General features: G+C 51.0%; 3 protein-coding genes across 4 annotated transcripts in view; 1 reads left to right on the plus strand and 2 right to left on the minus strand.

The window, feature by feature from the left end:
• Positions 1 to 25147: 25147 nt before the first annotated feature.
• LOC311164363 (uncharacterized protein) lies at positions 25148 to 80321 on the minus strand. 2 transcript variants are annotated; one of them, XM_084223801.1, is made up of 2 exons: positions 80239 to 80321; positions 25148 to 26203 (listed from the first exon to the last, which is right to left on the minus strand). In XM_084223801.1, exon 2 carries the CDS (start codon positions 26174 to 26176, stop codon positions 25436 to 25438), a length of 741 nt encoding a protein of 246 aa, XP_084079927.1. In that variant the 5' UTR covers positions 26177 to 26203; positions 80239 to 80321; the 3' UTR covers positions 25148 to 25435. The 2 variants fall into 2 exon arrangements, with proteins under 2 accessions (XP_084079927.1, XP_084079926.1); XM_084223800.1 differs by lacking the exon at positions 80239 to 80321 and adding an exon at positions 30516 to 30603 and having other exon boundaries at positions 25148 to 26187.
• On the plus strand, positions 51718 to 53898 carry LOC311164323 (uncharacterized protein; the record flags this gene model as incomplete). The annotated part of the gene is made up of 1 exon (XM_084223731.1): positions 51718 to 53898. The coding sequence occupies one exon, from the start codon at positions 51718 to 51720 to the stop codon at positions 52792 to 52794; it is 1077 nt and encodes a 358-aa protein (XP_084079857.1). The 3' UTR covers positions 52795 to 53898.
• A 23146-nt stretch (positions 80322 to 103467) lies between the features above and the next one.
• LOC311164362 (uncharacterized protein) overlaps positions 103468 to 141993 on the minus strand; it is a 103293-nt gene continuing 64767 nt past the window's right edge. The window contains exon 2 of the mRNA XM_084223799.1: positions 103468 to 104912. Coding sequence (XP_084079925.1) covers positions 104161 to 104901 — 741 coding nt within the window. The 5' untranslated portion in view covers positions 104902 to 104912 and the 3' untranslated portion in view covers positions 103468 to 104160. The remainder of the gene's footprint in view (positions 104913 to 141993) is intronic.

Here is a 141993-nt window from a genome sequence, read left to right on the forward strand (position 1 = left end):
CTGCCCTTAAAAATGTCAACAGCCTGGGCACAGGGAAGGGCTAGGGGAGAGTCTGGTGCTGCCCTCAGCACTGAAGGGGGTCAGTGCAGGGAAAGAGCCAAGAAAAAGCTCAGACCAACACACACATCTGCCTCCCTCCAACAGGGAACCCTGGATACTGGGCTCATTCATCAAAGCAGCAGAAACTTGGCTTTTAGAAGTTTTACTTCACACTGAACATGAACTAAACTCCTGCTCAGCTGGCACTGATTGAGGTTATGTATTTTTAAGCTCAAGATAGTAGGGATGATCCTGTGATGTGCCTTGGGCTTTTTCACTAGAAGATATTCCTGAGAAGATGAGGCAGGAAAACTCCTCTAAAAATCCTCTTCTCTACCAGGCTGGTTTCAAGCTGTAACTCACTTGATCGCTTCCCAGTAGTTTTAGTAAAACATCCTAAGGAGAAAGAAAATGCCCAGCTGCAAGCCTGGCTGGAGTGATTTACAGCTCCATGAAAGCTGCAGGCAAAGCAGCTTGGGAAGCAAAGCAAGAGCAGGCAGACCTGCCCTTGCTTGGGTGGCCCAGTCTGTGGCAAACCCTACCACAGGGGAGGGAGATTAAATCTCAGTGAAGTATAGATTTTCTCCACATTTTTCACTAGTTTGCCCAATATCGTGCTTGATGCTTATTTTTCAGTTATCTATCCATTTTCAACTTTAGTTTTGAATGGGATGAGAGCAACAGAGGGTTTTAATGGTCACTGAGCTAATGACCACATCACTGTGGCCCATCAACCCCAATGTAATGGGGCTGTAGAGAAGAAAAAAATCTGAATTTAAAAACAACTTGGCAAGAAGTTTGTGCAGAGACTGGCATGAAATGTCAGGATGTGCTTACGTCTCTGAGTGGTGCAGGCAAGCAGCATTGAGAATAGAGAATACGGGCTGTCATCTCACCAGATTTAAATAGGCCAGCCCATGTGCCTGACGTACACAGCACCCTCCCATCACAAAAATGTAAAACTAGCAGGTAATGTGCTTCTAAAGGACAAGCGCTTGGACTAATGACTCAAAATTATTGTAAAAGTCAGAGGCACAAATACAAATAATGTCACAGCATGGCCCGCACTCTCCATTTTTTCTCCTGATGCCATGTACCTGCAGGGGAGAAAGGCCTGCTATGGCAGATTTGGAAGGCAGTCAAGGTTGCCAGTATAGAACATCCGTGACATCAGCAGTCCCCAGACTCCATGGATGGCAACCTAAGTGAGCAAGGCACTGTGACCTCACATCCCTCACTGCTTCATTTAAGCACAGGCAGAACCGGGCTCAGACTCACTCGCGCCTGGACTCCTGGCAAGCGTGCCTGGGAGGACTGGAAGCCCGTGAGGTCATTGGGAGCTGCTGTCAGCAACTCTCAGTTCTCGTTCACAAGACTTTGCCTGTTTCTTTAGCCCTATCTGGTTCAGGAAGCCAAGTACTGTGTGCAGCAGTGCAGGTGAGTGGTGCAGGAAACATGCCTACCGGGTGGCCCTGGGGTGAGGGATGGTGTTTGGGGGAGCTGTGAGTGCGTCCTTGAGGGGCCTGGGCATTTCTTCTACCTGCCCATCTCCCTGGGACAGTGAAAAAAGTGACCATTTTTCAGAGTGTCACATCAACAAGAGGGAGCAGCTGCTTTCCCCAGCTCTGCTGCAACACGCAAACATGGCCACGGAGAATGTGTGGACCTGCCCCATCTGCCGTGAAATTCCAGGTGAAATTGCTTCTGTGACACCCTGTGTCCACTTGTTCTGCCTGGGTTGCATTGTGCGGTGGGCCAAGACGAACCCATCCTGCCCCCTGTGCAGGCAGGCTATCAACAGCATCATTTACTCTGTTCGGTCAGAGGAAGACTTTCTGGAGATACTTATTGCAAACCCCTCAAACTCATCCGCTGCTTACCGCCAGGATGGGCAGGGAGCTGCACAGCCGATGCCCAGGGCTTATGTAGCAGGCTACCCACCTGAGGTCTGGGCAGGTTTTTTCCAGGAGTGCTCAGAAATCCTCATGCCCCTGCTGCCCTGGATGAGCCAGGAGCTATCCGAGCTGCTCAGGACCGACTGGTGGGAGGTGGCTCTTGCACAGAGTGCCATCGTAGCCAGTTTGTGCCGCCATGGGCTGAGTGAGGAGGCCTTGGTCCGGGAGCTGCACCCCCTGCTGCAGGAGCAGACGGTGCCATTTGTGCGCCGGCTCATCGACGTTGCCGCTGACAGGTGCAGTGCTGAGATCTTGCGGCAGATACACCTCCTGAACAACCGTGCGGAGGAGGAGCAAGAGCAGGAGGAGGAGGAGGAAGAGGGTTCCACAGCCCTCCCTGACCCCTCTGCATCCCCCCAAGGGTCTCCCACTTCCACCCTGGCCTCCTCCTGCAGCCCTGTAGTCTCCAATGTGGAAGCGGACGTTGGAACCATGGAAGCCACCCTCCGCGCGGGGCCCGGGTCCTCTCCATCCGTGCCCGTCCCTGCAGAGCGGGAGCAGCCCCAAGAGGAGCCCAGCAGCGGGGCAGCAGCAGCGGCAGCAGCAGCAGCAGCTGCAGCAGCAGTACCAGCACCAGCAGCAGCACCACCAGCAGCAGCACCAGCACCAGCAGCAGCACCACCAGCAGCACCATCAGCAGCACCAGCAGCAGCACCAGCACCAGCAGCAGCACCACCAGCAGCAGCACCAGCAGCAGCAGCACCAGCACCAGCAGCAGCAGCAGCACCAGCAGCAGCAGCAGCAGCACCAGCAGCACCAGCACCACCAGCACCAGCACCAGCAGCAGCAGCAGCACCAGCAGCAGCAGCAGCAGCACCAGCAGCACCACCAGCACCAGCACCAGCAGCACCAGCAGCACCAGCAGCACCAGCAGCACCAGCACCAGCACCAGCAGCACCAGCAGCAGCAGCAGCACCACCAGCAGCAGCACCAGCAGCAGCACCAGCAGCACCAGCACCAGCAGCAGCACCACCAGCACCAGCAGCACCAGCAGCACCAGCACCAGCACCAGCACCAGCAGCACCAGCACCAGCAGCAGCAGCAGCAGCACCAGCAGCAGCACCAGCAGCAGCACCAGCAGCAGGCCCCTCTGCCCAGGGCCGCGGCCCTTCCCCTCCTGGCCTGGACGGAGACTGCTCGCCCGACGGACGCCGGCGCCCAGCAAAGAGGAGGCCTCTGGCCCTCAGGAATCTCCCCAGCCCCCGAAGAAGCCCTCCCGGCAGCAGTAGCCAAGAACCCTTGATAGTAGAAGTAGGAAATAAAGTGTTGTTTGTTGGACACAGTCTCTGAGGGTTGCTTACTCCCCCTTCTCCTGTTGTCTTTTCCCTCTCCCCTCACATCCCACTGTGCGTGGCAACTGCCTGCTTTTGGACTTTTGGGCACGGCCATGGGCCTCTGGAGCCGCAAGGCCACATCTGTGGCATCATCTCCTGCAACAAATCCTGCTGCAGCTGCGGGTGGAGCGGGCAGGAGGGACAGCTGCTTTATCAGAAGAACCACGGCCTCAGCCTGCACCCAGCTCTCCTCCCTGTCCACCGTCACTTTCTGCTCTGCTTTCTCGACGTCAGACAAGGCGGATGGGAAGGGAAGGTTCCGGAAGGGAAGGGAAGATTCCAGAAGGGGAAGGGAAGGTTCCAGAAGGGAAGGTTCCAGAAGGGAAGGTTCCAGAAGGTTCCGGAAGGTTCGGGAAGGGAAGGGAAGGGAAGGGAAGGGAAGGGAAGGGAAGGGAAGGGAAGGGAAGGGAAGGGAAGGGAAGGGGAAAGCAGCTGAATGGGGCTGCTGGCAGTGCAAATATCTAGAATATGAGGAGATGCCCAAGGGTCTCAAGCCCTTATCTGCCAGAGAGCACTGGCAAGACCAAGAGGATCCCTTCAGGAAGACCACTGCCAAGCTTTCTGTACACATGCCCTGCAGAGATGGGGCAGCAGCTGTAACATATAGGGTGCAGAGGTGTCACAAGGGATTCCAGTGCTTTGGAGCACCCACTGGTGTCCTGCCAGACGCAGAAAGGAGCATTGTCTCCAAGATCCAGTAGGCTGGGGCCATGTGGCTACTCTCACAAGCCCCTGAGATGTTGAGTCAGAAGATGTCTTGGACATCTCCTGAGTGGTTTAGCACCCTACGTGACAAGGAGATGGAAGGTCTCACTCAAGCGCTCAGGGAATAGCTGGTCACCAGCACTGAGATAAGGAAGGAATTTTCTTCTGGGACAGATTGATAATAGTACCTGAGGTTATTTTACCTTCCTCTGCTGCACTGAGCATGACCACTGCTTAGGGCTTCTTTAGTCTCTTTTGGCTGGGTTGCTGCCTGCTGCTCTCGTGCCCTGCAGCTTGGGAGAAAATGACTTTTTTTTTTTTTTTTTTTTTTTCCCATGGTGGATTATCAAGTGTCCTCAGGTGTTTTTTTACCACCTTCTGCAGCACTGAGCAATGGCCTGTTGTCAGGGCTTCTTTGTGCCATTTTGGTCAGGTACTGCTGCTCATGCTCCACAAAGTGGCCTTTGTGGCCCACATCTTGGGGGAAGAAGCAGACTTCCTAGATGGGCCCCAAAAGTGGCCATACCAGTCTACCCTGCCCATCTTTCCCAACTCTCAACACTGTTCTAAATCAGTCTAGCTCAATAGCAAGGAGTGGCCAGGAATGGTGCTGTGCAGGGTTTAGAAAGAACTCTGTGGCAGCTCCCCAGGGCCCCCCCAGCAAGTTCTGCCACTTGGCACCAGGCAGTCCTCTATGGGTCTCTGAGGGCATTATTCCCCTTGGGGATGAGGCATCAGAGGGAGCCCATCACTAATGCCAGCACTAGCTCTCTCTTCTGGGCCATAAACAATTCCTTGTAGACTGCATTTCCCAGAAAGGGGAACCAACTCATGCCTATTCCCGCCTTTGTGGGTTTACTGCGCTTTTTGGCTTTACCATTGTAGGTCCCTGGCTGAACCTCTGTGACTCCTGGGCTCCCACATTTGATGTCTACTGAAACAAAAGGGTCTTTTCTCTGTGTTTATTTTCTCAATACGAGTCCTCTTTGTGAAACTTTTGGAAGGCCACCATGTCAAGAAATTGGAGACCAGTACACATGGAGAAATTTCCCCTGATGACATTTCTTCCCAGCTCTGGACTGGCAGAAGGTACTAAATACCCATAACCATCTCCCAATCTAGGCATTGGCTCTGTCACTTTGTGGGAAGAAGGCATGTACCTTCTGAGGGGGGGCGAGAACTGTGGATCATCTCAAGATAATGCAACCATCTGCACAAATTTGCAAAAAGTGTTTTTTAAAATTTTGATGGCTTTATCCAGTTTTGCTGGGTTTCTAGAGGACAACAAACCCCCACACCTCTGACATTACCAACACTAAAAGATCAAGCCCTCAGTCTGATGCACTACACACTATTCTAGCACCTGTCTCCTCAAGCCAGCTCTGACACTCACAAGATTTACAACCACCCATAGCAAAGTGCTATCTGTAGACACAGTACATTATTTTTAACCCCTCTTTTGACGCTTTCCCCATCTATTTCAGTAGGCATTTTGGCAGTTATCAAATAAAACAGAAGGATTACTGTTTTAGACACATGTTTTAGAGATGACTAATATTTAACACATCAGTCTGGCAGCATTTTAGCTAACAGGTCTGCTTTGTTGTACTGAAAAAACCACAACCCTATCTAATAAGTTTTCCTTCACAGAAGCAAGAAGGAAAAAGAACTCTAACAGAAGCATACCAAGCATGCTGAGCTCAGTTGAAGGTGAACCTCAGCTCATTACTTTCAGGACCTTGTCCAGTGTCTAAAATATAGCATTGAAACTGCTGATTATCACCATGCCTCCACTCTTAGCTAGGACATCCATGAAGCACAAGCTCAATCTTATCAGATCTTCTCCTTTGTGCCTAGGATGCTGACAAACAGTAAGCTGTCCCAGCATCAATAAAGAACTGAAGGGTGAAAACGCACAACCCATAAGAAGGACAGAAACACCACACTACTTCAGGGTCCCAGATCCTCCCTCAGACTTTCCAGGGAAGAAGAGTGCAAGGGTGCTGTCACAGCTGTGGTCATGGCTGCAGTGGGTCTGTGGACAGAGCTTCCTCCTACCTGCCTTCAACCTCTTTTTACTCCATGCTCACAGCACAAGCACAGGAAGCAACATTAACCAGATCAGTGGCTCACACACTGTAACCATTTACTGCCTACTCCCTTTCTGAGAGGAATGAGAGTGAGGTCTGTTAAGAGAACAGCAGAGGGGTAGAGCAAACGTAGGTCCAACACTGCTGCAGGTGCTATCTCAACTGTTGCTCAGATGACAAGAAAATACTTGAAAATCAGTATTGATGCTGCCAGGAAGAGGAAACAAAAAGAAGGCACGCATCCAGTTTGCAGTTTGGCACTGTCAGCCTCATGGGTCTCACTGGCTGTTTTCCCACCTTGCTTTTGGCACCAGGAGAATGCCAGTACTTTGTGCCTACCCCTGGTGTGCACAGTTTTAGCTCCTGATCCTTGTTTTACCTCCTAAAGCGTTGCAAAGGCCCACTGAGCTTTCATCTGAGTTCTATACCCTTCCTGATTTCTCCTTTTGCCCACCCTGTGCTTCACGGCTGCTCATGGATGATGGCCACATGCTCTCAGGTCGTGCAGAAATCAGATTCCTTCTCTCCTTGCTCTTCTGCAAAAAATATGGCCAAATCAAGTAGAAGTGAATTAGAAAAAAATGTAATTGCTACCAAGTTAATTAAGTGAATGGATGCATTTTTTAAAATCAACATTCTGCACAGCATGTTTTAGTTTAAGGTAAACTATGGGGTGGAGCCTGAGAAATGAGCTACTCCCCTTTACTTTTAACTGCTCACCTTTCACCAATAAGGAGAGATGAATGGGAGAAGGTGTAAGTTAAAAAAAACCAACAGTTTACTAAAAAGCAAAATAGCCACAACTTAGATAACAGTAATAATCACAAGGTACAAAAGTACTGAATCCTGTGGGCTCCCCAGGAACAATGAAAAAAAAGTAGTGGAGAAGCCCCATCCCAGTGTGGCGGCCTCCAAAGAAGACCACATGGCCCAGGGGACGAAGACAAGGTGGCAGAGAAGCCCCTCTTGGCTCAGCCCTCCCCCTGTGGTGTCAGTTCCCTGTGACTGGCACTGCCTCAGGCAGCTGACACCTGCAGTGGCAGCTCCTCTGCTTCTTTTTGGCTGGCCAGACCCAGTTGGTTTGGTCACTGCAGTTTCGAGTGCTGCTGCTTTGTGGAGAAAGAAAACCAACTCACAGGGCACCGAAATGCACAGCCCTGGTCCGATGGCTCCAGCTCAGCACTGCAGCTATGTATCGTGAAATTCCCTCTGAAACAGTTTTGGATTGAAAAAATGCAGTTTCTTGGAGACCTATGCCAGGCAACTTCCCTGGCATCTGAGCAAGAAATAAGAGAGAGGACTCTGTGTGCCTGTTCCCAGTCTCTTAAAGGGATCCCTTGAACCTCCCACCCCCAACAGAACCTACCCCTCCATGTTAAAACATTCCGGGTCCACTTCTGGCCCTCAGGTCTTAAAGGGACATTAACACAAACTGCATGGATTAATGGTGAGGAAAAATGGAATACAATATACATTTTTTGGGTTGCCCAGGACAAGCTGAAAAAAAGAAAATACCTTAGAGCACACACAAACCAAGTTCTATCCAAAAGGGACTGTACCAGTTAAACAGATGGTTAGATCTACTCAGGGTCTCTTGAAAATGGGAAGAGCCTTGGCATATGTCCAGTCCTAGGCAGATTTCAAGTGGTATGCATTTCAGCATTTTTTTGACAATGAAGCTTTAACCAAGATATCCCAGTCTACTCCATGTATTTTAGATCAAAGATTAACGTGTGCTTCAGTAATAGCAACGCTGGCACATTTCCTACGACTCAATTTTAGTAACAAGCTGAAGTTACCACAAAAATATGCAAGAAGTTTCTCTCATAATTCAGTTCTTTAAAACATACCCATTTATTTAAAATAATTACAGCCAAAAATTGGTAGGAGTGAATTTGGAAAGAAATATTTTACGCACATGACTAACTGTCCATCAACATGGATGTAAGAGCCAACGTGTCTAACACTGAGAAAGTTTAGAAATTAAGGTGTGCTATTAGTTTTTCCTCTTCAATTGTCAGTTGTCATAGGCTCATCCAGTTCTGGCACAACTAAATATATTCTATGCACTCATGTGATACCAGCCACTGCTCTGCTGCTCCACATTTTGCATTGAACTCTAATCAAGTAGAGGACACCTCCCCTCTGGAGGAAGACCTCATTGCACTCTTCACCATCCCCACAAGGGAAAGCAGAGGGGAGGTACTGTTTCTTCTTTCAGGATCAGGGAGTGGACCCGAGGAAATGGCATGAAGTTGTGTTGGGGAGGTGTAGCTTGGATATTAGAAAAAGCCTCTTCGTGGAGAGAGTGGTTGGGCATGGAACAGCCTCCCCAGGGAAGTGGTAACAGCACCAAGCCCAGCAGAGTTCAAGATGCTTGGACAATGCTCTCATGCACATGATGTGACTTGGGATGTCCTGTGCAGGGCCAGGAGTTGGGAGTCGATGATCCTTGTGAGTCCTTTTCCAACTCAGAACATTCTGATTCTGTAGTTTCATAGAGGCACTGAAAACTTTGATGTCCCCAAATGGAGACCAGGATTTTCAGCAAGCCCATTTCACATATAAATAGATAAAAGATTTGGTTCTTGCATGATGGTTGCCATTGGAATTGCCAGAAGGGTCATTCTGCTTGCTACTGTAATGTTAACAAGGTCTCTAAGAATGGGAAGGGACTTCCTGCACACACCCTCGCGCTATTGTGAAATAGTCAAAGAAAACTGCTAGACACCGCTATTGTTAACCTACTGTATATTCAGTGGGAGGCTACAGAAATTACCAAATACACCACAGATTTCTTAGCCAACCTCTTTAAAAGTCAATTGAGTTTCTAAAGCTATGAAAAACTACAGAATAAAATAAAGTTAGCATTAAAATTCAGCATTGGTTTCATACATAACAGAAGACTCAACTTTATAGCTTTTTACAAATTAAGGCATCTTTCCCTGTTCTGCAGATTTACCGTACACTGCATTTCACAAAAGTGAGCAGCACTACTGCCAGCATTAGGCTAACTTGGAGGGAACTACCATGGAAAACTTTGATCTTGCCAGAGAAGAGTGTCTTCGGCTTCTTGAAGAAATAGGGGATAAAAAGTGCCCTCAGGCACAGAAGCACTCTGAGCAGCTAGACTTCGGAATTTCAGACACTCAAGTAGGCTAAACAAAACACTCCTCTATGATGCAAATGTAACACTCACTTTGGATGACTCTCTCAAGATATACCCAAATCCTGTAATACATGATGCAAGCTATATTCCCTGCAGGTTGAGGAAGCACACCTTCGGTTCTCCTTGAGTGCGCCAAAGAAAATTAATTAGAATGAATTTTTATTTTATTAAAAGTTATGTAGGTTGTCCTTTTTTGATTTAGGGTTTTGTTTGTTCGGGGTTTTTAGTTGTTGCTGTTGTTGTTTGTTATTTTTTTTAAATTTCACTTTCCATTCTTATAGAAAAGTAATTTTGGAACAAGCTTTCCTCAGTTTGTTGCCCGTTTTCAAGTAGTCTTGTACCATCTAAGCAAATTACCTATGGACAGAAGGCAGCATATACATAGCTTTTAAAAAGTGGCTTTTTACCAGACTAATTTGGTTTAATGTACAATTTTCTTCATGCACATGAACCAGTCTTTTAGAGTACTTAGGTTTAACTGCTTGACAATTGGCATTGGCTGTAGTTTATGAGTAATTGATCATGAGTTATCAATAACACTGCACAAGTATTTTAGAAAAATGGAAGTTTATTCATCTTTCAATGGCTCAAATAGCAAATAAAAGGACAGGATAAGGCATCAGCCAAGACAAGTTTTGTGTGTCCAGTGGCTTCATAACACCTCAGTTCCCAGTATACAGGTTCCAAAGCAAAGTCACAATGTTAGTGGTTAGACTCCCTGGCTAAATAGACCCAAATGAGTACACAGTAAGATGAAGACTGGCGTATATTTGCCAGTTACATGAGTAACTTTTATTCTGCACTTGGCAGTCTACTAAATGTACATACAAAATTCCTACTGATAAATATTGAACATGACAAATGTAACTCCTAAGACTTGAGTCCCTAAAACATCTGTTAGCATGAAAGTTAAATATTTGTTACCGAGTTTTCTTGAGCACATTTTAACTGTCAGTTATAGGCTTATACATGTATAAAAAGTCTAACAGTTTGTGGAATTGATCTAGCCTGTCTCACCCCAGAGGAGTCCAAAACCCTCAAACATTCTGGTATATTTTTAGTTAAGATGTAGCACACTGACCATGTGCTAGTATTCTTCTTGTTCTGAAGCAACTGAGGCAGTATGTTTTGTTTGGGGATTTTGGATGTGCATGTTAAAGGTTTCTGTATTGCAAAGCACATTTGATTGTTTGATATCAACATTAACTAGAAAAAGTAGCTACACTGTTCCCCATTTGAAAATCAACATAGACTAAACAGTACAAAACCTGCAAAGAGCTTCAGCATAACACACCATGTTCCAATAGCTAAGTATTAGGAACATAAAAGAAATTAACCAGAATTTCCCAGACAACATCTTAACTCAAAACATATAAGCGCTACTAGATCAGCCCCACTCCACCAAATTCCAGGGAGTTAAAACCCAAGGAACATCTAGACAAAAATCTATGTGCAAAAGGGAAGTTTCAAGGTACCAGCATGTTAAATTTTAAACAATTCCAGGCTTTTATGTGCCATAGGCTTATGACTTCAGTCTTATGTGTATTCTGACCTTTTAGTTTTAAGATACCATATTGTCTACCAAGTTACAGATGACAGAATATGCTCTGTATTATTCACATTACCAGAGTATGGCACACATTTAAAGAACAAACACTGCTAGCAGACAGCTAGTGAGTGAAATCATCCAAGTAACTGCACTCCACAGAGAGGGCAGTCTTGCACTGATGCACAGGGACAGTCTCCATGCAACAGAGCTGAAAATACACCCTTGATTAAGCAACCTGCTATGTTTGGGTTTTAAAATTAAGGCATATTCAAATGTTTCAATGTAAAAGATTACATCACTCTTCTATGTTAATCAGGTAATGCAGAACCACATATAGTTTTCCTCAACATAGCTGTTCACATATCCATTATTCTTTTTTAATTTGCATAACTCCATGGCAAAACAGCTGCACACTGCTTTGTTAGGTATCATGTTCACAATTTTCAAGGCAACAAAAGACAAGATGAATTGACAAGTGATAAAAAAGTATGCTTTACAAGAACCCACAAAGTAATACTTTGCCCCTCTTGTTCACTATTAAAGAAAAGACTACCTATGAAACACTACATTCAGAAGAAATGTGAGAAGGTAGGAAATTATGAAATGGACTGAACTTTGCTTCTCTTGAAGCCACATAATTTGTTTTCAGTGAATTTGACTTTCAGTGCCGCTCCAAATCATGCTTTTAGTGGTACATTACATTTTCCAACATGTTAGGGTAATTTCAGTCACTTCAGCCTTCAATGGCATGCTTATAAATTATGGTTTTTATTAGTATGGTCAGGGTAGGAAAGGAATCCAAGCTTTTGATTATAAAATGCAACATCTTTCTCTGATCCTCTTAGCTAGGCTTTTTCTTTTCTTCTTCCCATTCTTTTCTTTGCTGTCTTCCATTTTTCTGGCTCTAATTTCTCTCATTAAATCAAAAAACACCTGAAAAATATATAAGAAGATAAATGCAAAAACAAATCACTGACATGAGTTAATTTAAGATATCACTGACATCCACTTCAGTTGTTTTGAATAGAATGAATTACATGCAATCAGATTGAGCAAGCAAATATTAATTCAACAAATCTGTTACAGGTTTTGAAGGTCAAGTTGATGTGATGCAATCCTGCTTGTTTCACAGCACCATAATGTTCCCTTGTCTTCTGATATTCACTTATGAATCCTTCAGGCAATTTAAAACAAGAATTGAAAGAAGGGTTTCATCACCAGCCAAGATTTGCAGACATTGTATGTACATACTACTGAGGAAACTTAAGGAAATCAGTTTACCTTTTGAGTATTTTAAGTCATGAGCTGCAAAGGCTGAAAAAGCGCAACATCCAATTTTAGAAACTTATTAATGGAGCAGTAGCATAGACTGAAATGCACATACGGTATATTGTATGGTATGTTCCATGATGCAAGTCTAAGCATAAAGTGACTAGAGAAAAAAAACCAACCCAGCATTTCCTTTAAAGCAAAGTCTTCAATCATACAACTACATTAGCAATTTCTCACATCAGGTAATCTCAGCTGCAGCTACCACATTACAATCTTAAAAGTACACATAAAGTTCACTTTCATCAAATGGTTTAGGACAAAGTTGGAGATACACCACTGACTCACGTAAGAGAGATCCTCCTGACAGACAGTTAAGGCTTTATGATTGGACTGCTTGAACTGTAAAAGGGTGGGACAGGGGTTGAACCAACCTAAAAAAAAACTGGATCACAGAAATGAGTTCAAAAAATGTTTCAATAAGTATAAACTTTCTGAATTTATATTTGACCAATGCACTAGAAAAAGTAGCTAAGAAGAGTTGCTGTGGTTAACCGGTGTGCCTCTGGCCATCACCAAGCACCCAGCGCTGTTACGGATTTGTCCCTTATTATTCCTTATTAAATTTTAAAACTTCTAAACAATGAGTCTCATTTTTCACACAACCCAAGGTGCTCACACCTTGTTCTTCCCCCAAGCCAGGATTTCTCAATCCTAAACTTTGTCTGGATGGAGGAGCTGGAGTAGGCTGTAATGAAAAGCAAGATGCACTGGTGTGGAGGCCCCTGGGAGTCTCAATCTCCCTGCTGTGGAGAACTGGTCCCAAAAAACAAGAATAGATTTCAAGGTTATGGTGAGAAGCTTGCTTCTCCCATAGATCTTTGCAGGCACATGCTGATTTATGCAAAGTTATGTTACCCCATTGGCCCGTGGGCCTAATTACCCTAGTTCAAGCCCTGTTACCCATCTCTGGCTAGTCCCTAGAATGTTCTCCTCTCTCTGTCCCTCCGCTGGCCCTAGTTTACTGCATTCCTCTGCCCCTGTTTCCCCATTAGCTGACCCAACCCTTAACCCCTCCTTTGCCCCCCTCTCCCCCATATCCTTTGGACCCTGACCCTCAGCTCCACCCTCACTGCCCCATATAAAAACCCCCTGTGCCCTCAGCTTGCCCCCTGGCTTTGTCCCTGGACCCTGTTCAGCTGTGTCCCCTGTTCCTGTGCCAATAAACCCAGTTTGCTGGAGATCATGCACAGACCCATCCTGCCTGCTGTGTCAGCTTTATAAAGCAGCCGTGAGCTTCGGGCTCCTGAGTGCCGGACGCTCCGAGGGCCTCGGCAGCGCCAGGACGCTCCAGACTGGGACAGCCAGGCAGCTGAGGAGGAAGTCACTGCCCCTTTCCCCTCTCTGCTGCTCCATCTCCCAGCCCAGCATCGCTGCAGGACAGCCTCACTACCAACGCCATCCTGCCAGAGATGGACTGGGGGGATCTCCTTCCCCTTCCCTCTGGCACGGAGGCAAATCCCATCTTCTCCTTCTCTGCCCTCCTTCCTCTCCTCATTCTGTCCTTCATCCATCCACGTTCCTTTCCCAGCTCCTTCCTCCCTTGTTCCTGCGGAGGAACAGTAACGGGACATCACGCCATGGTCAATATGATCAAGTGAAGCCAATTTATTACAAAAAGCAAGCCATTTTTATACTGTTCTCTACTGTTCACGCCTCAAGCTAATATATGATTGGTTAAATCTTTCTTACGCATGCATTTTAATATTTTAGGTAATTTTAGTTAGTCTTCCTTCTTCATGTGTCTCACTCTGGTTTTCTTGTCTGCCTTTGCCTCCTGAACTGTCTGCTTTTGATCGTGTCCTTCTCCTTTCGTGTCCTTCAAGGGCATGGTGACCTTACTCTGTCCCTATGAAGACTGGATTGTGCATCTGCTGTATATGTCCATTGTCCTGCAAAAAACTCTCAACATTAAGCCCCTCTGCCCAGTAAGCTGTGTGCTGATTTAGGGACCATGGGATGTGCCTGTCTCCTGTTGTTAAGAACACCCCATGTCCCCAGCACCCACCGGCTTCTTGTTCTGACAAAAGAATCTGATCTCCCCCAGGGAGAGACACTTGACATACGTATTCTGTTTGGGATTTGTGGGGGAGAAGCCTGAACTGCTTTGCAAGTTTTAATTCAGTAGCAGTGTACGGGATTTCTTTAGTGGTTATGTGTGGGTCAAAGTCTTCATTATTGACATAGTTGCATTCTGTTTTATTACAGGTTTTATGATATTGTAACAACAGTGTTTCCCACAATTTTTCATCAGAGCTAATTCTGTTTGAGGGCAATTTTGATTAATGTGAGGAGTTTCCTTCTCCTCTGCCTCTTTTGAGGAATCAGCATTATGTGAATTTTTAACATGTTCCTCTCTCAAGGCAGCCTGTAATAACTTATTTTCATTTCTTTCTTCATCTAATTGTTTTTGCAAGATTTCAACTAGGTTTTGGAGGGAGTCTATGATAGCATTTTCCTCACTTCTTCGCTTAAAGCGAGTTTCTATGGCTGCTGTGAGGCAGGCTCCCAAAACTGAGCAGAGGATAGTCTTATTTTTGCTCAGTTTAAGTTTTGATTCATCTTGCAGAGAACATATTCTATCAATAACATTTTCTAAATTAAACCAATTGCAGTTTGCCCATTCTTCTCCTCCTGGAGAAGGTGTGGCATTGTATTTAGCAAGCAGAGCATAAAATTCAGCTTTACCTTTTGCACTGAGATTTTCAGTCATTTTGTGAAGGGACTAAGACTATGACAGGGAATTAATTGCAAACTCAAGTTATACAAACACACAGCCTTTCCTGTGTTCCACTTCACTTCCCTAGGTAGTTGAAGTGACAAAATCTGTCTAGGAGGCCCTATTTGGTTGCTTCAGAAGGGTCTCTTCCTTCCTAGACAGTTTACACTCTCACACACAGAACGATTTCTTTGTGAGGGAAACCAGAACTACGGCAGGGAAACAGCCACACAGCCCTTGCTGTGCTTCCCTCACTGCCCTGGGTAGCCCAAGGAGCTGATCTGTTTGGGAGGCACTGCTTGGTTTCTTCAGGAGCCCCTTCTCTCCCAGACAGTCCCAAATACATACAAATACAACAAAAACAGTTTCCCCCCTTTTGCACTGAGAGATCTTTTGTGAAATCCCAGAGGCAGAGTCCCAGGTGGAGTCTGCCAACCAGGATCCTGTCCGTGACGCCAATTTAATGTCACGAACCGTCCTTATTGACGGATTTAGTGATGATTCATTTCCAAAGGATTTCTCAGCACAAAATACCAACACGGCAAAGGGGGTTTGCAGTGACAATCAAAACAGTGTACTTTATTGAATGATTACAGGAAAATGCATGTGAGGGAAAAGAGGGAAAGCAGGGAAAGCATATGGAAAAGTAGGGGGGTAAAGAGCAAAGAGGAGGCTCCAGCTACCGCCCGTGGGAGCGACGGGGTCCTTCGGGGTCCAGCCGAGGTTCCGTCAGTCCAGGAGTTGTTCCAAGCACGGGGAAGATCTTCGAATTGGACTGGCTAACCTGGGGGTTTTTATCCTATGGAGGATTGTGAAAGGGTGGGGGAAATAATGCAATAGTTTCCTTCTTGGTCTGATAGTCTCAATAATCACTGCCCACAAGCAAACATCACGGTCTGTTCTGTTCCCCCCACCAGTTCCCCCCAGGTTTCAGTCTCAGTCCTTGGGGAGAAAAGGAGTTTTCTTTATGCGAGGGTTTCATGTCTCAGTCCTTGGAGAAGAGGCTTCTCCCATCTCAGTCAGTCAGTCACAGTGGTTGCAGAACAGATGAAGGGTCTTCTGTGGGGACCACCTAAAGGTTATTCCAGAAAAGAGTCCATCCAAGCCGAGAGGAAGGGAAATTCCAAGGCTTGTTGTTGCAAAATGGGTCAAGGTGCTCCTCTGCACAATCACTTGGCAGGCTGGGAGTTACATCTCGGCCTTGTAAGCTTGGCAGACTTTCATCAAACCCGGATATCAAACAGGATCTTTCGGTGGTCTCAGTTTCTGTCCTTTTTCATGACGAAAATCATGAGACAAATGAGAGACATTTCAGACAGACCATCACACCTACCTCCGCTGCAAGCGGTGGCGCGGAGGGAGCAGGGGGAGAGAAATCCCCCGCAGCAGCAGAGACTGCCTGAGCAACCTTTTGCTCAGCCTGATGTTGTTTTACCGCATTAGCAACTATCTGCTATGTTTTAGACAACTATTTTACAGTTTTACAATCATCTAGCACCGCCTCCCATAATTTATCTCCAAACCTACGCTACTCTAACTCTTCAAAGACTTGGTTAGGATCTATCAAACACCCTTTTGCAACTCTCTATGTGAGCAATCTCGGAAGTTCTTTGCTAGGTCTGTACCCTGTAATCCCCGCTTTTATAAAAAGCATTTTAAAGGGTTATAAGCCGCTTGTCTCTCTATTCCCTTCTAATCTAATCATCAGCGCTGTTGCAGCCTTTGCCAGACTTGGGCGGCTTTCAGTGGCCGAGCTCTCCTGTGAGGTCACTCGGGGCCACGGAGCTCCCGCTCTTTGTGCCTCCCACGCTGCTCCAGGACCGACACGGACACTGCACCGGACCGCGGCTCGCAGCTTCACCTTCTGTAAGGTCCCTGTGCAGGGCACCATTTGTCACGGTGAGGGAAGTCTTGGACTCTTAATGTGAGAATCAGCAAGCTCCAAATTTATTGATAAGCACCAGACTTTTATACACAACAAGCAATAAGCTCATGCATATTCTGTAAGCTAAGCAATCTATTGGTTATACTACAATATCAGCTCTTCCTCATTCTTGAGAACTTACATTTCAGTTTCTCACGTCTCTTTCTCATTACTGTTATCGTACCACAGCTATACTCAAGGACACAATGTTGTTGCAGGTGCAGAAACTCAGATTAGCTGGGTTTGGTACTTTCCCAGTCCTTGGTCAGCTAACAAGACAATGTCTATGTGACCTCTACCCTGTAACCATTCCTCCACAGGCTACTTTAGCCCATTCTGGCCAGAAGAGCCGTCGCTGGAACCCTTCACAGAATTCCCAATAAAGCCATCTCTGCGGAACACCAGGACTTTTCCTCTCCTCTCTCAGTGTCTGCTTGCCTGGGAAGCCATGGACGGCCAAAGCACCTTTAGCAAGCCAAGAGCTGAAACCATAAAAGAGCTGAGATCACTTAAGAGCTGATATCACTGGAGCTCGCTAAGGGCTGCCTGCGGCTGAGCGCGGCTGGGGCATTCGGAGAGTTCAGTCTGCAAGGACTGAGCTGCCTGGGCAGAGCTCGCCTGCCTGTCTGGGGCACACCAACCCTGCAGGAAGCCAGCTCTCGGGCATTAGTGCTGGATCCAGGCATTCTGCTTCTGAATCCTGATTGGGGTGAAGGTGGTGAGAAGCACCTGCAATGGTCCCTCCCACTCTGGTTCCAAACTCTTTTCTGTCAGACACTTCACACACACATAATCCCCAGGCTGTATGTTATGTACTGGTCCATCTAGCTCCCTGCTCTGAGTTCCAGCCACTTGTTTCCCAATTTCTCTTTTTTTTGCTTAAAAAAACCACGGACGTGGCCAGTGTAACCTCCCCAGCGTGGGTGGGCATCTCCTTTTGTGTGCCATAAAGCATTTCCAAGGGACTTAGACTTTCTTCAGCTGAGGTTTAGTTCAAATTCACAACAGTGCCAGTGGAAGAGCTTGGGGCCAGGGCAGATTAACTTCCTGTCCCAGTCTTACAATCTGCTGCTTCAGCAAATGATTCAATTTTGCCTCTTGGCCGCTCAGTTGGGGTGGTATGGGGTGTGAAGTTCCCAGTCTATGCCCAGGGGGCTCCTAATCTGTTGCTCTATTCTGGAAATAAAATGTGATCCTCTATCCGAGGATACTGTGGGTGGAACTCTGAAATGTGGTATTATTTCCTGTAATAATACCCTGGTCACCTCTTGAGCCTTGACAGTTCTGGTGGGGAACGCTTCTGGCCATCCTGAAAACGTATCTGTCAATACTAATAAATACCAGTACCCCCCTTTCCTTGGGAGTTCTGAAAAGTCAATTTGCCACTGCTGTCCAGGCCCATGGCCCCTCCCAATCCAACCAAGTTTTGGTCTGGGGGTATTTTTGGGGTTAGTCTGGAGGCAAAGATCACACTGTCAGCTCACTTGAGTAATAGTGCCATATAAATTCCTGGCAACGATTCTCTCAATCAAGAAGGTGTTCAGGGCTTCTACTCCCCAGTGTGCTTTCGGGTGCTCCTCCCTTACTAGTGACCACAACAAATGGGAAGGGATTACCAGCTTCCCTCCAATGGTAGCCCACCCTTCTTGGTTGTATGTCCCTTTTTGATCTTTGATTAGTTTTCCATCTTTCTTATTGTATTCTGGCTTACCTTCAAGGGAAATTTGTCCACCTGGGATTAGAGCTCCATCAATAGTTACCTCACCTTTCACTGCTTCCTTTGCCTCTCTATCCGCCAGCTCATTTCCTTCCTCCAATTCTGAGCTCACTCTCTGCTGTGCCTTAATATGCATAATTGCTACCTTTTCAGGCAGCTGAACTGCTTCCAGCAGCCACATTATCTCTTGTGCATGTTTGATGTTCTTTCCTGGTGAGGCCAGCAGTCCCCTCTCTCCAGATGGTTCCATGTGCATGCACAACTGGTCTCTGCACCATCCCAAGGAGTGTCCTCCAAGTCTGGGCATCTGGAGTAAGCAGCTTCAATGGTCTCCAGACAATCCTGGTGTACTGTTTCCTTGATCCCACAGAGAAAAGAAGCTGGGTTCACAAGGTTAGTGACTACAGAGTCCTTTGCCCAGCACTGACCTCACACCCCAGGTAGATTACCTTCTGTTTCACTGCCTCTGCCTTTTGGTTGGTTTTTTTTTGATACTCTCTATCCTTGGAGCCCTGGGAAATTCAAAAGGCTTACTGTCCAGGACACACATGCTTCCCTCCTCTGAGTGTCTATCAGGAGATCATCCACGTTCTGCAATAGCCTTCCTCCTTCTGGGGCAGCTTCCCAGGACTCCAGATCTTTTCTAAGTGGTTCTCCAAAGAGAGTAAGGGAATTTTGAAGCCTTGAAGGACTTGAGGCAACAGAATCTATGTGAGCTGGGTTTTGTGCCTGCTTTTAGGGTTTTCTCATTTGAATGCAAAAATTTTCTGGTTGGCTTCATGGATAGGGAGGCAAAAGAAAGCATCTTTCAGATCTAAACCAGTAAACTAGGTTAGCTCAGGTGCCAATCATGTTAGTAGGGTGTATGGGTTTGCCACAAGGTGTTCTGCCTGACCCTAGCTGGCTGTTGTCCTTAATTTGCACAGAAGGTGCATTCTCTGCCCTCCCTGGTATGTTAGAGGCCCATACCCCAGGAAACACTGGATCCATTATTTTCTTGTTCATTTCATCCTTATTTTCCATTTCAGTTGCACTAATTGTTAAAATTAGCTTAGTATGTCTACATATTGCTGATCCTTCACCTCCAAAATAATCTCCCAATCTCTAAATGTGATCTTTGCTTCCAGATGCTCCAACAAGTCCCTACCCAACAGGGCCTTTGGAGAGTTGGGCATATATAAAAACCTATGACTATTTTGATGGTTTGTAAAGTATGCTTTTCAGATTGGCCAGTTGCCCCCTTACCATAACATAATTATCTGTTTTAGGCATTGAGGCTTTATTTAACACTGAGTATGTTTCCCCTGTGTCTACTAAAAACTTCATTTTCTTAGCTCCCATTTTTCTACCCCATCCCAACTCTTTGCCCTAATTCAAAGTCTTGGGGTATAAAATAGGCTGAGCACACTCAGCTTTAATTATTTCTGCTGGGTTTCTTAAATTACTTGAAACTCTCTTTTCTAATAATTCAAACACCCTGTTACTTCTTTGCTTCTTGCAACTCACTGCTACTAAATTCCTTAGAACTCTCTGAGGACCCTTCATTTCCTTAGAGTAGCACAAATGATAGAGTGCCTGTCTTGGTCTCCTGCACCCAAACTCTGTTTTACAAAATCTCATTCTTTTCCTAGTTCTCTTCCTGCACAATCTAATTCAAGCATTGTTTCTACTGACACTCACTTTGCTGCCTTGCAAAAGGCTGTGCCTGTTACAGCAAAACTCTGGTATGCCCACAAACACAGACTCCCCTCCCACCCCATCTCCAATTCATGAGTCAGGGCTTAAGTTGCTGTGGGAGAGGAATTCCTGAAATTCCTTTAATTTGTTTTACCACAGTTAAACATAAATCACCCTACTGCAGTTTTTCTGTGTAAAATGCTACACTTGTCGCAAACAAAATCCTAGAATCTCCACAAATACAAGCCTACAATACTGAGAATCAAATTACCACAATGCAGGGGAAGAACCACAAACTCACTGGGAAAGGGGTATCTCTTCAAGTGCCCACTTTTCTCAACACAACCCAACATACAACACTTCAGCATCTACCCACATCAGCTTATCAGCTTCTTCTGGTCCTCACACACTCTGGACACAATCAAAATAACAGCACACAGTAAAATTCCAGGGATCAATCCAAGCTATTGAGGCAGAGGAATCCCCTGAGTTTGTCTGGACACGGTTAAAATGTGCACAATCTACACAAATCCCACATCACCACCTTTAAACACAATAATGAATAAATGTCCTCACCCACGTTTCTCCACTGGTTCCACCACTCTGCGGGTGTTCCCTGTCCCCACAGCCTGTCCCAGCCGGTGCTCCGGGCCTCACCTGGCTGCTGCAGACACGGGTAGAACTCCCCCCGCACGCTGGGGGTGCACTCACTCACTCGCTCTCTCTCACACACCCCACACTCACACAATTACAAACACACTGACATCAATCACACCGTGCATTACCCATACAATGTCCGCACACCACGAGCACACAAAGTTGGGGTTCCCTCGGCTCACCCCAGAGTCGCCAGCGGCCGCTCCATCCAACAATGAACCCGTTCCCAGCCGCGCCTCAGCCGGGAACCTCTGCCGCCGCCCGTGCTCGGGGTCGATGGCTGCCTGCAAGCACAGGGACCAGGCTGTGCACTCAGACAGCTCTGAGTCACTTATCAGCAGCCCTATCTCCCCGGCCCTTTGATACACAGACCGTGTATCCAGACTCCAGCAGGTCCTTGTCTGTCTCTGCAGGAGGCAAGCCCAGATGGAGCTGAGCTCCTCCAGGGAAATCCCGGGGTGCGCCTGGGAGTCTGTCCTCCCTTCTGCCCCTTCGAGGACAGACAATCACCTGGCTGGCTTGCCAAAATGATTAGTGGAAAGAAAAGAGAAACTCCACCACTTTGTAAAAAGTTGAAAAGCTGGTATGTTTATTACAGCACAGGATGCATGTGGAAATCCTTGTTGTCCCTAAAGGACATGTGCACCCCTGAGAACTCCCCCGTGCTTATACATATGCATATAGTCTCATTCACATTCATTTCACTGATTTCACATTACAAGTTGCAATTAGTTTTTATCAGTCCTTGCCCTTTGCACAGAGAGCTCTCTGGTCAGCCTCAGCCTTTGCCCCCAACAAAGGGGCCTCCACTAACCTTCGGAGTTTGAATTCCTTCTCTCGGTCGAGGCGATTCTGCGAGCACAAGATTTTTTCTTTGTTTTTTTCCTCTACTGTGAGAACAGGGAGTCTTAAGCACAGATAAACTAGTTGCAGGCTCAGAACAGCACTTTTCACCTAAATCCAAAATGCATTTCTATCCTGTTAAATTTCTACTTTGTCCAACCCATCCAGGGAATAATGTGATCTGACAACATGATTTCAAAGGCTGAACAGATGCTTTATTCTATACTATATTATACTACATTACACTATTGCTATACTACATCTATACTAAATTACATACTAAAGAAAAACCTCTGACCCTCCACAGACTGTCATGACACAGGTTTGTCCTGATTGATCAATCAGTCCAAACAAACATCACCAGTGTCCAATTAACAAATTACTCTCTGTAAATGATCTCCATAACACATTCCACATGTGCCAAACAACAGGAGCAGCAACTGAGATAAGAACTGTTTTCTTCCTCTCTGAGCTTTCTCAGTCTTACCACAGCGTCCCAGGGAAAATCCTGAGAGAGAGAATTATGTCTCTATTCAAAGAAATGTGAGTACCACAGGGATTTGTTCTCTCTGGTCTCGGTCTGCAGCTCAGTGCCTGGGGCAAGGAAAGAAAAGGAGACGAAGGAAGGAGGAAGGAAGAAGGACAGAAAGGGAAGGAGATCCCACCAATTCATTCCTGGGAGCACGGTGTCAGCAGTGGGGTTGTCCTGCAGCCAGGGGCGATGCTGGGCTGAGACATGGAGCAGAGGAGAGGGAGAAAAGGGCAGTGGCTTCCTCCTCACCTGCCTCAGTGTCCCACACCATCTTCCTTTTCCTTGCAGCCTCCTCCAGCTCCAAACAGACAAAGTTTAGGATGGAAAAATCCTGGCTTGGGGGAAAAACAACGGGTGAGCACCTTGATCCTGATTCCCAAGTCCAGCTGGAGAAGTAACCACCTTGTTCAAGGTTGGATGGGCCCAGACCCTGCTCATCTCCAGCCTCCCCCACCCCTCCAGGCTCCCAGGATCCCTCAGCTCCAGGATTGGCCCTTGCTGCTCTCCCCACTCCGATGCCAATCAGAGCCCCAACACCAATGTCCCCCCCAACTGGTACCACCTCCCCAGCTGCTACAGACAGTTTGCCACAGGAACCCTCCACAATTCTCTAAAGGGCCATCTGTGTCTCACCTTTGGAGCCCTGCAAGATCCAAACATCCCCTCCCCTGCAAAAAAACCCTCCCAGAGATCCCCCGAAGGATTTGGGGTGAGCTCCCCCTCCCCACTCACCTGTGAGATCTGGGGGGGTCGATGCTGCCAGGGCCAGGGGAGCTGCAGACTCAGCGGGCAAACAGGAAAACCGAGTGGTTCTGCTGGGGCTCCTCCTCTTCCTCCTCCTGTTCTTCCTCTTCTTTTTCCCATCTTCCACCTCCTCTCTCCCTCCTCTTCCTATTGCTCCTCCTCCCTGCCCAACCCAGATCCTCCTTTCACACCCACCTCTCTCCCACAGCTGCAGCGTTTGGGTGGAGGGAACCAGGGAACCTCCCATGAGCCCCCCAGGGATGGGCAGGGGGCTTGGGGACCCACCCAGAGCTGATCCATTCCCCCCCAGAGCCCCAGGGAATCACACCTGGGATCAACTGATGGGGATACAAAGGGATCCCCACGGAACCACCCGTTTTCAATCCCATCCCCACCATTCCCTCCATTCTCCCATCGTTCCCCCAACCCAAGGACCCTTCCCAACTTTATGTGGGGATCCCATCCCTCTCCTGCTCTGAATCCTCTTTTCCCCTGCACTCCCACCCCTTTCCCATTCTGCCTTCAGCTCCACCTCTCGTCCCTGTGTTTGGTTTTGGGGGATCCAGGTCCCTCCTGCTCAGTCTGGGGGTCACATCTCCCCTTTCCCTCAATTCATGCAGCTCCTGGCAGCTTTTTCCTGGGAGCAATCCCTGAGTTTTGGGACTTTTGGGGTGTAGTTTAAGAGTGTGACAGCTCTCTCTGGCTTTCCCCTCCCTGTTGTGGCCTCTCAGCTGCCCCTGACACCCTGGGGGTGCTGGGGTTTCCCTCCTGGGGACAAGGACGTTCATCCCTTTCCAGGAGCCCAGTGTCTGGCTGGGGCTCCAGGTCAGGGGGTCCTTGAGCAGCTGCCCCAGAACCTCCCCCAGGGTCTCCCAGCGCAGCCGCAGCCGCTCGGCCTGGGGTCCCCAAAGGCCTCAGCAAGCCCCAAGTGCCTCCCAGGAACCCTCAACCCCCTCCAACCCAGCATCCCCCACATCTTCCCCCCATGACACTGGCCATGGCCACGTCCCCACTTGTCACTGCCCATGTCCCACCATGTCCTCACCCATGGCTGTCACCCCACCACGTTTCCATCCCTGTCATGGTCCCACACATCTCCATCCATGCCTGTGTCCCCCAGGTCCCCATCCCTGTTCATATCCAAGTGTCCCCTTGTCATCCTCCATGTGTCCTACCATGACCACAGCCATGTCTTAGTTCAATGTCTATTTTTAACTCAATATTGGATGTTTTAAAGGGATAAAGAGAAATGAAAACAATATCAAGGCCAAAGGAAAAGAATTTCCTTGTCCATAACACCTGAGGATCCACTGCTTACGTAGAAGGCAAGAACCTTTTTTTCATGGAGTTTCTATCCCACTGTCTCCAAAATCTTGGTCTTTTCCCCAGGTTTTTACCATTCATACGTGGAAGACACCCTTGGGCAATAGGAAATCAAAATCATGGAAGCCCTGAAGTTGCAAAAGAACTTGTCCTAGTTCAGAGCAAATTTGGGAGAGAACCTCCAAAGGGGTTCCTCTGGAAAGCAGATTCAATCAGCCCCTCCCCCAACTGGTTCAGGAAAAATAAAATACCTCCATGGAGAAAAGTAGAAAAAAATGTTTATTACACAATAAAACCTAATCAATATTAAACTATAAAACCTCTTGCTGCTCTAAAACACAGACAAACTCACAAAGTCCCTCCGTGGGCTGTAGCTCAGCTCACTCAGTCTCTTATCAGTCCCTCCGGCGCTGGAAATGCCGCGGCCCAGGCCCGGCCCGGTGGGCCACAGGTGTGAGCTGCCGGTGCTCTGCTGGTGCTCAGGCCAGAGCAGGTTCAAACAGGTCCAAAGAAAAGGGGAAAAACCACAGCCCAGGGAACTTCTTTGCCTCAGCTAGCTAAAACTAACTAAAAGCCAAGGAGAGCTCTGTCCTGCTGTCTGTCCATCCGCAGAGAACAAAGTGCAGGAGCAGGAATGGGGAGGAGTGAGTGCAGTGTCTGAAAACAAACTGTGCACTGCTTCTCTCCCCCTTCACTCTCAGGACAAGTCTTGAGGTGCAAACCGTATTATTCAGCATAAATGTAACAGACTGGGAATACAAACATCATACAGTATACGTCCAAGATGATACAGTGCTCCTTGATGCCACCAGAAGATAGGATGGAATGCAAAAGATTTTATGGGGCTGAAAGTTGACAAATCTGCTCTCCCCAAGGAATTCCCATTGTTGGTCTGCGTCCCACTGGACGTTCCTGCCACTGGGTTTATCTAGCTGCCCACAGGGAACCAGGAAGATGTGGAGCCTCCAAGCCAGGTGTCTTCCCAGCACAGATCACCAGGACCACGGATCACCAGGGCTCTGCCCAACGGGGTCACTGGGGATCATCCAATGTGGATCCTCTCATGGGGGATGGAGCTGGAGCAGCACACGAAGCTCTTCCAGCACTCAGGGCACTCACAGGGCTTCCCTTAGTGGTGCCTCCGTTGGTGTCGGGTCAAGTGAGAGCTCTGTGAGAAGCTCTTCCCACACTCCCCACACTCGTAGGGCCTCTCCCCGGTGTGGATGCGCCGGTGGTTGGTGAGGGTGGAGTTGTGCTTGAAGCCTTTCCCGCAGTCGGGGCAGCGGAAGGGCCTCTCCTCTGTGTGAATCCGCTCATGTCTGAGGAGAGTGGAGCTCCTTGGAAACCTCTTCCCACACTCAGGACACTCGTAGGGCTTCTCCCCGGTGTGGGTGCGCTGGTGTATTCTCAGCACCGAGAGGCACCAATAGCTCTTCCCACATTCCAAGCAGGTGTGGGGCCGTTCCCCTGTGTGGATCACCTGGTGCCGAATCAGGGCTGTGCTTTCTATGAAGCTCTTCCCACACTCCCCACACTTGTAGGGCTTTTCCCCAGTGTGAATCACCTGGTGCTTCCTCAGGCTGGAGCTCCAGCTGAAACGCTTCCCACACTCCTCACACTCATAGGGCCGTTCCCCAGTGTGGATCACCTGGTGCTGGATCAGGTCTGAGCTCCGACTAAAACCCTTCCCACACTCCAAGCACTTGTGGGGCTTCTCCCTGCCATGAGGCTTCTCCACCAGCTCTGAGTTCTGGCTGGATCTCCAGAAACCTTCCTGGCTCAGGGGGGCTCTTTCCTCCTCCAAGCAACCTGGGCTGGGTTTGCAGCCCCTCCTCGTGCGGGGTCTCCAGGGCTTTTTCTCTTCCTCCATCCACTAAAGCCCTAGAAATGAAAAATCCTAGTTTGGGGAAAAACAAGAGAAGAGCACCCTGGACTGGGAGCTCTGCTATGCCCAAGCTGATCTCATTAAGTCTTTGGAAATCTTTTGTCTCTAAGAACCTCCAAAACTCCAAGATTCAGCACAAAAATCCCCAAAACTTCAAGACACAGATAAAAAATTTCCCAAGCATCAAGATTCAGTAAAAGCCCCCTCCAAATAGAAAGATTCAGCCCCCCACAAAAAACCGTAACACCAACAATTAGCCCAAGAAAGCTCAGAAACACCAAGATTCACACCTGTGAAAATCGTGGATCCCCCTCCCCAGTTACCTGCCACATGTGAGGGAGGCAATGATCCTGGGGCTGGGGGGAGGCTGCAGATACAGGGAGGGATAGAACCTTGTGGTGCTTCCTCTTCCTGTTCCTCCTCCTCCTGTATCACTACTCTTCCTCACACTCCTCTACCTCCTGCTATTCCTCCTTCTCCTGCACAATCCCACCTACTCCTCCCACAGGCAGCGTTTGACCATTCTGTTCCTCAACCCTGCTTCTCCCTCCCTTCTCCTCCTGCCCCCAGGCCCAGCACCCACTGCCGGCTCCCTCTTCCCCCCAAACCCACAGCATCCCACCGCAGGGGCAGGGATGGAGCTGGGCCAGCTCGGGCTGGGGCAGCGCTGGGCTCTCGGCCGCTCCCGCCCGCACTCGCTCCCCACTGCAGCCGCTCCCGCCAGCACAGAGCGGGGGGGCCCGGCCTTGGCGCTGCCCCACTCCCACCTCCCCAAATTCCCCTCGCGGGGGGCGCTGGGGCCAAACGGGGAGCGCAGGTGGGGAACGCTGCCAGCTGCGGCTCTGCCTGGCAACTGGTGAGTCATCAGCAGTGCGTGCTCTGATTGGCTGAGCACTGCCTGAGGGCTGGGGCTGCAGCAAGGGGGGACACCCTGCTCCAGGGGGGATGTCCCACAAACGGGGCACCCCATGAAAGGAAAGAGAAGGAAAGTGTCTTTACAAACAGATGCTGTGAATCCGCTCAGAGATAGGGCCAGGGAATTGTACATAAGGAAGTGACAGGAGAAGCCATCAGTTTTAGAAAATGTTATTAGTTGATGCTGCTCATCATTATTAGCTGTTATTAGTTGATGTTATTATTTGATGCTGCTGGTATTAGACTGCTGCTCAGCCAAGATCCTGCTAAAATCATAAACTTCGAGGAGAACAACGGCCTTAACAGAGACATGAATATTGTTTGCTAAACAAAAATGGGGAGCATATTAGGAAGGGCTGATGTATTAGGTGGATTGGGATGTCTGTACCTCTCAAGTACTTGAGCCAATGTGTAAAGGGCAGATATTCAATTATCTCCCTTGCAATTCATGTCTGCAATTCTTCACTCTAGTGCAATTCTCCACCTAGTGCAGGCTGCAGATAAGGGATGCACATTTAAGCAGCAGGCTCTGGCCAGAATCCTGTCTCCTGTGAAATCTCTCCCACAGGAAGCTGGGCTGGCACTGACCCTGCCTTGGCACTTTGCTGTTCCCAACACCCAGCCAGGACATCGGCTCCTGCCTAAGGAGTGCAAAGCAGCCCCACTGGTGGCCAAGTGGCCCATGCCAAGTGTGCCTGAGGCCACAAACAGCCGCCGGCACAGCTCAGCACGGGGGGACCCCTCAGCCTCGGCTTAAGGGCTCTCAAGCCCCGGAGATTTGCACTCCCCGCCGGCAGCAGCAGCAGGGGAGGCCGCCACTCAGCTGCCCTGAAGGCAACGCAGCAGCAGCCAGGGCTCCACAGCGGGCCAAGCCCCTGCGCCTGCCCACACATCCTCTGCTCAAATCCTCTGCCTGGCCACCCTCCTCGGCATCTCCAGCCCCTGGGGCCAAGCCTTGCTGCCACTGCTGCAGCTTCAGCGCTTGCTGGGCCTGCCCTGCCACAGCTGCTGGGGAACACAAGGGCACAATTCCACTCTGGGGCTCACTTACCCTCACACACTGGGCTGCCTGAGATTGCATGGCTGCAAAATTCACCGTGTACTTTCCCATAAAATTTTTTACATTGTATTTCTCTACTCAGGCTTGGTTTGTCTTTGCCTTGGGGAAAGGAATTAGGATGGTTTTTTTCCAAGGGATGTTACACCACTCAATGGAGATGAGTTTAACATCTCAACAGACTGGGAACAGCCCAAAAGATGCCCACAGAGATAACGACCAGCAACAAAACATCAACCAACAGCAGCAAACAGCAACCAACAGCTACCCCAGACACTGCCCCCAGCAGAGCTGGAGACACCTGGCCTGGAAAAGGCTGAGAAGGAAATCCAGGAGTGTGCACCTAATCAACATCACAGGCAAAGCAATCCGGGTCCCACAGGAAACCAAATACTAACAACTACACAACTTGGAAACAATGAACATTAAACCAGTGGATTTAGATTGGTTCAGACTATATCAAATTTAGGAAAAATCCAGTAAAACTCACATGTCTCATGGAATGATTTTCTCTCCACACCCAGGCTATTTGTGAAAGAAATTATTTCTTTGCACATCCTGGCCAAAAGAACACCCTGGCCAGAATAAGGTAAAGCCTTGATTTAATGTTGTTGGAGACTTCTTGTTCTTCCCTCAGTTTTGGTGACAAGATTGCCCCATTAGCACGTCTTCCCTAAGATTCCTACTTTTATATTGTCAGTTTGGATTGGGACAGGGGTGTGAGAATCAAGTTTTACTCTTAGGAGAAGAATGAAAAATGTTTAATCCCTTGGGGATTTTTTGTATGTCTGTGTGTGTGTGCCTGCTAGCCATGGAAAAATTTTCATATGGATTTTTCGATGTTGACCTGCAGGCTGCATTCTGAAAAATTAGAAAAGCTTCAAAGGTGACTTTTAACACATAATGAGTTAAAAAAATGTTGTTAAAAAAAAAGGAGAAACCAAAAGCAGTGCAGGGGAAAGGGTGGGAACACCCGGTCACTGGATGGCTGCTCTGGAAGAGAAGCTTCATTCCAGGCAGCCTGGGGAGAGGAGCTTTAGAAATGCAAATTAACACTGCAGGGCAAAGTGTGGGCAATGTACCTGGGTCTCTTGCCTGGGGCAGGAATTGGGCTCATTCCCTCTGCCCCTCACCCCAAGCTCTGCCTGCTTGCACTGATGGAATTTGCACAGCTCCAGGCACAGCCCCTGCTGAGGATATCTGACTCTGCAACAGAAATGGGTTCAGCTGCAAAGGGAAACAGCAAATGGAGAATCTTCTGAAAGGTCACTTTAAAAAGTTGGGGGGAATCATCCCTCTGCCCACTGCAACACCTGCTGTCACTCTCTGTGTTATACAGGGGGTATTAGACCACTTTATTTTGGGATTTGGTGGGGGTCTTTTGTGTTTTTTGGTTATTTAGGAAAATCAGTTAAGAATCCAAGAATGTTATGTTTAAATTACAGAAAAGCAATCAATTGATGCAGCCCTGGCTCCTGAGGGAGCACCAAAAATGGGGAAAAGCTGAAAGGCCACCAGGACAAATCCTACAACACCATGGACCAGCCCCTGGGGGCACTGAGAATAATCCAAAACAAAAAAACACTCAGGAAATGAGATTGACTCAACAGTAATTCATGTTTGTAAAGACAATTGGTGAAAAAACAAGAGGAGGGATTGCAAGGAATAAAACGAATGAGTCTTCACAAAGAGATGCTCTGAATCTGCTTGGAGATAGCGTCAGGGACTGGTACAGTTTTAAAAGAGTTACTAATTGACACGGAGTGCTGCTCAGCCAAGGTCCGGCTAAATTCCCCAACATCAAGAGCAAAAAATGAGATTTAATGCAGCTATGAATTTAGGGTGTGATACTAAAGGGGGTGCACAGTAAAGGGCACATACAGCAGGCAGATCGGGGAGTCTCTGACCTTTCGAGTACCTCGGCCAGTGCGGTGAGGGGAGGGGGAGAAGCGGCCGGGAAATGAGGATAAAAAGCGAGGCTAAGATTGAAAGAGCGTCTGGGAAATGCCCCACGGCCTCTCCCTCTGCTCAGCAATAAAGTCACTTGCACAGGACTCCTCTGGCTGCCCCGGGCACAGAAACCTCCGGCGACGGGAATTTCCCCGCACAGCCCCGGCACGGGGCAGCCCCCTCTGTCCCAGCCACACGAACCGGGCCGAGCCAGCGCTGCTCCGCCAGCGGCTCCTGCCGAGGCAGCGCCGCCAAGGAGACCGCGGGCAGCCGCTCCCGCAGCGCCCTCAGCCCAGGGCCCACACGGCCCGGACACGGCACAACCCACCCGCCGGAGCCCCCTGCCGCCCCCGAGGCCCGCAGCGAGCCCCGAGCCCCCGCACAACCCAGCGCGGCTCCCACCTGCGCTGCGGCCGCCTCCGAGCTCCGCCGCCGCCTCCCCGCGCTCCGCCCGCTGCCGCCGCTCCCGGGCCCGCACACGCGCTCCGCCAATGGCGCCGCTGCGCAGCCACGGCCGCCCTCAGCCCGGCCCCGGGGCCCTGCTCCGCCCCGCTCCCGCCAATCAGCGCGCCACAACCACGACTGACGGCACCAACGCCCAATCGCAGCCGGGCCCGGGCTCTGCACGCGCCACGGCCCCGCCCCGCGCTCTCAGGGCCCCCCGGGCTGCGTGAGGGCAAAGGCGGAGCTGAGCAACAGCCCTGGGCCGGGCCCGGGCCCGAGGGGGATTGGGCTGCAAACACAAACAAACTTCTCCGCAGCTCCCGCCACGGCTTTCCCGGCACTGCCGCTTCGGTGCCTCCGGCTCAGCGGGAAGCCCTGGAGCCTCACTTCTCCTACCCCTAATTAGGAGCATCAGTGCATCGCTTTGATTTCCCCCAAGAAGGGAAAACCAACCAGAACTCCTTCGACTGCGTGGAGGAGTGGGGAGACTTCTGGCAGAAAACGACAAAAATGGTTCTTCCCCAAGTTGGGAAGCAGCAAGTAAACAGAAGTGATGCGGGCCCGCCCAGCAGCGCCTCTCTGCCGTCCCAGCTGAAGCCCTCGCCGGCTGCTCCAGGCTCAAGGGCAGACCGGGAGCTCTGGGAAGGGGCCCCGGCTCGGGGCGCAGCCCCCGGGGCAGCCCCACGGCCCCCACGGCAGCTCCAAGGCTCCTCCAGCCGGGATGGAACGTGGCAGCGGGAGCAGGGGAAGGGACGGGGCTGCTGGAGCCAGGGGAACACGAGAGACATCGGGGGCGCTTCACGAGCCTTTAATGCAAAAGATAAAATAATAAGAAAGGCAAAAGCAACATCAACAGTGTCACCATAGCATGGGGCCACACGTGGACATGGCCCATTGGAGTGGGGCGATGCTGTCCCAGTGCCAGGCACCCACCAAAGCCGCTCTCTCACTGCCCTCCACAGCCGGACAGAGGAGACAAAATTGAACCAGGGGTTCAGGAGTTCAGCTAAGGACCGGGAGAGCTCTCTCATCAAACATCAACACTGTTTCTCCTTCTTTTCCTGCTCCTCCATGTCCTCTCTCCTTCCTCTTCCTCCTTCCTAATCCCACCTCCTCCCCAGTTCCTGCCTTCTGTGTATTTGGACTGGAGAACTTTGCTTGTTTTTAGAAGTAGAACAAAGATCCCCGATGGACTTTGAATTTTTCTAGCATTTCTCTTGCTGCCTCTAGTTTTTCACACTTTTTCAAGTTTAGTTAACATTTCCTGGGCCATTTCAATTTCTTTAGGTCCTGCCCCCAGTTTATCGGCTCCTTGTTCTTTAACGTGGGTTGATTTAGCTGTTAGTACCATTATAGATCTTGCTTTTCCTTTTACTGCTGATCCTGGCTCTAGAGGCATTGTTGTCATTTGCATCCCTTGAATCACTGAGTGAATTAGCCTAATAAAACACAGCATCATACAAGCAAAAACAAAAGTCCCAAAACCGAACATAACAACATGAACCCTAACTTTTTCCACCAAACACCTCCAAAGAGGTTATCCCACCCATCTGATTCCAAGATCCAATTCCATTTTTGTACTGGCACATGGGCCACCCTTTTAATTTCTTCCACAAGCTCTGTAATAGCTTCCCCATAATCATCAATTTCTACACAGCATTCAGATTCATTGAATATCCCCCAAACTCCTCCCTCTTCTGCTAACAGATAGTCGAGGGCAGTTCTGTTCTGGTGCACAAACGCCCGCATTTGTGTCCATTGCTTGGCCAGCAGTTTCAGTGCTCTAGAGGTGTGATTTGGCACCACCTCCAGCACTGCTTGGAGCCTTATCCATCGATTCAGCAGGAAAATCGGGGTCCTGTATCTCCATGATCTGTCCTGAGCCCATGTTGCTGGGTCGGAATATGCTCTAATTCTCTCTGCAGGCCATTCTTCCTCTCCCCATCTCTGATTTCCTCCTGCTGTTGCAAAGTTGAAATTCAAATCTCTTTTGTTCCGCTGCAAAGTTTCATGCAGTGGAGTTCCCAGCACATTGCTCCTAGACCTCGCTCTGACAAACAAGGAGGGTTGTATTACTGCTAAGGGACAGGTTCCTCCCCATTTTTGAGGTAACTCCTCTCTTTTCTTGGCATTTTTTCTTTAACTGCTGTATTATTTCCAAATATTGATTATTGTTTCAGTTCTATCAGCACAAATCACACCTATTTACTACAACAGCAACTCTTCTTAGCAATTTTTCCAGTGTGTTGGTAAATATATATTCATAAAGATTATACATAATGAAAATTTTTTAAACTCATTTAAGTGATCAAGTTATTTTTTAGGTTGGTTCAACCCCTGTCCCACCCTTTTACAGTATGTGCAGGAACCGTGGATTGCTGTTTTGAGGGTTGTGTGTCACTAACTCACAAGGGCCCCCTGTTCTGTGCTTTCAGCAGGTGACACTTACTGACAGTGGAAGGGTCAGTGGCAGGGGTCCTCATCACATCCCTGCCTTCAATGTTATCTGACCAGGCAGACAGTTTTAGCTACTTCCACATGCACTTAAAATCAATTTAAGAAATATCACTGAGTCATTCTCATTATTGTCAGTTCATAAGAAAAATGAAAGCATTCGTTATTTCACAACTGCAGCTGCTTCTGCAGAAGTTAATGTTATAATGCACAGCACATGGCAGCCACTTTAATATTTTGCAAAAGCCAAAACTATAATGTTTGTTTTTCACACTGTCCACAAACTCAAATACCATCCATAAATGATGTCCTGAGGATATGAGCTACACAGGGGCCAGGGAACTGGCCACAAGAAGCTGACAAATTATACTACAGCAAAAGCAGTGAAAAGTGATTACAAACTGTACTTTATCAAACTCGTTGTGATTAAGAATAATTTGCAGAAGTCAATACATAATAGCAGAAGCCAGCACTACCTAGTTCTTTATCCCAAAGCCAGGGCAGGTTTTTCCCTTGCATGGAGCACTTGGGCCTTCCCCGGGCCCCTCCTGCCCTCCTGCAGAGCCGCTGGCATTTTCCAGCACACACAGTTTGTCCCCAAGAGCCGGGTGCAGCCCAGAAGGCTCCAAGCGCCTCCTTCCAGGCTGACTCTGCAGGGGCCCAGGCTGCTCTGGGCTCTGCCAGGGCTCTGCTGGGGCTCAGCTCTGGGCCAGGCTGGGCCCACTCTCCCCTCACATTGCTCCGGGCAGCTGAGCCACAGCGGGAGAAGGAAGGGACACGGCAAGGGAGTTGAGGTGTAAGAGAGTTTTTATTCAAAAACTGCCATAACCAACAGGCTGTCCTAACTACCATAACATACAGGTTGCACTAACTACCCTAAGAAACTAGCAGTACTAACTACCATGACTAAGAAGAAGTTCTAACTACCATAACTAACTAGAATTCCTAACTACCATAACGAACTAGTTCTCCTAACTACTCTGACTAAAAGCTGTCCCCGAGGGCTTCATCGCTTCCGCTGCTCCTTCAGTTTCTTTGATTCAATGATAAGGGGGGTCAGGCTGGAGAGTGGCTTGGCTGATGACAAAAATGGGTGCTGCACAAAAGATAAAAAAGAAAGAAATGAACTGTTACTTTCCAGAGTCAAGTTCCTCACAGGCTCCGGTGCAACAGGACAAAGGGAAATGCTTTGAAACTCAAGAGAGGGAAGCAGGCTCAGAGTAGATCTAAGGAAGAATTTTCTAACCAGGAGAGTGGGGGAACACTGACAGAGGGTGCCCAGAGATGTGGGAGGTGCCTCCTCCCTGGAAACATCCAAGCTCAGGTCAGGCAGGGCTCGGAGCCCCCTGAGCTGCTTGAAGATGTCCCTGCTGGCTGTGGGCACCAGGTGCAGCTGAGCTGGAAAGGAGCCTGCCAAGGCAGAGCAGGCCAGGATTCTGCTGGCTCTGCGTGTGCAAAGCAGCGAGACTGGAGACTGTCGGAGGGGGCCCCACAAGAAAACCCCTCCCTGGCGCTGCTGCTTCCCCGGCAGCCCTTGGCATTCACCTGCAGCAGCTCCTGGGCAGCCCAGCGCCGCTCCTCGTCCGGCTCCAGGCTGCACTCGAGGAAGTCCCGCAGCAGAGCCGACAGGCGCCTGGGCTCCTGCAGCTGCGGGGTCCCGTTCTGCCGGATCCGAGCGCGAGCCTGCAGGGAAAGCAAACTCAGCGCTCTGCCAGCTTCCTTCACACCCACACGCGCTCACAGCCACCCCGGCTCCCCAGCCCCTGGCACAGGGGCACTTTCCTCCCTGACACAGATGCTGCTCACACCTCATTGTTCTATGCCAGACAAAAAACCCAAACCCTGTGGCTGCCACAGCCGCTGCAACATCCAAATGATCTCGCCTGGAGAGCCACTTTCATTGCCTGACTCTGCTAGTAGGAACCTCAATCACAAATAGCACATTTTGCTTCTCCAAATGTGGACACCAGCTTTACAGGCCATTTTCCAGAGTCACTGTGGTCTGACTGTGTTATTTCAGAGGATTCTTACATCAAGTGCATCTCTGCAGTGCCACTGACACTCAAGTAAATGCATTCCTGATGGCCCACCCCAGAAACTGCCAGGCAAGAAACAGGAGCTTGGTGTTGCAGAAAGCTCTGGCTTGGTGACACAGAGAAAGTAGCTTGGAATAGGAAAGAAATATGTTAGACTATGGGGATGTTAAACAATCATCTTCAGGATTTAGACAAGTTTCCCAGTGAGAAGAATCAGGGGGGAAATAATCTCACAACAAGTTTAGAAACCCCTTCTGAAAACATGTTGGGTTTGGGGTTTAGAATCCCCTGCCGAAAACTTGTTGGGTTTGGTTTGGGATTTAGGGTTGGTTTGGGGTTTTCTCTCAAGATGACATTAGAGTTGATGCACTTGCATCACATTTTCAGGTCAACCTCACAGCCAGAAGAGCTGCAACAATGGAAAACCCAAAGCAAATTATTGCTGGAGACTGCAGAATGTTGGTCTGTGTTGAGGCTGGAGTCCTCTGGGAATTCCCTTCCCCTGTGCAGAAACCTCCAGCTGCTGCTCCCAGGGCAGGGTCCCCCTGTGCTCACAGGCCTCTGCAACCACTGCAGAATTTGCCTCTCACCATGGCCGCCGTTTCCCTGCAGTAAGGAGGTTCTCCCTCCACCATCTCGATGGCCACGATGCCAAAGGACCAGATGTCCACCTTGGTGCCATAAGGGGATCTGGTCACAACTTCTGGGGCCATCCAGTGAGCAGTGCCCACCATGGAGCTGCGCTGGTCCTGCCCAGGGCTGAGCTGAGCGCAGAGGCCAAAATCAGCTGAGGACAGAAACAAACCCTGTCAGAGGCAGAGCAGAGGCACTGCTGGCACCCTGCTCCTCTCCTGAGCTCTCTGCAGGGGCAGCCGCTCTCAGCTGGCAGCAGGGGCCGGGCAGTGCCCCCAGCAGCCCTTGTGGGGCTCTGGCCCTCCCTGGGAAGCAGCCCCACACCCGCAGCCCGGCAGCGCCGTGCCTGCCCAGGAACACCCACCCAGCCTGACAGAGCCAGCCATGCCCAGCAGGATGTTGGAGCTCTTCACATCTCTGTGGATCACTTGGTTGGAATGGAGGAAATCCAGGCCCTGCAGACACTGAGAGAGAACAAGAAACACCAGGGCTAAAACCAATGGCTGCAATAGATCACACAAGAAAGGACAGTTCAGAATTCTGCCAGCAGCAGCTTTGCTCTCACAGGCCACGAGTGCAGTGCACACAAGCTCCAGGCAAACGCTTCAAGGCAAAGCTGAGAACAGCAAATCAAGTCCAAAAAAGACAGAGAGCACCAAAACAGCAGCAGAGAGAGAACAAGAGCAGAGCAGAAGTGCAGTGATGCTGGCAGGCCCTTCACTGCAGAGGCTCTTTCTTCTCCAGCTCATGAAAACAACACAGAAACAAAGCCCTGAGCATGGAGCCACTCCTGTTCTCACGCCCTCTTTGCAAGGACCATCGTGTCCCAGCCATGGCAGTGACAAGCAGGATCCCTCACCTCCCGACTGACAGCTGCCATCTCTCCCTCAGCCATGCGGGTCTGCCTGACAACGTCCTGCAAAGTTCCTCCATCCATGTATTCCATCACCAGCCAGAGATCTCCATCCACAAGGAAGCTGCAAGAGGAAAACAATGGCATGGAGATGAATGGGCACTGCTCAATTCCCCCATGGAAAAGCCTGGAGGGCAGTTTTGTTTCCAGGTCACTTGTCAGTGAGGACAGAATCAGATGGAGAGACATTCCTGCCAGGCTGCACAGCCCTTGGAATCTGCACAGTCTAAAGGAGAAGGAGACACCAGGGAGAAAGGAGAGGCCTTAGATGGCAAGCAGGTGACAAATGCAGTTTAGCAACAGCCCAGATCACTGTGGAACCACAACACTTGCCCCCAGCTGCTTCAGCTTCTGAACTCCTCAGTTCCACCATTCCCTCCAGAACAAGGCAACACAACTGCCAGGGTTATCCAGGGCAGGAGGCCGTGCAGCACTTGGGACAAAAGCAGCCAGAAAACCTTTCAGAAAGTCCCTTCAGAAACAGGCAAGGCCAGTGAAAAATGGGCAAAAATTCTGCAAACAAAACCCTGCTCTTCCTGGCATCTGCAGCAATGGAAAAGGGCTGGGAAGAAGAAGCCAAGGGAAATCATTTCTGCTGAGCTTCATCAGCACTTGTTGGAAGGCACAGCAAACAGGGTCAACTTGAAGGAAAGACCAAAGCAAAGCAACAAAAGCACATGGAGGGAGTGAACTGCCAGGCTGCTGTTTTGGGAAGATGTGGCTGGCTCAGGCATTTTCAAAACAGGCTACAGACTACGGATGCCAGGAAAGGTTAACGCAGGGCCCGGGCACGGGATAAGAGCTGAAGCACTCACCTGTCCAAAGAGTTGACAATGTTGGGGTGCTTCTTGTCCTTCAGCAGCAGGAGCTCATTGACAGCTCGTTCCCTGCTCTGCCCTCGCAGACTCACTTTCTTGATGGCCACCTGAAGGGACATTGCAGCCCTTTCACTGCAGCAGTCTGTGGCAGGAGGCCACAGCAAACACGCAGCGAGTCTTTTTGGAGCGACGCAGCCGGCCTGGGCCAAACTGCCCTGGCATGGGACACCAGAGCTCAGCAAGGGCCATTCCCACAGCCCATTGCTCTGCTCCCTGGGGGCTGCTCACAGGACACATGGCCAGAGACATTTGGCCCTGCAAGCTCTGCAGAAAGGGTCCCTCAGCTGTCAGCCTCAAAGCTCTGACAACATTCTCTGCACCTACACTCTTCTCAAATGCCTCAACACTCTCATTATTATTATTCAAACCCATTATGCAAGCAGGAGGTAATTCTGATTTCGTGAAAACTGTGGAAAACAGCCAGGAACCCTTTAACAATTCTATGGGATTTGGTCATGATTTCAGATCCAACTGCTCTGTGTGGGATTGAACATCAAAGCAAACACACACATCCATTGCTCAGGTGATCCCTGTCACAGGCTGTCACTGACACCAGACCCAAGGACACCTGCGGGGTTTAGGAGGGAGCTTTGATCTGGACATCCATCTTCTCATTTCTCTCCCTCGCCCACTGTAAACAGCTGAAGTTGCAGTAAAACCCCAAACTGAGCCCAAGCAGGATCTCTCCCTAAATAGGCCTTGAGATTCCCTTTGAAGATGAAAGGCAGTATGGAAAAACTGCTAAATAGTGTTCCTGTCTGAGGCTGGCATGAAGATCAATTGGGCCTCAGTCTCCAGCAGCTGATGCATTCTCACTTTTAGATATGGAGACCAAGGCAGCGTGTCCTGCTCTGACAGACACCGCTGCCCTCCTTGCATTCCTTTGGGCACTTCAGAAAGACCAAGCCTGTCCCAGCTGTGCTCTGCAGGCTGACACTGCTCTGCCTTCAGAACAGCAGCCTGGCCAGGAAAGCTCTGCTGGCCCCCAAAGCTGCAGCCACAGCTCCCAGCAGAGGGGAAAGCCCTGCAGAGCTGCCAGACGTGCTGGGCGTGTTGACACTGACCTCTCCTCCAGTGGCCCTGTCCAGTCCCCTAGAAACGCTTCCGAAAGCCCTGGAGACAAAACAGCAGAGAAGAAGTTATCAATTCTGATCAGCACTGAGAGACAGCAGGCTGGTGGCCCAGTGTCTGAAGGTGTTTGGAGCTCTCCTGACTTCTCACTTGATCCTGCACCAGCACAACCCCTGGCCCTGCTTGTGCAGAAGGAGCTGCCGTGCACTTACCCTCGGCCAAGCTGCTCCACCTCCAGGTATTTCTGGGCAGGCTCCTCCTGGCTCACGGTGTTCCCTGAAAGAAACCACGTGGAAGACGCTCCCTCCCAGAGTGAGAGCCCGCCTTGCAGCAGAGCCACAAGGCAGCCCCACTCCCTGGGGCCGTCAGCCCCTTGCTCTCAGCTGGGGAAGGACAAGAAATGGCTCGGTGACATTCAGCTGCAGAGCAACACTGGCTGCAGCTGATGCCAAGACACACACACAGCCCCCTGCTCGGGCCCCCAGGAACAGAGCAGACGTACTCAGCTGCATCAGGCACCACTCCCCTCTCCCCTCTGCCTGCAGGGCTGTGCTGCTCTCAGAATCTTCAGCCCAGGATGCCACAGCCGAGGGAGGTTCAGAGTCCTTTTCCCAAGCAGAGGGAGGTTCTCCATCCTCTTCCCAATATTCTGCAGCTTCTCCATCGTCTTTCCAAGCCAGGGGACTTTCGCTGTCACCTTCCCATGCTGGGTAATGTTCACTCTCCTCTTCGCAAGCCTCAGAAGGTCCTTCATCCTCATCCCACATTGGGACATGTTCTCTCTCCTCCTTCCACACTGGGAGATGTCCGCCCTCCTTGTCCCACACCATGGGGGCTTGGCCATTCTGGTCCCAGTCCAGGGGACATCCACCTTCCTCGTCCCACGCCGGGAGATGTCCGCTGTCCCTGTCCCACCCCGCGGGAGCCTCGCCGCTGCATTCCCACACCGCGGGATGTTCGCCCTCGTCCCCCAGAACAGCGGGAAGCTCTCTGCCCTCTGCCTCCTCTTTGGCCTCCTCTTTGGAAGCAGAGGGAGCCACAGGAGGTGCTGGTGGTGCTTTGGTGCCCTGTGGACAGACAGCAGCGTGAGGGACGGGAAGTTCTATCTCAGTTCTCACCTTATTTATCCTCAGCTGCACATCCAGCTGCACTAAGCAGAAATTGGCTTTGGAGCTGTTCCAACTAACAATGGGCTAAAGTTAACATTGCCACTTATTGCTGGGAATTCGATATTCCAGCATGGCTAAAGCCAGCAAGCAATCCTCTGCCTGCAAAAGCAGACCTGCAGCTCTTCAAAAGCTCTTCAGCAGAAAAGGAGAAAACTGACAGGGATCCCTTTGCTGCTGCTGCAAAGACACTGACAGGAACGTTCCTTCAGCCTCCCAGGCTGGCACTCAGCTGCCACATGCCGAGCTCACCACTTGCTGCACACTTCCAAACACCAAAGGTTCCTTTCCCACTCACCGAAGGAGGAGCTGCTCGGGATCCACAGAAGAAGTGCCCTGCAATGGAGAGGGAACATGAACCAGATGCTGTTAGGAGAAAAACTGCCAGTGGTGGGAAATGCCACGCAGCAAGGCAACCCCAAGAGAGCATTTTGCTTTCACAGCATCCCTCCAGCAGCCACAGTCCCTGCCCACAGCAAGCAAGAGAACAGCACAAAATACTGGGCTGGCTCAGTTCTTGGCCGGAGCAGCAAACGGAGGCAGTTGCAGGCTCTGCCGGCACAGACTCCCTGCCTGAGGGAACAGAACCCCCCAGGGCTCACTGCAAATGCTGTGCACGCCCCGCTGGCTGCAGACACCCCCTTTTTCAGCTGCAGCTGCTGGCAGGAGCTCTCCCAAAGCAATGCTGCCTTCATGGTGATTTGGTTCCAAAGTCAGCTCAGCTCCAGAGGAAGAACAGAAAGCACACAGCAAGCCCAGAGCCACAGATGCCTCACTGAGGGAAAGGCTCGACTTACGTGCCAAGTGGGTTAAAAAATAGCCCGAATAAGCCACGGAGTACAGAGTGCAGACTGCAGCAGCCACCTGCTGGATCATTTTGGCTGCGCTGCACACGTCTGCTGCCTGTAGCCCTGCAAGCACAGCAGGACACCCGTCAGGGCTGGGCTGGCTGCTGAGAATGCCTCGGGCAGGAGGATCCTCCGGCAACGAGCCCAGAGCCACTCGGGCCACTGAGGGCTCCGTGTCCCACAGCAACGGGAACACCGCGGGGACGTGGCACTGCTCCTGTGACAGCACAGCAGCAGCTCACGCAGAAACCGCCTGCAAGGTTCTCCTGTGTCACAAAGGAGCACAAAGAACCCTCCCAGGGCACCGCCTGTTGCCCAAAGGATGCAAGAGGAACTCGCAAAATGCAGCACACAAGGACACCCCATAGCCCAGCCTGAACACTGAGGAGGAACAAGGACGGCACCAAAGCAAAGGAAACGTGACCTTTAGTCACTGATACTTCTGACTAAAAGCAGCAAGCCTTGTTCCATCGGGGATCTTTGTTCTACTTCTAAAAACAAGCAAGGTTTTCCAGTCTAAATACACAGAAGGCAGGATTTGGGGAGGCGGTGGGATTAGGAAGGAGGAGGAGGAGGGAGAGAGGAAAAGGAGGAGCAGGAGGAGGAAAAGAAGGAGAAACAGTGTTGATGTTTGATGAGAGAGCTCTCCTGGTCCTTAGCTTAACCCCTGAACACCTGGTTCAATTTTGTCTCCTCTGTCTGGCTGTGCAGGGCAGTGAAAGAGCGGCTTTGGTGGGTGCCTGGCATCGGGACAGCATCACCCGACTGCAATGGGATATGTTCTCGTGTGGCCCTGTGCTATGGTGACACTGTTGCTGTTGCTTTTGCCTTTCTTATCATTTTATCTTTTGCATTAAAGGCTCGTGAAGCGCCCCCGATGTCTCTCGTGTTCCCCGGGCTCCGGCAGCCCCGTCCCTTCCCCTGCTCCCGCTGCCACGTTCCATCCCGGCTGGAGGAGCCTTGGAGCTGCCGTGGGGGCCGTGGGGCTGCCCCGGGGGCTGTGCCCCGAGCCGGGGCCCCTTCCCAGAGCTCCCGGTCTGCCCTTGAGCCTGGAGCAGCCGGCGAGGGCTTCAGCTGGGACGGCAGAGAGGCGCTGCTGGGCAGGCCCGCATCACTTCTGTTTACTTGCTGCTTCCCAACTTGGGGAAGAACCATTTTTGTCGTTTTCTGCCAGAAGTCTCTCCACTCCTCCACGCAGTCGAGGGAGTTCTGGTTGGTTTTCCCTTCTTGGGGGAAATCAAAGCGATGCACTGGTGCTCCTAATTAGGGGTAGGAGAAGTGAGGCTCCAGGGCTTCCCGCTGAGCCGGAGGCACCGAAGCGGCAGTGCCGGGAAAGCCGTGGCGGGAGCTGCGGAGAAGTTTGTTTGTGTTTGCAGCCCAATCCCCCTCGGGCCCGGGCCCGGCCCAGGGCTGTTCCTCAGCTCCGCCTTTGCCCTCACGCAGCCCGGGGGGCCCTGAGAGCGCGGGGCGGGGCCGTGGCGCGTGCAGAGCCCGGGCCCGGCTGCGATTGGGCGTTGGTGCCGTCAGTCGTGGTTGTGGCGCGCTGATTGGCGGGAGCGGGGCGGAGCAGGGCCCCGGGGCCGGGCTGAGGGCGGCCGTGGCTGCGCAACGGCGCCATTGGCGGAGCGCGTGTGCGGGCCCGGGAGCGGCGGCAGCGGGCGGAGCGCGGGGAGGCGGCGGCGGAGCTCGGAGGCGGCCGCAGCGCAGGTGGGAGCCGCGCTGGGTTGTGCGGGGGCTCGGGGCTCGCTGCGGGCCTCGGGGGCGGCAGGGGGCTCCGGCGGGTGGGTTGTGCCGTGTCCGGGCCGTGTGGGCCCTGGGCTGAGGGCGCTGCGGGAGCGGCTGCCCGCGGTCTCCTTGCCGGCGCTGCCTCGGCAGGAGCCGCTGGCGGAGCAGCGCTGGCTCGGCCCGGTTCGTGTGGCTGGGCCAGAGGGGGCTGCCCCGTGCCGGGGCTGTGCGGGGAAATTCCCGTCGCCGGAGGTTTCTGTGCCCGGGGCAGCCAGAGGAGTCCTGTGCAAGTGACTTTATTGCTGAGCAGAGGGAGAGGCCGTGGGGCATTTCCCAGACGCTCTTTCAATCTTAGCCTCGCTTTTTATCCTCATTTCCCGGCCGCTTCTCCCCCTGCCCTCACCGCACTGGCCGAGGTACTCGAAAGGTCCAAGACTCCCCGATCTGCCTGCTGTATGTGCCCTTTACTGTGCACCCCCTTTAGTATCACACCCTAAATTCATAGCTGCATTAAATCTTGGTTCTTCCTCTTAAAGTTCAGGAATTTAGTCGGACCTTGGCTGAGCAGCAATCCGTGTCAATTAGTAACTCTTTTAAATCTGTACCAGTCCCTGACCCTATCTCCAAGCAGATTCACAGTATCTCTTTGTGAGGATCCATTCGTTTTATTCCTTGCAATCCCTCCTCTTGTTTTTTCACCCATTGTCTTTACAAACATGAATTACTGTTGAGTCAATCTCATTTCCTGAGTGTTTTTTTGTTTTGGATTATTCTCATTGCCCCCATTCCGTGTCCTTCTGGAGCCGTTTCTGGATCAGGAGGCCTGGCTGCCCCCTGCATCCCCTGGCTCACCTGCTGAATGAGCTGCACTCTCGAGGTGTGGAGCATGGTAAAAAGATGAGAGTTGCTGTAGCACATGTGAAAAACGCCAATCACTTGTTTTTAAAATTTCAAAGGTTTACTAGCAGTAAAATAATTATTAAAATAGTAGTACAATTAGAGGAATAATAATTTAGACAGTTTGAATTAATTCAATATGAGACAATAAAAACAAATAGTTATGGATGTCCCCGATGCCTTTTTATTGGCAGCACAAGCCCGAAAAATGACACCCCTTAACAAAAGGTTAACCCTTAAATCAACAGCCTGTTGCATATTCATACAGTTCATACATGATGAATAAATTCCATTCAAACAAAGGATTTGTTCTGGTCATCCTCAACTTCTTCCTCCTAATCCTAAGAGTGCCTTTGAGGGCCATCAAGTTCATTTCCTCTGATAAGAGGGCAATGAATTCTTTTTCTCTAACAGATTCAGGTGTCCTGTGGCTGCTAGCTACGTTCAAGTCCTATCTTTAAAAAAAGTATCCTACATAGCAAAGTTTCTATTTTAACATTTTGTTATAACCTAAAACTATATTTAACACACTACTTAAGAGAATTAATACAGCATTACTTTCTAACACAACACATATAATATTCATTTTGATATTTGCAAAAAGCCAGTCATAAAATACGAATTTTTCACAGCACATGAGAGGAGGAACAGCATTCATTTAACCCATGGTCTGCCAGGGATCCACAAAACCGTGTCCCATTCCCATCCTTTCCAGGTTTGGATCGGTACCTGAGCTGCTTTCTTATTTCATTTTTTTATCTGCTTCACCACTTTTCCTTTGTCATCTATTTGCCAACAGCAGCTTGAGTCATTTAATTTTCCACAACTCCTCCTTTTCCTGCTAACAGATGATCTGATCCCATCCCCTGGTGAAATGTTGTGTTCCTCATTCCAGTGGATTGGTCAGCAGGAAGGTCAGGAGCTGGAGCTGTCTGGCTGGTTATTATTTGGAGGAGAGCTTGTAATCTAACGATGCCATTGAATGAGAAATGGTTTCCTTGGCTCCAGAAATGAGTTCCTGAGGGTTCCTAGGGGCTGGTCCATGGTGTTGTAGGATTTGTCCTGGTGGCCTTTCAGCTTTTCCCCATTTTTAGTGCTCCCTCAGGAGCCAGGGCTGCATCAATTGATTGCTTTTCTGTAATTTAAACATAACATTCTTGGATTCCTAACTGATTTTCCTAAATAACCAAAAACCACAAAAGACCCCCACCAAATCCAAAATAAACTGGTCTAATACCCCCTATATATCACAGAGAGTGACAGCAGGTGTTGCAGTGGGCAGAGGGATGATTCCCCCCAACTTTTTAAAGTGACCTTTCAGAAGATTCTCCATTTGCTGTTTCCCTTTGCAGCTGAACCCATTTCTGTTGCAGAGTCAGATATCCTCAGCAGGGGCTCTGCCTGGAGCTGTGCAAATTCCATCAGTGCAAGCAGGCAGAGCTTGGGGTGAGGGGCAGAGGGAATAAGCCCAATTCCTGCCCCAGGCAAGAGACCCAGGTACATTGCCCACACTTTGCCCCTGCAGTGTTAATTTGCATTTCTAAAGCTCCTCTGCTGTCTGCCTGGAATGAAGCTTCTCTTCCAGAGCAGCCATCCAGTGACCGGGTGTTCCCACCCTTTCACCTGCACTGCTTTTTGTTTCTCCTTTTTTTTTTTTTAAAAACAATATTTTTTTTTAACTTTTTATGTGTTAAAGAGTCACCTTTGAAGCTCTTCTAATTTTTCAGAATGCAGCCTGAAGGTGAACATCGATAACCCCAGATGAAGATTTTGCCATCGCTAGCAGGCACACACACACATGCACAAAAATCCCCCAAAGGAATAAAGGTTTTTCATACTTCTCCTAAGAGTAAAACTTGATTCTCCCACCCCTGTCCCAAACCAAACTGACAATATAAAAGTAGGAATATTAGGGAAGACATGCTAATGGTGTTATCTTGTGACCAAACCTGGGGGAAGTACAAGAAGTCTCCAACAACATTAAATCAAGGCTTTATCTTATTCTGGCCAGGGTGTTCTTTTGGCCAGGATGTGCAGAGAAATAATTTCTTTCACAAATAGCCTGGGTGTGGAGAGAAAATCATTCCATGAGACATGTGAGGTTTACTGGATTTTTCCTAAATTTGATACAGTCTGAACCAATCTAAATCCACTGGTTTAATGTTCATTGTTACCAAGTTGTGTAGTTGTTAGTATTTGGTTTGCTGTGGGACCCGGATTTCTTTGGCTGTGATGTTGATTAGGTGCACACTCCTGGATTTCCTTCTCAGCCTTTTCCAGACCAGGTGTCTCCAGCTCTGCCAGGGGCAGTGTCTGGGGTAGCTGTTGGTTGCTGTTTGCTGCTGTTGGTTGATGTTTTGTTGCTGGTCGTTATCTCTGTGGGCATCTTTTGGGCTGTTCCAGTCTGTTGAGATGTTAAACTCATCTCCATTGAGTGGTGTAAGATCCCTTGGAAAAAAAAATCAGAATTCCCTTCCCCAAGGCAAAGGCAAACCAAGCCTGAGTAGAGAAATACAATGTAAAAAATTTTATGGGATATTACATGGTGAATTTTGCAGCCATGCAATCGCAGGCAGCCCAGTGTGTGAGTGTAAGTGAGCCCCAGAGTGGAATTGTGCCCTTGTGTTCCCCAGCAGCTGTGGCAGGGCAGGCCCAGCAAGCGCTGAAGCTGCAGCAGTGGCAGCAAGGCTTGGCCCCAGGGGCTGGAGATGCCGAGGAGGGTGGCCAGGCAGAGGATTTGAGCAGAGGATGTGTGGGCAGGCGCAGGGGCTTGGCCCGCTGTGGAGCCCTGGCTGCTGCTGCGTTGCCTTCAGGGCAGCTGAGTGGCGGCCTCCCCTGCTGCTGCTGCCGGCGGGGAGTGCAAATCTCCGGGGCTTGAGAGCCCTTGAGCCGAGGCTGAGGGGTCCCCCCGTGCTGAGCTGTGCTGGCGGCTGTTTGTGGCCTCAGGGACACTTGGCATGGGCCACTTGGCCACCAGTGGGGCTGCTTTGCACTCCTTAGGCAGGAGCCGATGTCCTGGGTGGGTGTTGGGAACAGCAAAGTGCCAAGGCAGGGCCAGTGCCAGCCCAGCTTCCTGTGGGAGAGATTTCACAGGAGACAGGATTCTGGCCAGAGCCTGCTGCTTTAAATGTGCATCCCTTATCTCCAGCCTGCACTAGGTGGAGAATTACCAGGGTAAGGAATTCCCATGATCAGTTCCAAGGGAGATAATTGAATATCTGCCCTGAGTCTTGCTCTTCTTCTTTCCAAAGCAAATGGCAAAAACCATTCCCATGGCATCTTGGTTTCTATCACCAGCTTCCAAAGGTGTTTCTTTATTTCCCCATTCATTCTTTCCACCCGACCTGAGCTGTGGGGTCCCAGGGGTTATGGAGGTCCCGTTGTATTCCTAAAGCTGCCATAACCCCCCTGAAGGATCTTTCCTGTAAAATGAGTTCTTCTTTCTGAGCCTATTGCTTCCACAATCCCTTCTCTTGGCATTATTTCTTTTAGAATACCTTAGTAAGTGATGCAGTGATTGCTGAAGCAGTCAGAATTGCTTTTGCCCCTCTGTTAGGTGACATGGTGTCAGCAGAAGATATTGAAGCCTTCCTGCTCAGGGCATTTCAGTGCCAGGCTCTTACAAGCCCCCACAGCTCTGCAGGTTGAGCTGAGCATGGGGTGGTCACCTGGTCTTTGTCTGCTTCCCCTTCCTTAACAATAGCGTGTCTTGTAGCTCTTTTCCCTTCTGCTGCCCTTGCAGAGCCATCCATAAACACATTTTCTCCCTCAGGCCAGGGAATGTCTCCTCAGTCTCTCCCAGCCTGGCTCTGGAGCTCTGTGCCTTGAATGCAGTCCTGGGTTCCTTGCCAGCCCCTGTCCAGGCTGTTCAAACAGGAGGCTGGGTTAAAACCTTGCCCTGTCCTCAGTTCTAAATCCTCCTGTGCCATTGAACAAGTTTCATACTGTAATAACTGAGCACTGCGCATCCATTTAGAGGCTCTTCTGGTTGTCAAAGCTTTTCCTTGATGCCAGACTTGAACTAAAGGAGATCCTCCTGTTGTCATCAGTTTTCAAACCTCAGTTGCCCTGTGAGCTGTGTCTGCACAATTCTGCAGACAGTGAGGCCACTCTGGCCACTGGGTTCAACATTTTCACACAAGAATTCTTTTGGCATGGCCCTGTTTAACATTCACTTAGAATTCAGTTTCTTTTCTGAGTCTGGAAGAGCCATGGCTAAGACATCAATCATTTTGTTCTTCCATTTTCTCAAGTTTTGTTCTGTTTCTCATTTCCATACCATAACACTGAGACTATCTGGGGTTAAAAAGTCCTACAGTGTTGTGGCTAGAAGAGAAAATCCTCAATCCAGGTCCTGCAATTCAGTGTTAATCCTCTGATTAATCTCAGCTCCTTGTTAGTCCTGGGTAATGTTATTCCTGAGATTCCCAGACCCTCTCTGGGTCAATGCACCACAAACCTTCAGTCAAAATATGTCCCAAATATTTAACCTTTTTCTCCACCATTTGCGCTTTTTTATCAAATACTCTGAAGATGCTTTTGAGCCAGAAAATTGAGCCATTTCACAGAGGCTTTGTCTACCACTTCTTCTTGTCCTCCTTCTTGGAGCCATGTGATTTCTTGACTGGCAGGATAGGAGTGTTGTAGGGAGACATCCCTGGCTCCAAAAGCCCTGCCTTTAGCAGGGATTCAATACCAGGCTGTGAGCCCTTCCTTTCCTCCCTTGGAACGGGGCGTTGCTTTTACATTCCACTTATCCTGGTTCCTTCAAAGGAATTTGGGGAGGCTCCATATGAAACTTTCCCTGTTTTCCTGGGGCTGCCCACACTTCAGGGTTCACTTCAGCATTGGCTTGGCCAGACATTTGACACAAAGGTACAGCAGAAGTAGCCTCTGTATCACCTTTTACAATAGTCAAGTCCAGCCATCAGATTGCTTCCTAGCTATTACAATCACAGTAGGAAGAAAAAGAAATTAATTTATTTCAGACCTATCCCCCACAGCTCCTAATAGTGGTTGAACAAATCATACCTTGTTGCTGTTGAGTCTGGGACAGGAACAAAGACTCCAGTCTTCAGAGGGTGAGCAGAAGGCGTTTAATGGAAAATAGCGCGTCCTTTATAAGCCGACTCGCTAGGCTGAGACCTGATTGGTCCTAAAGCAAAAACCTCTCCCTCTGTTGGGGAATCAAGAATAGCACACTCTGGAGAATCATATCTATAAACAGCATGTGCAGAAAGAGAGATAGTAATTGTTTTAATTCTTACTCTGAGCTTTCTCACAGCTTCCCACAGCTTCCTAGGAAAATCCTGGGAGAGCTCTGTCTCTGTTCAGAAGATATGTGATGTGCACAATACCTGATCATCTTTCCTATTTATTCCCTTAATAATGAAAATATTCTTTTGCAATTTCCCTCCCTTAGGTCTAAGATTCAGGGTGAATGGAGAGGCCCCTGTGTCCATCAGGAGAGGCCTCCTCTCAATGCAGACCCACCCTGAATGTTCTCAAGGGCTGCAGTGTGGTGGGTCCCTGGTGTGATGGGAGCTGTGACACCCCTGCCAATCCATGTCCATCCAGGGCTGGGCTTGATCCTCCTGAGGGTGCTGCTGTCTCTGCTTGCAGTGTCCTTGTGCCCTGCAGCTGGAGCCCTGATTCCTTGCCAGGGGCAGTTTGGGTGGGCTCTCCCCTGCCGAGGAGGGCAGGGCCTCTGCCAGGGGCTTGTGGCCGAGCGCGTCCCCTGGGTGCTGGGGCCCCCTTGGGCCCTGGGGCTAATCCCTCAGGGGCTGTAGGAACTCTGCCATGGCCTTTGCCTTCAGCTTGGCCTTTTTCTGCTCCCTTCTTGCATTCACCTGCTGTGCCTTTGTGCCCAAGTGCTGCAGGGCCTTCTTGTGCCACTCCTGCAGCCCCCCTCAGTGCCTGTGGGTGCTCATCCTCTGACAGCTCCCGAGCTTTCTGCAAAATCTTTCCTTTCTCCAGTGACCCAATAAAATCCTTAAAAGAAAATCTCAGTCCTTGCATGTACAATCCACATTTCCCAGATGTTCCTTGCTCCTTGTGCTCAGGGTGCCCTCCCCAGCCCGTGTCCCAGAGCCGGTCCCTGTCCTGCCGCAGTGTCCAAAGGCGGCCCCCCCGGCGGGCAGGGCCAGCAGCTCCACGGGGCCGGGCAGCGGCCGGGGCGTCCCGCAGCCTCCTGGGGGCCGGGGGCCACTGCCGGCCCTGCCCGGGGCTGGTGGGGTCAGGCAGCGCCCGGCGCTGAGCCTCGGCTGCCCCACAGCCCCGGCCCGGCCCCGCAGCTCCCCACGGGCCCCCAGCCCGTGCTGCCGGTCCCGCACCTCTGCGCCCGGCGCTGCCGCTGCCCACCACAGAGAAAGCCCTGGAATCCTGACCTCTGTGATTTCCTGTCCTGGAGACTGGGGATAGAATGGAACTGGATCGACTGGGAAATTTTGAGGATAAGACCCCTGAGAAACATTCCAATCCTCAGTATTTTTCTCTTTCTCTTCTTATCCATCATCCTTTGTCTTTCAGCATAGATTCCTCCTGCTGCTTCTTGCCTTATCCATATTGCTGCACACTGCCCTTCACCCAGTCCCTTCCCAGCACACCAACACCATCCCTCCCCTGTTGTCCAAATCCATTTTCCACTTCGCTTATTGTCCCCCTGGGTGTCCATGTCTTCAGTTACCTCTGGGGGAATGTGCAAACTACGTCACCATTCTCCCAAGGGACCCATCAGAGATATTTTGGGATCATCATCCCTTTGGCCAGGACCCCTTCCTGGCTTTCCCTTTTCTACCCTCCATGGGTGCCCTGCCATGTTCACTCCCCAAAGATCCCAGTGCACTCACTGATGAGATTTTCAGAGCTCTCTCCCTGCTGACTCTTCAGAGCCCCCCTGATGTGTCACTCGTCTGTCTCCTGGTCACTCTCGGGTACCCGATCAATCCCCGGTGCCGCCGCCACCCAAGGGAGCCGATCCCCCAAACCGGGTGAGGCACCTTCAGCTGCACTCACTGCCCGCCGCCCCGGATGGTGGAAGGAATTCCAGACGAGTCCCAGGGTGTGTGGAAAAATTGACATCACCAGAGGATTGTGTCCACAAAGAAGACAGAGGAGTCCTGTGAAAGTAATTTTACTCCTAAAAAAGGAAGAGGCCATGAGACATTTCCCATGTGGTCTCCAGCTGTTGGAGGACACAGCCTCCTGTTCATCTTAATTTTCCTGGCCACATCTCCTTTTCCCTTTCCCCACTGGCTGAAGTACTTGAGAGGTACAAACATCCTAATCCATCTACTACATATCCCCTTAATATGCTCTCTACCTTTGTATAGCAAACTATATTCATGGCTCTGTGAAATCTTTGTTATTCTTCTTGAAGTTCATTAATTGAGCAGGACCGTGGCTGAGCAGCAATCTGTGTCATCAATTAATAAGATTTTCTGAAACTGATGGCTTCTCCTGTCACTTCCTTATGTACATGTCCCTGGCCCTATCTCTGAGTGGATTCACAGCATCTCTTGGTAAAGACACTTTCCTTCTCTTTCCTTTCATGGGGTCCCCCGTTTGGGGGACATCCCCCCTGGAGCAGGGTGTCCCCCCTTGCTGCAGCCCCAGCCCTCAGGCAGTGCTCAGCCAATCAGAGCAGGCACTGATGATGACTCACCAGTTGCCAGGCCGAGCTGCAGCTCGCAGCGTTCCCCAGCTGCGCTCCCCGTTTGGCCCCAGCGCCCCCCGCGAGGGGAATTTGGGGAGGTGGGAGTGGGGCAGCGCCAAGGCCGGGCCCCCCCGCTCTGTGCTGGCGGGAGCGGCTGCAGTGGGGAGCGAGTGCGGGCGGGAGCGGCCGAGAGCCCAGCGCTGCCCCAGCCCGAGCTGGCCCAGCTCCATCCCTGCCCCTGCGGTGGGATGCTGTGGGTTTGGGGGGAAGGGGGAGCCGGCAGTGGGTGCTGGGCTTGGGGGAAGGAGGAGAGGGGAAAGACAAGCAGGGCTGAAGAACAAAGTGGTCAAACGCTGCCTGTGGGAGGAGAAGGTGGGATTGTGGAGGAGAAGGAGGAATAGCAGGAGGAAGAGGAGTATGAGGAAGAGTAGAGACACAGAAGGTGGAGGAGGAACAGGAAGAGGAAGCATCACAAGGTTCTACCCCTCCTTGTATCTGCAGCCTCCCCCCCAGCCCCAGGATCATTGCCCCCCTCACATGCGGCAGGTGCCGGGGGAGGGGGATCCAGGATTTTCACAGGGGTGAATCTTGGTGTTTCTGAGCTTTCTTGGGCTAATTGTTGGTGTTACAGTTTTGTTGTGGGGGCTGAATCTTTCTATTTGGAGGGGGCTTTTACTGAATCTTGATGCTTGGAGAATTTTTTATCTGTGTCTTGAAGTTTGGGGCATTTTTGCACTGAATCTTGGAGTTTTGGATGTTCTTAGAGATATAAAATTCCCAAAGACTTAATGAGATCAGCTTGGGCAAAGCGGAACTCCCAGTCCAAGGTGCTCTCCTCTTGTTTTTTCCCCAAACCATGATTTTTCATTTCTAGGGCTTTAGTGGATGGAGGAAGAGGAAAAGACCTGGAGACCCCGCACGAGGAGGGGCTGCAAACCCAGCCCAGGTTGCTTGGAGGAGGAAAGAGCCCTCCTAAACCAGGAAGGTGTCTGGAGATCCAGGCAGAGCTCAGAGCTGGTGGAGAAGCCTCATGGCAGGGAGAAGCCCCACAAGTGCTTGGAATGTGGGAAGGGTTTTAGTCGGAGCTTACACCTGATCCAGCACCAGGTGATCCACACTGGGGAACGGCCCTATGAGTGTGAGGAGTGTGGGAAGCGTTTCAGCTGGAGCTCCAGCCTGAGGAAGCACCAGAGGATCCACTCTGGGGAACAGCCCTACAAGTGTGGGGAGTGTGGGAAGAGCTTCAGGCAGAAGGAGAGCCTGATGCAACACCAGAGGATCCACACGGGGCAAAAGGCCCATGAGTGTGGGGAATGTGGGCTGAGCTTCAGACACAGCTCTGGGCTTAGGAAACACGAGAGGATCCACACTGGGGATAAGCCCTACAAGTGTGGGGAATGTGGGAAGAGCTTCAGCCAGAGCTCTGGCCTGAGGAAACACGAGAGGATCCACACTGGGGAAAAGCCCTTTGAGTGTGGGGAGTGTGGGAAGAGCTTCAGCATGAAGTGCCTGCTGACAAAGCACCAGAAGATCCACTCTGGGGTAAAGCCCTACAAGTGTGGGGAATGTGGGAAGAGCTTCAGAGGAAGCTCAGCCCTGGTTCAACACCAGGTGATCCACACAGGTGAACGGCCCCACACCTGCTTGGAATGTGGGAAGAGCTATTGGTTCCTCTGGAACCTGAGAACACACCAGCGCACCCACACTGGGGAGAAACCCTACAAGTGTCCTGAGTGTGGGAAGAGGTTTCAGATCAGCTCCACTCTCCTCCTACATGAGCGGATTCACAGAGAGGAGAGGCCCTTCCGCTGCCCCGACTGTGGGAAAGGCTTCAAGCACAACTCCACCCTCACCAACCACCGGCGCATCCACACCGGGGAGAGGCCCTACGAGTGTGGGGAGTGTGGGAAGAGTTTCTCACAGAGCTCAGCCTTGACCCGACACCAACGGAAGCACCACTAAGGGAAGCCCTGTGAGTGCCCTGAGTGCTGGAAGAGCTTCGTGTGCTGCTCCAGCTCCATCCCCCATGAGAGGATCCGCATTGGATGATCCCCAGTGACCCTGTTGGGCAGAGCCCTGGTGATCCGTGGTCCTGGTGATCTGTGCTGGGAAGGCACCTGGCTTGGAGGCTCCACATCATCCTGGTTCCCTGTGGGCAGCTAGATAAACCCAGCAGCAGGAACATCCACTGGGACACAGACCAACAATAGGAATTCCTTGGGGAGAGCAGATTTGTCAACTTTCAACCCCATAAAATCTTTTGCATTCAATCCTATCTTCTGGTGGCATCAAGGAGTACTGGAAAATCTTGGAGGTATATTCTGGGTTGACTGTATGATGTTTGTATTCCCAGTCTGTTTTGTGCATGCTGAATAATAAGTTTTGCACCTTCAAGACTTGTCCTGAGAGTGAAGGGGGAGAGAAGCAGTGCACAGTTTGTTTTCAGACACTGCACTCACTGCTCCACATTCCTGCTCCTGCACTTTGTTGTCTGCGCATGGACAGACAGCAGAGCTCTCCTTGGCTTTTAGTTAGTTTTAGCTAGCTGAGGCAAAGAAGTTCCCTGGGCTGTGGTTTTTCCCCTTTTCTTTGGACCTGTTTGAACCTGCTCTGGCCTGAGCACCAGCAGAGCACCGGCAGCTCACACCTGTGGCCCACCGGGCCGGGCCTGGGCCGCGGCATTTCCAGCGCCGGAGGGACTGATAAGAGACTGAGTGAGCTGAGCTACAGCCCACGGAGGGACTTTGTGAGTTTGTCTGTGTTTTAGAGCAGCAAGAGGTTTTATAGTTTAATATTGATTAGGTCTTATTGTGTAATAAACAGTTTTTTCCACTTTTCTCCAAGGAGGTATTTTATTTTTCCTGAACCAGTTGGGGGAGGGGCTGATTGAATCTGCTTTCCAGAGGAACCCCTTTGGGGGTTCTCTCCCAGATTTGCCCTGAACCAGGAGAAGTTCTTTTGCAACTTCAGGGATTCCATGATTTTGATTTCCTATTGCCCAAGGGTGTCTTCCACAGCCAAATGTTGAAAAGCTGGGGAAAAGATTTTGGAGACAGTGGGATAGAAACTCCATGAAAAAAAGGTTCTTGCCTTCTACCTAAGCAGTGGATCCTCAGGTGGTATGGACAAGGAAATCCTTTTCTTTTGGCCTTGACTTTGTTTTCATTTCTCTTTATTGCTTTTAAATATTCAATACTGAGATAAGTTAGACATTGAACTAAGACAGGGGTGTGGTCATGGTAAGACACAGACATGGAGAGTGACATGGGGACACTTGGACATGAACTGGGATTGGGCCATTTGTGGGGACACGGGGGGACACGGGCATGGATGGAGATGTGTGGGACAATGACAGGGATGGAAACGTGGTGGGGTGACAGCCATGGGTGAGGACATGGTGGGACATAGGCAGTGACAAGTGGGGACATGGCCATGGCCAGTGTCATGGGGGGAAGATGTGGGGGATGCTGGGTTGGAGGGGGTTGAGGGTTCCTGGGAGGCACTTGGGGCTTGCTGAGGCCTTTGGGGAGCCCAGGCCCAGCGGCTGCGGCTGCGCTGGGAGACCCTGGGGGAGGTTCTGGGGCAGCTGCTCAAGGACCCCCTGACCTGGAGCCCCAGCCAGACACTGGGCTCCTGGCAAGGGATGAACGTCCTTGTCCCCAGGAGGGAAACCCCAGCACCCCCAGGGTGTCAGGGGCAGCTGAGAGGCCACAACAGGGAGGGGAAAGCCAGAGACAGCTGTCACACTCTTAAACTACACCCCAAAAGTCCCAAAACTGAGGGATTGCTCCCAGGAAAAAGCTGCCAGGAGCTGCATGAATTGAGGGAAAGGGGGGATGTGACCCCCCAGATTGAGCAGGAGGGACCTGGATCCCCCAAAACCAAACACAGGGACGAGAGGTGGAGCTGAAGGCAGGATGGGAGTGCAGGGGAAAAGAGGATTCAGAGCGGGAGAGGGATGGGATCCCCACATAAAGTTGGGAGGGGTCCTTGGGTTGGGGGAACAATGGGAGAGGGGAGGGAAAGGTGGGGATGGGATTGAAAAAGGGGGGTTCTGTGGGGATCCCTTTGTGTCCCCATCAGTTGATCCCTGGCGTGATTCCCTGGGGCTCTGGGGGGGAATGGATCCGCTCTGGGTGGGTCCCCAAGCCCCCTGCCCATCCCTGGGGGGCTCATGGGAGGTTCCCTGGTTCCCTCCACCCAAACGCTGCAGCTGTGGGAGAGAGGTGGGTGTGAAAGGAGGATCTGGGGTGGGCAGGGAGGAGGAGCAATAGGAAGAGGAGGGAGAGTGGAGGTGGAAGATGGGAAAAGGAAGAGGAAGAACAGGAGGAGGAAGAGGAGGAGCCCCAGCAGAACCACGCGGTTTTCCTGCCCACCCGCTGAGTCCGCAGCTCCCCTGGCCCTGGCAGCATCGACCCCCCCAGATCTCACAGGTGAATGGGAAAGGGGAGCTCACCCCAAATCCTTCGGGGTATCTCTGGGAAGGTTTTTTTTGCAGGGGAGGGGATGTTTGGATCTTGCAGGGCTCCAAAGGTGAGACACAGATGGCCCTTTGGAGAATTGTGGAGGGTTCCTGTGGCAAACTGTCTGTACCAGCTGGGGAGGTGGTACCAGGTGGGGGGGACATTGGTGTTGGGGCTCTGATTGGCATTGGAGTGGGGAGAGTAGCAAGGGCCAATCCCGGAGCTGAGGGATCCTGGAAGCCTGGAGGGGTGGGGGAGGCTGGAGGTGAGCAGGGTCTGGGCCCATCCAACCTTGAACAAGGTGGTTACTTCTCCAGCTGGACTTGGGAAGCAGGATCAAGGTGCTCACCCGTTGTTTTTCCCCCAAGCCAGGATTTGTCAATCCTAAACTTTGTCTGTTTGGAGCTGGAGGAGGCTGCAAGGAAAAGGAAGATGGTGTGGGACACTGAGGCAGGTGAGGAGGAAGCCACTGCCCTTTTCCCCCTCTCCTCTGCTCCATGTCTCAGCCCAGCATCGCCCCTGGCTGCAGGACAACCCCACTGCTGACACCGTGCTCCCAGGAATGAATTGGTGCTATCTCCTTCCCTTTCTGTCCTTCTTCCTTCCTCATTCCTGCCTCTCCTTTTCTTTCCTTACCCCAGGCACTGAGCTGCAGACTGAGACCAGAGAGAACAAATCCCTGTGGTACTCACATTTCTTTGAATAGAGACATAATTCTCTCTCCCAGGATTTTCCCTGGGAAGCTGTGGAAAGGCTGAGAAAGCTCAGAGGGGAAGTAAACAGTTCTTATCTCAGTTGCTGCTCCTGTTGTTTGGCACATGTGGAATGTGTTATGGAGATCGTTTATGGAGAGTAATTTGTTAATTGGATACTGGTGATGGTTGTTTGAACTGATTGATCAATTAGGTCAAAGCTGTGTCATGATGGTCAGTAAAAGGTCAGAGGTTTTTCTTTAGTATGTAATTTCCTATAGATTTAGTATAGCAATAGTGTAATGTAGTATAATATAGTATAGACTAAAGCATCTGTTCAGCCTTGGAAATCATGTTGTCAGATCACATCATTCCCTGGATGGGTTGGACAAAGTAGCAATTTAACAGGAGCAGAGAGCTCTCTGCGCAAAGGGCAAGGACTGATAAAAACTAATTGCAGCTTGTAATGTGAAATCACTGAAATGAATGTGAATGAGACTATATGCATATGTATAAGCAAGGGGGAGTTCTCAGGGGTGCACATGTCCTTTAGGGACAACAAGGATTTCCACATGCATCCAGTGCTGTAATAAACCTACCAGCTTTTCAACTTTTTACAAAGTCGTGGAGTTTCTCTTTTCTTTCCACTAATCATTTTGGCAAGCCAGCCAGGTGATTGTCTGTCCTGGCAGGGGCAGAAGGGAGGACAGACTCCCAGGCGCACCCCGGGATTTCCCTGGAGGAGCTCAGCTCCATCTGGGCTTGCCTCCTGCAGAGACAGACAAGGACCTGCTGGAGTCTGGATACACGGTCTGTGTATCAAAGGGCCCGGGGAGATAGGGCTGCTGATAAGTGACTCAGAGCTGTCTGAGTGCACAGCCTGGTCCCTGTGCTTGCAGGCAGCCATCGACCCCGAGCACGGGCGGCGGCAGAGGTTCCCGGCTGAGGCGCGGCTGGGAACGGGTTCATTGTTGGATGGAGCGGCCGCTGGCGACTCTGGGGTGAGCCGAGTGAACCCCAACTTTGTGTGCTCGTGGTGTGCGGACATTGTATGGGTAATGCACGGTGTGATTGATGTCAGTGTGTTTGTAATTGTGTGAGTGTGGGGTGTGTGAGAGAGAGCGAGTGAGTGAGTGCACCCCCAGCGTGCGGGGGGAGTTCTACCCGTGTCTGCAGCAGCCAGGTGAGGCCCGGAGCACCGGCTGGGACAGGCTGTGGGGACAGGGAACACCCGCAGAGGGGTGGAACCAGTGGAGAAACGTGGGTGAGGACATTTATTGATTATTGTGTTTAAAGGTGGTGATGTGGGATTTGTGTAGATTGTGCACATTTTAACCGTGTCCAGACAAGCTCAGGGGATTCCTCTGCCTCAATAGCTTGGATTGATCCCTGGAATTTTACTGTGTGCTGTTATTTTGATTGTGTCCAGAGTGTGTGAGGACCAGAAGAAGCTGATAAGCTGATGTGGGTAGATGCTGAAGTGTTGTATGTTGGGTTGTGTTGAGAAAAGTGGGCACTTGAAGAGATACCCCTTTCCCAGTGAGTTTGTGTGGTTCTTCCCCTGCATTGTGGTCATTTGATTCTCAGTATTGTAGGCTTGTATTTGTGGAGATTTTAGGATTTTGTTTGCAACAAGTGGAGCATTTTACACAGAAAAACTGCAGTAGGGTGATTTATGTTGAACTGTGGTTAAACAAATTAAAGGAATTTCAGGAACTCCCCTCCCACAGCAACTTAAGCCCTGACTCATGAATTGGAGATGGGGTGGGGGGGAGTCTGTGTTTGTGGGCATACCAGAGTTTTGCTGTAACAGGCACAGCCTTTTGCAAGGCAGCAAAGTGAGTGTCAGTAAAAACAATGCTTGAATTAGATTGTGCAGGAAGAGAACTGGAAAAGAATGAGATTTTGTAAAGCAGAGTTTGGGTGCAGGAGACCAAGACAGGCACTCTATCATTTGTGCTATTCTAAGGAAACGAAGGGTCCTCAGAGAGCTCTAAGGAATTTAGTAGCAGCCAGTTGCAAGAAGCAAAGAAGTAACAGGGTGTTTGAATTATTAGAAAAGAGAGTTTCAAGTAATTTAAGAAACCCGGCAGAAATAATTAGAGCTGAGTGTGCTCAGCCTATTTTATACCCCGAGACTTTGAATTAAGGCAGAGAGTTGGGATGGGGTAGAAAAATGGGAGCTAAGAAAATGAAGTTTTTAGTAGACACAGGGGAAACATACTCAGTGTTAAATAAAGCCTCGATGCCTACAACAGATGATTATGTTATGGTAAGGGGGCAACTGGCCAATCTGAAAAGCATACTTTACAAACCATCAAAATAGTCATAGGTTTTTATATATGCCGAACTCTCCAAAGGCCCTGTTGGGTAGGGACTTGTTGTAGCATCTGGAAGCAAAGATCACATTTAGAGATTGGGAGATTATTTTGGAGGTAAAGGATCAGCAATATGTAGACATACTAAGCTGAATTTTTACAATTAGTGCAGCTGAAATGGAAAATAAGGATGAAATTAACAAGAAAATAATGGATCCAGTGTTTCCTGGGGTATGGGCCTCTAACAAACCAGGGAGGGCAGAGAATGGACCTTCTGTGCAAGTTAAGGACAACAGCCAGCTAGGGTCAGGCAGTACACCTTGTGGCAAACCCATACACCCTACTAACATGATTGGCACCTGAGCTAACCTAGTTTACTGGTTTAGATCTGAAAGATGCTTTCTTTTGCCTCCCTATCCATGAAGCCAACCAGAAAATTTTTGCATTCAAATGAGAAAACCCTAAAAGCAGGCACAAAACCCAGCTCACGTAGATTGTGTTGCCTCAAGTCCTTCAAGGCTTCAAAATTACCCTGTTCTGTTTGGAGAACAACTTAGAAAAGATCTGGAGTCCTGGGAAGCTGCCCCAGAAGGAGGAAGGCTATTGCAGAATGTGGATGATCTCCTGACAGACACTCAGAGGAGGGAAGCATGTGTGGCCTGGACAGTAAGCCTTTTGAATTTCCCAGGGCTCCAGGGATAGAGAGTATCAAAAAAAACCAACCAAAAGGCAGAGGCAGTGAAACAGAAGGTAATCTACCTGGGGTGTGAGGTCAGTGCTGGGCAAAGGACTCTGTAGTCACTAACCTTGTGAACCCAGCTCCTTTTCTCCGTGGGATCAAGGAAACAGTACACCAGGATTGTCTGGAGACCATTGAAGCTGCTTACTCCAGATGCCCAGACTTGGAGGACACTCCTTGGGATGGTGCAGAGACCAGTTGTGCATGCACATGGAACCTTCTGGAGAGAGGGGACTGCTGGCCTCACAAGGTGAGAACATCAAACATGCACAAGAGATAATGTGGCTGCTGGAAGCAGTTCAGCTGCCTGAAAAGGTAGCAATTATGCATATTAAGGCACAGCAGAGAGTGAGCTCAGAATTGGAGGAAGGAAATGAGCTGGCAGATAGAGAGGCAAAGGAAGCAGTGAAAGGTGAGGTAACTGTTGATGGAGCTCTAATTCCAGGTGGACAAATTTCCCTTGAAGGTAAGCCAGAATACAATAAGAAAGATGGAAAACTAATCAAAGATCAAAAAAGGACATACAACCAAGAAGGGTGGGCTACCATTGGAGGGAAGCTGGTAATCCCTTCCCATTTGTTGTGGTCACTAGTAAGGGAGGAGCACCCGAAAGCACACTGGGGAGTAGAAGCCCTGAACACCTTCTTGATTGAGAGAATCGTTGCCAGGAATTTATATGGCACTATTACTCAAGTGAGCTGACAGTGTGATCTTTGCCTCCAGACTAACCCCAAAAATACCCCCAGACCAAAACTTGGTCAGACTGGGAGGGGCCATGGGCCTGGACAGCAGTGGCAAATTGACTTTTCAGAACTCCCAAGGAAAGGGGGGTACTGGTATTTATTAGTATTGACAGATACGTTTTCAGGATGGCCAGAAGCGTTCCCCACCAGAACTGTCAAGGCTCAAGAGGTGACCAGGGTATTATTACAAGAAATAATACCACATTTCAGAATTCCAGCCACAGTATCCTTGGATAGAGGATCACATTTCATTTCCGGAATAGTGCAACAGATTAGGAGCCACCTGGGCATAGACTGGGAACTTCACACTCCATACCACCCCAACTGAGCGGCCAAGAGGCGAAATTGAATCATTTGATGAAGCAGCAGATTGTAAGACTGGGACAGGAATTTGATCTGCCCTGGCCCCAAGCTCTTCCACTGGCATTGTTGTGAATTTGAACTAAACCTCGGGCTAAAGAAAGTCTAAGTCCCTTGGAAATGCTTTATAGAACACAACAGGAAATGCCCACCCACACTGGGGAGGTTACACTGGCCACCTCCATGGTGGCTTTAAGCAGACAGCTCAGAGAAATTGGGAAACAAGTGGCTGGAACTCAGAGCAGGGAGCTAGATGGACCAGTACATAACATACAGCCTGGGGATTATGTGTGTGTGAAGTGTCTGACAGAAAAGAGTTTGGAACCACAGTGGGAGGGACCATTCCAGGTGCTTCTCACCACCTTCACCCCAGTCAGGATTCAGAAGCAGAATGCCTGGATCCACCACGCTGGAGTGAAGCCGGCTTCAGAAGCCCCTTGGAAATTGACACCAAGAGACAATGAACTGAGACTGAAACTTATTCAGGCAAAATGAGTATATTGCAGGGCAGGGCATAGTTTGTAATTTTATTTATAGAATTGTTTTGTATATAATTGTAATTGAAGTCCTGGAGTACCTGTGTCCAAAACAATGCTGCATGGCCCGTGTCCCAGGTTTTAATCAGTACACTGGATCTATGAGAGAGCTGGCCACTGCAGCAGGTGGCCCAGCAAAACTGAAGCAGCCTTTACAGTCATCTCTATTGGCATTAGGAACTAGCCAGTGGCAGATTTCAGAAGTACTGCCAGAGTGGGAAAAGGCCAGGGACCAAGAACACAAGGTAACAGTAGAAGCACTTAGTACAGTCCAAGATAATGTGTCTTTAGCTTCCAGTTGTACACAAGCACAGCTATGGATGCAGGCAACAGCAGCTGTGATCACATGGGAATGGGGTGAAGGTGATTTTCCAGCTGAAATTCACAAGGTTGATGAAATCCTTTTTTCTATTCTTTTGTATAATTTTAATATACTATATATCATAAAACAATGAACTGAGCCTTCTGAAACATGGAGTCAACATTCTCGTCTCATCCTGGGACCCCTGTGAACACTGTCACAGGCTTGTTCTTCAAAGTCTTCTCAAACCTTTGCTTGGTATTTGATAATTTCGACACAACTGTGTATTAGGTGATCTGCTGGTTCTTCATATAAGAATTGAGCTGGATTTAAACTTCTGTTTACTTCTTATGTCAGGTCATCACTGTCTATTAAGATTATCACTGGCAGTTTATACACAGACACGAACGGGACGGGGCCACTGTGAAAAGCCTCTTGAGCTATTTATTTTTCAGCATCAGTCTCATTCCATGATTATGGCAATGGAGAGATGCTAACAGCTCGCTGTTCAGGCAGCAGGCCAAAGAAACTCAATGTTACAACACACCATAAAGCCGTGTTAGCCAATTACACAGAGCAGAAGCACACTGACAGTAGTTCTATCCAATCACCTTAAGCAAATGTAGCTCTGGGTAAAACAGTGGTGGCCTATTCTTGCAGACAATGGCCCGTTCATAAGAGACAAAGCACAGAGCACTATTCATACTTAACCTTCTAAATATTTACTTAAAATAAACTTTTTGCAACTTAGAAAGCCAAACTACACAGCTCTATTGTTCTATTTCTCATGTCTTTGCTACCGCTTAGATATTTTTTCTGCAGTTTTAGCACTTCACAATTCTGCTGTATCTGGGGCCTGTCTTTTTACCACCTTCCTAAAACTCTCTGATTTTATGGATTCTCACCATTCCCCCTCTCTGTTCACACAAAAAGAAACCTTCATAACGGTGTCATTAACTACTTGCGTTTCATAGCTCTACTATAATAGTTTTGCCTATAATCTGCTGTTCTTGCTGGTACTAAGCATTACTATATTACAGCACAGCAACTTAATGCTGTGAAGGCCCAGTCAGTGAAAAACTCATTAATCATGTCTGACAATCGTTACAAGTCATTGTTCAAAAAACTCTTCTCGATTCCAGGGTCTTAACTCAAATCCTTCCTCCATTTCTATACCTTCATCCATCATCTCCGTGAGATTTTGAACACTCTCTGTGATTCCACTTCCTGCTTCTTTCTCTTGAATGACAAAAACTCCTGTGACCATTTTGTTCATCATTCGTGGCACACACTGAAGTATGCAGGGGATTACTTTCAGTATCACTACCAAAACACCTGATACAGAGAGACCTCTCTTGCAAAGTTCCCTCAGCCAAGGTGCTAAGCTCCATTCTTTGAACAGATTATCCAACCAGGACCCACCATCCTCTTTAATTTGGGCTGTCAAATCTTTCAGTTTTTGTATGCTTTTGTGCATGGATTCAGAATGATCGGGCAGATTCATACAACACAATCCTTCAAATTCCTCACAACCATGCCCTTGTGCCAGTAAAAGAAAATCAATTGCTGCTCGATTTTGAAGGGTAGCATGTATTGTTTTTTGACCAAAGGCAACTCATTTACTGGCACACCAACCAGACAGGTTGGAAAAGGTTTTTCTGGTTCTGAATTAGACAAACATATAGAATCCGAGCCGGCTGCCTTGGTACGGTCACCCAAACATTTGTTTTCGGTTGTTCCACAGGCAAGTCTGCATGACAAAAAACAATTAAAACCCACCAATACCAACATACAACTTGCCTTTGCTTCATCTTTTTCACGAGCTAAGTTTTGGCAAAATCCTCACATATATATCAATGTTAAAACTTTGCTTTTAGCTGTAAGATAAAATTTGATTTTGAAAATTCAATAGAGGGGATCTATAACCTAACAAAAACCTAAACTTTTGCCAAAAATCAGCTCTAGGAAACAAACCTTTGACATACAATTGACACACTTATAAATAACATTAACACAAAATCAGAGTTTGCAGGTTCCACCGATGCACAAGGAGCGTCAGGCGTGGCCCGGGATCCCTCTGCTCGGCTCACGTCTGCGTTCTTGCTCCCTCGGCTCTGGACCCCTCAGCACGTTCTGGGTGCAATATGGTTTGACAGTTTTGACTGGGACCCACTTCATTCCTGCACCTGTAGAGACAGAAGCGTGCCCTTTGCCCCAGGTTATTAATCGAAAGGACCTTCAATTTGTCCAGACTCAGGGTTTCTAATTAAAACAGGAGGATTTTCTTACAGCTTCGCCTGTGTGTTATTTGAAAAATGCCTAAAAATTGGTGGATCAGGTTCTGCACCCGAGCTGTTTAAAAAATTAAAAACATACAAAGCTTTGTTCAGCCTCATCTGTGGTGTGACCTCTACTCCCCCTCTCTGTTGATCTAAAATGCATTTTAATGTTTGATGCGTCCTCTCAATAATTGCCTGACCTGTGGGAGAGTGAGGAACACCAAAGATGTGACAAACACCCCATCCTTTTAAAAATGTGGCCAATTTTTGAGATATATATACGGGACCATTTTCGGTTTTTACTTCTTGGGGCACACCCAATGAAGCAAAAGGTTGCAGAAAATGATGGCAGGCATGATTGCCTTTCACCTGTGTGAAGAGAAGCAAAAACTTCACCAGAGAACGTGTCCACTGGAACAGGAATATTTTTAAATTTGCCAAAGGAGGGGTATTTAGTGACATCTGTTTGCCACAACTGCAGGCTTTGCAAACCTCCTGGGCTGACGGCTCCTGTGGAAACAGGAGGCTGCACAAGCTGACAGTCAGGGCAAGCGCTGATGATGGCCTTGGCTTGATTCTTGGAAATTTGAAACATTCGCACAAGTGCTTGTGCGTTCTGATGAAAAAAGGCATGGCTCAGTTTTGCTTGTTCAAAAATGTTTGGCAAAGTGTTTGAAATAACCATTGTCAGTTTGTCCGCTCTCGTATTTCCTTCCACTAAAAATCCAGGAAGCGAAGAATGAGCCCTGATGTGAGAAACAAAATATGGATTAGTTCTATATTGCAAAGTTGTATAAAGACATGAAAGCCAACGATATAAAGTATCATTACTAACATCTTTCAAAAGTGACCCTTCTAATCTCTTAACTACATTAGCAACATAGGCAGAATCTGTGATTAAATTAAGAGGTTGTGGAAAGAGCTGGAAAACCCGAACCACGGCAGCAAGTTCCACAATCTGAGGAGACCCTTTTATTATTTGAATGTCAGATTCCCAAGCATTAGTTTTTGGTTCAACCAAGTTACAACTGATTTGTGACTTTTGCCAGAGCCATCAGTGAAGAGAGTGATTGCATTTAAAGGAATTTTACTTAATTTAGGTTTCTCTCTAAAACTCAATTTTGCCTGCAATAATTTGTGAGCTGGGTAGTGAACAGAACAAACACCTGGGAAGTCCAACAATGCATACTGCAAATCATCAGAATTTTGCATCACCCAATTAAGAGAATCTTTTTCCAATGGCAAATAGATAACTGCAAATTCTTGACCTGCTAAAGTTAGCAATCTGCTTCTGGCCTTAATTACAATTTGTGCTATCATTTCTAAAACTGTGAAAATAGTCTTTGGAAACCTGTAGGGAAGAAAAATCCATTCTATTATCAACAAAGGATCTATCTCAGAAGGGTCCCACTGAAAAATGAGATCACAAAATTGTATTTTTTTATCCTAAAATTGCAAAAAAGAAAGGCTTTTCCAGAACGCAGCGATGAGCTTGTCTTTTTTGGAGAGCTTCCATGACCTTGTCGAGGGCTGCACGAGCCTCAGGTGTTCAGGTTCTTGGAGAGGTGATGTCGCAGCTTCCTCTCAGCAAATCGAAAAGTGGACCCAGTTCATGGTTGGTGATTCCCAAAACAGGTCTGACCCAATTGATTTCTCCCAAAAGTTGTTGTAAGTCTTGCAGGTTGTTGACACTGGTTTATCACAAGCAAAGCAACAAGGCTTTTTATCAGAGTCCAGCTGCACAGTGCTAACAGAATTTTCCCAATTTTTTGCTTGTTTTTCTAGGAGCTTTACAAATTTATCCAATCGTTGTGTCAAATTATCTTCCAATGTTTTTCCTAAAGCACTGACCTGTAAATTAGCAAGGTGCTGTGGACCAGTGAGCCTACTGCAGGCTGTTAGCACATGTGTAACTGTTGGAGGCTGATCAGGCAAAGTTAAAATAATTTTTCTACAATCTTCATTGGTGTTTACAAAAACAAGATTTTGAAGAATATAAGAACAAGCTTGTTCATCTGGACATTGCTTTTCAACTGCTTGGGTTAATCTATCTAAGGAAGAACCATAGGATTCTGTTGCACTTTGCTTAATGGTTGTACATGCATTCACGTTTGTGCTAGCTGGCTCAATTGAAAACAAAGCTTTTCTAGCAGCGTCTTTAATGTCTGTTAATACAGGCTGAGGCAATTCTACAGCTTGATTTTCTGGTCTATGGTAAGGTGGATCACCTGCTAATTGGGTAACATCTAAATCCTCATAAGCAGTGTTTGCATATTTTACAACTAATTTATTAAGGAGTTTTTTGTATTGTAATTCCCATAAAAGATATTGTGAATTGGTTAAAATCAGGGAAGCCGCATTTCGACAATCAGCAGGGACTAAATGGTAAGAATTAAAAATACTTTTCAGCACATTATTAAAATAAGGAGAAGAGAACCCACTTTCTTTCAAAGCCTGATGCAATTCTTTTATATCATGGTGAGAGAGACTCTCAAATCTTGGATTTACATCATTCTGACCACACCTTACAGGTAATGCAAGGAGTTGTTTCTTTGAATCCAAATCTTTTTCTAAATGTTGATTAATATCAGACCAATTAGGTAACACCAATGGAGGCTCTAGATCTAATCTAGGTTGCATCCTAATTTTTTCCCTCATAATTGCTGTCTTTGGTGTGGAAGGGGTAAAATTCTCACTGACCCCAGCTGTTTTGGGAGTTCTGCCAAGCTGCAAGTTTTTGGCAGGGATCTTGCTGCAGCAACCAACTTTCCTGGGAGCTCTGCCAGTATAGGCGTGAGAAAAGGACTCGGAATTCTTGGCAGCAGCAACTCTGAACAACACACCCCCCTGGAGCCCTGCCCAGAGGGACAGAGGAGGACTCAGCCAAAGAATGTGGTGTGCTGATATCTGGAAGGGAGCCAGAATTAGACTCCTGTTCACAATCACTGAATTGGGTTTTGTTAGAATCAGGCAAATTGAACTGATCTTGAGTTTCAAATCCCAAATTTGCATTTGCTTCACTTTCGAATTCACTGTTACATGCTCTGCATCTCAACGGTCTCGGGGAAACAACTGGAGAGTGGCCAGCATCAAGCTGTGAGTTTAAAATGCTATTTTTCCCTCCAGCAGCAAACGAAACAGACTTTAAGACTCCCACATTATCATTCGCGTTTCTATTGAAAGTTTTCCTGAATCTCTTGCTTTTTCCCCAAGCCTCTGCCTGGGCAGGGTCATTCCAGACTCGTGACTGCCTCCCGTTGTCCCCCTGTCCTCCCCCTGCTCTGTCTCCTGCAGGCAGAGCCCGATTCACAGTTACGCCATCCTCTATATCAGAGTATGATGCACCACAGAAAAACCTGGGAGGGACTTGGGAGAACAATTCACAATAAAGGATTCTTCAAACTGCAAAGCAATCTGTCTGCCCGAACCAGCTCCGAGGGAGTGTCTTCCCGAGAAGGGGAAGCACTGGCAGGAGTGACCCCCACAGCCCCCGACCAGGCAGAGCAGACCCAAAGCTCCTCTCTGCCGTTCCTGCCTGCCCAATTTCAGAGCCAGCAGCTACTGTATCACAAAACCTCTTCAAACTCTCATCTCTAGTGTCTGTGCCAATTCCACCCTCCCCTGAACACAATTCAGAAACTCCCACATTCCCGGAATGCAATGAAAATTCCGAAAGCTTTCCCGACATTGCAGGAGTTTGTTTTTTCTCAGAGGGAGGGATGGAAGGCTGTTCTCAGCTGCAGGGATGTGGGGAGACCTGGAAGAAACGGGGGACATGACCCGAGCTGAAAGCTGCTCCGGTTCCAAGCTTCTGGGGGACGCGACGCCATCAACATTGCCGGGAGAAACAGCGGAGGCGCCAGAAGGGAAGGAACTCTGAACACAACCCGACATCCCCCCAGAAAACAACCATGGCCCAGCATTACTTGGATTTAAAGGGTCTGAGCAAGATGTTTTGTTCTGTTGTTCAAAAATGTCTCTGTTACAGTCATTCTGCTTAAAATTCTCCATTAAAGCTCTAGAGACAGGCATTAGTTTGCCCACAGTCTCTCCCTTTTTGAGAGTGAACAGATTATAAATTTTCCAGTTTATTTGATCTAAAAAATTGAAGGTAAAAGCAGACTGCAAGTCTACATTTTGAATATTTGCTTTTACCCAGACTAATAAGTCTTTCAGTTCAATTTTTGAGATATCTGAACGTCCTGTATTTTGTAAAATTTTCTCAAGCCAGTAAAAGACGTCCCATTCTGTTTTAGATAAATGATTTCCCATCTCGTTGCCCAGGAGCCCCTAAAATAGCTGCTTATTACTTACAAGGACATCAGATGCAGACGACAATGAAGGGGATGATCTATTCCTCTTGTTAACAACCTGGGCCTCCGGCGACCGAGTTGTCCACGATCTTCTTTTTTAATCCTCTGGTCCAACCCAGCTCGTCACACGGGGCACCATTTATCACTGGCAGTTTATACACAGACACGAACGGGACGGGGCCACTGTGAAAAGCCTCTTGAGCTATTTATTTTTCAGCATCAGTCTCATTCCATGATTATGGCAATGGAGAGATGCTAACAGCTCGCTGTTCAGGCAGCAGGCCAAAGAAACTCAATGTTACAACACACCATAAAGCCGTGTTAGCCAATTACACAGAGCAGAAGCACACTGACAGTAGTTCTATCCAATCACCTTAAGCACATGTAGCTCTGGGTAAAACAGTGGTGGCCAATTCTTGCAGACAATGGCCTGTTTATAAGAGACAAAGCACAGAGCACTATTCATACTTAACCTTCTAAATATTTACTTAAAATAAACTTTTTGCAACTTAGAAAGCCAAACTCCACAGCTCTATTGTTCTATCTCCCATGTCTTCACTACAGCCGAGGCCCTCGGAGCGTCCGGCACTCAGGAGCCCGAAGCTCACGGCTGCTTTATAAAGCTGACACAGCAGGCAGGATGGGTCTGGGTATGAGTGAGAGTCTGTCCAAAATATCCCTCATCTGCCTCATGATTGTCATGGAGGGACCGCTGAAGAAAAGACACCGCTGTCCAAAGGCCTCTGGCTCTGTAGGAGAAAGTTACACGCCGAGGGCTGGGAGACCTGAGAGCACGGCAAAGCTACTGCTGTCACAGGTGTGTGTATTTGCTGCATGCTACACTGAGCTCCATGAGAAGAAAAAGGACATTCTGACATTTTGCAACAATAGCTCTGGGATATTTCCCCCACCACTTCTTGGCCTGGCTGGACTTTTCCTGAGTTTTAGGGGTGCTCCCTCAAAGAAGACCCCTTCCGTCCGTTTGCACCCACCGTGACAGACAAACTGAGATGTAGCAAACCACCTCACCAGAGAAGAGCCAGGACATGAAATCCCCATGGGAAAAGGCCTCTCCCACACTTTCCAGGGACTGGGACTGAAGCCCCCAGCCCGGGGGAGGTGCCGGGGGGAGGCGAGCTGACCAAAGCAAGATGGATGTTGCAGGTGCGGGCACTGAACCACGAAAACAATGGCTCTGGCCCACTGAGATATGGACTGTGTGCACCCTTCTTCCATATATCAGGTTTTCCCCTCAAAAATACAATAGATTCAGTTTCAAAATCATTCCCTTCCCCCATCAAAAAAGTGTATGTTTTTTGCACCCTGAGATGATGAACCATCAGGAAACCCATTCACAAGGACAGCTCGTGAGAGGGAGAAGGGGGAAAGGCCGGCGGCCAGAGCCTGGAATGGAGGGGGAGGAGGAGGGGACACCCCAAAGGATGAGCAGGAGGGGCTGAGGGATGGGGGAGGTGAAGAAAGGGTGGGAGATGGTGGGAAAGTGGGGAAAAGGGAAGGGTGAGACCCAAAAACTGAGCCTGGAGGGATTGGTGATTGGGGGAAAAGGGTGGTAAAGGGGGGAAAGGGACCCCAAAAGTGATTTGGGGAATTGCTCGAGGTTGGAGGTGAGAGGATGAGAAAGGGGAAATGGGGGAAGGGGGTGCGGGGTGGGGATGCAGGGTGGCACCTGGAGCTCTCGGGGTTCGCCCCTGACCTGCACACTCAGGGGTGTTCCAGTGGATTGCAAAGGCTGAGTGTTACTTCATTAACGGCACCGAGAGGGTGAAGTACGTGGAGAGGCACAGCTACAACCGGGAGCAGCTCCTGCACTTCGACTGCGACGTGGGGATCTTAGCGGGGTTCACCCGCTTTGAGGAGAAGGTGGCCGGGTACTGGAACAGCCTCCCAGATTTCATGCGGCTAAAAAGGACCGCGGTGCACTGGTACTGCCGGAGCAACTACGAGGTGGTCGCCGTGTTCCTGACGGAGCGCCGAGGTGAGCGCGGGGCAGAGCGTGTCCCCTCGGGCCCTGCCCTGGCAGTGACCCTGGAGCCCCTCAAAACCTCCCTGGGAATCGCCCCAGAGCCCTCAGCGCTCCTTGTGCCCATCCCCGGCACCTCCGTTCCCTCCGGGTCGAGCCCAGTCCATCCCAGTCTCTCCCACTCCATTCCCAGTCCATCCCAGTCTCTCCCACTCCATTCCCAATCCATCCCAGTCTCTCCCAGCGACTCACGGCGTCTCCATCTCAGTCGGGCGTGCTTTTGACGCCCGTCAGCCAATCAGAGCGCGTGTCTCAGATGACTCATCGGTTGCCAGGCAGACCCGCAGTGCCGAGTGCCCCGCGCTGGACTCGGCCTCCCAGTGCCGCGCACGTCATTCCCAGTTCCTCCCAGTGCTGCCCCAGTCCCTTCCACTCCTCCTCAGCCCATTCCCAGTCTGTTCCCAGTTCACTGTAGGACCTCCAGCCTCTCTCCCAGTGCTCCGCCCCCATCCCCTCCCATCTCTCCCAATCCATCCCAGACCAATCCCAGTCTCTCCCAGGCAATTTCGAGTCCATTCCCAGTCCCTTCTACTCCATTCCCAGTCTCTCTCAAGGCCATTCCACCCCTCCCCTCTCTCTCCCAGTTTCCCCCAACTGATCCCAGTGTGTCTCTGCTCTCTCCCAGTTCCCCCCACCGTGTCAGTCTCACTGGTGCCCTCGAGCTCCCAGCCCGGCCCTGGCCACCTGCTCTGCTCCGTGATGGATTTCTGCCCTGCCCACATCCAACTGAGGGGGTTCCAGGGCCAGCAGGAGCTCTCAGACCACGTAGTGGCCACCGACGTGGCCCTTAACAGGGACTGGACCCACCAGCTCCTGGTGCTGCTGGAAACCCCCCCAGTGTGGGGTCACCTACACCTGCCAGGTGGAGCACGTCAGCCCTGAGCACCCCCTGAACCAGCACTGGGGTACAGGGGAAGCACTGGGATGTGCTGGGAGCCACTGGGAGGGAGTTGGAGAGAGCCTGGTTGAAACTGGGAGAGGGGCTAGTCGGTCTGGAAGGGCTGGGAAGGGGTTTGGATGATGTTGGGGAGGGTGGGATGGGGTTTGGGAGGTCCTGGTGGGCACTGGGAGGGAGTCTGGGGTGCTGGGTATAACTGGGAGGGATTTGAGTGGGCCTGGAGGGGCTGGAAGGAGATTGGGGATGGCAGGGGTTGGGTTGAGGTTGGTTGTGCTGGGAAGAGGGTGGGAGGAGTCTTGGTGAGTCCTGGTGGGGCTGGGAGGGATCTAGGAGAGGGTTTGGGGATCCTAGGGTGGTGGGGAGCAACTGGAAGGGGGTTGTGGGATCCTGTGAGAGGGATGGGAGAGGCTTTGGTGGGTCCTGGGGAGGCTGGGAAGAAATTGGGGAAAGGTTTCAGGAGGTCCTGGATGGGCTGGGAGTGACTGGGGGGGTGCTTGGAGGGGTTTGGGGTGTCTGTGAGAGGTTTTGGGGTCCTGACCCCTGCAGACCCCCCAGAGGTGCCGCCGGACGCCGCCCGCAGCAAGATGCTGACGGGAATCGGGGGCTCCGTGTTGGGCTTCGTCTTCCTGGTGCTGGGGCTCGGCTTCTACCTGTGCAAGAAGGTGAGAGGGGGTCCTGAGGGCCATGTCCCCACTCCCCCCAGGCATGTGTGCTCCTCCTGGGGCCCCCCAGCCCAGTGTCACCCCCTTTTCTCTGCCCTCAGAGCTCCTGAGCCGCTGGCGGCCACAGCCCCTCCCTGTGGCCTCGGGCCCAGCCGGGACCCCCCGCTCCATCCCCTGCTGATTTTGGGGGTTCGTGTGTCCCCCCAGCCCCACTGGCACTCACAAGAGAATTTGCTATCACTTTATATGAAGTTCAGAGTTATATACTAGCACAGTACAGAGTATGGAAAATACGAAAGCTAAAACATAAGGCATCATTCTTATGGTCTTGATCACCACATGGCCATGGCTGCATTGTGGTCACAGCTTGGTCACAATCATCTCATGCTCATGGCCATCTCATGGTCACGGTCCTGTCATGGTCACATTCATGGTCATCTGACTTTAATGGTCATCTTATGATCATGGCTGTGTCATGGTCACGGTCATCTCAGGGCCATCTCAGGGCTATGGTCATTTCCTGATGACCATCATCCTGAACTCATGGTTATCTCACTGGAATGGTCAGCTCACAGTCCCCTTATGATCGTGATCACACATGGCCATGCTGTGTTGTGATCATCTCATGGCCATCTCTTGGTCACAATCATCTCATGCTCATGGTCATCTCTTTGTAATGCTCATCCCATGGTCCTGCTCGTGTCATGGTCACGGTCACGGTCATTGCACGGTCACGGTCATTTTATGATCATCTCACGTTCAACTCATTTGCCACAATCTTACCATGGTCATCTCTTGGCTATGGTTGGGTCATGGTTGTGGTTATCTCATGGTCACAGTCATCTCATGGCCATCACATGCTCATGGCCATTTCCTGCCAGTCATCATCTCATCCTCTCATTCCTCTCATTGTTGTGTGTCGCTATAGAGCCCGACATGGTGCAAGCACCAGGACTCCATCAGAAGGCTGTATGGGCTCATTTATTAAAGCAACATGGTGCCTTTATAGTTTTACAGGATATTTACATTTGCTTAGAAACACATACACTGCCCAATGGTCATGAAAAAGAAACAAAACCCTAAAAATGTGAAAAGGAGCTACACCACTCTGTGAGCCAACCAAAGTCCATATCTTTTTACTTTCTCACTTTCTTCATGTTGTCATGGTGATAGCTTTGGTACCTTCCTAAAGGGAGATAAGAGCTTTTGCTTATCTTCAGGAAGTAACCTTATCTTTCCTTATCTTCCAAAGTAACCACCCTGTCCACCCTGGGGCAGGCCCAGACCCTGCTCATCTCCAGCCTCCCCCACCCCTCCAGGCTTCCAGGATCCCTCAGCTCCAGGATTGGCCCCTGCTGCTCTCCCCACTCCGATGCCAATCAGAGCCCCAAAACCAATGTCCCCCCCAACTGGTACCACCTCCCCAGCTGGTACAGACAGTTTGCCACAGGAACCCTCCACAATTCTCCAAAGGGGCATCTGTGTCTCATCTTTGGAGCCCTGCAAGATCCAAACATCCCCTCCCCTGCAAAAAAACCCTCCCAGAGATCCCCTGAAGGATTTGGGGTCAGCTCCCCCTCCCCACTCACCTGTGAGATCTGGGGGGGTCGATGATGCCAGGGCCAGGGGAGCTGCGGACTCAGCGGGTGGGCAGGAAAACCGAGTGGTTCTGCTGGGGCTCCTCCTCTTCCTCCTCCTGTTCTTCCTCTTCCTTTTCCCATCTTCCATCTCCATTCCCTCCTCTTCCCATTGCTCCTACTCCCGGCCTACCCCAGATCCTCCTTTCACACCCACCTCTCTCCCACAGCTGCAGCGTTTGGGTGGAGGGAACCAGGGAACCCCCCATGAGCCCCCCAGGGATGGGCAGGGGGCTTGGGGACCCACCCAGAGCGGACCCATTTTCCCCCAGAGCCCCAGGGAATCACTCCAGGGATCAACAGATGGGGACACAAAGGGATCCCCACGGAACCGCCCGTTTTCAATCCCATCCCCACCTTTCCCTCCATTCTCCCATCATTCCCCCAACCCAAGGACCCCTCCCAACTCCATTTCGGGATCCCATCCCTCTCCTGCTCTGAATCCTCTTTTCCCCTGCACTCCCAACCCTTTCCCATCCTGCCTTCAGCTCCACCTCTCATCCCTGTGTTTGGTTTAGGAGGATCCAGGTCCCTCCTGCTCTGTCTGGGGGTCACATCCCCCCTTTCCCTCAATTCATGCAGCTCCTGGCAGCTTTTTCCTGGGAGCAATCCCTGAGTTTTGGGACTTTTGGGGTGTAGTTTAAGAGTGTGACAGCTCTCTCTGGCTTTCCCCTCCCTGTTGTGGCCTCTCAGCTGCCCCTGACACCCTGGGGGTGCTGGGGTTTCCCTCCTGGGGACAAGGACGTTCATCCCTTTCCAGGAGCCCAGTGTCTGGCTGGGGCTCCAGGTCAGGGGGTCCTTGAGCAGCTGCCCCAGAACCTCCCCCAGGGTCTCCCAGCGCAGCCGCAGCCGCTCGGCCTGGGGTCCCCAAAGGCCTCAGCGAGCCCCAAGTGCCTCCCAGGAACCCTCAACCCCCTCCAACCCAGCATCCCCCACATCTTCCCCCCATGACACTGGCCATGGCCACGTCCCCACTTATCACTGCCCATGTCCCACCATGTCCTCACCCATGGCTGTCACCTCACCACGTTTCCATCCCTGTCATTGTCCCACACATCTCCATCCATGCCTGTGACCCCCAGGTCCCCATCTCTGTTCATATCCATGTGTCCCCTTGTCAGCCTCCATATGTCCTACCACGACTAGAGCCATGTCTTAGTTCAATGTCTATTTTTAACTCAATACTAGACATTTAAAAGGGATAAAGAGAAATGAAATAAAAATGAAGGCCAAAAGAAAAGCATTTCCTTGTTCTTACCAGCTGAAGATCCACTGCTTAGCTAGAAGGGAAAAACCTTTTCTTGGTGGAGTTTCTATCCCACTGTCTCCAAAATCTTGGTCTTTTCCTCAGCTTTTCAACATTTGGCTGTGGAAGACACCCTTGGGCAATAGGAAATCAAAATCATGGAATCCCTGAAGTTGCAAAAGAACTTGTCCTAGTTCAGGGCAAATTTGGGAGAGAACCCCCAAAGGGATTCCTCTGGAAAGCAGATTCCATCAGCTCCTCCCACAACTGGTTCAGGAAAAATAAAATACCTCCTTGGAAAAAAGTGGAAAAAACTGTTTATTACATAATAAAACCTAATCAATATTAAACTATAAAACCTCTTGCTGCTCTAAAACAGAGACAAACTCACAAAGTCCCTCCGTGGGCTGTAGCTCAGCTCACTCAGTCTCTTATCAGTCCCTCCGGCGCTGGAAATGCCGCGGCCCAGGCCCGGCCCGGTGGGCCACAGGTGTGAGCTGCCGGTGCTCTGCTGGTGCTCAGGCCAGAGCAGGTTCAAACAGGTCCAAAGAAAAGGGGAAAAACCACAGCCCAGGGAACTTCTTTGCCTCACCTAGCTAAAACTAACTAAAAGCCAAGGAGAGCTCTGTCCTGCTGTCTGTCCATCCGCAGACAACACAGTGCAGGAGCAGGAATGTGGAGGAGTGAATGCAGTGTCTGAAAACAAACTGTGCACTGCTTCTATCCCCCTTCACTCTCAGGACAAGTCTTGAAAGTGCAAAACTTATTATTCAGCATAAACGTTACAGACTGCGGATACAAGCATCATATAGTCAACCCAGAGTATACCTCCAAGATGATCCAGTACTCCTTGATGCCACCAGAAGATAGGATTGAATGCAAAAGATTTTATGGGGTTGAAAGTTGACAAATCTGCTCTCCCCAAGGAATTCCCATTGTTGGTCTGCGTCCCAATGGATGTTCCTGCTGCTGGGTTTATCTAGCTGCCCACAGGGAACCAGGAAGATGTGGAGCCTCCAAGCCAGGTGTCTTCCCAGCACAGATCACCAGGACCACGGATCACCAGGGCTCTGCCCAACGGGGTCACTGGGGATCATCCAGTGCGGATCCTCTCATGGGGGATGGAGCTGGAGCAGCACACGAAGCTCTTCCAGCACTCAGGGCACTCACAGGGCTTCCCTTAGTGGCAACTCCGTTGGTGTTGGGTCAAGGTTGAGCTCGAGGAGAAGCTCTTCCCACACTCCCCACACTCGTAGGGCCTCTCCCCGGTGTGGATGCGCCGGTGGGTGGTGAGGGTGGAGTTGTGCTTGAAGCCTTTCCCGCAGTCGGGGCAGCGGAAGGGCCTCTCCTCTCTGTGAATCCGCTCATGTACGAGGAGAGTGGAGCTGATCTGAAACCTCTTCCCACACTCAGGACACTCGTAGGGCATCTCCCCGGTGTGGGTGCGCTGGTGTGTTCTCAGGCCCGAGAGCCACCCAAAGCTCTTCCCACATTCCAAGCAGGTGTGGGGCCGTTCCCCTGTGTGGGTCACCTGGTGCTGATTTAGGGCCCAGCTTTCTATGAAGCTCTTCCCACACTCCCCACACTTGTAGGGCTTTTCCCCAGAGTGGATCCTCTGGTGCTTCCTCAGGTTGAACCTCCAGCTAAAACGCTTCCCACACTCCAAGCACTTGTGGGGCTTCTCCCTGCCATGAGGCTTCTCCACCAGCTCCGAGCTCCGGCTGGATCTCCAGACACCTTCCTGGCTCAGCGGGGCTCTTTCCTCCTCACAGCTCCCTGGGCTGGGTTTGCAGCCCCTCCTTGTGCGGGATCTCCAAGGATTTTCCTCCTCCTCCATCCAGACACAACCTGGGAATGAAAAATCCTGGTTTGGGGTAAAAAAACAAGATGAGAATGCCATGAGTTGGGAGTTCCTACATGCCCAAGTTCATCTCATTAAGTCACTGGAAACCTTGTATCTCTAAGAACCTCCAAAACAGAAAGATTCAGCACAAAAATCCTCCAAAAATCAAAACACAGATCGAAAACTTCCCAAACATCAAGATTCAGCAAAAATCCCCTCCAAAATATAATTCAGAACCCACAAAAAAACCATAGTGCCAAAAATTAGCCCAAGGAAGCTCAGAAACACCAAGATTCACACCTGTGAAAATTGTGGATCGCCCTCCTTGCTGACCTGCTGCGTGGGGGGGGGGGGGGGGGGGGGGCAGGGACACGCTCCTGGGGCTGGGGGGGAGGCTGCAGATACAGGGAGGGGTGGAATCTTGTGGTTCTCCCTGTTTCTGCTCCTCCTCCTCCTGTATCACTACTCTTCCTCAAACTCCTCTTCCTCCTGCTATTCCTCCTTCTCCTGCACAATCCCACCTTATCCTCCCATGTACAGTGTTTGACCATTCTGTTCCTCAACCCTGCTTCTCCTTCCCTTCTCCTCCTGCCCCCAGGCCCAGCACCCACTGCCGGCTCCCTCTTCCCCCCAAACCCACAGCATCCCACCGCAGGGGCAGGGATGGAGCTGGGCCAGCTCGGGCTGGGGCAGCGCTGGGCTCTCGGCCGCTCCCGCCCGCACTCGCTCCCCACTGCAGCCGCTCCCGCCAGCACAGAGCGGGGGGGCCCGGCCTTGGCGCTGCCCCACTCCCACCTCCCCAAATTCCCCTCGCGGGGGCGCTGGGGCCAAACGGGGAGCGCAGGTGGGGAACGCTGCGAGCTGCGGCTCTGCCTGGCAACTGGTGAGTCATCAGCAGTGCGTGCTCTGATTGGCTGAGCACTGCCTGAGGGCTGGGGCTGCAGCAAGGGGGGACACCCTGCTCCAGGGGGGATGTCCCACAAACGGGGGACCCCATGAAAGGAAAGAGAAGGAAAGTGTCTTTACAAACAGATGCTGTGAATCCCCTCAGAGATAGGGCCAGGGACACGTACATAAGGAAGTGACAGGAGAATGCTTTTAGTTGATGCTGCTCATCATTATTAGCTGTTATTAGTTGATGTTATTATTTGATGCTGCTGTTATTAGACTGCTGCTAAGCCAAGATCCTGCTAAAATCATGAACTTCGAGAAGAACAACAGACTTAACAGAGACATGAATATTGTTTGCTAAACAAAAGTGGGGAGCATATTAGGAAGGGTGTATGTATTAGGTGGATAGGGATGTCTGTACCTCTCAAGGACTTGAGCCAATGTGTAATGGGCAGATATTCAATTATCTCCCTTGCAATTCATGTCTCCAATTCTTCACTCTAGTGCAATTCTCCACCTAGTGCAGGCTGGAGATAAGGGATGCACATTTAAAGCAGCAGGCTCTGGCCAGAATCCTGTCTCCTGTGAAATCTCTCCCACAGGAAGCTGGGCTGGCACTGACCCTGCCTTGGCACTTTGCTGTTCCCAACACCCACCCAGGACATCGGCTCCTGCCTAAGGAGTGCAAAGCAGCCCCACTGGTGGCCAAGTGGCCCATGCCAAGTGTCCCTGAGGCCACAAACAGCCGCCAGCACAGCTCAGCACGGGGGGACCCCTCAGCCTCGGCTCAAGGGCTCTCAAGCCCCGGAGATTTGCACTCCCCGCCCGCAGCAGCAGCAGGGGAGGCCGCCACTCAGCTGCCCTGAAGGCAACGCAGCAGCAGCCAGGGCTCCACAGCGGGCCAAGCCCCTGCGCCTGCCCACACATCCTCTGCTCAAATCCTCTGCCTGGCCACCCTCCTCGGCATCTCCAGCCCCTGGGGCCAAGCCTTGCTGCCACTGCTGCAGCTTCAGCGCTTGCTGGGCCTGCCCTGCCACAGCTGCTGGGGAACACAAGGGCACAATTCCACTCTGGGGCTCACTTACCCTCACACACTGGGCTGCCTGCGATTGCATGGCTGCAAAATTCACCATCTAATATTCTTCACAATTTTTTACATTGTATTTCTCTACTCAGGCTTGGTTTGTCTTTGCCTTGGGGAAAGGAATTCCAATGGTTTTTTCCCAAGGGATGTTACACCACTCAATGGAGATGAGTTTAACATCTCAACAGACTGGGAACAGCCCAAAAGATGCCCACAGAGATAACGACCAGCAACAAAACATCAACCCCCAGCAGCAAACAGCAACCAACAGCTACCCCAGACACTGCCCCCGGCAGAGCTGGAGACACCTGGTCTGGAAAAGGCTGAGAAGGAAATCCAGGAGTGTGCACCTAATCAACATCACAGGCAAAGCAATCCGGGTCCCACAGGAAACCAAATACTAACAACTACACAACTTGGAAACTATGAACATTAAACCAGTGGATTTAGATTGGTTCAGACTGTATCAAATTTAGGAAAAATCCAGTAAAATTCACAGGTCTCATGGAATGATTTTCTCTCCACATCCAGGCTGTTTGTGAAAGAAATTATTTCTTTGCACATCCTGGCCAAAAGAACACCCCGGCCAGAATAAGGTAAAGCCTTGATTTAATGTTGTTGGAGACTTCTTGTTCTTCCCCCAGGTTTGGTCACAAAATTGCACCATTAGCATGTCTTCCCTAATATTCCTACTTTTATATTGTCAGTTTGGTTTGGGACAGGGGTGTGAGAATCAAGTTTTATTGTTAGGAGAAGTATGAAAAACGTTTATTCCTTTGGCAATGTTTTGTGTGTGTGTGTGTGTGTGCCTTCTAGCCAGGGCAAAATTTTCATCTGGGTTTTTCGATGTTCACCTTCAGACAGCATTCTGAAAAATTATAAAGCTTCAAAGGTGACTCTTTAACACATAAAGAGTTAAAAAGTACTGTTAAAAAAAAAAAAAGGAGAAACAAAATGCAGTGAGGGGAAAGGGTGGGAACCCCTGGGTCACTGGATGGCTGCTCTGGAAGAGAAGCTTCATTCCAGGCAGCCTGGAGAGGAGCTTTAGAAATGCAAATTAACACTGCTGGGCAAAGTGTGGGCAATGTACCTGGGTCTCTTGCCTGGGGCAGGAATTGGGCTCATTCCCTCTGCCCCTCACCCCAAGCTCTGCCTGCTTGCACTGATGGAATTTGCACAGCTCCAGGCACAGCCCCTGCTGAGGATATCTGACTGCAACAGAAATGGGTTCAGCTGCCAAGGGAAACAGCAAATGGAGAATCTTCTGAAAGGTCACTTTAAAAAGTTGGGGGGAATCATCCCTCTGCCCACTGCAACACCTGCTGTCACTCTCTGTGTTATATAGGGGGTATTAGAACCAGTTTATTTTGGGATTTGGTGGGGGTCTTTTGTGGTTTTTGGTTATTTAGGAAAATCAGTTAGGAATCCAAGAATGTTATGTTTAAATTACAGAAAAGCAATCAATTGATGCAGCCCTGGCTCCTGAGGGAGCACTAAAAATGGGCAAAAGCTGAAAGGCCACCAGGACAAAAACCTACAACACCATGGACCAGCCCCTGGGGGCATTGAGAATAATCCAAACCAAAAAAACACTCAGGAAATGAGATTGACTCCATAGTAATTCATGTTTGTAAAGACAATTGGTGAAAAAACAAGAGGAGGGATTGCAAGGAATAAAACGAATGAGTCTTCACAAAGAGATGCTCTGAATCTGCTTGGAGATAGGCTCAGGGACTGGTACAGTTTTAAAAGAGTTACTAATTGACACGGACTGCTGCTCAGCCAAGGTCCGGCTAAATTCCCCAACATCAAGAGTAAAAACAGAGATTTAATGCAGCTATGAATTTAGGGTGTGATACTAAAGGGGGTGCACAGTAAAGGGCACATACAGCAGGCAGATCGGGGAGTCTTGGACCTTTCGAGTACCTCGGCCAGTGCGGTGAGGGGAGGGGGAGAAGTGGCCGGGAAATGAGGATAAAAAGCGAGGCTAAGATTGAAAGAGCGTCTGGGAAATGCCCCACGGCCTCTCCCTCTGCTCAGCAATAAAGTCACTTGCACAGGACTCCTCTGGCTGCCCCGGCCACAGAAACCTCCGGCGACGGGAATTTCCCCGCACAGCCCCGGCACGGGGCAGCCCCCTCTGGCCCAGCCACACGAACCGGGCCGAGCCAGCGCTGCTCCGCCAGCGGCTCCTGCCGAGGCAGCGCCGGCAAGGAGACCGCGGGCAGCCGCTCCCGCAGCGCCCTCAGCCCAGGGCCCACACGGCCCGGACACGGCACAACCCACCCGCCCGAGCCCCCTGCCGCCCCCGAGGCCCGCAGCGAGCCCCGAGCCCCCGCACAACCCAGCGCGGCTCCCACCTGCGCCGCGGCCGCCTCCGAGCTCCGCCGCCGCCTCCCCGCGCTCCGCCCGCTGCCGCCGCTCCCGGGCCCGCACACGCGCTCCGCCAATGGCGCCGCCGCGCAGCCACGGCCGCCCTCAGCCCGGCCCCGGGGCCCTGCTCGGCCCCGCTCCCGCCAATCAGCGCGCCACAACCACGACTGACGGCACCAACGCCCAATCGCAGCCGGGCCCGGGCTCTGCACGCGCCACGGCCCCGCCCCGCGCTCTCAGGGCCCCCCGGGCTGCGTGAGGGCAAAGGCGGAGCTGAGGAACAGCCCTGGGCCGGGCCCGGGCCCGAGGGGGATTGGGCTGCAAACACAAACAAACTTCTCCGCAGCTCCCGCCACGGCTTTCCCGGCACTGCCGCTTCGGTGCCTCCGGCTCCGCGGGAAGCCCTGGAGCCTCACTTCTCCTACCCCTAATTAGGAGCACCAGTGCATCGCTTCGATTTCCCCCAAGAAGGGAAAACCAACCAGAATTCCTTCGACTGCGTGGAGGTGTGGAGAGACTTCTGGCAGAAAACGACAAAAATGGTTCTTCCCCAAGTTGGGAAGCAGCAAGTAAACAGAAGTGATGCGGGCCCGCCCAGCAGCGCCTCTCTGCCGTCCCAGCTGAAGCCCTCGCCGGCTGCTCCAGGCTCAAGGGCAGACCGGGAGCTCTGGGAAGGGGCCCCGGCTCGGGGCGCAGCCCCCGGGGCAGCCCCACGGCCCCCACGGCAGCTCCAAGGCTCCTCCAGCCGGGATGGAACGTGGCAGCGGGAGCAGGGGAAGGGACGGGGCTGCCGGAGCCCGGGGAACACGAGAGACATCGGGGGCGCTTCACGAGCCTTTAATGCAAAAGATAAAATGATAAGAAAGGCAAAAGCAACAGCAACAGTGTCACCATAGCACAGGGCCACACGGGGACATGTCCCATTGGAGTGCGGTGATGCTGTCCCGATGCCAGGCACCCACCAAAGCCGCTCTCTCACTGCCCTCCACAGCCGGACAGAGGAGACAAAATTGAACCAGGGGTTCGGGGGTTCAGCTAAGGACCAGGAGAGCTCTCTCATCAAACATCAACACTGTTTCTCCTTCCTTTCCTGCTCCTACTCCTCCTTTTCCTCTCTCCCTCCTCCTCCTCCTCCCTAATCCCACCTCCTCCCCAGTTTTTGCCTTCTGTGTATCTAGACTGGAGAACCTTGCTTGTTTTTAGAAGTAGAACAAAGATCCCCGATGGAACAAGGCTTGCTGCTTTTAGTCAGAAGTATCAGTGACTCAAGGTCACGTTTCCTTTGCTCTGGTCCCGTCCTTATTCCTCCTCAGTGTTCGGGCTGGGCTATGGGGTGTCCTTGTGTGCTGCATTTTGCGAGTTCCTCTTGCATCCTTTGGGCAACAGGCGGTGCCCTGGGAGGGTTCTTTGTGCTCCTTTGTGACACAGGAGAACCTTGCAGGCGGTTTCTGCGTGAGCTGCTGCTGTGCTGTCACAGGAGCAGTGCCACGTCCCCGCGGTGTTCCCGTTGCTGTGGGACACGGAGCCCTCAGTGGCCAGAGTGGCTCTGGGCTCGTTGCCGGAGGATCCTCCTGCCCGAGGCATTCTCAGCAGCCAGCCCAGCCCTGACGGGTGTCCTGCTGTGCTTGCAGGGCTACAGGCAGCAGACGTGTGCAGCGCAGCCAAAATGATCCAGCAGGTGGCTGCTGCAGTCTGCACTCTGTACTCGGTGGCTTATTCGGGCTATTTTTTAACCCACTTGGCACGTAAGTCGAGCCTTTCCCTGGGTGCAGCATCTGTGGCTCTGGGCTTGCTGTGTGCTTTCTGTTCTTCCTCTGGAGCTGAGCTGACTTTGGAACCAAATCTCCATGAAGGCAGCATTGCTTTGGGAGGGCTCCTGCCAGCAGCTGCAGCTGAAAAAGGGGGTGTCTGCAGGCAGCGGGGCGTGCCCAGCATTTGCAATGAGCCCTGGGGGGTTCTGTTCCCTCAGGCAGGGAGTCTGTGCCGGCAGAGCCTGCAACTGCCTCCGTTTGCTGCTCCGGCCAAGAACTGAGCCAGCCCAGTATTTTGTGTTGTTCTCTTGCTTGCTGTGGGCAGGGACTGTGGCTCCTGGAGGGATGCTGTGAAAGCAAAATGCTCTCTTGGGGTTGCCTTGCTGCATGGCATTTCCCACCACTGGCAGTTTTTCTCCTAACAGCATCTGGTTCATGTTCCCTCTCCCATTGCAGGGCACTTCTTCTGTGGATCCCGAGCAGCTCCTCCTTCGGTGAGTGGGAAAGGAACCTTTGGTGTTTGGAACTGTGCAGCAAGTGGTGAGCTCGGCATGTGGCAGCTGAGTGCCAGCCTGGGAGGCTGAAGGAACGTTCCTGTCAGTGTCTTTGCAGCAGCAGCAGCAGCAGCAAAGGGATCCCTGTCAGTTTTCTCCTTTTCTGCTGAAGAGCTTCTGAAGAGCTGCAGGTCTGCTTTTGCAGGCAGAGGATTGCTTGCTGGCTTTAGCCATGCTGGAATATCGAATTCCCAGCAATAAGTGGCTATGTCAACTTTAGCCCATTGTTAGTTGGAAGAGCTCCAAACCCAATTTCTGCTTAGTGCAGCTGGATGTGCAGCTGAGGCTAAAGAAGGTGAGAACTGAGATAGAACTTCCCGTCCCTCACGCTGCCGTCTGTCCACAGGGCACCAAAGCAGCACCAGCACCTCCTGTGGCTCCCTCTGCTTCCAAAGAGGAGGCCAAAGAGGAGGAAGAGAGCAGAGAGCTTCCCGCTGTTCTGGGGGACGAGGGCGAACATCCCGCGGTGTGGGAATGCAGCGGCGAGGCTCCCGCGGGGTGGGACAGGGACAGCGGACATCTCCCGGCGTGGGACGAGGACGGTGGATGTCCCCTGGAGTGGGACCAGAATGCCCAAGCTCCCAAGGCATGGGATGAGGATGATGGAGATCTCCCAGTCTGGGATGAGGATGGAGGACATCCTGTGTCTTGGGAAGAGGAGGATGAACATGTCCCAGCATGGGAAGTGGAGAGCGAAGGTCCCCTGGCATGGGAAGAGAATGGTGAATCTGCACAATTATGGGAAGATGATGGAGAAGCTGCAGAACTTTGGGAAGAGGATGGAGAACCTCCCTCTGCTTGGCAAGAGGACGATGATCCTCCCTCCGCTGTGGGATCCGGGGCTGAAGATTCTGAGAGCAGCACAGCCCTGCAGGCAGAGGGGAGAGGGGAGTGGTGCCTGATGCAGCTGAGTACGTCTGCTCTGTTCCCGGGGGCCCGAGCAGGGGGCTGTGTGTGTGTCTCGGCATCAGCTGCAGCCAGTGTTGCTCTGCAGCTGAATGTCACCGAGCCATTTCTTGTCCTTCCCCAGCTGAGAGCAAGGGGCTGACGGCCCCAGGGAGTGGGGCTGCCTTGTGGCTCTGCTGCAAGGCGGGCTCTCACTCTGGGAGGGAGCGTCTTCCACGTGGTTTCTTTCAGGGAACACCGTGAGCCAGGAGGAGCCTGCCCAGAAATACCTGGAGGTGGAGCAGCTTGGCCGAGGGTAAGTGCGCGGCAGCTCCTTCTGCACAAGCAGGGCCAGGGCTTGTGCTGGTGCAGGATCAAGTGAGAAGTCAGGAGAGCTCCAAACACCTTCAGACACTGGGCCACCAGCCTGCTGTCTCTCAGTGCTGATCAGAATTGATAACTTCTTCTCTTCTGTTTTGCCTCCAGGGCTTTTGGAACCGTTTCTAGGGGACTGGACAGGGCCACTGGAGGAGAGGTCAGTGTCAACACGCCCAGCACATCTGGCAGCTCTGCAGGGCTTTCCCCTCTGCTGGGAGCTGTGGCTGCAGCTGTGGGGGCCAGCAGAGCTTTCCTGGCCAGGCTGCTGCTCTGAAGGCAGAGCAGTGTCAGCCTGCAGAGCACAGCTGGGACAGGCTTGGTCCTCCTGAAGTGCCCAAAGGAATGCAAGGAGGGCAGCGGTGTCTGTCAGAGCAGGACACGCTGCCTTGGTCTCCATATCTAAAAGTGTGAATGCATCAGCTGCTGGAGACTGAGGCCCAATTGATCTTCATCCCAGCCTCAGACCTGAACACCATTTAGCAGTTTGTCCATCCTGCCTTTCATCTTCAAAGGGAACCTCAAGACCTATTTCGTATTAGATCCTGCTTGGGCTTAGTTTGAGGTTTTAGTCCAATTTCAGCTGTTCACAGAGGGCGAGGGAGAAAAATGAGAAGATGGATGTCCAGAGCAAAGCTCTCTGCTAAACCCTGCAGGTGTGTTTGGGTCTGGTGTCAGTGACAGCCTGTGACAGGGATCACCTGAGCAATGGATGTGTGTGTCTGGTTTGTTGTGCAATCCCAAACAGAGCAGTTGGACCTGAAATCATGACCAAGTCCCACAGAATTGCTAAAGGGTTCCTGGCTGTTTTACATGCTTTCACTGAACCAGAATTACCTCCTGCTTACAAAATGGGTTGGAATAATAATAATGAGAGTGTTGAGGCCATTTGAGAAGACTGTAGGTGCAGAGAATGTTGTCAGAGCTGTGAGGCTGACAGCTGAGGGACCATTTCTGCAGAGCTTGCAGGGCCAAATGTCTCTGGCCATGTGTGCTGTGAGCAGCCCCCAGGGAGCAGAGCAATGGGCTGTGGGAATGGCCCTTGCTGAGCTCTGGTGTCCCATGCCAGGGCAGTTTGGCCCAGGCCGGCTGCGTCGCTCCAAAAAGACTCGCTGCGTGTTTGCTGTGGCCTCCTGCCACAGACTGCTGCAGTGAAAGGGCTGCAATGTCCCTTCAGGTGGCCATCAAGAAAGTGAGTCTGCGAGGGCAGAGCAGGGAACGAGCTGTCAATGAGCTCCTGCTGCTGAAGGACAAGAAGCACCCCAACATTGTCAACTCTTTGGACAGGTGAGTGCTTCAGCTCTTATCCCGTGCCCGGGCCCTGCGTTAACCTTTCCTGGCATCCGTAGTCTGTAGCCTGTTTTGAAAATGCCTGAGTCAGCCACATCTTCCCAAAACAGCAGCCTGGCAGTTCACTCCCTCCATGTGCTTTTGTTGCTTTGCTTTGGTCTTTCCTTCAAGTGGACCCCGTTTGCTGTGTCTTCCAACAAGTGCTGATGAAGCACAGCAGAAATTATTTCCCTTGGCTTCTTCTTCCGAGCCCTTTTCCATGGCTACAGATGCTAGGATGAGCAGGATCTTGTTTCCAGAAATGCCTCATTTGCCCATTTTTCACTGGCCTTGCCTGTTTCTGAAGGGACTTTCTGAAAGGTTTTCTGGCTGCTTTTGTCCCCAGTGCTGCACGGCCTCTTCCCCTGGATAACCCTGGCAGTTGTGTTGCCTTGTTCTGGAGGGAATGGTGGCACTGATGAGTTCAGAAGCTGAAGCAGCTGGGGGCAAGTGTTGTGGTTCCACAGTGATCTGGGCTGATGCTAAACTGCATTTTTCACCTGCTTGCCATCTAAGGCCTCTCCTTTCTCCCTGGTGTCTCCTTCTCCTTTAGACTGTGCAGATTCCAAGGGCTGTGCAGCCTGGCAGGAATGTCTCTCCATCTGATTCTGTCCTCACTGACAAGTGACCTGGAAACAAAACTGCACTCCAGGCTTTTCCATGGGGGAATTGAGCAGTGCCCATTCATCTCCATGCCATTGTTTTCCTCTTGCAGCTTCCTTGTAGATGGAGATCTCTGGCTGGTGATGGAATACATGGATGGAGGAACTTTGCAGGACGTTGTCAGGCAGACCCGCATGGCTGAGGGAGAGATGGCAGCTGTCAGTCGGGAGGTGAGGGATCCTGCTTGTCACTGCCATGGCTGGGACACGATGGTCCTTGCAAAGAGGGCGTGAGAACAGGAGTGGCTCCATGCTCAGGGCTTTGTTTCTGTGTTGTTTTGATGAGCTGGAGAAGAAAGAGCCTCTGCAGTGAACGGCCTGCCAGCATCACTGCACTTCTGCTCTGCTCTTGTTCTCTCTCTGCTGCTGTTGTGGTGCTCTCTTTTCTTTTTTGGATTTGATTTGCTGTTCTCAGCTTTGCCTTGAAGCGTTTGCCTGGAGCTTGTGTGCACTGCACTGGTGGCCTGTGACAGCAAAGCTGCTGCTGGCAGAATTCTGAACTGTCCTTTCTTGTGTGATCTATTGCGGCCATTGGTTTTAGCCCTGGTGTTTCTTGTTCTCTCTCAGTGTCTGCAGGGCCTGGATTTCCTCCATTCCCACCAAGTGATCCACAGAGATGTGAAGAGCTCCAACATCCTGCTGGGCATGGCCGGCTCTGTCAGGCTGGGTGGGTGTTCCTGGGCAGGCACGGCGCTGCCGGGCTGCGGGTGTGGGGCTGCTTCCCAGGGAGGGCCAGAGCCCCACAAGGGCTGCTGGGGGCACTGCCCGGCCCCTGCTGCCAGCTGAGAGCGGCTGCCCCTGCAGAGAGCTCAGGAGAGGAGCAGGGTGCCAGCAGTGCCTCTGCTCTGCCTCTGACAGGGTTTGTTTCTGTCCTCAGCTGATTTTGGCCTCTGCGCTCAGCTCAGCCCTGGGCAGGACCAGCGCAGCTCCATGGTGGGCACTGCTCACTGGATGGCCCCAGAAGTTGTGACCAGATCCCCTTATGGCACCAAGGTGGACATCTGGTCCTTTGGGATCGTGGCCATGGAGATGGTGGAGGGAGAACCTCCTTACTGCAGGGAAACGGCGGCCATGGTGAGAGGCAAATTCTGCAGGGGTTGCAGAGGCCTGTGAGCACAGGGGGACCCTGCCCTGGGAGCAGCAGCTGGAGGTTTCTGCACAGGGGAAGGGAATTCCCAGAGGACTCCAGCGTCAACAGAGACCAACATTCTGCAGTCTCCAGCAACAATTTGCTTTGGGTTTTACATTGTTGCAGCTCTTCTGGCTGTGAGGATGACCTGAAAATGGGAAGCAAGTGCATCAGCTGTAATGTCATCTTGAGAGAAAACCCCAAACCAAGCCTAAATCCCGTCCCCAAACCCAACATGTTTTTTGCAGGGGTTTCTATACTTGTTCTGAGAATATTTCCCCCCTGATTCTTCTGACTGGGAAACTTGTCTAAATCCTGAAGATGATTGTTTACATCCCCATAGTCTAACATATTTCTTTCCTAGTCCAAGCTACTTTCTCTGTGTCACTAAGCCTGAGCTTTTTGCAACACCAAGCTCCTGTTTCTTGCCTGGCAGTTTCTGGGGTGGGGCATCAGGAATGCATTTACTTGAGTGTCAGTGGCACTGCAGAGATGCACTTGATGTAAGAATCCTGTGAAATAACACAGACAGACCACACTGACTCTGGAAAATGGCCTGTAAAGCTGGTGTCCACATTTGGAGAAGCACAATGTGCTATTTGTGATGGAGGTTCCTACTAACAGAGTCAGGCAATGAAAGTGGCTCTCCAGGCGAGATCATTTGGATGTTGCAGTGGCTGTGGCAGCCGCAGGGTTTGGGTTTTTTGTCTGGCATAGAACAATGAGGTGTGAGCAGCATCTGTGTCAGGGAGGAAAGTGCCCCTGTGTCAGGGGCTGAGGAGCCGGGGTGGCTGTGAGCGCGTGTGGGTGTGAAGGAAGCTGGCAGAGCGCTGAGTTTGCTTTCCCTGCAGGCTCGCGCTCGGATCCGGCAGAACGGGACCCCGCAGCTGCAGGAGCCCAGGCGCCTGTCGGCTCTGCTGCGGGACTTCCTCGAGTGCAGCCTGGAGCCGGACGAGGAGCGGCGCTGGGCTGCCCAGGAGCTGCTGCAGGTGAATGCCAAGGGCTGCCGGGGAAGCAGCAGCGCCAGGGAGGGGTTTTCTTGTGGGGCCCCCTGCGACAGTCTCCAGTCTGGCTGCTTTGCACACGCAGAGCCAGCAGAATCCTGGCCTGCTCTGCCTTGGCAGGCTCCTTTCCAGCTCAGCTGCACCTGGTGCCCACAGCCAGCAGGGACATCTTCAAGCAGCTCAGGGGGCTCCGAGCCCTGCCTGACCTGAGCTTGGATGTTTGCAGGGAGGAGGCACCTCCCACATCTCTGGGCACCCTCTGTCAGTGTTCCCCCACTCTCCTGGTTAGAAAATTCTTCCTTACATCTACTCTGAGCCTGCTTCCCTCTCTTGAGTTTCAAAGCATTTCCCTTTGTCCTGTTGCAAGAGAGCCTGGGAGGAACTTGACTCTGGAAAGTAACAGTTAATTTCTTTCTTTTTTATCTTTTGTGCAGCACCCATTTTTGTCATCTGCCAAGCCACTCTCCAGCCTGACCCCTCTGATCATCACAGCGAAACAACTGAAGGAGCAGCAGAGGAGATGAAGCCCTCGGGGACAGTTTCTTTTTTGAATAGTTAGGACAACGAGTTCATTATGGTAGTTAGGAATTCTACTTAGTTAGGGTATTTAGTACTTCTAGTTAGTTATGTTAGTTAGGTTTGTTAGCACAGCCTGTTTGTTATGGCTCTTAGGACCGCCTGTTTTTTATGGCAGTTTTTTGAATAAAAACTCTCTTAAACCTCAACTCCCTTGCCGTGTCCCTTCCTTCTCGCGCTGTGGCTCAGCTGCCCGGAGCAATGTGAGGGGAGAGCGGGCCCAGCCTGGCCCAGAGCTGAGCCCCAGCAGAGCCCTGGCAGAGCCCAGAGCAGCCTGGGCCCCTGCAGAGTCAGCCTGGAAGGAGGCGCTTGGAGCCTTCTGGGCTGCACCCGGCTCTTGGGGACAAACTGTGTGTGCTGGAAAATGCCAGCGGCTCTGCAGGAGGGCAGGAGGGGCCCGGGGAAGGCCCAAGTGCTCCATGCAAGGGAAAAACCTGCCCTGGCTTTGGGATAAAGAACTAGGTAGTGTTGGCTTCTGCTATTATGTATTGACTCCTGCAAATTATTCTTAATCACAACGAGTTTGATATAGTACAGTCTGTAATCACTTTTCACTGCTTTTGCTATAGTATAATTTATCAGCTTCTTGTGGCCAGTGCCCTCTCCTCTGTGTAGCTCATATCCTCTGGACATTATTTATAGATGATTTTTGAGTTTGTGGACAGTGTGAAAAACATACATTATAGTTTTGGCTTTTGCAAAACATTAAAGTGGATGCCATGTGTTGTGCATTATAATGTTAACTTTTGCAGAAGCAGCTGTATTCGTGAAATAACGAATGCTTTCATTTTTCTAATGAACTGACAATAATGAGAATGACTCAGTGATATTTATGAAATAACTGATTTAAAGTACATGTGGAAATAGCTAAAACTGTCTGCATGGTCAGATAACATTGAAGGCAGGGATGTGATGAGGACCCCTGCCACTGACCCTTCCACTGTCAGTAAGTGTCACCTGCTGAAAGCACAGAACAGGGGGCCCTTGTGAGTTAGTGACACACAGCCCTCAAAACAGCAATCCACGGTTCCTGCACATACTGTAAAAGGGTGGGACAGGGGTTGAACCAACCTAAAAAATAACTAGATCATGTAAATGAGTTTAAAAAAATTTTCATTATGTATAATCTTTATGAATATATATTTACCAACACACTGGAAAAATTGCTAAGAAGAGTTGCTTTTGTAGTAAATAGGTGTGATTTGTGCTGATAGAACTGAAAAAATAAACAATATTTGGAAATAATACAGCAGTTAAAGAAGAAATGCCAAGAAAAGAGAGGAGTTACCTCAAAAATGGGGAGGAACCTGTCCCTTGGCAGTAATACAACCCTCCTTGTTTGTCAGAGCGAGGTCTAGGAGCAATGTGCTGGGAACTCCACTGGATGAAACTTTGCAGCGGAACAAAAGAGATTTTAATTTCAACTTTCCAACAGCAGGAGGAAATCAGAGATGGGGAGAGGAAGAATGGCCTGCAGAGAGAATTAGAGCAGATTCCGACCCAGCAACATGGGCTCAGGACAGATCATGGAGATACAGGACCCCGATTTTCCTGCTGAATCGATGGATGAGGCTCCAAGCAGTGCTGGAGGTGGTGCCAAATCACACCTCTAGAGCACTGAAACTGCTGGCCAAGCAATGGACACAAATGCGGGCGTTTGTGCACCAGAACAGAATTGCCCTCGACTATCTGTTAGCAGGAGAGGGAGGAGTTTGGGGGATATTCAATGAATCTGAATGCTGCGTAGAAATTGGTGATTATGGGGAAGCTATTACAGAGTTTGTGGAAGAAATTAAAAGGGTGGCCCATGTGCCAGTACAAAAATGGAATTTGATCTTGGAATCAGATGGGTGGGATAACCTCTTTGGAGGTGTTTGGTGGAAAAAGTCAGGGTTCATGTTGTTATGTTCGGTTTTGGGACTTTTGTTTTTGCCTTGTATGATTCTGTGTTTTATTAGGCTGATTCACTCAGTGATTCAAGGGATGCAAATGACAACAATGCCTCTAGAGCCAGGATCAACAGTAAAAGGAAAAGCAAGATCTATAATGGTACTAACAGCTAAATCAAGCCGCGTTAAAGAACAAGGAGCCGATAAACTGGGGGCAGGACCTGAAGAAATTGAAATGGCCCAGGAAATGTTAAGTAAATTTGAAAAAGAGTGTGAAAAACTAGAGGCAGCAAGAGAAATGCTAGAAAAATTCAAAGTTGAAATGAGACAGCAAGAGAATCCACATTATGAAGAATATAGAGGCACAACCTTTTAGTAAAGTACGAATCAATGATCAAGAAAAATACGGGATTGTGGTAAATAGGTGTGATTGGTGCTGATAGAATTGAAACAGTAATCAATATTTGGAAATAATAAAGCAGTTAAAGAAGTCATGCCAAGAAAGTGAGAGGAGGGGTTCTACACACACCCCCCTTTTTTCCTGCAGATGCTCAAGGCAGGAAGAAGCAAGAGATAAAGGATACTAAAATTACCAACAGAGAAGGAGAAACTGGTTAGCTTTCAAAGATATGTTAATTACATGAGATTTATTGCTTTGATGCTTGGAATGTGGTATTATGCTAGTTTTGGCTCACATTATACTAGCTTGGTGTGCATGTGTCAGCCAAAGGTGAAAGGGAGGGCAGTGATGAAGAGGAGGGCCTTCATCCAGTGGTGACCCCCAAAGAGGGCTGTGACCGCCTAAATGAGTGGTGGAGCATGCGCACTGGAAGGTGGTGATAGGGCGGAGGTGGAAGTGTGATGAAGCGAAAATGGGAGGAGATGGCTTCAACAGATAAGATCAAAGGGGAATTTTGGTTTGGCAGCTTGTACGTCAAGCGCTGAAGGTCCCGGACCTCCAGGCTGCGCACCCGCAGTGAGATTTGGGAATGCGCTATTATTGGAACCAAAGGATCTCTTATTCCAAAGTACCTCATATTTTAACCCAATTATATATATTGTTAATGTATCAAGTGTAATTGAATATATTCTTTTTAGATATCCAGTTAAAATTGCTGCTACTTTGCATCTTGTTTGGCCTCTCCTTGATGGGATAATTGGGCAAACATAACGCTGTGGTTAACCGGTGTGCCTCTGGCCATCACCAAGCACCCAGCGCTGTTACGGATTTGTCCCTTCTTATTCCATATTAAACTTTTAAAAATTCTATAGAGTGAGGCACATTTTTTCACAACCCCAAGGTGCTCACGCCTTGTTCTTCCCCCAAGCCAGGATTTGTCAATCCTAAACTTTCTCTGGATGGAGGGGGTGGAGTAGGCTGTAATGAAAAGCAAGATGTACTGGTGTGGAGGCCCCTGGGAGTCTCAGTCTCCCAGCTGTGGAGGACTGGTCCCAAAAAAGAAGAATAGATTTCAAGGTTATGGTGAGAAGCTTGCTTCTCCCATAGATCTTTGCAGGCACATGCTGATTTATGCAAAGTTATGTTACCCCATTGGCCCGTGGGCCTAATTACCCTAGTTCAAGCCCTGTTACCCATCTCTGGGTAGTCCCTAGAATGTTCTCCTCTCTCTGTCCCTCCACTGGCCCTAGTTTACTGCATTCCTCTGCCCCTGTTTCCCCATTAGCTGACCCGACCCTTAACCCCTCCTTTGCCCCATTTCCCCCATATCCATTGGACCCTGACCTTCAGCTCCACCCTCACTGCCCCATATAAAAACCCCCTGTGCCCTCAGCTTGCCCCCTGGCTTTGTCCCTGGACCCTGTTCAGCTGTGTCCCCTGTTCCTGTGCCAATAAACCCAGTTTGCTGGAGATCATGCACAGACCCATCCTGCCTGCTGTGTCAGCTTTATAAAGCAGCCGTGAGCTTCGGGCTCCTGAGTGCCGGACGCTCCGAGGGCCTGGGCAGCGCCAGGACGCTCCAGACTGGGACAGCCAGGCAGCTGAGGAGGAAGTCACTGCCCCTTTCCCCTCTCTGCTGCTCCATCTCCCAGCCCAGCATCGCTGCAGGACAGCCTCACTACCAACGCCATCCTGCCAGGGATGGACTGGGGGGATCTCCTTCCCCTTCCCTCTGGCACGGAGGCAAATCCCATCTTCTCCTTCTCTGCCCTCCTTCCTCTCCTCATTCTGTCCTTCATCCATCCACGTTCCTTTCCCAGCTCCTCCCTCCCTTGTTCCTGCGGAGGAACAGTAACGGGACATCACGCCATGACCAATATGATCAAGTGAAGCCAATTTATTACAAAAAGTAAGACATTTTTATACTGTTCTCTATTGTTCATGCCTCAAGCTAATATATGATTGGTTAAATCCTTTTTACGCATGCATTTAAATATTTTAGGTAATTTTAGTTAGTCTTCCTTCTTCATGTGTCTCGCTGTGGTTTTCTTGTCTGCCTTTGCATCCTGAACTGTCTGCTTTTGAGCGTGTTCTTCTCCTTTCGTGTCGTTCAAGGGCATGGTGACCTTACTCTGTCCCTATGAAGACTGGATTGTGCATCTGCTGTATATGTCCATTGTCCTGCAAAAAACTCTCAACATTAAGCCACTCTGCCCAGTAAGCTGTGTGCTGATTTAGGGACCATGGGATGTGCCTGTCTCCCGTTGTTAAGAACACCCCATGTCCCCAGCACCCACCGGCTTCTTGTTCTGACAAAAGAATCTGATCTCCCCCAGGGAGAGACACTTGACATACGTATTCTGTTTGGGATTTGTGGGGTAGAAGCCTGTACTGCTCTGAAAGTTTTAATTCAGTAGCAGTGTATGGGATTTCTTTAGTGGTTATGTGTGGGTCAAAATCTTCATTATTGATATAGTTGCATTCTGTTTCAATTACAGGTTTTATGCTATTGTAACAACAGTGTTTCCCACAATTTTTCATCAGAGCTAATTCTGTTTGAGGGCAATTTTGATTAATGTGAGGAGTTTCCTTCTCCTCTGCCTCTTTTGAGGAATCAGCATTATGTGAATTTTTAACATGTTCCTCTCTCAAGGCAGCCTGTAATAACTTATTTTCATTTCTTTCTTCATCTAATTGTTTTTGCAAGATTTCAACTAGGTTTTGGAGGGAGTCTATGATAGCATTTTCCTCACTTCTTCACTTAAAGTGAGTTTCTATGGCTGCTGTGAGGCAGGCTCCCAAAACTGAGCAGAGGATAGTCTTATTTTTGCTCAGTTTAAGTTTTGATTCATGTTGCAGAGAACATATTCTATCCATAACATTTTCTAAATTAAACCAATTGCAGTTTGCCCATTCTTCTCCTCCTGGAGAAGGTGTGGCATTGTATTTAGCAAGCAGAGCATAAAATTCAGATTTACCTTTTGCACTGAGATTTTCAGTCATTTTGTGAAAGGACCAAGACTACGACAGGGAATTAATTGCAAACTCAAGTTATACAAACACACAGCCTTTCCTGTGTTCCCCTTCACTTCCCTAGGTAGTTGAAGAAACAAAATCTGTCTAGGAGGCCCTATTTGGTTGTTTCAGAAGGGTCTCTTCCTTCCTAGACAGTGTACACTCTCACACACAGAAGGATTTCTTTGTGAGGGAAACCAGAACTACGGCAGGGAAACAGCCACACAGCCCTTGCTGTGCTTCCCTCACTTCCCTGGGTAGCCCAAGGAGCTGATCTGTTTGGGAGGCACTGCTTCGTTTCTTCAGGAGCCCCTTCTCTCCCAGACAGTCCCAAATACACACAAATACAACAAAAACAGTTTCCCCCCTTTGCACTGAGAGATCTTTTGTGAAATCCCAGAGGCAGAGTCCCAGATGGAGTCTGCCAACCAGGATCCTGTCCGTGACGCCAATTTAATGTCACGAACCGTCCTTATTGACGGATTTAGTGATGATTCATTTCCAAAGGATTTCTCAGCACAAAATACCAACACGGCAAAGGGGGTTTGCAGTGACAATCAAAACAGTGTACTTTATTGAATGATTACAGCAAAATGCATGTGAGGGAAAAGAGGGAAAGCAGGGAAAGCATATGGAAAAGTAGGGGGGTAGAGAGCAAAGAGGAGGCTCCAGCTACCGCCCGTGGGAGCGACGGGGTCCTTCGGGGTCCAGCCGAGTTCCGTCAGTCCAGGAGTCGTTCCAAGCGCGGGGAAGATCTTCGAATTGGACTGGCTGACCTGGGGGTTTTTATTCTGTGGAGGATTGTGAAAGAGGGGGGGAAATAATGCAATAGTTTCCTTCTTGGTCCGATAGTCCCAATAATCACTGCCCACAAGCAAACATCACGGTCTGTTCTGTTCCCCCTGCCAGTTCCTCCCAGGTTTCAGTCTCAGTCCTTGGGGAGAAAAGGAGTTTCCTTTATGTGAGGGTTTCATGTCTCAGTCCTTGGAGAAGAGGCTTCTCCCATCTCAGTCAGTCAGTCACAGTGGTTGCAGAACAGATGAAGGGTCTTCTGTGGGGACCACCTAAAGGTTATTCCAGAAAAGAGTCCATCCAAGCCGAGAGGAAGGGAAATTCCAAGGCTTGTTGTTGCAAAATGGGTCAAGGTGCTCCTTTGCACAGTCACTTGGCAGGCTGGGAGTTACATCTCGGCCTTGTAAGCTCAGCAGACTTTCATCAAACCCAGATATCAAACAGGATCTTTAGGTGGTCTCAGTTTCTGTCCTTTTTCATGACGAAAATCATGAGACAAATGAGAGAAATTTCAGACAGACTATCACACCTACCTCCGCTGCAAGCGGTGGCGCGGAGGGAGCAGGGGGAGAGAAATCCCCCGCAGCAGCAGAGACTGCCTGAGCAACCTTTTGCTCAGCCTGATGTTGTTTTACCGCATTAGCAACTATCTGCTATGTTTTAGACAACTATTTTACAGTTTTACAATCATCTAGCACCGCCTCCCATAATTTGTCTCCAAATCTACGCTACTCTAACTCTTCAAAGACTTGGTTAGGATCTATCAAACACCCTTTTGCAACTCTCTATGTAAGCAATCTCGGAAGTTCTTTGCTAGGTCTGTACCCTGCAATCCCCGCTTTTATAAAAAGCATTTTAAAGGGTTATAAGCCGCTTGTCTCTCTATTCCCTTCTAATCTAATCATCAGCGCTGTTGCAGCCTTTGCCAGACTTGGGCGGCTTTCAGTGGCCGAGCTCTCCTGTGAGGTCACTCGGGGCCACGGAGCTCCCGCTCTTTGTGCCTCCCACGCTGCTCCAGGACCGACACGGACACTGCACCGGACCGCGGCTCGCAGCTTCACCTTCTGTAAGGTCCCTGTGCAGGGCACCATTTGTCACGGTGAGGGAAGTCTTGGACTCTTAATGTGAGAACCAGCAAGCTCCAAATTTATTGATAAGCACCAGACTTTTATACACAACAAGTAATAAGCTCATGCATATTCTGTAAGCTAAGCAATCTATTGGTTATACTACAATATCAGCTCTTCCTCATTCTTGAGAACTTACATTGCAGTTTCTCACGTCTCTTTCTCATTACTGTTATCGTACCACAGCTATACTCAAGGACACAGTGTTGTTGCAGGTGCAGAAACTCAGATTAGCTGGGTTTGGTACTTTCCCAGTCCTTGGTCAGCTAACAAGACAATGTCTATGTGACCTCTACCCTGTAACCATTCCTCCACAGGCTACTTTAGCGCATTCTGGCCAGAAGAGCCGTCGCTGGAACCCTTCACAGAATTCCCAATAAAGCCATCTCTGTGGAACACCAGGACTTTTCCTCTCCTCTCTCAGTGTCTGCTTGCCTGGGAAGCCATGGACGGCCAAAGCACCTTTAGCAAGCCAAGAGCTGAAACCATAAAAGAGCTGAGATCCCTTAAGAGCTGATATCACTGGAGCTCGCTAAGGGCTGCCTGCGGCTGAGCGCGGCTGGGGCATTGGGAGAGTTCAGTCTGCAAGGACTGAGCTGCCTGGGCAGAGCTCGCCTGCCTGTCTGGGGCACACCAACCCTGCAGGAAGCCAGCTCTCGGGCATTAGTGCTGGATCCAGGCATTCTGCTTCTGAATCCTGATTGGGGTGAAGGTGGTGAGAAGCACCTGGAATGGTCCCTCCCACTCTGGTTCCAAACTCTTTTCTGTCAGACATTTCACACACACATAATCCCCAGGCTGTATGTTATGTACTGGTCCATCTAGCTCCCTGCTCTGAGTTCCAGCCACTTGTTTCCCAATTTCTCTGAGCTGTTTGCTTAAAGCCACCATGGAGGTGGCCAGTGTAACCTCCCCAGCGTGGGTGGGCATTTCCTTTTGTGTTCCATAAAGCATTTCCAAGGGACTTAGACTTTCTTCAGCCCGAGGTTTAGCTCAAATTCACAACAGTGCCAGTGGAAGAGCTTGGGGCCAGGGCAGATTAACTTCCTGTCCCAGTCTTACAATCTGCTGCTTCATCAAATGATTCAATTTCGCCTCTTGGCTGCTCAGTTGGGTTGGTATGAAGTGTGAAGTTCCCAATCTATGCCCAGGCGGCTCCTAATCTGTTGCACTATTCTGGAAATGAAATGTGATCCTCTATCTGAGGATATTGTGGCTGGAATTCTGAAATGTGGTATTATTTCCTGTAATAATACCCTGGTCACCTCTTGAGCCTTGACAGTTCTGGTGGGGAACGCTTCTGGCCATCCTGAAAACGTATCTGTCAATACTAATAAATACCAGTACCCCCCTTTCCTTGGGAGTTCTGAAAAGTCAATTTGCCACTGCTGCCCAGGCCCATGGCCCCTCCCAGTCTGACCAAGTTTTGGTCTGGGGGTATTTTTGGGGTTAGTCTGGAGGCAAAGATCACACTGTCAGCTCACTTGAGTAATAGTGCCATATAAATTCCTGGCAACAATTCTCTCAATCAAGAAGGTGTTCAGGGCTTCTACTCCCCAGTGTGCTTTCGGGTGCTCCTCCCTTACTAGTGACCACAACAAATGGGAAGGGATTACCAGCTTCCCTCCAATGGTAGCCCACCCTTCTTGGTTTATGTCCCTTTTTGATCTTTGATTAGTTTTCCATCTTTCTTATTGTACTCTGGCTTACCTTCAAGGGAAATTTGTCCACCTGGAATTAGAGCTCCATCAATAGTTACCTCACCTTTCACTGCTTCCTTTGCCTCTCTATCCGCCAGCTCATTTCCTTCCTCCAATTCTGAGCTCACTCTCTGCTGTGCCTTAATATGCATAATTGCTACCTTTTCAGCAGCTGAACTGCTTCCAGCAGCCACATTATCTCTTGTGCATGTTTGATGTTCTTTCCTTGTGAGGCCAGCAGTCCCCTCTCTCCAGATGGTTCCATGTGCATGCACAACTGGTCTCTGCACCATCCAAAGGAGTGTCCTCCAAGTCTGGGCATCTGGAGTAAGCAGCTTCAATGGTCTCCAGACAATCCTGGTGTACTGTTTCCTTGATCCCACGGAGAAAAGGAGCTGGGTTCACAAGGTTAGTGACTACAGAGTCCTTTGCCCAGCATTGACCTCACACCCCAGGTAGATTACCTTCTGTTTCACTGCCTGGGCCTTTTGGTTGGTTTTTTTTTTTTGATACTCTCTATCCTTGGAGCCCTGGGAAATTCAAAAGGCTTACTGTCCAGGCCACACATGCTTCCCTCCTCTGAGTGTCTATCAGGAGATCATCCACGTTCTGCAATAGCCTTCCTCCTTCTGGGGCAGCTTCCCAGGACTCCAGATCTTTTCTAAGTGGTTCTCCAAAGAGAACAGGGGAATTTTGAAGCCTTGAAGGACTTGAGGCAACACAATCTACGTGAGCTGGGTTTTGTGCCTACTTTTAGGGTTTTCTCATTTGAATGCAAAAATTTTCTGGTTGGCTTCATGGATAGGGAGGCAAAAGAAAGCATCTTTCAGATCTAAACCAGTAAACTAGGTTAGCTCAGGTGCCAATCATGTTAGTAGGGTGTATGGGTTTGCCACAAGGTGTACTGCCTGACCCTAGCTGGCTGTTGTCCTTAACTTGCACAGAAGGTGCATTCTCTGCCCTCCCTGGTTTTTTAGAGGCCCATACCCCAGGAAACACTGGATCCATTATTTTCTTGTTCATTTCATCCTTATTTTCCATTTCAGCTGCACTAATTGTTAAAATTAGCTTAGTATGTCAACATATTGCTGATCCTTTACCTCCAAAATAATCTCCCAATCTCTAAATGTGATCTTTGCTTCCAGATGCTCCAACAAGTCCCTACCCAACAGGGCCTTTGGAGAGTTGGGCATATATAAAATCCTATGACTATTTTGATGGTTTGTAAAGTATGCTTTTCAGATTGGCCAGCTGCCCCCTTAGCATAACATAATCATCTCTTGTAAGCATCGAGGCTTTATTTAACACTGAGTATGTTTCCCCTGTGTCTACTAAAAACTTCATTTTCTTAGCTCCCATTTTCTACCCCATCCCAACTCTCTGCCTTAATTCAAAGTCTTGGGGTATAAAATAGGCTGAGCACACTCAGCTTTAATTATTTCTGCTGGGTTTCTTAAATTACTTGAAATTCTCTTTTCTAATAATTCAAACACCCTGTTACTTCTTTGCTTCTTGCAATTCACTGCTACTAAACTCCTTAGAGCTCTCTGAGGACCCTTCATTTCCTTAGAGTAGCACAAATGATAGAGTGCCTGTCTTGGTCTCCTGCACCTAAACTCTGCTTTACAAAATCTCATTCTTTTCCAATTCTCTTCCTGCACAATCTAATTCAAGCATTGTTTCTACTGACACTCACTTTGCTGCCTTGCAAAAGGCTGTGCCTGTTACAGCAAAACTCTGGTATGCCCACAAACACAGACTCCCCCCCACCCCATCTCCAATTCATGAGTCAGGGCTTAAGTTGCTGTGGGAGGGGAGTTCCTGAAATTCCTTTAATTTGTTTTACCACAGTTAAACATAAATCACCCTACTGCAGTTTTTCTGTGTAAAATGCTACACTTGTTGCAAACAAAATCCTAAAATCTCCACAAATACAAGCCTACAATACTGAGAATCAAATGACCACAATGCAGGGGAAGAACCACACAAACTCACTGGGAAAGGGGTATCTCTTCAAGTGCCCACTTTTCTCAACACAACCCAACATACAACACTTCAGCATCTACCCACATCAGCTTATCAGCTTCTTCTGGTCCTCACACACTCTGGACACAATCAAAATAACAGCACACAGTAAAATTCCAGGGATCAATCCAAGCTATTGAGGCAGAGGAATCCCCTGAGCTTGTCTGGACACGGTTAAAATGTGCACAATCTACACAAATCACACATCACCACCTTTAAGCACAATAATGAATAAATGTCCTCACCCACGTTCCTCCACTGGTTCCACCACTCTGCGGGTGTTCCCTGTCCCCACAGCCTGTCCCAGCCGGTGCTCCGGGCCTCACCTGGCTGCTGCAGACACGGGTAGAACTCCCCCCGCACGCTGGGGGTGCACTCACTCACTCGCTCTCTCACACACACCCCACACTCACACAATTACAAACACACCGACATCAATCACACCGTGCATTACCCACACAATGTCCGCACACCACGAGCACACAAAGTTGGGGTTCCCTCGGCTCACCCCAGAGTCGCCAGCGGCCGCTCCATCCAACAATGAACCCGTTCCCAGCCGCGCCTCACCCGGGAACCTCTGCCGCCGCCCGTGCTCGGGGTCGATGGCTGCCTGCAAGCACAGGGACCAGGCTGTGCACTCAGACAGCTCTGAGTCACTTATCAGCAGCCCTATCTCCCCGGGCCCTTTGATACACAGACCGTGTATCCAGACTCCAGCAGGTCCTTGTCTGTCTCTGCAGGAGGCAAGCCCAGATGGAGCTGAGCTCCTCCAGGGAAATCCCGGGGTGCGCCTGGGAGTCTGTCCTCCCTTCTGCCCCTGCCAGGACAGACAATCACCTGGCTGGCTTGCCAAAATGATTAGTGGAAAGAAAAGAGAAACTCCACCACTTTGTAAAAAGTTGAAAAGCTGGTATGTTTATTGCTGCACTGGATGCATTGGAAATCCTTGTTCTCCCTAAAGGACATGTGCACCCCTGAGAACTCCCCCTTGCCTATACATATGCATACAGTCTCATTCATATTCATTTCACTGATTTCACATTACAAGTCGCAATTAGGTTTTATCAGTCCTTGCCCTTTGCACAGAGAGCTCTCTGCTCCTGTTAAATTTCTACTTTGTCCAACCCATCCAGGGAATGATGTGATCTGACAACATGATTTCAAAGGCTGAACAGATGCTTTATTCTATACTATATTATACTACATTACACTATTGCTATACTACATCTATCCTAAATTACATACTAAAGAAAAACCTCTGACCTTTTACTGACCATCATGACACAGCTTTGACCTAATTGATCAATCAGTTCAAACAACCATCACCAGTGTCCAATTAACAAATCACTCTCCCTAAACGATCTCCATAACACATTCCACAAGTGCCAAACAACAGGAGCAGCAACTGAGATAAGAACTGTTTATTCCCCTCTGAGCTTTCTCAGCCTTACCACAGCTTCCCAGGGAAAATCCTGGGAGAGAGAATTATGTCTCTATTCAAAGAAATGTGATTACCACAGGGATTTGTTCTCTCTGGTCTCAGTCTGCAGCTCAGTGCCTGGGGTAAGGAAAGAAAAGGAGAGGAAGGAAGGAGGAAGGAAGAAGGACAGAAAGGGAAGCAGATCCCACCAATCCATTCCTGGGAGCACGGTGTCAGCAGTGGGGTTGTCCTGCAGCCAGGGGCGATGCTGGGCTGAGACATGGAGCAGAGGAGAGGGGGAAAAGGGCAGTGACTTCCTCCTCACCTGCCTCAGTGTCCCACACCATCTTCCTTTTCCTTGCAGCCTCCTCCAGCTCCATCCAGACAAAGTTTAGGATTGACAGATCCTGGCTTGGGGGAAAAACAACGGGTGAGCACCTTGATCCTGCTTCCCAAGTCCAGCTGGAGAAGTAACCACTCTGTTCAAGGTTGGATGGGCCCAGACCCTGCTCATCTCCAGCCTCCCCCACCCCTCCAGCCTCCCAGGATCCCTCAGCTCCAGGATTGGCCCCTGCTGCTCTCCCCACTCCAATGCCAATCAGAGCCCCAACACCAATGTCCCCCCCAACTGGTACCACCTCCCCAGTTGGTACAGTTTGCCACAGGAACCCTCCACAATTCTCCAAAGGGCCATCTGTGTCTCACCTTTGGAGCCCTGCAAGATCCAAACATCCCCTCCCCTGCAAAAAAACCCTCCCAGAGAACCCCCAATGGATTTGGGGGGAGCTCCCCCTCCCCACTCACCTGTGAGATCTGGGGGGGTCGATGCTGCCAGGGCCAGGGGAGCTGCGGACTCAGCGTGCGGGCAGGAAAACCGCGTGGTTCTGCTGGGGCTCCTCCTCTTCCTCCTCCTGTTCTTCCTCTTCCTTTTCCCATCTTCCACCTCCACTCTCCCTCCTCTTCCTATTGCTCCTCCTCTCTGCCCACCCCAGATCCTCCTTTCACACCCACCTCTCTCCCACAGCTGCAGCGTTTGGGTGGAGGGAACCAGGGAACCTCCCATGAGCCCCCCAGGGATGGGCAGGGGGCTTGGGGACCCACCCAGAGCGGATCCATTCCCCCCCAGAGCCCCAGGGAATCACGCCAGGGATCAACTGATGGGGACACAAAGGGATCCCCACGGAACCGCCCTTTTTCAATCCCATCCCCACCTTTCCCTCCCCTCTCCCATTGTTCCCCCAACCCAAAGACCCCTCCCAACTCCCTTTGGGAATCCCATCCCTCTCCCGCTCTGAATCCTCTTTTCCCCTGCACTCCCACCACTTTCCCATCCTGCCTTCAGCTCCACTTCTTGTCCCTGTGTTTGGTTTTGGGGGATCCAGGTCCCTCCTGCTCAGTCTGGGGGGTCACATCCCCCCTTTCCCTCAATTCATGCAGCTCCTGGCAGCTTTTTCCTGGGAGAAATCCCTGAGTTTTGGGACTTTTGGGGTGTAGTTTAAGAGTGTGACAGCTCTCTCTGGCTTTCCCCTCCCTGTTGTGGCCTCTCAGCTGCCCCTGACACCCTGGGGGTGCTGGGGTTTCCCTCCTGGGGACAAGGACGTTCATCCCTTTCCAGGAGCCCAGTGTCTGGCTGGGGCTCCAGGTCAGGGGGTCCTTGAGCAGCTGCCCCAGAACCTCCCCCAGGGTCTCCCAGCGCAGCCGCAGCCGCTCGGCCTGGGGTCCCCAAAGGCCTCAGCAAGCCCCAAGTGCCTCCCAGGAACCCTCAACCCCCTCCAACCCAGCATCCCCCACATCTTCCCCCCATGACACTGGCCATGGCCACGTCCCCACTTGTCACTGCCCATGTCCCACCATGCCCTCACCCATGGCTGTCACCCCACCACGTTTCCATCCCTGTCAATGTCCCACACATCTCCATCCATGCCCATGTCTCCCCATGTCCCCATCCCTGTTCATATCCATGTGTCCCCTTGTCAGCCTCCATGTGTCCTACCACGACCACACCCCTGTCTTAGTTCAATGTCTATTTTTAACTCAATATTGAATATTTTAAAGCAATAAAGAGAAATGAAAACAAAGTCAAGGCCAAAAGAAAAGGATTTCCTTGTCCATACCACCTGAGGATCCACTGCTTAGGTAGAAGGCAAGAACCTTTTTTTCGTGGAGTTTCTATCCCACTGTCTCCAAAATCTATTCCCCAGCTTTTCACCATTCATACGTGGAAGACACCCTTGGGATATAGGAAATCAAAATCATGGAATCCCTGAAGTTGGAAAAGAACTTGTCCTGGTTCAGGGCAAATTTGGGAGAGAACCCCCAAAGAGGTTCCTCTGGAAAGCAGATTCAATCAGCCCCTCCCGCAACTGATTCAGGAAAAATAAAATACCTCCTTGGAGAAAAGTGGAAAAAACTGTTTATTACACAATACAACCTAATCAATATTAAACTATAAAACCTCTTGCCGCTCTAAAACAGAGACAAACTCCCAAAGTCCCTCTGTGGGCTGTAGCTCAGCTCACTCAGTCTCTTATCAGTCCCTCCAGCGCTGGAAATGCCGCGGCCCAGGCCCGGCCTGGTGGGCCACAGGTGTGAGCTGCCGGTGCTCTGCTGGTGCTCAGGCCAGAGCAGGTTCAAACAGGTCCAAAGAAAAGGGGAAAAACCACAGCCCAGGGAACTTCTTTGCCTCAGCTAGCTAAAACTAACTAAAAGCCAAGGAGAGCTCTGTCCCGCTGTCTGTCCATCTGCAGACAACACAGTGCAGGAGCAGGAATGTGGAGGAGTGGGTGCAGTGTCTGAAAACAAACTGTGCACTGCTTCTCTCCCCCTTCACTCTCAGGACAAGTCTTGAAGATGCAAACCTTATTATTCAGGATGAACAGAACAGACTGGGAATACAAACATCATACAATCAACCCAGAATATACCTCCTAGATTTTCCAGTACTCCTTGATGCCACCAGAAGATAGGATTGAATGCAAAAGATTTTATGGGGTTGAAAGTTGACAAATCTGCTCTCCCCAAAGAATTCCCATTGTTGGTCTGCGTCCCAATGGATGTTCCTGCTGCTGGGTTTATCTAGCTGCCCACAGGGAACCAGGAAGATGTGGAGCCTCCAAGCCAGGTGTCTTCCCAGCACAGATCACCAGGACCACGGATCACCAGGACTCTGCCCAACGGGGTCACTGGGGATCATCCAATGTGGATCCTCTCATGGGGGATGGAGCTGGAGCAGCACACGAAGCTCTTCCAGCACTCAGGGCACTCACAGGGCTTCCCTTAGTGGCGCCTCCGTTGGTGTCGGGTCAAGATTGAGCTCGTGGAGAAGCTCTTCCCACACTCCCCACACTCGTAGGGCCTCTCCCCGGTGTGGATGCGCCGGTGCTTGGTGAGGGTGGAGTTTTGCTTGAAGCCTTTCCCGCAGTCGGGGCAGCGGAAGGGCCTCTCCTCTGTGTGAATCCGCTCATGTTTGAGGAGATCGCAGCTCCTTGGAAACCTCTTCCCACACTCAGGACACTCGTAGGGCCTCTCCCCGGTGTGGGTGCGCTGGTGTGTTCTCAGGTCCGATTGCCACCCATAGCTCTTCCCACATTCCAAGCAGGTGTGGGGCCGTTCCCCTGTGTGGACCACCTGGTGCCGAATCAGGGCCCAGCTTCCTCTGAAGCTCTTCCCACACTCCCCACACTTGTAGGGCTTTTCCCCAGAGTGGATCTTCTCATGTTTCTTCAGCCCAGAGCTGTATCTGAAGGTCTTCCCACACTCCTCACACTCATAGGGCCGTTCCCCAGTGTGGATCACCTGGTGCTGGATCAGGTCTAAGCTCCGACTAAAACCCTTCCCACACTCCAAGCACTTGTGTGGCTTCTCCCTGCCATGAGGCTTCTCCACCAGCTCTGAGCTCTGGCTGGATCTCTGGACACCTTCCTGGCTCAGGGGGGCTCTTTCCTCCTCACAGCTCCCTGGGCTGGGTTTGCAGCCCCTCCTCGTGCGGAGTCTCCAGGGCTTTTCCTCTTCCTCCATCCAGACACAACCTGGGAATGAAAAATCCTGGTTTGGAGAAAAAAACAAGATGAGAATGCCTTTGGCTGGGAGTTCCTCCATGCCCAGGTTCATCTCATTAAGTCACTGGACATCTTGTGTCTCTAAGAACCTCCAAAACACCAAGATTCAGCACAAAAATCCTCCAAACATCAAAACACAGATCAAAAACTTCCCAAACATCAAGATTCAGCAAAAACCCCCTCCAAAATATAAAGACTCAGAACCCACAAAAAACCATAGCGCCCAAAATTAGCCCAAGAAAGCTCAGAAATACCAAGATTCAGCCCTGTGAAAATCGTAGATCCCCCTCCCTGGTCACCTATTGCATGGGGGAGGGCAATGCTCCTGGGGCTGGGGGGGAGGCTGCAGATACAGGGAGGGGTGGAATCTTGTGGTGCTTCCTGTTTCTGCTCCTCCTCCTTCTGTGTCTTTACTCTTCCTCACACTCCTTCCTGCTATTCCTCCTTCTCCTGCACAATCCCACCTTCTCCTCCCATGTGCAGTGTTTGACCATTCTGTTCCTCAACCCTGCTTCTCCTTCCCTTCTCCTCCTGCCTCCAGGCCCAGCACCCACTGCCGGCTCCCTCTTCCCCCCAAACCCACCGCATCCCACCGCAGGGGCAGGGATGGAGCTGGGCCAGCTCGGGCTGGGGCAGCGCTGGGCTCTCGGCCGCTCCCGCCCGCACTCGCTCCCCACTGCAGCCGCTCCCGCCAGCACAGAGCGGGGGGGCCCGGCCTTGGCGCTGCCCCACTCCCACCTCCCCAAATTCCCCTCGCGGGGGGCGCTGGGGCCAAACGGGGAGCGCAGGTGGGGAACGCTGCGAGCTGCGGCTCTGCCTGGCAACTGGTGAGTCATCATCAGTGCGTGCTCTGATTGGCTGAGCACTGCCTGAGGGCTGGGGCTGCAGCAAGGGGGGACACCCTGCTCCAGGGGGGATGTCCCCTAAACGGGGGACCCCAAGAAAGGAAAGAGAAGGAAAGTGTCTTTACAAACAGATGCTGTGAATCTGCTCAGAGATAGGGCCAGGGATGCGTACATAAGGAAGTGACAGGAGAAGCCATCAGTTTCAGAAAATGTTATTAATTGATGACACAGATTGCTGCTCAGCCACCGTCCTGCTCAATTAATGAACTTCAAGAAGAATAACAAAGATTTCACAGAGCCATGAATATAGTTTGCTATACAAATGTAGAGAGCATATTAAGGGGATATGTAGTAGGTGGATTAGGATGTTTGTAGCTCTCAAGTACTTCAGCCAGTGGGAAAAGGGAGAAGGAGATGTGGCCAGGAAAATTAAGATGAACAGGAGGCTGTGTCCTCCAACAATTGGAGACCACATGGGAAATGTCTCATGGCCTCTTCCTTTTTTAGGACTAAAATTACTTTCACAGGACTCCTCTGTCTTCTTTGTGGACACAATCCTCTGGTGATGTCAATTTTTCCACACACCCTGGGACTCGTCTGGAACTCCCTCCACCGTCCGGGGCGGCGGGCAGTGAGTGCAGCTGAAGGTGCCTCACCCGGTTTGGGGGATCGGCTCCCTTGGGTGGCGGCGGCACCGGGGATTGATCGGGTACCCGAGAGTGACCAGGAGACCGATGAGTGACACATCAGGGGGGCTCTGAAGAGTCAGCAGGGAGAGAGCTCTGAAAATCTCATCAGTGAGTGCAGTGGGATCTTTGGGGAGTGAACATGGCAGGGCACCCATAGAGGGTAGAAAAGGGAAAGCCAGGAAGGGGTCCTGGCCAAAGGGATGATGATCCCAAAATATCTCTGAAGGGTCCCTTGGGAGAATGGTGATGTAGTTTGCACATTCCCCCAGAGGTAAATAAAGACAGGGACACACAGGGGGGCAATAAGGGAAGTGGAGAAGGGATTTGGACAACAGGGGATGGATGGTGTTGGTGTGCTGGGAAGGGACTGGGTGAAGGGCAGTGTGCAGCAATATGGATAAGGCAAGAAGCAGCAGGAGGAATCTATGACAAAGGATGATGGAAAGGAGGAGGAAGAGAAAAATACTGAGGATTGGGATATTTTTCAGCAGGGTCTTATCCTTAAAATTTGCCAGTCGATCCAGGTCCATTCTATCCCCAGTCTCCAGGACAGGAAATCACGGAGGTCAGGATTCCAGGCCTTTCTCTGTGGTGGGCAGCGGCAGCACCGGGCGCAGAGGTGCGGGACCGGCAGCACGGGCTGGGGGCCCGTGGGGAGCTGCGGGGCTGGGCCGGGGCTGTGGGGCAGCCGGGGCTCAGCGCCGGGCGCTGCCTGACCCCACCAGCCCCGGGCAGGGCCGGCAGTGGCCCCCGGCCCCCAGGAGGCTGCGGGACGCCCCGGCCGCTGCCCAGCCCCGTGGAGCTGCCGGCCCTGCCCGCCGGGGGGGCCGCCTTTGGACACTGCGGCAGGACAGGGACCGGCTCTGGGACACGGGCTGGGGAGGGCACCCTGAGCACAAGGAGCAAGGAACATCTGGGAAATGTGGATTGTACATGGAACAACTGGGATTTTCTTTCAAGGAGTTGGTTTGGGTCAGTGGAGAAAGGAAAGATTTTACAGAAAGCTCGGGAGCTGTCAGAGGATGAGCACCCACAGGCACTGAGGGGGGCTGCAGGAGTGGCACAAGAAGGCCCTGCAGCACTTGGGCACAAAGGCACAGCAGGTGAATGCAAGAACCAAGTGAATGCAAGAATGGAGGAAAGGAAGGGCTCACAGCCTGGTATTGAATCCCTGCTAAAGGCAGGGCTTTTGGAGCAAGAGATGTGTCCCTACAACACTCCTATCCTGCCAGTCAAGAAATCACATGGCTCCAAGAAGGAGGACAAGAAAAAGTGGTAGACAAAGCCTCGGTGAAATGGCTCAATTTTCTGCCTAAAAAGCATCTTCAGAGTATTTGAAAAAAAAGCACAAATGGTGGAGAAAAAGATTAAATATTTGGGACATATTTTGACTGAAGGTTTGTGGTGCATTGACCCAGAGAGGGTCTGGAAATCTCAGGAATAACATTACCCAGGACTAACAAGGAGCTGAGATTAATCAGAGGATTAACACTGAATTGCAGGAACGGGATTGACAATTCTGTGTTCTAGCCAGAACATTGTAGGACTTCCTGACCCCAGATAGTCTCAGTGTTACGGTATGGAAATGAGCAACAGAACAAAACTTGAGAAAATGGAAGAACAAAATGATTGATGTCTTAGCCATGGCTCTTCTAGACTCAGAAAAGAAATTGAATTCTAAGTGAATGTTAAACAGGGCCATGCCAAAAGAATTCTTGTGCGAAAATGTTGAACCCAGGGGCCAGAGTGGCCTCATTGTCTGCAGAATTGTGCAGACACAGCTCACATGGCAACTGAGGTTTGAAAACTGATAACAACAGGACGATCTCCTATAGTTCAAGTCTGGCATCAAGGTAAAGCTTTGAAACCAGAAGAGCCACTAAATGGATGAGCAGTGCTCAGTTATTACAGTATGAAACTTGTTCAATGGCACAGGAGGATTTAGAACTGAGGACAGGGCAAGGGTTTGAGCCAGCCTCCTGTTTGAACAGCCTGGAGAGGGGCTGGCAAGGAACCCAGGACAGCATTCCAGGGACAGAGTTCTAGACCCAGGCTGGGAGAGACTGAGCAGACACACCGACCTGGGCACTTTGCTGTTCCCAACACCCACCCAGGACATCGGCTCCTGCCTAAGGAGTGCAAAGCAGCCCCACTGGTGGCCAAGTGGCCCATGCCAAGTGTCCCTGAGGCCACAAACAGCCGCCAGCACAGCTCAACACGGGGGGACCCCTCAGCCTCGGCTCAAGGGCTCTCAAGCCCCGGAGATTTGCACTCCCCGCCGGCAGCAGCAGCAGGGGAGGCCGCCACTCAGCTGCCCTGAAGGCAACGCAGCAGCAGCCAGGGCTCCACAGCGGGCCAAGCCCCTGCGCCTGCCCACACATCCTCTGCTCAAATCCTCTGCCTGGCCACCCTCCTCGGCATCTCCAGCCCCTGGGGCCAAGCCTTGCTGCCACTGCTGCAGCTTCAGCGCTTTCTGGGCCTGCCCTGCCACAGCTGCTGGGGAACACAAGGGCACAATTCCACTCTGGGGCTCAGTTACACTCACACACTGGGCTGCCTGCGATTGCATGGCTGCAAAATTCACCATCTAATATTCTTTAACATTTTTTACATTGTATTTCTCTACTCAGTCTTGGTTTGTCTTTGCCTTAGGGAAAGGAATTCCGATCGTTTTTTTTCCAAGGGATGTTACACCACTCAATGGAGATGAGTTTAACATCTCAACAGACTGGGAACAGCCCAAAAGATGCCCACAGAGATAACGACCAGCAACAAAACATCAACCAACAGCAGCAAACAGCAACCAACAGCTACCCCAGACACTGCCCCCGGCAGAGCTGGAGACACCTGGTCTGGAAAAGGCTGAGAAGGAAATCCAGGAGTGTGCACCTCACCAACATCACAGGCAAAGAAATCTGGGTCCCACAGGAAACCAAATACTAACAACTACACAACTTGGAAACAATGAACATTAAACCAGTGGATTTAGATTGGTTCTGACTGTATCAAATTTAGGAAAAATCCAGTAAAACTCACATGTTTCATGGAATGATTTTCTCTCCACACCCAGGCTATTTGTGAAAGAAATTATTTCTTTTCACATCCTGGTCAAAAGAAAACCCTGGCCAGAATAAGGTAAAGACTTGATTTAATGTTGTTGGAGACTTCTTGCTCTTCCCCCAGTTTTGGTCACAAGATTGCACCATTAGCATGCCTCCGCTAATATTCCTTTTATATTTTATTTTGACTTTTATATTGTCAGTTTGGTTTGGGACAGGGGTGTGAGAATCAAGTTTTTCTCTTAGGAGAAGTATGAAAAATGTTTAATACCTTGGAGGTTTTTTGTGCACGTGTGTGTGTGCCTGCTAGCCATGGAAAAATTTTCATCTGGGTTTTTCGATGTTGACCTTCAGACAGCATTCTGAAAAATTAGAAGAGCTTCAAAGGAGACTCTTTAACACATAAAGAGTTAAAAAGTATTGTTAAAAAAAAAAAAAAAGGAGAAACAAAAAGCAGTGAGGGGAAAGGGTGGGAACCCCTGGGTCACTGGATGGCTGCTCTGGAACAGAAGCTTCATTCCAGCCAGCCTGGAGAGGAGCTTTAGAAATGCAAATTAACACTGCAGGGCAAAGTGTGGGCAATGTACCTGGGTCTCTTGCCTGGGGCAGGAATTGGGCTCATTCCCTCTGCCCCTCACCCCAAGCTCTGCCTGCTTGCACTGATGGAATTTGCACAGCTCCAGGCAGAGCCACTGCTGAGGATATCTGACTCTGCAACAGAAATGGGTTCAGCTGCAAAGGGAAACAGCAAATGGAGAATCTTCTGAAAGGTCACTTTAAAAAGTTGGGGGAATCATCCCTCTGCCCACTGCAACACCTGCTGTCACTCTCTGTGTTATATAGGGGGTATTAGACCAGTTTATTTTGGATTTGGTGGGGGTCTTTTGTGTTTTTTCCTTATTTAGGAAACTCAGTTAGGAATCCAAGAATGTTATGTTTAAATTACAGAAAAGCAATCAATTGATGCAGCCCTGGCTCCTGAGGGAGCACTAAAAATGGGCAAAAGCTGAAAGGCCACCAGGACAAATCCTACAACACCATGGACCAGCCCCTGGGAACCCTCAGGAACTCATTTCTGGAGCCAAGGAAACCATTTCTCATTCAATGGCATCGTTAGATTACAAGCTCTCCTCCAAATAATAACCAACCAGACAGCTCCAGCTCCTGACCTTCCTGCTGACCAATCCACTGGAGTGAGGAACACAACATTTCACCAGGGGATGGGATCAGATCATCTCTTAGCAGGAAAAGGAGGAGTTTGTGGAAAATTAAATGACTCAAGCTGCTGTTGGCAAATAGATGAGAAAGGAAAAGTAGAGAAACAGACAACAAAGGAAATAAGAAAGCAGCTCATGTACTGATCCAAACGTGGAAAGGATGGGAATGGGACACGGTTTTGTGGCACCCTGGCAGACCATGGGTTAAACAAATGCTGTTTCTCCTCTCATGTGCTGTAAAAAAATCGTATTTTATGATTGGGTTTTTGCAAATATCAAAATGAATATTATATGTGTTGCTTTTGAAAGTAATTCTCTTAAATAGTGTGTTAAACAGAGTTTTAGGTGATAACAAAATGTTAAAATAGAAACAATGCTATGTAGGATACTTTTCTTAAAGAAAGGACTTGAAGGGAGCTAGCAGCCACAGGACACCTAAATCTTTCAGAGAAAAAGAATTTATTGTCCTCTTATCAGAAGAAATTAACTTCTTCCCAATTCAAAGACTCTGTTAGGAATAGGAGGAAGAATCTGAGGATGACCAGACAGAATCCTTTGTTTGAATGGAATTTATGCATCATGTATGAAGTGTATGGATATGCAACAGGCTGTTGTTTTTAAGGGTTAATCCTTTGTTAACCAGTGTACTTTTCCTGGCTTGTGCTGCCCAGGAAAAGGTACCTGGACATCTGTAACTCTTTGTTTTTATTGTCTACTATTGTCTTGATTCAAACTGTCTAAAATTATTATTACTCTAATTGTACTATTATTTTTATAACTATTTTATTACTATTAAACCTTTGAAATTTTAAAAACAAGTGACTGGCGTTTTTCACATGTGCTACAGCAACTCTCATCTTTTTACCATGCTCCACACCTCGAGAGTGCAGCTCATTCAGCAGGTGAGCCAGGGGATGCAGGGGGCAGCCAGGCCTCCTGATCCAGAAACGGCTCCAGAAGGACACGGAATGGGGACAATGAGAATAATCCAAAATAAAAAAACACTCAGGAAATGAGATTGACTCAACAATAATTCATGTTTGTAAAGACAATGGGTGAAAAAACAAGAGGAGGGTCTGCAAGGAATAAAACGAATGAGTCTTCACAAAGAGATGGCGTGAATCTGCTTGGAGATAGGCTCAGGGACTTGTACAGATTTAAAAGAGTTACTAATTGATACGGACTGCTGGTCAGCTAAGGTCCGCTAAATTCCTGAACTTTAAGAGAAAGAACCAAGATTTAATGCAGCTATGAATTTAGGGTGTGATACTAAAGGGGGTGCACAGTAAAGGGCACATACAGCAGGCAGATCGGGGAGTCTTGGACCTTTCCAGTACCTCGGCCAGTGCGGTGAGGGCAGGGGGAGAAGCGGCCGGGAAATGAGGATAAAAAGCGAGGCTAAGATTGAAAGAGCGTCTGGGAAATGCCCCACGGCCTCTCCCTCTGCTCAGCAATAAAGTCACTTGCACAGGACTCCTCTGGCTGCCCCGGGCACAGAAACCTCCGGCGACGGGAATTTCCCCGCACAGCCCCGGCACGGGGCAGCCCCCTCTGGCCCAGCCACACGAACCGGGCCGAGCCAGCGCTGCTCCGCCAGCGGCTCCTGCCGAGGCAGCGCCGGCAAGGAGACCGCGGGCAGCCGCTCCCGCGGCGCCCTCAGCCCAGGGCCCACACGGCCCGGACACGGCACAACCCACCCGCCGGAGCCCCCTGCCGCCCCCGAGGCCCGCAGCGAGCCCCGAGCCCCCGCACAACCCAGCGCGGCTCCCACCTGCGCTGCGGCCGCCGCCTCCCCGCGCTCCGCCCGCTGCCGCCGCTCCCGGGCCCGCACACGCGCTCCGCCAATGGCGCCGCTGCGCAGCCACGGCCGCCCTCAGCCCGGCCCCGGGGCCCTGCTCGGCCCCGCTCCCGCCAATCAGCGCGCCACAACCACGACTGACAGCACCAACGCCCAATCGCAGCCGGGGCCGGGCTCTGCACGCGGCACGGCCCCGCCCCGCGCTCTCAGGGCCCCCCGGGCTGCGTGAGGGCAAAGGCGGAGCTGAGGAACAGCCCTGGGCCGGGCCCGGGCCCGAGGGGGATTGGGCTGCAAACACAAACAAACTTCTCCGCAGCTCCCGCCATGGCTTTCCCGGCACTGCCGCTTCGGTGCCTCCGGCTCAGCGGGAAGCCCTGGAGCCTCACTTCTCCTACCCCTAATTAGGAGCACCAGTGCATCGCTTTGATTTCCCCCAAGAAGGGAAAACCAACCAGAACTCCTTCGACTGCGTGGACGAGTGGAGAGACTTCTGGCAGAAAACGACAAAAATGGTTCTTTCCCAAGTTGGGAAGCAGCAAGTAAACAGAAGTGATGCGGGCCCGCCCAGCAGCGCCTCTCTGCCGTCCCAGCTGAAGCCCTCGCCGGCTGCTCCAGGCTCAAGGGCAGACCGGGAGCTCTGGGAAGGGGCCCCGGCTCGGGGCGCAGCCCCCGGGGCAGCCCCACGGCCCCCACGGCAGCTCCAAGGCTGGTCTTGGGAGTCCCTTTTTGGGGTTCAGGGGGGTCCCTCTTTGGGGTTCCTGGGTCCCTTTTTGGGGTTCAGGGGGGTTCAGGGCTCCATTTTTGGGGTCCCCCAGCATCCCCTGTCCCCGCAGCGGTGAGGGCTCCCTTTGTGGGGTTCAGGGGGGGTTCAGGGCTGCGTTTTCGGGGTTCAGGGGAATCTTGGGGGTCCCTTTTTGGGGTTCAGGGGGTTCTGGGGTTTCCCCCCCTTTTCTCCCCTCACGTTTCCTGCCTTTTTCTCCCCTCTTGTTTCCCGCCCTTTTCTCCCCTCATGGCTCCTTCCCCTTTCTCCCCTCACATTTCCCACCATTTCTCCCCTTCTGTTTCATACCTTTTCTTCTTCTCATTTCCCATCCTTTTCACTCAAGTTTATTGTCCTTTTTGCCTTCCATTTGCTGCCTTTTCTCCCCTCACATTTCCCCCATTTTCTCCCCTCATGTTTCCCCCCTTTTTCTCCCCTCACGTTCCCCGCCATTTTGTCCCCTCACATTTCCCACCCTTTTCCTCCTCACATTTCCCACCCACAATTCTCTCTTTCCCCCCACCAAGTTTCTCTGCGAGCTTTAACATAATTGCTTCCACATTCTTTCAACAATGGTAAACTTTATTAACAGGTAGAGCTACCCATATGGTGCAGTCATTATCAATTCTGCAGCCAACTTAAGGAAGCTCTTTATTTAACTTTCTAAGGTAATATCTATCTAAGGTAATACCTATCTAATACATATAATAGCTAATAATAATATTTATTTAATATATAATAATAATAATAATATTTGTTTAATATATTAATAGTCTATTTTGTATATTCCTAATGTATGTATTTTCATAAAATACCTAATCTATAATAATTATTTCTATATGTTCCTAATATCTGTATGTTAGTAACATATATATAATCTATCTTTCTTGTTTACTTCTATAAAGTATATCTATAAAGTAACTAATTTGATATAATTATGGGGGGTTCAGAGCGGTCTGTGGCTTGGCTTGGATTCAGCCACACCGACTCCTCCCCGAGGATTTTAGACAGCCAGGTCTGGCCACTGAGGATCCTTCTCTGTGGCCTGCAATATTTCAGATATTTAAGCTATTTCAGAACATTTCAGGTTCTGTGCCAGAAGCAGAACCCAAAAAGACCTGGCCAGGTCCCTCTCTGCTCAGCGGCACCAGCGCCACAGAGTGCGCAGGGAGAATCCTGACTCTCGCTTATTTTTCAGAGAGCTCAGGATCAGGCTGGTCTGCGCTGCCAGGGAACGGATGTTAGGATCCTCCTCTCGTCTTTCCATTGTGCCAAGGTCTACAACAAAAACGGAGCCCGGATCAGACCCTGTGTGCATATTCAGAGACCCCTCGGATCCCCCCCCCCCAAGGCTCCCCACTCACCAGAGAGGAGAGCAGACATGGTCTCCTCGTTCTGCTCCGTCAGGCGCCGAGCAGCCAGCCCTGGGCACAGAGCTCCATCAGCCCCTGCTCCCCCAGCAGCATGGCCGCCCTGCCCTCCCCCCTCCCGCATCCACCAGGCAAGGTGGCCCCCAAAGCCACCTTGGAGGTGGCATGGAGGGCACAGGGAGGCCGAGACCCTGCCCGTGGCCCAAGAAGGGACTCTGGGGAGTGAGACTCACCAAGGAATCTGAGGGCCGCCTCTCTCAGCGGGGCCTGAGGGCTCATCAGGTAGGGCTGGCTGTCCAGCACGAACTGTTCGGCCTTGCTGCTGTCCTTGGCCAGCTGCAGAGAGCACAAAAGGTGAGGGCATTTCTCAGAGCAGCCCCGTGGCTCAGAGCCCTCCCTCATCCCAGGGCCGTGGAGGGGACATGGACGTGGACATGGGGATGGACATGGACGTGGACATGGACATGGACATGGACATGGACATGGACATGGAGGAGGCTCCTGTTGTTGAGCCAGGGCCAAGGGTGCAGCTCCAGGCTTTGGGCCCAGCTGCAGAGCTCACAAGCCCTCACATCCCAGCTTGGGGGGCTCCATCCTCACCAAGCACTCGCCCATCTTCCATATCTGGTTTTTCTGCACCAGCTTCTTGAGCTCTTTCCACTTGAGGAGCTCTGCTACAGCCACGACGGCTTCCTTGGAGGCCTGGCGGGACAGAAGCTGTGAGGTGGCACCATGGAAGGAGCCCACGCCACAATGGCCGGGACCCCTGAGGGGTGCCAGCCATTTCTCTCAGGGTCAGCGCTCAGCCATCAGTACCTTGGCCACACTGGGGGCCTCGTCACTCATGTGAAGAGCCAGCTGCACCAGGACCTTCCATGAGTTGCTCTTCATGGCCTCCTTGTCCCTCCATATTGTTTTACCCAGCAGCTCTCTGAAGAGGGAGATGGAGCACTCCCGCACACACTCTTCCCTCTGGTTAGGAAGGAGGAAAGGTGAGCTCGGCACACAGCGGATCCCCGCCTGAGGCCAGGAGGGGCTGAGCTGAGGTTTCCCGTCCTTTTCTCCCCTTAAATTTCCTTCCTTTCTCACCCCATCATGTTTACTGCTCTTTTCTCCCCTCACCTTTCCCTCCCTTTTTCTCCCCTCACATTTCCCCCCCTTTCTCCCCTCACCTTCCCCACCATTTTCAGACCAGACTCCACACTCCAGGCTCCCAGCCCAGCGCAGGCAGAACCCCAGCTGGGCTCGCAAGGCCCAGAACCACCCCAGGAGAGCCCAGGGCAGCGGGGCCTCCCACATCAGCCTCCCGCATCACCCTCACCGCATCAAAGAGGCTCCAGATCTTCTGCACCGCCTTCAGAGCCATGCTGCTGGCCTCTTTCTTCTGCAGGTGCCCCAGAACGTTGTGGAAGGTGTCCAGGGCCATCACTGAAATATCCCAGGAACGGTGCCCCAGGAATTTCAGCATCTCAGGCAGGAGGGCCTTCATTTTTTTGGCCTGTGTACAGGACAGTTTCCATTCAGTGAGAAATTCTGGGCCTGGTCGGCTCCCAAAACAGCCACCAGGCCACACGTCATGGCAGGCAGGGCGTTCAGAGCAGCCACCCCAACACCTGAATCTCCCAGCCCAACCAAGCCACCATCTTTTCTCTGAGACCTCAGAGGCCCAAGGTGCCACATTCTGCCCCCTGCTCACCGTGTCGGCGCTCTCCGACAGCGTCTCCAGAGCCCTGAGCACCAGAGGGACCATTTCCATCTTTGGAGACGCCAGAAGGCTCAAGTTCTTGTAGAGTGGCCTTATTTTGTTCTCCAGCACATCACCGTAGGCCAGCATCTAGGAAAAAAAATCATCAGAGAAGCTGGCACGGCTCCCTGACATGGCTGAGGCGCCAAGGACACGACGTGGGCCTTTCCCTGCGGACTCACAGCCAAGAAAGTCAGGCACGACTTCTGCTGCCCGGTGAGGATGTTGTCTTGCCAGTCCTGCAGTTGCTCTTGCAGCTCCTTCAGGACCTTCTCCAGAGTCTGGCGCACGGAGAACATGGCCTTCCACAGACCGGCTTTGTCGCTGCGAGGCGGAGAGCGCTGTCAGCATGGCCGCCTCGGCTACCCGGGCCAGGCTACCCCGGAGGTGGGCATGGCTGACAGGGTGTGGGAGCAGCGAGCTGCCCCTGGGCTGGGAAGTGTGGTGGGATGGAGGCCCAGCTCCTTTTGGGGCTCCTTGGCAGCCACAGAGTCTCCCCACATGGAACAATTCTCCAGGTGGTCATGGCCAGTACCTGAAATTTGGAGTGGCCTCCAGAGCTGTGGTGATGACGCTGGCAGGCCACTTGTTCGCCATCAGGACGAGGAGGGAGTGAAGGCTGTCAGCGATGGCCGTGTTTTTCTCGTTACAGTAGCGAAAGATGTGTCTCACCACCCGTGGCACCTGCAGGGAACAGGGGTCAGGGTTGGTGCTGCCATTTTGCTGTGTCTGGAGCTGCCCTGCCCCATCCCTCTGTGGGGATTTTAAATAACACACTTAACCCATCTCAAAACAGGGTGAGGCAAGATGGGGCTGAGCTGCCTCAGGGTGGCTTCAAGAGCCTCAACACACTTTGGAGGGAGGGAGGGAGGCAGGAACCCGACAGGGCTCGAGGCAATCCCACCACTTACATCCGTCAGCCACATCTCAGGGGATTTCATGGCCTCCTGCAGAAACTCCATCTGAGCGTGCTTGTTGAGGAGGTTGGAGCGCCCCAGGATCTCGATGGCCTCCAGGACGACTTCAGTCCTCTCTGCAGGCCCCAGGTATCCCCCAAAGGCCTGTGGGGCAGGGAGGAAGGGAATAAAGGCCGGTGCCAGGCAGTGCCTTTTTCCCCCCCTCACGTTTCCCTCCCTTTTCTCCCCCTCACATTTCCCCCACTTTTCTCCCTTCACTTTTCCCACCCTTTTTTCCCCCTCACATTTCCCACCCTTTCCCCTCTGACATTTCTCATCCTTTCTCCCTTCACTTTTCCCGCCCTTTTCTCCCCTCGCGTTTCCTTCCCTTTTTCTCCCCTCACATTTCCCATCCTTTTCTGCCCTCATATTTCCCACCTTTTTCTCCCCTCACATTTCCTGTCCTTTTCTCCCCTCACATTCCCACCATTTTCCCCCTTACATTTCCCACCCTTGTCTCCCCTCACATTTCCCACCATTTTCCCCCCTCACATTTCCCACCCCTTTTCCCCCCTCACATTTCCTTTCCTTTTCTCCCCTCACATTTCCCACCATTTTTCCCCCCTCACATTTCCTTTCCTTTTCTCCCCTCACATTTCCCACCCTTTTCCCCCCTCCCCGCCTCCACACCTGAACTTTCCAGGCGCAGGGCGCGTTCACCCAGGAGTAGATCTGAGATTCCCAGTTTTCTGGGGGCTGGACACCGCTCTCTGTCATGTCACCTAAAAAAGAGGTGACAGTGGGGACACGCTGGCACCCACACCAAGGACAAGGGGACATCACAAGGCTGAGGTGTACGTGGGGAATGCAGCCCAGCGCAGCTCCTCTTACATTTCTGCGCAGACAGGAACGTCATGAGGCAGCAGAGAATTTCCACCACCACCGAGATGGTTTCTGGTGGCTTGAACAACTTGAAAAACAGATGGCCCAGCAGCTTCCCCAGGACTGGCATCTCGATCTGCTCTCTGGGATCATCATCCTCATCCTCCTCATCTTCATCATCCTGGCGGAGGAGAAGAAGGGTTGAGGGGAGGTCTGAAGGCACTTTGGGGGTTGTGGCTGTACCTGGGCGCAGGCATGGCCTGGTTTGGAGGGTGGCTGGTCCTTACCTGCCTGGTGACAGTGTCAGCCAGGAGATGGCTCAGCAGCCGAATCCTGCCCATGGCCCTCTCCTGCACTTCTGCCCTGTCGCAGAACAGGTAGTCCAGCAGAACCTGGCGACAGAGAAGCTGCAGGTGAGGCCCCACAAGCTGACACCCATGGCTCCCTCTTCTCCTGAGAAACACTTGCACCGTCCCTTCCAGGCTTCCTAAAGCCTGCAGGGAGGATCCTCCTCTGGCAGGAGGCAGGACAAGACCGGACACAACCCTGAGCTCAGAGCGAGGAACACCTGGATGTGCTCCTCACTCCTTCCACCCTCCCACTCTGCCCAGTCCAGACCTCCAGCATGTCCCGCAGCATCTCGTAGCGTTTGGGGTCGGGAGTGTTGAGCACCATCACCTCCAGCATGGTGTCCATGGAGTTCAGGGCCTGCAGGGATGACGGAGAGCAGCGCCTGTGATTCTGCTGTCCCTCCCCACCCTCAGGACGCCGATCTGAACTCGCAGTGTGAGGGGAGGGACGCAGGAACAGAGCTGCCAGCAGCGCTGGAGCCCAGCAAGGGATGAAGGAAGGAGGGTTCCAAAGTGAAGCTGAGGCTGGAAGCAGGAGCAGCCCAGAAGGACTGGAGGCTCCTGCAGCTCTCATCTCTTACCCGAGTGCAGAGGGATGCTTCCTGGCTTTGCATTTCCCAGCGTGGACGGAGGAAAAAGACGCTGTTGAAGCAGAGCCTCACAATCTTTCTGGTCTCCAGCTCTGTCCCGATGTTGCTGTCGAGAGAGAGGGGCCCAGTGGGATGCTGCTGCTGGGTGCAGCGCTTCCAGGAGGGATGGGGAAGGTGGGCACGGAGCCCTGGGCAGGGTCTGCAGCCCCTCGGGCCGGTACCTCAGTCCGGAGAAGGCGAGCATGGCGTGCCGCCGCAGCCGGTTGTTAATCTCATCCCTGGGCTCCAAATCCAGCACCATCTGCAGGGCACAGCTGGGTTGGGACCTGGCAGCTGCCAGCCCCAACTGCCACCAGAGCCACGGCCTGGCATCCCAGGAAAACGGGGATCCCTGTCCCATCACCTGGATGGTCTCCACCAGCTTGTATCGGCTGCAGAAGTCAGCCAGCTCCTCGACGAAGTCATGGAGCGAGGCATCCCTGCACAGGATGGTGATGGTGTGGAGGAATTCCTCCTTCTGCTCTTCTTCCTGGAACTGGGGGGGGACACAGCGACAACGGGGACAGCGTGAGACGAGGTCACCCAGCACCCTCCACCGGCCACAACCGCCATCCAACATGGCTACCTTGTTGGGGCTGCTGGCGAAGGCCTGGATGAAGTCCACGGAGTGACGTGCGTGATCAGGTACCCAGCTGGCATCTGTCAAAGAAGGAAAGAAGGGAAAGTTTCAGGGAGAGAGGAATCAGCAGGATCTGCCTCCCCTTTGTCGCTAGGCACCAAACCCCTTCCCAATCCCTCGAGGGCCCCTCACTCACTGAGCTCCAGCGGCTCCACCACGGTCACCTCGCCGGGCTCCACTGTGGGTTCGCCCTTCTCAGGAGATCCCTCCTCCTTCCAGGCCACCTTGGCCAGCGTTGGAGTTGTTGGAGTTGCCTTCTCCATTCTTCAGAAGAAAGGATGGCAGTAGGGAAATGGATACAGGCAGTCGGGTGAAAACCCGATGGCTTCGAGGCGAGACGTGAGCTGCGCTCGCGGGTTTGGCGCCAGCCGCGCTCTCTGCGTCCTCTCTCGTCGCTGTCCTGACGGACACTGAGGGTTCGGGGGCTGCTCCGGTGCCAACAGCGCTCGGTGACAACGGAACTGTCACCGGGGAGCCCTTTGTGACACCCCAACATTCCACACTGAACATTCCACGGGTGGATCCCTTCCCCTCCCCCTGCTAAATGGACCCCCAACGTCTCCAATCCCACCTCAGTCGTTGCTTTGATCCACAAAATCCTCAAATTCTCCCCAAAGTCTTCAATTCTCACCATCAAATCCCCTCCATGTGAAATAAATTTTGTTTCCTCAAAATACTGGACTTCTGCCTCAAAATCCCGCAGCAAATTATCCAATCACCACCCCAAATCCTGCACTCATCCTAAATCTCCTTTTCTGACCCCAAAATCCCTCTGTTCCTCCCTCAAACCTCATCTCCAGATCCCAAATGTGCCTTTTCTCAGCCCAAACCCTTTCCCTGTACCCAAAATCCTCCGTTTCTCACCCAAATCCCCTCCACACACCCCAAATCCTCTCTTCCTTCTCCCAAATCTCTTCCAGAATCCCCCAAAATCCTCCTTTTCTGACCCGAAATCCCATCCAGAACCCCCAAAATCCTTCTTTTCTCAACCCTAATCTCTTCCAGAACCCCTAAAATCCTTCTTTTCTGACCCCAAATGTTTCCCAGAACCCCCAAATCCTCCTTTTCTGACCCTAAATCCTTCCTAGAACCCCCAAAATCCCCCTATTCTCACCCCAAATCCCATCCAGAACCCCCAAAATCCCATCCAGAACCCCAAAATCCTCCTTTCCTGACCTCAAATTCCTTCCAGAACCCCCAAATTTTCTTTTTCTGACCCCAAATCTCTTCCAGAACCCCCAAAATCCCAACCAGAACCCCCAATATCCTCCTTTTCTCACCCCAAATCCCAACCAGAACCCCCAAAATCCTCCTTTTCTTCCCAAAAATCCCTCCCAGAACCCCCAAAATCCTCCTTTTCTCACCCCAAATCCCCTCCCCACACCCCAAATCCTGTTTTTCTGGCCCTAATTCCCTCCCAGTACCCCCCAAATTCCTCCTTTTCTCACCCCAAATCTCTTCCAGAACCCCTAAAATCTTCCTTTTCTTCAGCCAAATCTCTGCTAGAACCCCCAAAATCCTCCTTTTCTCACCCCAAATCCCTCTCAGAACCCCCAAAATCCTCATTTTCTGACCCCTAATCTCTTCCAGAACCCCCAAAATTTTCCTTTTTTTACCCTAAATCCCATCTAGAACCCCCAAATCCCCTCCCCACACCCCAAATCTCTTCCAGAACCACCAAATTTCTCCCAGAACCCCCAAAATCCTCCTTTTCTCACCCCAAATCCCAACCAGAACCCCCCAAATCCTCCTTTGCTTCCCCCAAATTTCTTCCAGAACCCCAAATCCTCTTTTTCTTCCTCCAAATCCCATCCAGAACCCCCAAAATCCTCATTTCTGACCCCAAACCCCATCCAGAACCCCAAAATCCTCCTTTTCTCACCCCAAATCTCTTCCAGAATCCCCCAAATCCTCCTTTTCTCACCCCAAATCCCTCCCAGAACCCCCAAAATTCTCTTTGCTTCCCCCAAATCTCTTCCAGAATCCCCCAAATCCTCCTTTTTTTACCCCAAATCTCTCCCAGAATTCCCAAATCCCCTCCCCACACCCCAAATTTCTTCCAGAACCCCCAAAATCCTCCTTTTCTCATCCAAAACCTCTTCCAGAACCCCTAAAATCCTCCTTTTCTGACCCCAAATCTCTTCCAGAACCCCCAAGTTTTCATTTTCTCACCCCAAATCCCTTCCAGAACCCCCAAATCCCTTCCAGAATCCCCAAAATCCTCCTTTTCTCACCCCCAAAATCTCTTCCAGAACCCCCCAAATCCTCCTTTTCTGACCCCAAATCCCTTCCAGAACCCCCCAAAATCCTCCTTTTCTGACCCCAAATCCCTCCCAGAACCCCAAAATCCTCCTTTTCTGACCCCAATTCCCATCCAGAACCCCCAAATCCTCCTTTTCTGACCCCAAATCAGAGTCCTGAGCTGCCAAAGTTTATGGATGGCAAAAATTACCAAGGGATGGAGATGGAGAAACCCAGAAGGGGTGGAAAAATTGAGAGGAAAAGCCAAATTTTGGAGGGGAAAACATGAGGGGAGAAAAAGGCAGGAGGGGAGAAAATGGTGGGAAAGGTGAGGGGGAAAGGGTGGGAAAAATGAGAGGAAAAGGGTGGAAAACACGAGGGGAAAATGGGAAATGTGAGGGGAAATTACAGGAAAAGGGAGAGGGAAAAATGGTGGGAAATGTGAGGGGAGAAAAGTGGAAAATGTGAGGGGAAAAATGAGAAATGTGAGGGGAAAAGGGTGGGAAAAGAGGAAATATGGTGGGAAATGTGAGGGGAGAAAAGGGTGGGAAAGGTGAGGGTAAAAAAGGGAGGAAAATGTGAGATAAAAATGGGAAATATGAGGGGAAAAAGGGTGGAAAAAGAGGAAAAATGGTGGGAAATGTGAGAGGAGGAAAAGGCAGGAAACATGAGGAAAAAAAGGCAGAAAATGTGAGGTAAAAAATGAGAAATGTGAAGGAAAAAGGGTGGAAAAAGAGGAAAAATGGGAAATGTGAGGGGAGAAAAGGGTGGGAAAAGTGAGATAAAAATGGGAAATATGAGGGGAAAAAAGGGTGGGGAAAAGTGACAGGAAAAAATGTTGGGAAATGTGAGGGGAGAAAAAGGTGAGAAATGTGAGGGGATAAAAGGGGCAAAAAATGTGAGGTAAAAAAATGAAAAATGTGAGGGAAAAAAGGTGAAAAAAGAGGAAAAAATGGTGGGAAATGTGAGAGGAGGAAAAGGCAGAAAATCTGAGGTAAAAAATGAGAATTGTGAGGGGAAAAAAGGGTGGAAAAAGAGAAAAATGGTGGGAAATGTGAGGGGAGAAAAGGGCAGAAAATGTGAGGTAAAAAATGAAAAAATGTGAGGGAAAAAAGGGTGGGAAAAGAGAAAAACGGTGGGAAACGAGGGGAGGAAAAGGCAGGAAATATGAGGAGAAGAAAGACAGAAAATGTGAGATAAAAAAGAGATATGTGAGGGGGAAAAGGGTGGGAAAAGAGGGAAAAATGTTGGGAAATGTGAGGGGAGGAAAAGGCAAGAAACATGAGTAGAAAAAAGGCAGAAAATGTGAGGTGAAAAATGGGAAATGTGATGGGAAAATGGTGGGAAAAGTGAGAAGGAAAAATGTAGGGAAATGTGAGGGGAGAAAAGGCAGAAAATGTGAGGGTAAAAATGAAAAATGTGAGGGGAAAAGGGTGGGAAAAGAGGAGAAAAAGGCGGGAAACGGCGGCCGGCGCGGGTCCTCCCAGCCGGTAGGCGGCGCCACCCGTCGTGCCCCGCGCGGAGGGAGCGGAGGAGCCGCGGTAAAATGGCGGCGGGGCCCGGGCGGGGGTCGGGGGAGGTTTTGAGGGGTCCTGAGGGGGTCCGGAATGAGGAGGAGGGCGGTGAGGGGGAGTTGGGGGTGGGGAGAAGGGAGAAGAAGGGGTCGGGGGTGGTTTGGGGGGGATGCGGGGGGCGGGAGGGGGCGGGGGGTGAGAGGGGAGGGGGCGTGAGGGGAGGAGGGAGCTGAGGGGGTTTGGGGAGGGCTGAGGGGGTTTGGGGTGCGGGGAGGGGATTTGGGGCTCATGGAGGGGATTTGGGGTGCGGGGAGGGGATTTGGGGTTCATGGAGGGGATTTGGGGTGCGGGGAGGGGATTTGGGGGGAAGAAAAGGAGGATTTGGGGTGGCAGTGGGGGATTTGGGGTGAGATGAGGGATTTGGGGGAAGAAAAAGAGGATTTGGGGTGCGGGGAAGGGATTTGGACGAAGAAAAGGAGGATTTGGGGGTTCTGGGAGGGATTTGGGGTTTTGGGAGAGATTTGGGGGAAGAAAAGGAAGATTTGGGGTGGGATGGGGGATTTGGGGTTCATAGAGGGGATTTGTGGGGAGAAAAGGATTTGGGGTGGCAGTGGGGGATTTGGGGTGCAGGGAGGGGATTTGGGGTGCAGGGAGGGGATTTGGGGTTTTGGGAGAGATTTGGGGGAAGAAAAGGAGGATTTTGGGGTGGGATGGGAGATTTGGGGAGTCTGGGAAGAGTTTGGGGTGAGAAAAGGAAGATTTTGGGGTTCTGGATGGGATTTGGAGGTTTTAGAAAGGATTTGGGGTGCGGGGAGGGGATTTGGGGGTTCTGGGAGGGATTTGGGGTGAGAAAAGGAGGATTTTGGGGGTTCTGGAAGGGGTTTGGGTTGAGAAAAAGAGGATTTGGGGTGTGTGGAGGGGATTTGGGTGAGAAATGGAGGATTTTGGTCCAGGGAAAGGGTTTGGGCTAAAAAAAGGCACATTTGGGATCTGGAGATGAGGTTTGGGGGAGGAACAGAGGGATTTTGGGATCAGAAGAGGAGATTTGGGATGAGGGGAGGAATTTGGGGTGGAAAAGGAGGATTTGGGGTGGGAATTGGATCATTTGGGGAGGGATTTTGAGGGAAAAGTTAAAAATTTAGGAGAAAAAAAACGATTTTTTTATTTGACACGGAGGGGATTTGGGGTGGGAAATGAGGATTTTGGGGTAAAAATTGAGGATTTTGGGGAGAAATTGAGGATTTTTGGGGTAAAGATTGAGGATTTTGGGGTGGGAATTGAAGATTTTGGGGTAGAAACGGGGTCTGAGGTGGGATTTGAGATCTTTACCTTGGGAGTTCAGCACAAGGAGAAGAATTTTGAACCAAAAATCGCCGATTTGAGACCAAAAAATGAGATTTTAGGGTGGAAAAAAGGGTGAAATGAATGAATTTGGACAGAGGGAGAGAATTGGGGTGCAAAGCCCAAATGTGGGGAGCCCCAAACCCCCCTTTTCTCCCTGCTCAGGCATGGCCGTCCCATGGAGGAGGAGGAGAAGCCCCCCCGGGGGGGGGGAGGAGCCGGCGGGACCGGGCGAGGATGGGGGGGGGCCCGGGGGAGCCCCCCCAGAACCTGAGGGGTCCCTGAGACCCAGACAGGGGTTACTGGTGAGACTGGGAGGGACTGGGAGGGGAGATTGGGGGGGGTGGGACCGCCCTGAGGGGGTTTGGGGGGGCTGGGGGCGTTCTGGGGGGCTTAGGGGGAGTTTTGGGGGTGTTTGGGGGGGGCTGGGACCCCCCTGAGGGGGTTTGGGGGGCTTTGGGGGTGTTTGGGGTATTTTTGGGGTGGTTTGGGGTGTTTTTGGGGTTGTTTTGGGTTGTTTTAGGGTATTTTTGGGGTGTTTGGGGTATTTTCAGGGTGTTTTGGGGGTGTTTTTGGGATGGTTTGGGGTTATTTTTGGGGTGTGTTTGGGGTACTTCCGGGGTGTTTTTGGTGTGGTTTTGGGTATTTTTGGGGTGTTTGTGGTATTTTCAGGGGGTTTAGGGGTGTTTTTGGGGTGGTTTGGGGTATTTTGGGGGGTTTTTGGGGTGGTTTGGGGGATTTTAAGGGTGTTTAGGGGTGTTTTTGGGGTGGTTTGGGGTATTTTGGGGTATTTTCAGGGTGGTCTTGTGGTAGTTTGGGGTATTTTTAGGGTGTTTTTGGGGTATTTTTAGGGTGTTTTTGGGTTGGTTTTGGGGAGTTTTTGGGGTGGTTTTGGGGTCTATTTGGGGTATTTTTAGGGTGTTTTTGGGGTGAATTTTTGGTTTTTTGGGGTGTTTTTGGGGTATTATTAGATTGGTTTTGGGGTGGTTTTGGGGGTATTTTTACGGTGTTTGGGGTATTTTGGGGTGTTTGGGGTATTATTGGGGTGTTTTTGGGGTATTTTGAGATATTCTGGGGTGTTTGGGGTGTTTTGGGTTTTTGGGGTATTTGGGCTGTTTTTGGGGTGGTTTGGGGGTATTTTTGGGGTATTTTTGGGCTGTTTGGGGTGTTTTTGGGGTCTATTTGGGGTATTTTTAGGGTGTTTTTGGGGTGTTTTGGGTTTTTTGGGTGTTTTTGGGGTGTTTTGGGGGTATTTTGGGGTGTTTTTGGGGTATTTTGGGGTGTTTGGAGCCCCCGGTGGATGTTGGTTCCCCTCCCCCACAGAAGGCCCTGCAGCGCCTGCTCAGCGGCCGCCTCACCTGGGGACAAGGTGAGGGGGCGGGGCCAGCGGGGGGAGGGGCAATGTCACCTGGGGGTCCCCAATGTCACCTGGGGGGTCCTGATGTCACCTGGGGGGTCCCCAATGTCACCTGGGGGGAGGGGCAATGTCACCTGGGGGGGTCCCTGTGTCACCCGCTGTCACTTGGGGGGTCCCTGTGTCACCTGGGGGGAGGAACGGGGCCACCTGATGTCACCTGGGGGGGTTCTGGTGTCACCTGAGGGGTCTCAATGTCACTTGGGAGGGTCCTGGTGTCACCTGGGGTGTCCCCAATGTCACCTGGGGGTGTCTCCACTGTCCCCTGTGTCACCTGAGGTGTCCCCTGTGTCTCCTGGGGGTGTCCCCAATGTGTCCCCGGGGTGTCCCAAATGTCCCCTGGGGTGTCCCCTGTGTCACCTGGGGTGTCCCCTGGGGTGTCTCCACTGTCCCCTGGGGTGTCCCGTGTCACCTGGGGGTGTCCCCTGTGTCGCCTGGTATCACCTGGGGGTCCTGGTGTCACCTGGGGGTCCCTGTGTCACCTAGGGGTGTCACCTGGGGTGTCCCCCATGTCCCCTGGGTGTCCTCTGTGTCCCCTGGGTGTCCCCACTGTCCCCAATGTCACCTGGGGGTGTCCCCAATGTCCCCTGTGTCACCTGGGGTGTCCCCTGCATCCCCTGGGTGTCCCCAATGTTACCTGGGGTGTCCCCAATGTCCCCTGTGTCACTTGGGGGTGTCCCCTGTGTCCCTTGGGGTGTCCCCACTGTCACCTGGGGTGTCCCCACTGTCCCCAATGTCCCCTGGGGTGTCCCCTGGGGTGTCCCCTGTGTCACCTGGGGGTGTCCCCAATGTCACCTGGGGTGTCCCCAATGTCCCCTGGGGTGTCCCCTGTGTCCCCTGGGGTGTCCCCAGTGTCCCCTGGGTGTCCCCCCTGTGTCTCAGGTGTCCCCTGTGTGTCCCCAGACCCCCCCCCACAAGCCCCCCCGGCAGCGCTGGTGTTGGGGACCCCGGCCCGAGGGCGGCCCAGGGAATGACCAGTTCAAACCAGTTCACACCAGTTCAAATCAGTTCAAACCAGTTCAAACCAGTTCCCTTCCCAGTCCATCCCAGTCCCTCCCAGTTCCCTCCCAGGCCCTCCCAGTCCCTCCCAGTTCATTTCCCAGTCCTTCCCAGTATATGCCAGTCCTTACCAGTCCATCCCAGTCCTTCCCAGTCCGTTCCAGTATATCCCAGTTCACTCTCAGTCCCTCCCAGTATATCCCAGTTCATTTCCCACTCCATCCTAGTCCCTCCCAGTTCCCCCCAGTCCCTCATAGTTGTTTTCCCAGTATCTCCCAGTCCCTCCCAGTCCCTCCCAATCCCCTCCCAGTCCTCCCCAGTATATCCCAGTTCATTTCCCAGTCCCCCCCCAGTGCCCCCCAGTCCCTCCCAGTTCACTCCCAGTCCATCCCAGTCCATCCCAGTCTATCCAAGTCCCCCCCAGTCCCTCCTAATCCCCTCCCAGTTCCCCCCAGTCCCTCCCAGTATATCCCAGTTCATTTCCCAGTCCTTCCCAGTCCCTCCCAGTCCCCTCCCAGTCCCTCCCAGTCTCTCCCAGTCCCTCCCAGTTTGTCCCAGTCCGTGCTGACCCCAGGATTCCCCCCCAGGTTTGGGAGCCCGCGGGGGGCCCGGGGGGGGCCCTGGAGCAGCTGCAGCTCAGCAGGTCAGGGGGGACCCCAAAATGGGGAGGGGGTCCCAAAAATGGGGAGGGGGTCCCAAAAATGGGGAGGGGGTCCCAAACATGGTGGGGGACCCCAAAAATGGGGGGGAGACACAAAAAATGGGGGAGATCCAAAAATGGGGGGATCCATTTTTGAGGTTCCTGGGTCCCTTTTTGGGGGTTCAGGGCCCCGTTTTTGCGGTTTGGGGGGGTTTGGGGTCCCTTTTTGGGGTTCAGGGGGATCTTGGGGGTCCCTTTTGGAGGTTCAGGGTGGGTTCACAGGGGGGTTCAGGGCTCCCTTTTTGGGGTTCAAGGGGGGTTCTGGGGTCTCTTTTTGGGGTTCAGGGCTCCATTTTGGGGGTTCAGGGGGGGTTCAAGGGGGTTCAGGGCTCCCTTTTTGGGGTCCCCCACCGTGCCCTGTCCCCGCAGCAGGGAGGGCTCCCTTTTTGGGGTTCAGGGCTCTGTTTTTGGGGTTCAGGGGGATCTTTGGGGGTCCCTTTTTGGGGTTCAGGGGGATCTTGGGAGTCCCTTTTTGGGGTTCAGGGGGGGTCCCTTTTTGGGGTTCAGGGGGGTTCAGGGCTCCATTTTTGGGGTCCCCCAGCATCCCCTGTCCCCGCAGCGGTGAGGGCTCCCTTTGTGGGGTTCAGGGGGGGTTCAGGGGAATCTTGGGGGTCCCTTTTTGGGGTTCAGGGGGTTCTGGGGTTTCCCCGCCTTTTCTCCCCTCACGTTTCCCGCCCTTTTCTCCCCTCATGGCTCCTTCCCCTTTCTCCCCTCACATTTCCCACCATTTCTCCCCTTCTATTTCAAACCTTTTTTCCCTCTCATTTCCCATCCTTTTCACTTAAGTTTATTGTCCTTTTTGCCTTCAAGTTGCTGCTTTTTCTCCCCTCACATTTCCCCCATTTTCTCCCCTCATGTTTCCCCCCTTTTTCTCCCCTCACGTTCCCCGCCATTTTGTCCCCTCACATTTCCCACCCTTTTCCTCCTCACATTTCCCACCCACAATTCTCTCTTTCCCCCCACCAAGTTTCTCTGTGAGCTTTAACATAATTGCTTCCACATTCTTTCAACAATGGTAAACTTTATTAACAGGTAGAGCTACCCATATGGTGCAGTCATTATCAATTCTGCAGCCAACTTAAGGAAGCTCTTTATTTAACTTTCTAAGGTAATATCTATCTAAGGTAATACCTATCTAATACATATAATAGCTAATAATAATAGTCTATTTTGTATATTCCTAATGTATGTATTTTCATAAAATACCTAATCTATAATAATTATTTCTATATGTTCCTAATATCTATATGTTAGTAACATATATATAATCTATCTCTCTTGTTTACTTCTATAAAGTATATCTATAAAGTAACTAATTTGATATAATTATGGGGGGTTCAGAGCGGTCTGTGGCTTGGCTTGGATTCAGCCACACCGACTCCTCCCCGAGGATTTTAGACAGCCAGGTCTGGCCACTGAGGATCCTTCTCTGTGGCCTGCAATATTTCAGATATTTAAGCTATTTCAGAACATGTCAGGTTCTGTGCCAGAAGCAGAACCCAAAAAGACCTGGCCAGGTCCCTCTCTGCTCAGCGGCACCAGCGCCACAGAGTGCGCAGGGAGAATCCTGACTCTCGCTTCTTTTTCAGAGAGCTCAGGATGAGGCTGGTCTGCGCTGCCAGGGAACGGATGTTAGGATCCTCCTCTCGTGCTTCCATTGTGCCAAGGTCTACAACAAAAACGGAGCCCGGATCAGACCCTGTGTGCGTATTCAGAGACCCCTCGGATCCCCCCCCCAAGGCTCCCCACTCACCAGAGAGGAGAGCAGACATGGTCTCCTCGTTCTGCTCCGTCAGGCGCCGAGCAGCCAGCCCTGGGCACAGAGCTCCATCAGCCCCTGCTCCCCCAGCAGCATGGCCGCCCTGCCCCCCCCCTCCCGCATCCACCAGGCAAGGTGGCCCCCAGAGCCACCTTGGAGGTGGCATGGAGGGCACAGGGAGGCCGAGACCCTGCCCGTGGCCCAAGAAGGGACTCTGGGGAGTGGGACTCACCAAGGAATCTGAGGGCCGCCTCTCTCAGCGGGGCTTGAGGGCTCATCAGGTAGGGCTGGCTGTCCAGCACGAACTGTTCGGCCTTGCTGCTGTCCTTGGCCAGCTGCAGAGAGCACAAAAGGTGAGGGCATTTCTCAGAGCAGCCCCGTGGCTCAGAGCCCTCCCTCATCCCAGGGCCGTGGAGGGGACATGGACGTGGACATGGACATGGAGGAGGCTCCTGTTGTTGAGCCAGGGCCAAGGGTGCAGCTCCAGGCTTTGGGCCCAGCTGCAGAGCTCACAAGCCCTCACATCCCAGCTTGGGGGGGCTCCATCCTCACCAAGCACTCGCCCACTTTCCATATCTGGTTTTTCTGCACCAGCTTCTTGAGCTCTTTCCAGTTGAGGAGCTCTGCTATAGCCACGACGGCTTCCTTGGAGGCCTGGCGGGACAGAAGCTGTGAGGTGGCACCATGGAAGGAGCCCACGCCACAATGGCCGGGACCCCTGAGGGGTGCCAGCCATTTCTCTCAGGGTCAGTGCTCAGCCATCAGTACCTTGGCCACACTGGGGGCCTCGTCACTCATGTGAAGAGCCAGCTGCACCAGGACCTTCCATGAGTTGCTCTTCATGGCCTCCTTGTCCCTCCATATTGTTTTACCCAGCAGCTCTCTGAAGAGGGAGATGGAGCGCTCCCGCACACACTCTTCCCTCTGGTTAGGAAGGAGGAAAGGTGAGCTCGGCACACAGTGGATCCCCGCCTGAGGTCAGGAGGGGCTGAGCTGAGGTTTCCCGTCCTTTTCTCCCCTTAAATTTCCTTCCTTTCTCACCCCATCATGTTTACTGCTCTTTTCTCCCCTCACTTTTCCCTCCCTTTTTCTCCCCTCACATTTCCCCCCCTTTCTCCCCTCACCTTCCCCACCATTTTCAGACCAGACTCCACACTCCAGGCTCCCAGCCCAGCGCAGGCAGAACCCCAGCTGGGCTCGCAAGGCCCAGAACCACCCCAGGAGAGCCCAGGGCAGCGGGGCCTCCCACCTCAGCCTCCCACATCACCCTCACCGCATCAAAGAGGCTCCAGATCTTCTGCACCGCCTTCAGAGCCATGCTGCTGGCCTCTTTCTTCTGCAGGTGCCCCAGAACGTTGTGGAAGGTGTCCAGGGCCATCACTGAAATATCCCAGGAACGGTGCCCCAGGAATTTCAGCATCTCAGGCAGGAGGGCCTTCATTTTTTTGGCCTGTGTACAGGACAGTTTCCATTCAGTGAGAAATTCTGGGCCTGGTCGGCTCCCAAAACAGCCACCAGGCCACACGTCATGGCAGGCAGGGCGTTCAGAGCAGCCACCCCAACACCTGAATCTCCCAGCCCAACCAAGCCACCATCTTTTCTCTGAGACCTCAGAGGCCCAAGGTGCCACATTCTGCCCCCTGCTCACCGTGTCGGCGCTCTCCGACAGCGTCTCCAGAGCCCTGAGCACCAGAGGGACCATTTCCATCTTTGGAGACGCCAGAAGGCTCAAGTTCTTGTAGAGTGGCCTTATTTTGTTCTCCAGCACATCACCGTAGGCCAGCATCTAGGAAAAAAAATCAGCAGAGAAGCTGGCACGGCTCCCCTGAGGCGCCAAGGACATGACGTGGGCCTTTCCCTGCGGACTCACAGCCAAGAAAGTGAGGCACGACTTCTGCTGCCCGGTCAGGATGTTGTCTTGCCAGTCCTGCAGTTGCTCTTGCAGCTCCTTCAGGACCTTCTCCAGAGTCTGGCGCACGGAGAACATGGCCTTCCACAGACCGGCTTTGTCGCTGCGAGGCGGAGAGCGCTGTCAGCATGGCCGCCTCGGCTACCCGGGCCAGGCTACCCCGGAGGTGGGCATGGCTGACAGGGTGTGGGAGCAGCGAGCTGCCTCTGGGCTGGGAAGCGTGGTGGGATGGAGGCCCAGCTCCTTTTGGGGTTCCTTGGCAGCCACAGAGTCTCCCCACATGGAACAATTCTCCAGGTGGTCATGGCCAGTACCTGAAATTTGGCGTGGCCTCCAGAGCTGTGGTGATGACGCTGGCAGGCCACTTGTTCGCCATCAGGACGAGGAGGGAGTGAAGGCTGTCAGCAATGGCCGTGTTTTTCTCGTTACAGTAGTGAAAGATGTGTCTCACCACCCGTGGCACCTGCAGGGAACAGGGGTCAGGGTTGGTGCTGCCATTTTGCTGTGTCTGGGGCTGCCCTGCCCCATCCCTCTGTGGGGATTTTAAATAACACACTTAACCCATCTCAAAACAGGGTGAGGCAAGATGGGGCTGAGCTGCCTCAGGGTGGCTTCAAGAGCCTCAACACGCTTTGGAGGGAGGGAGGGAGGCAGGAACCCGACAGGGCTCGAGGCAATCCCACCACTTACATCCGTCAGCCACATCTCAGGGGATTTCATGGCCTCCTGCAGAAACTCCATTTGAGCGTGCTTGTTGAGGAGGTTGGAGCGCCCCAGGATCTCGATGGCCTCCAGGACGACTTCAGTCCTCTCTGCAGGCCCCAGGTATCCCCCAAAGGCCTGTGGGGCAGGGAGGAAGGGAATAAAGGCCGGTGCCAGGCAGTGCCTTTTTCCCCCCCTCACGTTTCCCTCCCTTTTCTCCCCCTCACATTTCCCCCACTTTTCTCCCTTCACTTTTCCCACCCTTTTTTCCCCCTCACATTTCCCACCCTTTCCCCTCTGACATTTCTCATCCTTTCTCCCTTCACTTTTCCCGCCCTTTTCTCCCCTCACGTTTCCTTCCCTTTTTCTCCCCTCACATTTCCTATCCTTTTCTGCCCTCATATTTCCCACCTTTTTCTCCCCTCACATTTCCTGTCCTTTTCTCCCCTCACATTCCCACCATTTTCCCCCTTACATTTCCCACCCTTGTCTCCCCTCACATTTCCCACCATTTTCCCCCCTCACATTTCCCACCCCTTTTCCCCCCTCACATTTCCTTTCCTTTTCTCCCCTCACATTTCCCACCATTTTTCCCCCCTCACATTTCCTTTCCTTTTCTCCCCTCACATTTCCCACCCTTTTCCCCCTCACTTTCTCCCCTCACATTTCCCACCCTTTTCCCCCCTCACTTTCTCCCCTCACATTTCCCACCCTTTCCCCCCTCCCCGCCTCCACACCTGAACTTTCCAGGCGCAGGGCGCGTTCACCCAGGAGTAGATCTGAGATTCCCAGTTTTCTGGGGGCTGGACACCGCTCTCTGTCATGTCACCTAAAAAAGAGGTGACAGTGGGGACACGCTGGCACCCACACCAAGGACAAGGGGACATCACAAGGCCGAGGTGTACGTGGGGAATGCAGCCCAGCGCAGCTCCTCTTACATTTCTGCGCAGACAGGAACGTCATGAGGCAGCAGAGAATTTCCACCACCACCGAGATGGTTTCTGGTGGCTTGAACAACTTGAAAAACAGATGGCCCAGCAGCTTCCCCAGGACTGGCATCTCGATCTGCTCTCTGGGATCATCATCCTCATCCTCCTCATCTTCATCATCCTGGCGGAGGAGAAGAAGGGTTGAGGGGAGGTCTGAAGGCACTTTGGGGGTTGTGGCTGTACCTGGGCGCAGGCATGGCCTGGTTTGGAGGGTGGCTGGTCCTTACCTGCCTGGTGACAGTGTCAGCCAGGAGACGGCTCAGCAGCCGAATCCTGCCCATGGCCCTCTCCTGCACTTCTGCCCTGTCGCAGAACAGGTAGTCCAGCAGAACCTGGCGACAGAGAAGCTGCAGGTGAGGCCCCACAAGCTGACACCCATGGCTCCCTCTTCTCCTGAGAAACACTTGCACCGTCCCTTCCAGGCTTCCTAAAGCCTGCAGGGAGGGTCCTCCTCTGGCAGGAGGCAGGACAAGACCAAACACAACCCTGAGCTCAGAGCGAGGAACACCTGGACGTGCTCCTCACTCCTTCCACCCTCCCACTCTGCCCAGTCCAGACCTCCAGCATGTCCCGCAGCATCTCGTAGCGTTTGGGGTCGGGAGTGTTGAGCACCATCACCTCCAGCATGGTGTCCATGGAGTTCAGGGCCTGCAGGGATGACGGAGAGCAGCGGCTGTGATTCTGCTGTCCCTCCCCACCCTCAGGACGCCGATCTGAACTCGCAGTGTGAGGGGAGGGACGCAGGAACAGAGCTGCCAGCAGCGCTGGAGCCCAGCAAGGGATGAAGGGAGGAGGGTTCCAAAGTGAAGCTGAGGCTGGAAGCAGGAGCAGCCCAGAAGGACTGGAGGCTCCTGCAGCTCTCATCTCTTACCCGAGTGCAGAGGGATGCTTCCTGGCTTTGCATTTCCCAGCGTGGACGGAGGAAAAAGACGCTGTTGAAGCAGAGCCTCACAATCTTTCTGGTCTCCAGCTCTGTCCCGATGTTGCTGTCGAGAGAGAGGGGCCCAGTGGGATGCTGCTGCTGGGTGCAGCGCTTCCAGGAGGGATGGGGAAGGTGGGCACGGAGCCCTGGGCAGGGTCTGCAGCCCCTGGGGCCGGTACCTCAGTCCGGAGAAGGCGAGCATGGCGTGCCGCCGCAGCCGGTTGTGAATCTCATCCCTGGGCTCCAAATCCAGCACCATCTGCAGGGCACAGCTGGGTTGGGACCTGGCAGCTGCCAGCCCCAACCGCCACCAGAGCCACGGCCTGGCATCCCAGGAAAAGGGGATCCCTGTCCCATCACCTGGATGGTCTCCACCAGCTTGTATCGGCTGCAGAAATCAGCCAGCTCCTCGACGAAGTCATGGAGCAAGGCATCCCTGCACAGGATGGTGATGGTGTGGAGGAATTCCTCCTTCTGCTCTTCTTCCTGGAACTGTGGGGGGACACAGCGACAACAGGGACAGCGTGAGACGAGGTCACCCAGCACCCTCCACCGGCCACAACCGCCATCCAACATGGCTACCTTGTTGGGGCTGCTGGCGAAGGCCTGGATGAAGTCCACGGAGTGACGTGCGTGATCAGGTACCCAGCTGGCATCTGTCAAAGAAGGAAAGAAGGGAAAGTTTCAGGGAGAGAGGAATCAGCAGGATCTGCCTCCCCGTTGTCACTAGGCCCCAAACCCCTTCCCAATCCCTCAAGGGCCCCTCACTCACTGAGCTCCAGCGGCTCCACCACGGTCACCTCACCGGGCTCCGCTGTGGGTTCGCCCTTCTCAGGAGATCCCTCCTCCTTCCAGGCCACCTTGGCCAGTGTTGGAGTTGTTGGAGTTGCCTTCTCCATTCTTCAGAAGAAAGGATGGCAGTAGGGAAATGGATACAGGCAGTCAGGTGAAAACCCGATGGCTTCGAGGCGAGACGTGAGCTGCGCTCGCGGGTTTGGCGCCAGCCGCGCTCTCTGCGTCCTCTCTCGTCGCTGTCCTGACGGACACTGAGGGTTCGGGGGCTGCTCCGGTGCCAACAGCGCTCGGTGACAACGGAACTGTCACCGGGGAGCCCTTTGTGACACCCCAACATTCCACACTGAACATTCCACGGGTGGATCCCTTCCCCTCCCCCTGCTAAACGGACCCCCAACGTCTCCAATCCCACCTCAGTCGTTGCTTTGATCCACAAAATCCTCAAATTCTCCCCAAAGTCTTCAGTTCTCACCATCAAATCCCCTCCATGTGAAATAAATTTTGTTTCCTCAAAATACTGGACTTCTGCCTCAAAATCCCACAGCAAATTATCCAATCACCACCCCAAATCCTGCACTCATCCTAAATCTCCTTTTCTGACCCCAAAATCCCTCTGTTCCTCCCTCAAACCTCATCTCCAGATCCCAAATGTGCCTTTTCTCAGCCCAAACCCTTTCCCTGTACCCAAAATCCTCCGTTTCTCACCCAAATCCCCTCCACACACCCCAAATCCTCTCTTCCTTCTCCCAAATCTCTTCCAGAATCCCCCAAAATCCTCCTTTTCTGACCCAAAATCCCATCCAGAACCCCCAAAATCCTTCTTTTCTCAACCCTAATCTCTTCCAGAACCCCTAAAATCCTTTTCTGACCCCAAATGTTTCCCAGAACCCCCAAATCCTCCTTTTCTGACCCTAAATCCTTCCTAGAACCCCCAAAATCCCCCTATTCTCACCCCAAATCTCATCCAGAACCCCCAAAATCCCATCCAGAACCCCAAAATCCTCCTTTCCTGACCTCAAATTCCTTCCAGAACCCCCAAATTTTCTTTTTCTGACCCCAAATCTCTTCCAGAACCCCCCAAATCCCAACCAGAACCCCCAATATCCTCCTTTTCTCACCCCAAATCCCAACCAGAACCCCCAAAATCCTCCTTTTCTTCCCAAAAATCCCTCCCAGAACCCCCAAAATCCTCCTTTTCTCACCCCAAATCCCCTCCCCACACCCCAAATCCTGTTTTTCTTGCCCTAATTCCCTCCCAGTACCCCCCAAATTCCTCCTTTTCTCACCCCAAATCTCTTCCAGAACCCCTAAAATCTTCCTTTTCTTCAGCCAAATCTCTGCTAGAACCCCCAAAATCCTCCTTTTCTCACCCCAAATCCCTCTCAGAACCCCCAAAATCCTCATTTTCTGACCCCTAATCTCTTCCAGAACCCCCAAAATTTTCCTTTTTTTACCCTAAATCCCATCTAGAACCCCCAAATCCCCTCCCCACACCCCAAATCTCTTCCAGAACCACCAAATTTCTCCCAGAACCCCCAAAATCCTCCTTTTCTCACCCCAAATCCCAACCAGAACCCCCCAAATCCTCCTTTTCTGACCCCAAATTTCTTCCAGAACCCCAAATCCTCTTTTTCTTCCTCCAAATCCCATCCAGAACCCCCAAAATCCTCATTTCTGACCACAAACCCCATCCAGAACCCCAAAATCCTCCTTTTCTCACCCCAAATCTCTTCCAGAATCCCCAAAATCCTCCTTTTCTCACCCCAAATCCCTCCCAGAACCCCCAAAATACTCTTTGCTTCCCCCAAATCTCTTCCAGAACCCCCAAAATACTCTTTGCTTCCCCCAAATCTCTTCCAGAATCCCCCAAATCCTCCTTTTTTTACCCCAAATCTCTCCCAGAATTCCCAAATCCCCTCCCCACACCCCAAATTTCTTCCAGAACCCCCAAAATCCTCCTTTTCTCATCCAAAACCTCTTCCAGAACCCCTAAAATCCTCCTTTTCTGACCCCAAATCTCTTCCAGAACCCCCAAGTTTTCATTTTCTCACCCCAAATCCCTTCCAGAACCCCCAAATCCCTTCCAGAATCCCCAAAATCCTCCTTTTCTCACCCCCAAAATCTCTTCCAGAACCCCCCAAATCCTCCTTTTCTGACCCCAAATCCCTTCCAGAACCCCCCAAATCCTCCTTTTCTCACCCCAAATACCTCCCAGAACCCCAAAATCCTCCTTTTCTGACCCCAAATCCCTCCCAGAACCCCCAAATCCTCCTTTTCTGACCCCAATTCCCATCCAGAACCCCCAAATCCTCCTTTTCTGACCCCAAATCAGAGTCCTGAGCTGCCAAAGTTTATGGATGGCAAAAATTACCAAGGGATGGAGATGGAGAAACCCAGAAGGGGTGGAAAAATTGAGAGGAAAAGCCAAATTTTGGAGGGGAAAACATGAGGGGAGAAAAAGGCAGGAGGGGAGAAAATGGTGGGAAAGGTGAGGGGGAAAGGGTGGGAAAAATGAGAGGAAAAGGGTGGAAAACACGAGGGGAAAATGGGAAATGTGAGGGGAAATTACAGGAAAAGGGAGAGGGAAAAATGGTGGGAAATGTGAGGGGAGAAAAGGGTTGGAAAGGTGAGGGGAGAAAAGTGGAAAATGTGAGGGGAAAAATGAGAAATGTGAGGGGAAAAAAGGTGGAAAAGGAGGAAAAAATGGTGGGAAATGTGAGGGGAGAAAAGAGAGGGAAACATGAGATAGAAGAGGGAAACACGACGGTAAAAAGGGCAGAAAACGTGAGATAAAAAATGGGAAATGTGAGGGGAAAAAGGGTGGGAAAAGAGGAGAAAATGGAGGAAAACGTGAGGGGAAAAAGATCAGGAAACGTAAAGAAAAAGGGAAAATTGCAAGACAAATGCCATGAGCCCAAGAGTCCCACGCTGTAAATATTTCCCTGAATAAATTTTGTGGAATAAAACATCTGAGACCGAGGGGTCGAAGGGCTGAGGAGAAAAACCGAGCCTGACCCGGGGAATCCAAATCCATGAAAAATTCCGACCGCTTTTGGTGCCGTGGAAGGGATCCACAAACCCGTGGGAGGAAAAAATCCAGCACAGGATGGAAAAATGGTAAGTTTCATTCTTGTAATTTTTATTTTTTTAAGGCCAGGAAAGCAGAGTAAGATGGCGGCAGGGCCTGGGTGGGGGTCGGGGGTTTTGGGGTGATTTTGGGGGATTTTGAGCGGGTTTGAGGGGTTGAGAAAGGTTCTGAGGGGGATTTTGTGGTGGGGAGAAGGAAAAAATGGGGTGTGGGGGGATTTGGGGCAGAAAAAGCAGGATTTGGGTGGATGGGATGGGAAGGGATTCGGGGATTTGGCCGTGTGGGTATTGGGAGAAAATTGGGGTGGGAATGGGGGATTTTTGGGGTGAAAAGGGGAAATTTGGGGTGCAGGGAGGGAATGTGGGGGCTCAGGAGCAGATTAGGGGTTCAAAAAGGGCTCCTGGAGGTGGAAAATTTGGATTGAGGGGGAAGAAGAGAGGGGAGTGGGGCAGAGAAGGGAATTTTGGGGTGAGGAAGGGTGAGGCTGGGACATCCCCCAGGGGAAAATTGGGGTTTTAGGGTGAGAATTGGGGGGTCCCCCCTTTTTCTACCATGAATCGTGACATGGGGGTGTTGTTGAGACCTTTTAATCGTTCCCAAGGCTCTGTGAGATTTTTTTGGGGGGAAAGGGGGGAATTTGGGGGTTAGGGGGTGTTTGGGAGGGGTCTGGGGGGGATTTTGGGGGAAAATGAGAGCAGGACCAGTGTCGGGAGGCGAAGGGGAGACGTGCACATCTTAGGGGTGATGATCATTAGTCTCCAATTTATTGATCAGGTTACATACTTTTATAATAGTGTTAATAAGCTCATACATATTCTGTAACCTAAGCATTCTATTCGTTAAGCTAAACATCAACTCTTCTTCATTTTTTCAGTCTTGCATTCCACTTTCCCACGTCTCTCTGACTCCTTGTTATCACATTTAGAGATGTCCAAGGACACAGTATTTTCGCAGGTGCAAGAACTCAGATCAGAAGGCTAAACACAGTACTTCTCCAGCTTCTAATAATTAGCATTCCCACATATCCCCTGTTTTCTTTTAAATAAGCAAAGCTTCATCAGTTAATTACACTACACTCTCTAAAATATAAAAATAAGCAATTCTAATAATTATTATAAACAATATTTCTTAACTAATAAAGTTTTCTATTATAAGGAATTTAAGCTAGGGAGACAAACTGATAAAACTTATTACAATCTATAAGATATGCTACGAAATAAACACAAAAAAAATTTTATGCTGTTACAAAGCTTAAACAAACTTAGGTGTGCTAACACAACTTATAAAAATAAGCTAAAAGAGCAACAGGTGTGCAAGTTTCACCTGCATTGATTGTTTGATAAGCTTGTTTCTCATTTTTAAACAACAAATATTTTTTAAACAAAAATGGCTTTATTTACAAATGCTTCCAATTATCTTTTATAATTAAAGTTTCTCTGATGTTCGTGGTGACACCTTGCACACAAGTATAAAATAAACATCCAACATAAATCTATTCAACATCACTTCAACTTAAAAACACTTAGACTTAAAACACTTAGACTTAAAACACTTAGAATACTTAAACTTAAAATACTTAAACTTAAAATACTTAAACTTAACAGAACTTAAACTTATCAGATTTTCAAATCAACAAAACTTATATGTGACGTCACTTAAATCTAACAGAACTTAACAGAATTCAATTGACTTTAAATTTTACATAACTTAAACTTAATATAAATTAAACATAACAAAATGTAACTTCACTTAAACTTAATAACACTTAAATTAACAAAAATGAAACTTAACAGCACTTAAACCTATCAAAACATAAATTTAAAAACACTTAACTTTAAGAGTATTTAACATTTAATAGCACTTAATAGACAATTTAACTTAAACTATTTAACAACAAATAAAATTTACTATAGAAATAAAATATAAAATTTACTATAACTTACTTACAGGTCTGACTCTAAAATATTAATCTAAAACAACTCTCTTCATGTGTTTGTTTTAGCATTTTTAGACTTGCGTGCACACAAACATAAGAAATTTGTTCAAGGTATACCTGTAGAAAAGATTTCTTTGAATTCAGTGTTTGCTTGTTACATTTACCACATCTAAATAAGGCTTAAAAATTACAAAAACATACTTATTGTATCTTATTTATACAATTGCTTTAACACATCTCTAACATTTTTAAACTTTTCAAAATACAATTTCAGAGTTTGGTGTTCCACCAACTGAGCTATCCAGGCTTTTAATGTTCAGAGTCCATGCTAATCTTTCTTTTACAGTCTCTGTCAGGAAAAACAAAAGGGTTTTTAATCCAGATGAGGAATGTCCCGATAGCAATGCTCCTTGGTGCTGTTTATTTATCATCACTGGTGTTTTAACTGCAGTAGGGATCCTTTTGTGGTTCTTTGTGGAAAAGAGTCACATTTATTACGGCTATTAGGTCTAACACTGAAGCTCTCGCCGGCTGCAGGGCGGAGGGGGGGAAGCAGTCCCGCTGGAAGCTGTTTAGGTCCGGGGCCGCCGCTGGCCCCGCTGCGGTGTGCGATGGGTTCGCTCAGCTCCTGCCGCAGCAGCTCGGCGCTCTGGGGCGCGAGTTGCGGCCCCGCGGGGGAGCCCCCCCGGCCGCGCCGCTCCCTCTTTGCTCTGTCGCTGCCGCCGCCTCGGGCACCGGCAGGGGACCCCAGGCCCCGCCGCGGGACTCGCTCGCCGCCGCGCCCCGCGCATGCGGCCCCGCCGGCGCGCATCGCACCGCGGGCACGGCGCCGCCTGCCCCGCTCGGGCTCCGTGGCTGTTTGTATTTGTTACGAGCCGCTGCTTCAGGCGAGTCGTGAGCCACGAACAGCCGAGCCGCGGCTGCCGTTTCCATGTCAGCACAGCCGCTGACTTACAACTCTATATGCACTTCAAAGGCTCGATGTAAATTCCTACCAATTAGTCTAAAACAACAACAAGTCCCAAACATGCTAGCAACTTAGCGTCCGACCTCTTTAACTCTCGCCTGGACACGCTGCTGCTTGCAGTCTGTTTAAAGCACAGTCCATTGAGGATGCCAGGCTCAAACCAAGGTTTTTGCTGGTTGCTGGGTGTTAACAGCGCTCCAAAAACAACAGCGGGGACCACGCGCTCCGGAACCAAGCACGCCGGAAGCGGCTGCAGGAGCCTCGCGCACCGACAAACTGCGGAAGCCTTTTCCCCAAGTTTATAGCCTATAGTCCGCTTTTCTACGCCGCTTGTTGATAACCTCATCATTTCCTTTCTCTATGGCTTTTCTGGCCAGCTCAGCCCAAGCTGTACGGCGTTCCCTTGCAATAGCTTCTGCTAGGTTGTTTTCTGCCTCAGGGATTAGCTCATTGTGAACTACCCTCCATAATTTACTTAACTTCTTGGCAGTTTTACTGTCGTCCAAAGTGGCCTCCCATAATAAATCACCAAATTCACGCCATCCCGTTAACTCGTAAACCGTGTGGGGCTTAATAAAAACTCCCTTAGCATATCCATAGGTCAAAAACCCTTGTAGATTCTCCATTCCCCTAACCTGCCGTTTTTGTAAAAAGGCAGTAAATAAATCATATGCTGCTTGCCTTTCCACACCTACAATCGTCAGCGCTGTTGCAGCTCTTCAACGGCACCGTGCAGCACGTATCAATCAAGCTCGCCTATACGACACATGAGGCCCGGCGCGTCCAACTCGTATCACTTTGTCCCCCTTTTTCCTTTCCACGCGCTTATTGCCGTCCTGGCTGCTCTCAGGACTTGACCCGGTTCTTCACCTCCTCCGTGGTGCGTCGCAGTATCA

This window comes from Fringilla coelebs (assembly GCF_963513975.1).
Source record: "Fringilla coelebs genome assembly, chromosome: 31".
Lineage (NCBI taxonomy): Eukaryota > Metazoa > Chordata > Aves > Passeriformes > Fringillidae > Fringilla > Fringilla coelebs.

What these genes read in the sequence shown, in the direction of transcription:
- LOC311164363 (XM_084223801.1), bottom strand. Translation starts at nt 26,176, where the DNA reads ATGGAGGAAGAGAAAAAGCCCTGGAGACCCCGCACGAGGAGGGGCTGC.